This window comes from Plutella xylostella, chromosome 8 (genome assembly GCF_932276165.1).
Source record: "Plutella xylostella chromosome 8, ilPluXylo3.1, whole genome shotgun sequence".
Lineage (NCBI taxonomy): Eukaryota > Metazoa > Arthropoda > Insecta > Lepidoptera > Plutellidae > Plutella > Plutella xylostella.
The window spans coordinates 5,903,178-6,047,356 of record NC_063988.1 but is presented as its reverse complement, the minus strand read 5'-3'; the positions used below and the strand labels follow the sequence as shown (position 1 = coordinate 6,047,356).

The 144,179-nt window shown below is 37.6% G+C and overlaps 7 protein-coding genes and 1 long non-coding RNA gene across 10 annotated transcripts in view; 2 read left to right on the top strand and 6 right to left on the bottom strand.

The window, feature by feature from the left end:
• The window catches only part of LOC105383040 (UDP-glycosyltransferase UGT5), a 3,255-nt gene extending 699 nt beyond the window's left edge, over window positions 1–2,556 (bottom strand). Inside the window, exons 1-5 of the mRNA XM_038115245.2 lie at window positions 2,408–2,556; window positions 1,655–1,892; window positions 774–1,366; window positions 340–562; window positions 1–105 (exon numbers count right to left, since the gene is read on the bottom strand). The exon at window positions 1–105 is cut by the window's left edge and continues 699 nt beyond it. Of these exons, the coding sequence (XP_037971173.2) occupies window positions 1–105; window positions 340–562; window positions 774–1,366; window positions 1,655–1,892 (1,159 nt within the window). The 5' untranslated portion in view covers window positions 2,408–2,556. The remainder of the gene's footprint in view (window positions 106–339; window positions 563–773; window positions 1,367–1,654; window positions 1,893–2,407) is intronic.
• A 43,145-nt stretch (window positions 2,557–45,701) lies between these two features.
• Window positions 45,702–47,424, bottom strand: LOC105393313 (glutaryl-CoA dehydrogenase, mitochondrial). The gene has a single exon (XM_011565050.3). It carries the CDS (start codon window positions 47,149–47,151, stop codon window positions 45,871–45,873), a length of 1,281 nt encoding a protein of 426 aa, XP_011563352.3. The 5' UTR covers window positions 47,152–47,424; the 3' UTR covers window positions 45,702–45,870.
• A 7,054-nt stretch (window positions 47,425–54,478) lies between these two features.
• On the bottom strand, window positions 54,479–60,333 carry LOC105393312 (UDP-glycosyltransferase UGT5). 2 transcript variants are annotated; one of them, XM_048622446.1, is made up of 6 exons: window positions 60,165–60,332; window positions 59,689–59,781; window positions 59,117–59,255; window positions 57,514–58,112; window positions 55,848–56,070; window positions 54,479–55,078 (listed from the first exon to the last, which is right to left on the bottom strand). In XM_048622446.1, the coding sequence occupies exons 1-6, from the start codon at window positions 60,165–60,167 to the stop codon at window positions 54,570–54,572; spliced, it is 1,566 nt and encodes a 521-aa protein (XP_048478403.1). In that variant the 5' UTR covers window positions 60,168–60,332; the 3' UTR covers window positions 54,479–54,569. The 2 variants fall into 2 exon arrangements, with proteins under 2 accessions (XP_048478403.1, XP_037971345.2); XM_038115417.2 differs by lacking the exon at window positions 59,117–59,255 and having other exon boundaries at window positions 59,550–59,781; window positions 60,165–60,333.
• A 1,416-nt stretch (window positions 60,334–61,749) lies between these two features.
• On the bottom strand, window positions 61,750–65,139 carry LOC105385585 (SUMO-conjugating enzyme UBC9-A). Of its 2 annotated transcripts, none has more exons than XM_011555989.3 (5): window positions 64,995–65,139; window positions 64,849–64,919; window positions 64,688–64,771; window positions 63,503–63,765; window positions 61,750–63,071 (listed from the first exon to the last, which is right to left on the bottom strand). In XM_011555989.3, exons 2-5 carry the CDS (start codon window positions 64,912–64,914, stop codon window positions 63,005–63,007), a joined length of 480 nt encoding a protein of 159 aa, XP_011554291.1. In that variant the 5' UTR covers window positions 64,915–64,919; window positions 64,995–65,139; the 3' UTR covers window positions 61,750–63,004. The 2 variants fall into 2 exon arrangements, with proteins under 2 accessions (XP_011554291.1, XP_011554292.1); XM_011555990.3 differs by having other exon boundaries at window positions 64,849–64,940; window positions 64,995–65,060.
• A 1,057-nt stretch (window positions 65,140–66,196) lies between these two features.
• On the bottom strand, window positions 66,197–131,252 carry LOC105393315 (serine/arginine repetitive matrix protein 2). Its single transcript, XM_048622554.1, has 11 exons — window positions 131,068–131,252; window positions 130,944–130,980; window positions 130,113–130,282; window positions 128,595–128,679; window positions 128,006–128,202; window positions 79,574–79,726; window positions 77,877–77,978; window positions 76,609–76,759; window positions 76,323–76,409; window positions 71,064–72,237; window positions 66,197–67,812 (listed from the first exon to the last, which is right to left on the bottom strand). The coding sequence occupies exons 1-11, from the start codon at window positions 131,206–131,208 to the stop codon at window positions 66,639–66,641; spliced, it is 3,471 nt and encodes a 1,156-aa protein (XP_048478511.1). The 5' UTR covers window positions 131,209–131,252; the 3' UTR covers window positions 66,197–66,638.
• Window positions 80,354–81,279, top strand: LOC105393311 (N-terminal Xaa-Pro-Lys N-methyltransferase 1). The gene has a single exon (XM_011565047.3). It carries the CDS (start codon window positions 80,424–80,426, stop codon window positions 81,087–81,089), a length of 666 nt encoding a protein of 221 aa, XP_011563349.3. The 5' UTR covers window positions 80,354–80,423; the 3' UTR covers window positions 81,090–81,279.
• LOC125488846 lies at window positions 93,128–97,753 on the top strand. The gene is made up of 2 exons (XM_048622445.1): window positions 93,128–93,443; window positions 94,830–97,753. The coding sequence occupies exon 2, from the start codon at window positions 94,837–94,839 to the stop codon at window positions 95,920–95,922; it is 1,086 nt and encodes a 361-aa protein (XP_048478402.1). The 5' UTR covers window positions 93,128–93,443; window positions 94,830–94,836; the 3' UTR covers window positions 95,923–97,753.
• Window positions 131,253–131,421: 169 nt separating the features above from the next.
• LOC125488847 lies at window positions 131,422–142,250 on the bottom strand. The gene is made up of 2 exons (XR_007266535.1): window positions 140,863–142,250; window positions 131,422–131,531 (listed from the first exon to the last, which is right to left on the bottom strand). It is a non-coding gene; the product is annotated as an uncharacterized LOC125488847 (long non-coding RNA).
• Window positions 142,251–144,179: the final 1,929 nt, after the last annotated feature.

Genomic DNA, 144,179 nt, shown 5'->3' with positions numbered 1-144,179 from the left:
GGTCTGCAAACACCGGGATGCCTAAGATCGGGACTCCTGCGTTTATCGTTTCTAGAAGACTGATGAGGCCTCCGTGTCCGATGAAAAGTTTCACGTTAGGATGAGCTGCAATAAAAATAACAAAATTACATACCCGAAAATCATAGCTTTAGAGTGAGTAAATTTTAGTTTTTGTGCTTTTAAATAAATGCTTGAATTTTTGTGAATTTTACTTAAACATTATCAATTAGAGCTCTTCTGAGTACCTACAGTGCTGTTATTCTGCCTCTATTAAATTATCAATATTAAATTTTATGGTAAAATAAATAAGTTTTATTATTTTATTTCGACTGGCCTTACCAACAACTTCAATCTGAGGGAACCATTTCCGCAAAATCACGTTCTTAGGAATATTTGTTAACGTGTCATCTTCCCATTTCATGAGAACCGTCTCCTTCAATTCTCCAAAAACTTTAATAAATGCCTCTAATTTGTCTTTGCTTAGATCTGTCGATTGTACGTTTGAGCCCAAGCTCATAAAAACAACTCCATTAGTTGCCTTGTCGAGTATCTCTTGTAAGTCCTGAAATAAAAAAGATCACAAAATTAAAATTATTTTCGAAAACTGCATGACGTCATAACGCGGTGGTGGAAACATGGCGATCAAATATCCAAATTAACCCTGGGTTTTTAAAGAAAATTAAATGTTTGTATTTGGTCTTTAACCACATTTATGAAAGGGTTGTATTTATTGAATAGAAAGGAAAGTGCCTTTAGCCTGAAAATTTGCTTACCTTGGGTAACGCTTTAGGTTTTTTCACGTGATTCAAGCCTCCAACTTCAACAAAATTGGGCAAGTAAGCCGTTGGATTGTCGATGCTGAAGTGGGAATTCATCAGTACGAGCGAAGCGTTGCCGGCGAGCTCCTCCAAACTCGGTACTGGCTGAGGTAGATCCTTGAAGTATTTCCTAGCATACTCCTCTTGTTTTGGCATGTATACAAATTTATGCATAAACAAGTCATACAGACTACAGTAAACATTCCAGAATCTCCCTACGACACCTGTCGGATCGAATACCGCCCATTCGTGATTAGCAACGTTCAATTGAAGTGGATTCTTTCCGTAGAAGTTGGTTTTCATTGAATTTCCAAACGTTGACACTAGCACCAACGGAGCTTGGTACTTATGAGCTAGCAAATAGAAAGGCTCCTGGTAAAAAAGTTCATTAATGACGACATCGAATTTGTGGTCTTCTTGCATGAATTTGAGAAATTCATCTGATTCAAACACCAGTTCGTTGAGCATATAGCCGATTTGATAAAGCAAGCCCATGTATTTACTAAAAGAGTATTCAGTAAAAGTAAATATATTTGGCCTTTCTTGACCTGAAACAAAAATAATAAAGTTACTGCTTGCTGAACATCATACTTCTTAGGTACATTTACTTATTAAGAAGAAATAATGCATTTGATTGACTATTACGAGTTTTGTTAACCACACGATTAATTCAAATTTATTTGAATGTAGTTTGCATTCTTTTTTCACAAAAATTATGCCCTTTTGAATAAACTGTCCTGAGCTTTAAAGGTTCCTTTCATGTGGCATGGCCGTCAGATATCTTGTACAAGCCAAGTTTTTCAGACATTTTTATTATTTATAAAAAAGATGCTTACTTAAAAACTCCCATGGACTTTTCTTTTGTACCATTATTTGATGATAATTTGGCGGAGGGTTATTTTCTCTGAAGGGTGTGATGACATGAACCTCGTGGCCTCTGTTGGCCAACTCCAGACCGAGATCTTTTAACGCGATGTAATGCGACGGTCCCCCAAAAGGTAGTACATATAGGATCTTCGCTGGTTCTGCGATTGAGCAGAACGCACCCAGCACTAACACTATTGAGAGGATCATCTGTAAAAAATACACGTCAAATTTATATTAATGTATCAGCGTTCCATGGAGAACGCCTGTCTGCACCATATAAGCAATGTTAAATCAACGCTGGTAGGCATTCTACCAGTCAGATAGATAAGTGCGGCTGAGGGTATAATGTTGATGGTCTCCTTGGGATAACCCTATCTAACAATGAAGGATTATTTTGGTTCATGATGATAATATGTTACTGAAAGAAAATTAATTTTAAACCTGTATTCAAATCTACAGTAAAGTTTTAAATGGGCATGTACAGTCAGCTGCTTTAGTAGCTATACACTTTTGTAACTTGTCAAACTCACTAACTGTCTATTCATTCATTCAAAAGTGTATAGCTACTAAAGCAGCTGACTGTATGTTTGAACTATCAACATCTTCAACATCTCCATGACTATGAAGCTATAATAAGATAATTTATGGAATCTAACTAGAACATAAAAGCGATTAAAAACTTAACTTCCAAATAAACCTAAAAAAACGGTTATTACACTTACCTTACTTAAATTATCATTCAGCAATCACTATTAAATACATATACACTACCGTAACACATCACATCACATCAATACTGATAAATGTATCACACAATTCACGCATTATTATCGACATGAACTAAAATTTGTCGGATGACGTCATTAACCTTGAAGTCGGAAGGCCGATAGCATAATAAGGAGCTGCGTTGTTTGTTTGCGTGTGTAATTTTTATGTCACATCACATAAAATCTGTCTAAGTAAAAAAAAAAACACTACATATTGAATACTTATTGAAAAAGTATTTTAGGTTTTAAATCCAAAGAAAGATACTTTAACGTAGCGACGCGATCACATCACTATATTTACTATTAACTAGAGTGATAGCCCTATATATGTATAGGTTATTCACAATAGTTTGTCACCCGATCTGCATTATTAAGAAGCTGGAAGGGTAGAAGTGATAGGTTTCTTCTAAGCCTTCTTAACCTACCCTAAACCAGCTCTTGTGTTTATCACCGTGATCAAATAGTTTCAATTTTCCTAGTATTTTCCCGAGAGTTGCGCTATACTTTTTCTCGAAACTCTTCATAGTAAGTATTGAAAATTTGTATTGCTGATGGAGAATGAAATACATTTTCTAAGATAAAATATATACTTATATAAATATTTATCACTTTTAGGTAGGTAAACTATACTCAATACTCAATACTCAATCTTTTATTGCATCCTATAAGCAACAATATGTAAAAATAATTATGACTGCGTATACCGTATAACTATTTCATATAATATTTTTACCAAGTGCCCAAGCAGCAGTGACTGGATTAGTGGTACCTTAACTGTATTTAATGTTTCCTTGGCGTGACGGGGATGTTTAAAAAGGTATTTTATTTTGTAAGAAATATCTGGGGTAAACCTAAATAAATACTATATCGTTTGAAATTTGTAACTTTATGTTGTATACTTACTGACATAAAATAGAACATTAGAAATAAACTTTTTTATAATTGGGTATAATATTATAAAACACGCACAATTAATTCTTAATTTTAAATAAAATAAATTTAAAAAATCTTCCTCTTATCGACATAAAATAGGAAGGTAGGTATATATTATTTAAGTAAGTATGTGACCCGATAGATATAGTTTATGATTGTCACCATAATGATACGTTTCACACCCCTAATCTATTCTTAATAACTATGAATAGGTATGAAATTTTTATAAAGTACCAGGCAATAATAGATTCAGAGAAGAAAGCAAAAACACATCTAACTGCGTCAGCTGAGGAAGGGTGATCCGGCCATCGCCGACACCTACTGTGAAACGAACAAAGACATGAAAAATGGTTGCAAATGATAAGACATGAAAGGGATGGAGGTAGTTATGAGTTGATGTTTCCACGTGAGTGGTGAGACGACAGAAAATGCATTCTCAGTGATAGCAATTGTAGTAATATTGCATTGTGTGGGGTTGTTGTTACATTGAGTATACTTATTACTTTTTTAAGTTTTAGGGATGGAGTTTAGTGAACCTGAAAAAAACTATACTAGAATCTATTTTATTTGTAGTAAAAAAGTATTTGTTTACATTGTACCTAATACAAAAGTTTCACAATCAATCTTACACTAAGTTACTCCTAGAGCATTGAACCTGAATATAAGCAAAAATCGCGTGCAACTAATCCGCTTTTAGCCATAGCGTGTCGCTATATTAGTAATCATTACTAATTTCCAATAATGCGCCTTACAATATTAACCTGAGGCCGTCGCCGTCGCACGAAAACAAAATTATTAATGACACAACTTTTAGCTTCGTAAGGTTCGGCTAAAACAACAAAACTAGTTTTTATGAAATTATTATTATTATTATCAAGTTTTATCTTCAAATTTCTTATATCACTCTGACTAATCATAATAATATATATTCTCTGTATAACATGAATACCTAGATTCTTGCTTTATCGATCCTTGACGCTCTGTGAGAAAAATTCTCAACCTTTAACACACAAGAACATAATCATAGAATAATCTCATCCAGGCATATTTTAAGTCAAATAAGGCTATTTTTATAATCTCAAAACCCCCGTTGTTTATTTGGTTATTGCAAAGTTATTTCATACCGATGAAATCCACGAGAGTTTTCCCGGTGAATGTTGCTAATTAAAAATATTTTCGGTGAAAACTGGATCTGTTACTTTATTTATCGTAGCTATTAATATACAGTACCTACATACTTAATTATTATAATTACAACGAATCGTTAAAAGTAAGTAGGTATTTAAAGAAAGTAAAGAGTAAATTTGTGTATGCGTAGTTGTAAAATAACATTATGCACTTATTCGTAAGAAATAAGAATAAAAGATTTGATTTATTATCTCATTAAACATCTAGTTAAAATTGCTTTTCTGCAATGACTTTAATGAAGAATAGGGTATGCTTTAAAAACTTAAAGAACGTTTCTGCAACTGAGTGTAGTTATCTAACCTTAAAATCCATTAAATTGCTAGAACTAACTGTTGCAGTAGTATTGGAGCGGCGGTGGTCCATAAATAAAATGCTCGCTTCAATTTTGGACCTCACAAGGGTATTCCAAATAAAGGACTCTGGTGTACGATACGGATTGATGGCATGCAATATACAAAGATAGCTATCAGGAAGGTAACGCCAGTTCCCAGAATATTCGGAACGGATTTTACAGGTAGTTGTAGCACTTCTGTCATAAATATACATACATACATAGACTATCCCCCTTATTCATAGATAAGGTATTTATAGGAAGTTATAGGTATATATTGAACTGTTTTCCGTCTCTGTCAAAGAACAATTTATTATTTGACTGAGAGGTGACCAAACAGTTCATTAGCTAAAACGTCCTATAACTTTTCTATGAATACAGGGGTATACAACCTCAATTATATCACAAATCTCAGCATCAGTATTTGTTTCTGTGCTTAGTAGGAGCACTGCTTCAACACTCAGAAGTCCCGGGTTTGATGGTCCTGTGGAACTTTTACTTTGTGTTGCTATACATTTTTTTTTCTTATTATTATTCATTAATTAAAAGTTCTTCTCGGTAGTCCCATATGTTTTTGTGCTAGCCTAGCACGCGCTTAACTTTTGTCACGTCTTGCGCTCCGTGCTAGCCCTTCTGATGTTTGGTAATGACATTTCCATGCAGCTTATCCAAGCCGCGGTCGAGCTCTCAGGCGAAGGTAATTCCTATTTAAAAATATTATCTGCCACCGCAGCCCCGAACAGACAGTCATAAAAACTTGGCCAGGGGGTTAGCATGGGGAGAAAAGGGGAAGTGAATTTGTGTACAACAATCATGGATGCAAATAATTAACATGTAAATCGAACATTATAAATTGCGGTCTTGCATAGATTGCATGTCTTTAAACAAAACAAGGTAAGGTATTTTAACTATAAAATTATTGCAAGACCTACTAAGCCTCCATCTTCCTTTTTTAAAAATACTGACAGCCGCCCTCCCAAAATTGTATTCCTCTTGTCTACTGCTGTGATACAGGCATTCATTGTTCATTGAATAATGACATTAACTTTTTCTGTAGGATTTCTTGTTTTGGGTTCTCTTCGCCCACAAAGTTATTTCAAGTGTAAGGGTACAACGTGACTGCGATATGCCCGTATTTAATTTCAAAACGGAAGAGACCGGGAGATTTTAATGAGAGATCAGGTTTTTCAATTATCCCCCGTTCTTTTACGAACTTTAACGTCAAGTTTTATCTGGAGAGCTCTTTTTATTAATGTTGTAGATTTTTTTATGGAGAGATTATGCCGCGCGGCGGCCGCACTGTCCCAATCGTATGCTTCAATTTGCAATAATTACTGTCATGAATTGTCGAATATTAATGGGCACGATTCTACTGTTAACATATTAAACACATCACATCTACATTTTGTTCATTCGCTATTTTAATAAAAGGCCACGATTTTATTACTTTACCAGGAATTTTCACTGTTCGCTCCACCTTTTAGATGTTACATAGTTTAGCAGAGCTGCGAAACGATAAATTGAGCCTTGCAGTAAGAAAATGCACGCTTCTTTGAACTAAGTAGGTGCTTCATATTGAAACAGGAAAAAGCACTTAATTAATTTTAATTCCATTAACTTCTTAGTGTCACTTAAGTGCCATTTATAAAAATGAGTCGAGATGCCCCTACTCTAATTTGTTCTAATTTGAAGCAGTCAAGACGAGGGCGACAAAGCGTAAAATGTATGTATCTTACCTTTTAATAAATAAAAAGCACACTCAAACCAAATACGAGTAAAACCTCACATCAAAGAAAGCTTAGCATCTTACGGATTATTCGATTTTCAGGATTTCATCGGGGACTTGAGATAGGTAAGGTGCTTTTAAGTACGGTATTTTCCTTGTAATATTATTTATTTCAGGCTACATTTACTTTTCAACGTTACGGCTACATCACGGGATCGGTAAGAATCTGACTTATACTCATAATAGCTTTCTGACGCTGTAAACATATGCTACTTGCACAAATAGAGGTGTACTATTGTTTTTTTTATTACTATTATATTTAGGTATTTATTAATTGTAGTTTTATAATGTGTCCCACGTGTGGATCGGGGTCTCTTTATCAATATATCATGATATATGTAGGTTATGTTGGTAATAATTAACATAATTAATTTAGCGATAATAGCTTACCGAGAACATACACAAGAGGCAATATTTATTTATTTACCTTGAATATAATTATAAATACAAGTTTGAATCGACATTACTCTGTTATATCATGCACCTTTCTACTAGACTTTCCGTAATGAACCTATTCATTCAGCATTTTCAAAGAGTTTCTATACGTCGTTAGATGTATTTCAATGATTATATTAATTTAAAATCTATTAAGTACCTAGGTATTTTATGTATGTGTGTATCAAAAAAGCTTCCGTACAGAGAATAGTAGGTATTTCTTCGCTAACAGCAAATTGCTTGTTTCTAGAATTGAACAAGCACATTGTTTGCTGACCGTAGCCCGTGTTTATGGGCTGGCAACACCGACACTGGCCCACTAAAAGAGATTTATTTTCACTTTATTTAGTCTTATTTTCGTATGTGCCAACTCGAGTGCAAAACAAATTTGCTTCGTTCGCTCGTATACCGTATCTACCAAGTGTTAATTAAATGCAGCATTTGAATGAAATGATGTAGTAATAAATGGAATCCGGGTGTTATTAGCGATTTTTTACTTTGTTGCGTCAGTTTCAGCAGTGAAACTTGCTTTTATGGCATTTTTTTTGCTACACAATTTTTTTAAATAGGGCATAAGCAAGCGTACACAGACAAATAATAAACTCTTACGTTATATTTCTGAAACAAAAATATCCCATTAAAAAAAACCGTACTTGGTAAGTAAGCCTTGGAAAGGTTAAGTAAATAATATTTGAAAAATGTAACGGCAATATATACTGCAGATTTAAAAAAAAAACATAGAGACGTATTGAGTACCTCCTATATTTTTTGAAGTCGGTTAAAAAGGGGTTTTATCCCAGGATTCTACCGGGCAACCCTTTATAGTCGATGCCAAGTTAACAAATACATTTATAATATGCGTCATTTCACCTTTAAATAATTAAAGGTTTACAATAAATTAATTCAATTATCATGGGAAAAACATTTTTAGTACTTACATGTTTGGTTTTATCGGTTTCGTGTTTTCGGTAACCGCTTTAATTAAATTAAACCATCAGAACCCACAACATAAATGTTTCAATGAATTATTGAAGCTCAAACATTAAAGTATAATGAAAGCTGTATAACCCCGAAATTAACTTGTAAGTACTCATATTTATACAGATATAAATACTTGTATTTTTTATTTTTGTCATATTCCATAAATCTGCAGTAGTGTTTCTTTAGAATTTCACTCATTATATATACCTTTATCTTAAAAAAATAATAAGGTACTAACATAAAAATCAAGATAAGAACCCGTAGCGTGCTACGTCTCGTCGTAGCCAGTCGTAGCAGCTACGCGGTGGCGTAGCACTTTCATATTGTAGCCTGTAACAGCCACACAATAATTAAAACACTCATTATTAAGTAGGTATATTTCTTTAACATAAAAGAGATCAATAAATTCTAGCGATACAGATAGACCATGAACTGTATGTATACGTATATTTATATTAAATCTATAAAGGTTTGTACCATCATTCGTGAAAAAAAACTTACGCTGCATGATATTAAAGACATGACTAACAAAGTATGTAAACAATATAGAACAAATATTTTGATTATTTTACATAGTTTTTGGCTTACATAACGTAACACCCTGTTGTAACATGTATCGATATCTGAATAGGCCGTAGGCTGTCATACAACGCTGAAGGTTTGCAAAAACTCAATCAAAAGTTAGCTAATAGCTGCGTGGAACTAAATTCATCGCCTGGTTTTGTTTCGCCACGTTTTGCTCTACTTTGATTGTTTTTGTGATCGACCCATAGAAGTTGTTCTAAACGGGTTTTGTCTGAATTACCTTTCTTCATTGATTCATTGCCATAACAGTGTCGACGTTAGTTCATTGTGACTTTTTCTATTTTTACCCGACTGCCGAAGGAGGATGGTAATGTTTTAACATCAAAAATTTCCGATGATTATGTCGAGTAATGGAGATATTTCGTCACTTAGCGGTCGAGATTGAGGTAAGTTATTGTTGTTAAAACTGGAGATTAAGGCCCTGTTTCACAATGTCTGGTTAGTAGCTAACTGTGAGATACTACATGCTGTCAGTCTCTGATATTATTTTTTTGACAGTGACATCATGTATTTTACCTTACAGGTAGCCATTAACCAGACATTGTGAAACAGTGCCTAAGTATATTTAAATTATGTCACCAGAATTGCCCCCCCCCCCCCCCCCCGAACAACTTCTACCATGTATTTGGGTCACACACGCGCGTGGACGCACAGATTCCACCCTAATGACTATCCGATAACGGAGGGTAGCTACAAAAAATATAGTTTTTAATTAAATTCCTGTTGAAATTTCCCAGCCAATCAGAGGGTAGACTGAGGGAGCGTGTATGTTTTAATAAATAAAAAATGTGATGTCACTGTAGATTTTTATATGGACTCCACAGTTTTTTTTCCGATAATAACCTGTGTGTGCCACCTCCTGCATTTTCATGGTCCCGGTGTGTTTCATTCAGAGAGGCACTCATAGTCCCTCTATCCCCAGTCTAACATCTAGTCCCAGTTAACAAGTTCATATATTATAGTTTTCTAACTTTCCACTGGAACTCTTCATAACATCGAGTAGATAAAACTGAGCGTTTGCATTTTGATTCATAGCGTGTCGACACATCAATCGTATCCTCATAAAACTATTTCAATAAAAATCGGGTCTCGGGAAAAAATATCAAGGAAAATGTTGCTGCGTCACTCGGCTAGGATAGAAGAATAAAAAAATACCTGGAAAATCAAATTTTGCATAGTTAGTATTTTGGTGATTATTCTATTTTATAATGTTAGAGAAGGCAAACGTGCTTTTTTGCTAGTCGCTCGCCTAAATTAGTTGACTTCGGAGATATAACATATTTGTAATTTTTTATGTGAATATCTTTTAGTGGCAAAACGAAGCTTTTTTAGACTGCCTTTTGCCAGGTCTTATCGTATTTTAATAAGTGAAGTACTTACTTGGTGAAAAACGTCACAACATATTTTATCCCAAAGCCACGGAGAGATTATTTTCAAAAATGTATACCTATTTAAAAAAATTATAATATCACCAATAATTATTGCCATTTCTCCACATCAACACTAGACCCTTAAAATGGCCTCATTTCTCAATCTACCAACAAAGCGGTTTCACGGCCCAAATGCCTCGTTTGGTTTCATGTCCGTATTTTATCAAGATTCAAGATTACTGATCCCAAAACCATTATAAAACTTTTATTCGTGCTTCTAGAACAATAATATATAATGTCAGTTATTTGGGTTTATTAAGAATATAAAACGAGTATGTGTGAATAAAATGTTTTAGAATTCTTTGCAATTTCCATTCACTAGGACATAGGACATAGAAAATATATTGATTATATCGTATTTATTTAAATGATGTGTAAACAGTTATACTTAATTTATTTTATAGTATTCGATACTTTTCTCTTAAAGTTCAGCTATTGACTCCTTCTTAAACAATAACTCGTTTTGGATACAATGTGATAGAAACTTACGTTTAGATTTACTTGCGCCATGAAGGAAACTTGTCAAGTTTAAGATTGTACCAGGAGTTCAGAGCTTCCTGAAGCGCTGAAACATGTGGACATTGTAGCACCAGGCCAAAGATAGGTCTCTACTAGTGAGGTAGGTGGGTTAGATTAACGTGTATACCTTTTGAGTATGTGTTGTTTCTGTGTGTGTTTGAAATATTCTTTCTTTCATTCTCCTTTCATTTATATTTAAATGCATAGCATTTATATGCAATAAAGTGTAGTGGCTCAATATAAGGTGGTGGTGTATATCTAGCTGAAGTTCTCATTTATATTTCGGACTACTTTAGAGTATATCTCTATTTTAACGTCCAGCAGAACTTGGACGTTGCTCCCCGACGACATCACAGCGTGTCCTGCGGTTGTAACCAACTAAAATAAACATTTTGAGTAAATGTGTTGTCCCCGTTTGGAACTCGGCTCGCGGCGGCTAAAGTTTCGCTCCGAAGAATTCACCCAGAAAGGCTCAAGTTTCAGCTTAAACTTCACAAATGACACCGAGGAGACCGCGATAATTCACAAGCTAATGTCTAAGTTGGAACTTGTGCGGAATTTTTACTGAGAAAAAAAGTCTTATTCCCTTTCAGGGTTGAGCCCGTGGAAGAGCGAATTTTTTGCGACGCAAAGGAAGTTCTGACAGACACACTCTGTTTTTTCCTACGAGATTTCCCGATATGAAAATGGGACAATGAAACTTTTGTGCTCGTGACGGGCGTAGGAGTAAGTAATTAATCTTGAAGAGGTTTACACGACCGTGTTACTGAACTCAACATCTGAGATTAAATTTTAGGAGTAGGTACTCAAGAACGTATTAATTTAAGTTCAATTTACGTTTACAAAACCTTTTTTATCTATCAATTACTTTATCATCATCCTTCGCGCATTGTCTCGTACTCTTTTAGATAAACGTCAACAAACAAGATTTGTGTCCATAATACGGATACATGTGTCGAGGTTTCGTGTTTCAAGAGAAGTGGTATCCACTCTGAGAGGCTGTGTTGGACTTGAGGGCCTTACTAGCTTGTAGGTGAAGTTGACAAATGTCTCTGCCACCGCTACCACAATTTTGAGCCCTATTTCCAGGTAATAGGAGTGCTGGCCTACATTAGTTGCAATGTGGGTACACTGTCTAGGTGTTTGTGATATGTATGAGGTTGAGGTAGCAATTAAACACAGTGTACTCTTAACGAAGGCTGGTTTATTACTGCGGCGCGCGGCTCGCACGACCACATACATCCCAATTCTTCCCTCTTAATTTTTACATCTGCAATTAAATCGAAATATACTTAATAGAATAATAGATAACAACTAAGTACTTATAACTAAACAATTAGGTTAGGTACCTATAATAGGTAAGTACATTTACTTAAAAATACTTTTTATATACAATTTTCTTAGGCCTAGGCCTTAATCTATCATTATAATGATCAGTTTGAGCAACAGGCTCGGGCTGAAGGTCAGGTGACTGCTCTGACCGCGGATCTGTGGCACTATCCTCAGACTGCGGCGCTAACACTAAGTCAGCTGATGCCTCTTGCCATTCATCACTATTATCGTTATCGGCCGTGTTGACATCGGTTAGTAAGGCAGGGTCAGAAACACTCATACCATGCTTATCAGTTTGTGCAATTGTCGGTTCAAACACCTGAGAACTTGGTCCCGGACCCGCTTCCTCGGCCTGAGATGTTTCGGAAACTACTTCACATCCGGTATTGTTGCCTAACTCAATGTTAGCAGTACTAGGACTAACGATAGTTTCCGAGCCTGTATATTTCATCACTTGGTCTACATGTCGTTTGCATGAAATATTATAATCGTAACAAAAAATTTCAAACATTCTGTTCCCTAAAATTTTTACAATCTTCCCCAATGACCAAAAGGGTTTTCTACCTACGAACCATTTAAACCATACAGTATCACCAACTGTAAATTGCCTACTTTTATTTAAAGAGCACGGCTTGTTTGGTACATCACTAACATCATTATCTACCTTATGCCTAGGCAATATAGCGTCTAATCTCGACCGTAAGTCTCGGCCCAACATAAGCTTCGCAGGCGACACGCCGGTAGAACAATGGCTAGTATTGCGATACTCGAATAAAAACCCTAATAGCTTATCATTTAGAGCTCCTGAATTATCGTTTTCCTTCAGTATACATTTTATCATTTTTTTACAAGTTTTAACAGAATTCTCTGCTTGGCCGTTACTACACGGATGGTATATGGGAGAATTAATATATTTAATGCTGTTATACCTACAAAAGTCAATGAACTCAGTAGAATTTATTTTTACATCATTATCGGAAACGATTGTTTCCGCAATTCCAAATATACTGAAGAGATATTTTAACTTTTTAATCAGTGCCGTGGTGGAACAACTGTTCATTTCTATGCACTCCAACCACTTGCTGTAGGCATCTATCACTATTAGATAGGTTTTCTGTCCTATCGACATGTAATCTATGTGTATGCGTTGCCACGGGCCGGCGGGGCGCGGCCAGGGCGCGGGGGGCGCGCGCGGCGGCGCACTGCGAGTGGAAGCACACACATAACAGGACCCGATCAGCTGATCGATGTCACGATCGATTCCTGGCCACCACATCTTACTACGTGCTGCTGTCTTTGTCTTAACAATACCGAAATGAGCTGTATGTAATTCTTTCAACATGCGTTCCCTATACCTCGATGGTATAACAATTCGATGGCCGCGTAACAAACAACCGTCTTGCACTTCTAATTCCGTTTTACAGTTAAAAAACGGCATAATGTTTTTACATTTGATTTTCCTCGGCCAACCTACAGTCATGTACTTAATGACTATTTGTAATATTTCGTCTTCGTTTGTAGCTTTTTGAATATCTGCAAACGAGACCGGAGCAACGCTGTTATCTAAGAAATTAACAAAAGATACAGTTTCTTCTATTTGTTCGTCTTGCCTTATCGGTAATGGCGCGCGAGAAAAATAATCGGCCACTAGATTGTTATGACTAGTTATATATTGGACTTTATAGTTGTATGCCGACAAAATTATCGCGTACCTTTGCAGCCGTGATGCGGCCATAATCGAGACACCATTTTTAGTACCAAATATTGATAGCAGAGGTCTATGGTCCGTTTTAAGTATAAATGGTACCTGCCGGCCGTACAGATACTGGTGGAACTTTTTTACACCAAATATAATAGCCGTCGCTTCTTTTTGTATCTGGCTATAATGTTTCTCACTATGTGCCAGTGACCTAGAAGCGAAGGCGAGCGGGCGCTCGACCCCGTCGGCGTCCCTCTGCGCCAGCACGGCGCCGAGCCCGGCCGGGCCCGCGTCCACGGACAGCACGAGCTGCGCCTCCGGGTCGAAGTGCGCCAGCACGCGCTCGTCCGCCAGCGCCCGCTTCACGCTGTCGAAGGCGCGCTGCTGCGGCGCGCCCCACTCCCACCGTGCTTCATTGCACAATAGCTCGTGGAGAGGTTTCATTAGCGAAGATGCATTAGGGATGAAACTCCGATAGTAGTTTACTACCCCTAAAAATCGTTTCAGCTCTAATACATTGGACGGTGTAGGGGCCTTGATTATCGCCTCCACCTTCTTAGCACAAGTACGCAACCCGTTTTTATCAATAACGTACCCTAAGTAAGTCACACTGTCTTGAAAAAATTCACATTTATCTTTTTGTAAGCGAAGGCCCGCGTCATTTAGTCTTCGAAGTACTTCTTCTAATCGCTGCAGGTGCGTGTGCTCATCGCGCCCCGTGATGCACACGTCGTCCAGCCAGACGCTGACCCCCTCTATACCCATAAGTAATGTCTCCATTGACCTTTGAAAAATTGCCGGTGCGTTGGCTAAGCCGTAGACTAATCGCGTATATTTATACAACCCCGTCTGCGTAGTGATAGTGGTTAGTTCCTGGGACTGCTCAGAAAGTTCAAATTGATTATAGGCATTTTTTAAATCAATCCTAGAATAATGCTCACCCCCTCCTAATTTAGCAAACACTTCCTCAATACGTGGTAGAGGGTACTTATCTACATTGAGTACTTTATTGAGTGTTATAGAATAATCACCGGCTATTTTAACCTTGCCATCTTCCTTTAACACCGGTACTATTGGAGTAGCAAATTTTGAAAATTTTATAGGCACTAAGACTCCTATGTCTACTAATCGATTGAGTTCCTCATCAACTTTGGCTTTCAAGGCAAACGGTACCGACCGTGGTTTAAAAAACTTTGGCTCAGTATTTTCTTTAAGATTCAATTCAACCTTAAATTTATTAAATCGTCCCAAACCATCTTTCCACAGATCCGGATATTTGGCCATTAACGGTTTTACCTTATCATTATTGTTCTGACCGGTGCGCAAGTTGTTCAGTGAAGATTTAAAATAAATTTCAAACATTGACATAAAGTCACGCCCAAGTAACGGTGGTCCGCCATTTTGCACAACAATAATTTGAATTTCTTTTGTAACCGTTAAATATTGTATACTGGTATTGAAATAACCTATGGGCGTGATTTTATGACCCGTGTAAAAGCATAATTTAAGCTCACACTTCCTTAATGCAATATTTTTGAAATACTGATTGTACATTTTCTCTGAGATTACACTTTTACCTGAACCTGTGTCAAGTTCCATTTTTAATTCTACACCATTCAATTGAACGTCTAACATAATCGGATCATTTTGAACATACCTTAAATTAAACAGGGCACATTCCTTGCAATCGTCCCCCTGAGGAACCTTTGCGTCTCTTTCTGCATCGGAATCGGAACACTCACACATTTTATAAAATGCACTTTTATTGGCCCCGCACACCTTTTTTAAATGACCTTTTAAACCGCACTTTTGGCACGTATAATTTTTATACCGGCACCTTCCAGCTTCGTGGTTTTTTAGTCCACATATCGTGCAGCGCGGCTCGCCATCGCCCTTCGCGACGGCGGTAGCCGCGCCACCAGCTCGCGCCGCGCCGCCCGCTCGCGCCGCGCCGCCTCGCTGCCCGCTGCTGCCCGCTGCCGTGCTGCTGCTGCGGAACACCGGCTCCTCCTTCACCATCGCGGCGCGCGCCTGTCGCGCGCTGGCCGCCTGCTGAGCCACCTCCAACGCTTTCGAGAGCGTCAGCGTTTTCGCGTCCATCTCGAACAAGCGATCTCGCTCAGCTCCCACGTTCATGCCCAGCACGAACTTGTCTCGCAACAGAGTGTCGAGCTCGGTGCCGAACTCACAGTTGATCGCGAGGCCCCTCAGCCGCGCCGCCCATGATTCAGCCGCCTCGTACTCTCCCCTCGTTGCGTCATAAAACTTCGCCCGGTCGGCGAAGGTAGACCTACTCGGCGTGAAGTGGTCGCTGAGCGTCTTCACCAGCTCGTCGTATGTGACCGCCTCCAGGTCGCGCGGGTACACCAGGTTCCGCGCCAGACGGTACGACTCATCATTAAGATGAGTTAGCAACACTGCACATTTACTGTCCTCCTTCACATCATTTAATTTAATAAACTGTTGCAATCTGCTTGAAAAAGTCTTCCAATCTTGCACTTTGTAGTCAAAATTGCCGATATTTCCAATAAAATTTGACATTTTATTTACGCGGGTAGATACGATTCGTCGCCAGATGATATGTATGAGGTTGAGGTAGCAATTAAACACAGTGTACTCTTAACGAAGGCTGGTTTATTACTGCGGCGCGCGGCTCGCACGACCACATACATCCCAGTTTGCCTCTTGTCAAGAGCACGTAATCGCCTTAATGTAGCACCTTTTTAATAACTATATACCTACTTGGATTATGTTTGTTTTGTGCTCTAGTAACTAGTTCATACATAATTAATGATGTCGATTCTGAAGGCAGAAATTCTAAATTTAGAGCTGTCAAAACCTTAATTTCTTTGTTTAAAATTCGACTCTATGATTTTTTCCGTAAAATTTCCTAGCATAAAATGACATTTCATTTTATGCTAGGAAATTTTTCAGTTTGACTGCGTTAAAATTAGAATTTCTGCCTTCAGAATCGACATCAATATCTGACTAAAAGTTAAATAATTTTGACTTAGTTACTAGAATTTTTACTCAACATTCATGTTTATTTCACACAACTTCAGCCAAAAAAAGATAATGAAGGATATTTTACCCCGAAATCAATTGTATAGTATAGGTAAATCAAAAACAAATAAAATTTCTTCGCAATCCTAAAACGTTGGAGCAAAATAGCTCAAGGGTTGCTAATAAAACAAAGAAGGGTAGTGGTATTATAAGGAAAGCCCATGTATTATTCAGATCTAGCACTTTCAACTGTTTTATAGCAACAGACGGCCATGACACCCGCACTACCTTGAGGCAGAGAGATGTGTGAGCTACCAACTTGAATTTATAACACATACTAGGTATATGTTCAGAAATTTAATAACGTCCAAAACAAGAACAGACGTTTTAATAAAATGCCAGATGGATTTGAAAAACACTTTTAATCAAATATGTAGGCACAATATTTTAATTTCAAGTTAAATCTAAAGGCAAGACGTTCTAAATCCTCAAAAATAATAAAGGAAAAGCGTCGCCAAAAATGTTGCGACTGATTTGTAAAAAGATTTGCAAGCAATATTTATCCACCAGACCTTCGCAAATTTGTTATGTAAATGGAAAAGCCTTACACTTCCTTAATTATTTCTCAGGCCTTCCCGCGCTCAAAGATGCTGTAATATTTTATAACTCAATGTAAAATGTTGCCTTTTCTACTGTGAAAATTTCAAAGATGTCCTCAATGTCGGAACCTCCTGCCTTCAGCCCAGTTTATTGCACTTGTAATAAAGAGTTTATTATGCAATCTAAAATTATAAAAGGTTTTAACAACGCCCAGGACAAATTACTGCGGGGTCGGCCGCAGCTGGCACAAATAGAGCCCGTTCTACGCAGCCTCTATAGTTAATATCAAAGCTGACTCCTGTAACTGAAAGTATTATTATAAACCTGATTTATACTTGATTTTTCTGAAAATTCAGTTTTCGTTGTAATTACAATATAATATTATACAGGGTGTTGCAAAATTGGTATACTAAGCCGAAACCTACATGTGCAGCATGGTATATCTAAGCGCCGAAACTGAAATCAGAATTTGGAATTCGCGTTTTTTTTTCCATAGTAAAAAGTCACGTGACCAACAAAGTTTCTATGGAAAATGTTTTTTTTTTCGCGAATTTTCAAATTCTGTTTTCAGTTTCAGGCTTAGATATACCATGCTGCACATGTAGGTTTCGGCTTAGTATACCCTTTTTGCAACACCCTGTATAGACGACCGAGTGGTAGGTAACCCTGTCTGCTGTGCCGAAGGTCCCAGGTTTAAAGGCATAATATTGTATATAGGCAGGTCTTGATATGTATATTTCTATGTGTCTGTGTAGATATATCACTGTCCAATTCCCAAATTGTTAATTACTTAATTCTCATATAAGTGAATTTGTTATTCTTTTTGAGAAATAAATGTCTTAAACCGTAATTGTGACTCTAGCTAGCTTTAGCTTGGGGCTAGCGTGTGTGATATGTCTCCACGGTCCCCACATATTATATTTTTTTAATATTTCCGCTTCGCTTATGCTGTTTTAACATAATTGTGACAGATATACCTAAATGTACTAAAATATCGTCTACCTTTGTAAAAAACAAGATTCTCTTAAAACACATTACCTACCTTTATCTGCAAGAAGGATACAATAACAAAAAACCGGAGATAAGTCTTACTTTCCAAATTAGTTTCTTGTACGAGTATGTTATCTCTACTTCAAAGTTTTTTCAAATCCATCGCATTCGCAATCTCCCCTTCTTCGGTACGATAAAACAAATCGCGACATTTTTGATACTACAAATACGAATCGTCTATTTGTTTAGGATCTTATGTATTCAGGTTGAATGGCACAAATTCGTCAAATAGACTTGTAATTCTTCTGCCTAAGTTCAAAGTGGCGGTCGAATATTTTTTTGGGAAAGTTTGTGCAAACATCAATCCTTTGCTAGTGTTGCTTAAAGTAGTTGGTAGCCATATCGATAACAATGGTAGGCATCGTGATTATTATTTGTTTATGTTTCGGTTGAGACTCGCACATTTATAAATAAACTATGATATTGAATTGTGTAGAACTGATTTTTGTGTCGCTCTTAGTATGTCTACGCCAATGACAAAGGAATAAAGAGAGGACCTGGCATAAAAATCGGTACTTAAAAATATATCGTCGTCTCTTTTTAACTTATTGGTGTTATCCTACGTAAAAAAGGACAACAGTAGTTTTGTCTTTGCCTAACATTACAACATTGCGACCGGTCGCCATTTTGATTGACATCCAAACACAAGGTACTTCAGCTGTCAAACAATTTGTTTGTTTACATTTTTCAAGAAAAAAAGCCGCCATTTTAATTGAAACCAAAGTTTAGGTAGGCGCATTTTTTTCGTGGATATGCCATGTCCTCTCTTTATTCCTTTGTCAATGGTCTACGCCGAATGTACTAAATGACAAAGTGTCAAAGACATTATCGATAGGTGCCCGTTTTCCCGGGAGCATCACTACCAAACATGAATCCTTTGGCTCATTGGTATGCGGGCTGTGAGGAGCGAATGCAAAACACTTACCCTCTGCAAGGTTCAAAGCGTAGAACTTTTTCTGTCGCCGACGATATTCGAGTCTCGTAGTTCTGCAGCTTTGCGTGTTTGAGGTTTGAAGTATTTTTGGTGGAGCCTATTTTCATTATAAAGTTCTATTTGGCTGAGCCGCTTACGCTCCCATTACTGCGGCCTCGATTGATTGCAGAGTCTGGAGTTGTTTTATAACAGTTTTTTTGCGTTAATTATTAAATTATTACTTCTACTATTTTAATTCGTCATCTTTCGTGTAATCTTAGTAAAATCTCTACATCTATTTTTCAATAGCTGGATTCAGTAGTGGGATCAATTTTATGTATGTACCTTAGTTAGGTAAAATACATTAGATATAACACTTTTCTATAGTTTGTGGTCCATGCATAGACAGGTAACTGCAAAACAGACGACATACCTATAAAATAAAAATAAAACTATTTCCTCTCTAACATTAAGTACCTACGGACTCACAGTACTTGCAACCCAAAAGTGGCTATTATATGAAACAGCATTTCGTAATTACGACGATAAAGCATTCAGCTTTAAGTTAAAACTTCGAAAGTAGTATAATTAAGTTAGCCCGAAGCACCAAGAACCTGAGGTGGAATAGTTCGGAAACAAAACGAGGCTAACTTGCAGAGTTGAGCATTGTTTTTACTACATTTTTGTACTTGGCTGTATTATTGCAATGAGCTTAGATTGGTGAAGTTACGTTGTGTGGTATGGCAATGGCAACTACGCAATCAGCCTAACTAAAAATGCAAAAAAAAATAATTGCTGGATTCAGCTTCTTTATTTTATTTATTTTATTTTATTTAAGAAAACTTACAGCTAACACATTTATTATATATAGTAAAAAGTAAAAAACAAAAAGCCAATTAAAAGTTTTCACTAATAGTATATTTACAATATATTTATATATTTCAAACAGTTCTTTACCTACATAAGACTGTGTTTGCAATTTTACAATATTTAGGAAAAAAACAATAAAAAAAAAAAATTAATTGAATCAACTTTTACTAGAACTGATAGCAAAAACATCAACCAAGTCTGCGTTGTTATATTTTTTTTGAAATTTGTATGGAATATCTGTGGAGTATATCATTGTGGTGAATGAAGCCACACACAGAAGCATATTATGAAAAATTAATTGATAATGAGTTAACGTTATTTTAAAATTCCTTTATTAATAAATAACGTAGTAAATAAATCATAATGTAGTAAAAAATATTAAAATATGAATTAACAATAATAATGCGTGTTCATTTTCTCTCAACTCACTTCCCTCTATCTATCTGGAATGCACCAAAGAAGCCCCCCTCTGCCCCCTGTGACGTATTTATTACCATGGACAGTCAGTGACTGACAACTAATCTGACTAGCTAGCCTTTTCACAAAGATGCAGCTCTAGTAAGTATATACTATATATACCTAGTGTTTGTTACCTACACGCTAAGAATAAGATCCCTCTATGTATACGTAAGGCGTTTGCACAAAATATCTAAAACAACGCATCTTTGCTGCAGTATTAACCAGAATTAAGGTTAATTTGGTTCAGCGCGACACGGCACGTTTACCCCATAAAGGTGCAACGGCACAGTAACTCCGCAGCGCCATAGAACGTAACGTTCGAAAATATCCGACTTCATCTTAGGGTGCAGCCACACGTGTGTGAATTATTGGTTTTCTTTCTATTTCGGTACACTCTTTTATATACCTACAAATACACAAAACACCGTTAATACTGAAAACTGACTGAAATCACTGAAAGCATGACTGAAAGCATTGATATATCTATGTAATTTTTTTAGAAGATAGCATTTATAAACTAAGTGCCTAGGTCATACTCGTATATTTCGTCTTTTCCTGGTCCATAATAAATTAATAACACAGGTGTATGTGATGCTGTAGAATTTCAACGTACAGTAGTGGTGAAATAGGAAACGATGAAAGAATGTTAAGCTCCTCTGTCATGTTCAGAGATTGTTACGAGAAAATTTAGAGCGTAGTAAATTGTGCCCGTTTTAAACCTGCCCCGCCAGAGTTATTATATCAGGAACAGGGAAGGAGATTATGAATTTATTTCCTTGAGGTTCTGTGAAATCGTATAAAGCTAGGTTCAGTTATTGATACCTACATTTTTTTTTTTATTTGTTTTCAATCTTTATTTATTTAATTGTGACTTTGTTCAACAACAGAACATGTCAGTCCCATCATACCTTAAACTAATACAGTCACAAAAGTCTTAAGTTAAATCGAATCTACTTAACTAACATCTCTTGCCTTAATACTATGTTTTATAGATGATGTGTTTTTTCGGGTATACTAGTTCGTGTTTCATTCATTATTGACCGAATAAAAAAACTATAAACTTCATAAAACAATCTTAAGGCTGATTTTTCAATAGTCCGATAAGTGTTATCTGTGGAATAAAGTTTTTGATGTCACATCTGAATGTTTGTATTAGGCAGTGATAGCAACAATTTTTTTCTTCAGATAACACTTATTTAACCATTGAAAAATCAGCCCTTAGCCGAAAATGCTCAAAGTCTAAATATTTCCCAGGCACTAAGTATAACTGTACACTAAATATATCTCTCATACATTTCCTGTGAGTAGCCATTTAGTAGTACTGATGATTTTTTTTTGTTGCTGTTTTACGAGTTGCAATGCCGACAGTTGATTTCAAAAATATATGAATCAAATTTAAATCTCATATTAGCTATTACTACCTATTTACAGTACTCGGTGTTGCCAAAGTGGTATAGTAAGCATGACAAGAACATCTCCTCACTCCCTAATTACTTGTTTACGAGTATTAGTGGTACTTTGGTACATCGAATATGTGATGTGTAAAAACGACCAAAAAAACGAGAAAAGTCGGGCAAGAATATACCTAATGTAATATGTCCCTTGGTTCGGAAGAGCCACTGACCGTAAAATTGTAAAAAACTACAATAAATCTTCCTTCTTTTACATTTCCTGGTGCGAAGGGTCTTTGTTTGTTCACAAGACTGAATTACATACACAGTTACAAGTAACCAATATTATGTATTGTATTTTATAACCAGAGGGCTCGAGAACCAAACAGTAATTTTCTTTTTAGACCTCAAACATAGGAGAGGTTTTAGAGAGTCCATGATAAAACCATTTCAAAACTTTTTACGTATCGCTAGTTCTCAATTAATATTCTCTAATATAATATAATCTGGCTCTATTATAAAATATATTTAATCTAGCTCTATTACAAAGCGCCTCCTCCCGATTGCATTGCAACTTAAATAATACAGACGGAGTTGTAATTTTTTTAACGGGGATGTAACGGACTTACGCTTGAATATTAATTGAGAACTAACTACGGATATCTGAAATGGCTTTCAACTCATTAAAAGAGGCACATAGAATACTTCTTGTGTCTGTTTTCAAATAAAATATAATAATTTAAGTATATAAAAGTCAAAAAGACGTAATCACAGTCAGTTACATTACGACACCGTAATAAAATTCCAAAATTAAAATTCGTTAAATGGCGGGCATGTTAATCCTTTGCGCAAATGTTCCCTTATTGAAAGCATTTTTATTAAAACAGGCTTTTTGTTTAATATCCTTTGTTTACGTTGATTAATGGCTTGACCCAGGAACTGAAACTTTTTGGTTGAATGTGCTGAGTAATATGGTTTTACCATATGGGGCTGATAAATTACCAACGTAGGTATGTGCTTAAACTATGTTTGGTATCTGCCAATGTAGGTACTTGTACAACCTGCTGAATCGATCCGCGTGCCATCTTATCAAGAGTTACTTTACTCGACTATCTTAACCGAATGCAATATGACTACAAACCTCATTACAAAACAATTAAACAGCGTCTTTCATACCAGCTACTTCAGCTGTTTCTGACTAAACAAAGAACTTTCAGGGAGGCAACACAAAGGACCCTTATTATAGTCACCCCAAACCCCAACACATCCTTATCTTGAGTAAAAATAAAAACAAGAAAGAAAAGCAGGCTTACCGCTTACCTCAGAAAACCTAAGAAAAATCAATATCAATCCGCAATTTTCTGAGAGACAACAACGCAACCTACCTACAGACCCCTACGAACCCACACAAACTGATATAGATTATCAACCCTTAGCCCTTGGCTCCACAAAGCCTTTATCGAACCCAAGGAAATACTTCAAAACAAAGAACAGGAAGGATAAGAAGATTAAAGTACCGACACTGAGTTAACGAAGAAGGAATAAAAAAGTATATATACCTCTATGTATACGGAAACTTTGTGGACTAGACATGAATGCCTGTCAAGGGATTTTCGTGAGTGGAAATAATAATGTCCCATTTATTGTCTAATTGGAATATACTATTTATAGCAGATGAAATGATTGGGAATAGCGAATCCATGAAGACTATTAACTATACTTTAACGTATATCAAAGCAAAAAGTTCATAACAGATTCGCAAGCAATTTAGCCGCTCAATTTAATAATCTCCGCCCTTTTCTGTACTCAGCAAAGTTAAAGTTTGGAAAACATTTTCAATATGAAGATAAAGACATTCGAGCCCGTCAAATATAATTCAATTCTTGGCAAAGGGACTGTATCGATGGGGGACTGCACCCTCTGCTCGTTATTTCGAATACGTGCTTCGTGTAAAGTCTCTTTCAAGGCAAAATATGTATTAAATTGCCTTTCGAGCTTCGGCCATCAAACAGTAATGTATTCAACCCCCCCGAGACAAAAACTCGCAACAATTACGCGAGAAGAACCATCCGATATTTTTATGGAATCGAAGTTGTAACTCTCGAGTGCTGTCTAATGAGTTTCTGACGACTCGATTCAAATTTCGCGATCCGAATATTTACTCCAATATAATATTGTTGCTGTCAGTCTGTTTTAAAAGTATGATTGAAATTGGAACAATGGTCTAATTTATATTAAATTTTACTTTTCGCAATATCAATTGAAATACAGTTTGTTTTTATTGTTACCAGTTGTTGAGAACTCAGCTCGAAACCTATTAACAGTCTGTCAACATATCCAACTGGGTTCAGTCTGACATAAACTAGAAACCGCTAGACTTTGGTTAACGGCGTTACGATCTCTGCCAGTCCAATTTAAATATACATCCAAGACACCACCCACAGTGGGACTGTGACACAGAGCATCGTGATACAATGCTAGTCTATTTTCAACTCAAATGCAATCACTCCGATAGCATTTATCGTCTACATCTACGGGAGCAATTCAGTTTCTAAGAATGGCCTTTTTACTTCGTTATTCAGAAGCTCGCCATTCTTAGATGAAAATCACTTGTGCAGCTCTTTAGAAAATGCACTAAGCTTAGTGTCAGCTAATAAACAGGCTGGGTCTAACCCTAGCCCTTTCACACGGTCGTAAATCTGCTGGCACTGGAGCAGAGGTGGCGCGTCGCCATGATGTATTCTAGACATTAATGGAATTACTCCGCGCCGCGAGAGGGCGGTTCCTCCCAAGCATTTGTTTCGGGCAATTTACACGCTTTTTACCACTTACACGTAAGTTTCCCGGTTTGTAACGCGCTCTGAGTTGCTTTCGGAGAAGGAAAAGGCGGCGTCGTGCGTGATTTAGGGATGATTAACATGCTCGTAAACAAGCGGGGTTGGTGTCAAAACAAGGTAAATGTGTAATGGTAGGTATGTGAAAGAAAGATTAAGCACATCCTTACTTTTGTCATGTTTTAACCGAAAAGATATAAAGGATTCAGACGTCAGTATCCAACTTAATTAATACTTATCATTTTATACAGAGGTATTCTAAATAAAATCCAAAAAGACCGTTTATGCACCTGCTCAACCGTCCACCATTCATCCCAACAATACTCATAAAACGCGGTCCACATTTGCGCCAGTCGTAACGTGGAGTAACTTTGCTTAAAAATTCAATATGGCTAAACGTACTCGGGCCCGGGGATATATCACGTGGAAGCAATTTGAGCACCTCTCCGTGCACTAAACGTTATTTATGGTAAGCCCACAGCGCACTTACTCGATTGCCCATATTGGCTCTCAAAAGATTTTTGGGGAAACGGGTTCGCGAGATAGATACGTCATAGTGCGAAAGTAGGAATAGGGTGAAGGATGGAGGCCATAGATCAGCATCACGCGCATCCCCGCCGTCGACTCCACATAAAGTAAACATGCTCTTTTTACGATTTATAGAAATCTTTACGTAAGAATCGAGCACCTAACTGCCTACACATTATTAGCAATATATTCAAGTATAAGTATTTCTATAGGATGATAATAATTTCCTGTGACGAGATAATTCCAATATTGAAGGAGAAATTATTAATCGGGGCTTTCGGGTACTGTTTATTTGAGCTTCCTGAAGACTGATTTTGTCACTGCTAAGACTCGTATTTGAGGCCTTAAAATTCAAAACGTCCACTTCACAAAGGAGGCTCGGAGTTGAAAGAACCCTTTACTTTGATTTCTCCCTTTGTTCCAGTAATGAAACGCCATTTTGTGGACGTTTGTCAAAAAGCCGACATAATGACAAACTCCCTTTGTCTTATTTCTATTTTTATTCTTAATTTTTTCGGTGAAATTTAATTGTGCGCATTAGTTAAATTTGGGCTACCTTTATTTACCAACTGTTAAATATTAATGTCGCCCTTTTTGTGACCATTTATTTCAAGGGTGAAAAAACAACAAGCAAAAAAATAATGTGACTGTGACATAATGTAACCTGCGTATAAACCGTAATAAGTGCAACATAACTGAATAAGTAGGTAAGTAGAGGTACCTACCTACCTGAGCTTTTTTCTCCATGATTGTATACTTAAAATAAAATCTTTAAATTCCCAGTAAACTTGATGCACTTAAGTCCAGAGAGCATGAGTAAAATGTAAGTTCTGAAAAGATTGTAGGAAAATATGGATTTTCATTCGCCTAAGTAATATTTCTAATGCATTGCAACTCCGCGATTTCAGTCCGGAGCATCTTTTCTTAAGAGCTTTATGAACAAAGTTTTTAGGTCACAAGGGAAAAAGGTCACGGAAATCGACCATTTGGTACTTATAGAATCATTGATATCAAAATTGTGCCGGTGTACGAGAGTTTCAACATTGTGTATGTTACCTTCGGACGAAAGTAGGGATTTTATTGTGTAGGTATATGCCTATGTGTAATTGTGAAGGAGGCTCTTAGTTAGAATACGATTGATGTCAGAATGAGAGTTTATTCAGTACGCATTCAAGTTACTTATAATTATATCGTTATAACCTACATATGGTCACTGTGTGCTACATACTAATACTTTGTTTTGGGTAAAAGGTAATTTTATCCCGATTTTACTTAATAATTGGCAATATTGTATGAAAATTGTGTGCAGCTCTATGCAGATCATCACCTCATTTCTTGTTAAAGAGGATCTCTAGAACTTAGTCCAACCATTTATACGATTGGTACCATGTTACTTCGATTATATTGAAAGAAGAAGGATAAAAGATTTAAGCATGCTATGACCTAAACCTAAGCATTCCCTATAAATAATAATATACTTAATTATTAAGTAAAGTGTACATTAAAACAATAAGTTCCAATTTCTTCATAGTCGGTTATCTAACCGACAGGGATCGATTTATTAATTATACGTCATCTCCATATAAAATTCATGACAGATGTGTCAAAAGTCAACTACTGTTCCCTGATTATGCTCTAACCGACTATGGAGAAATTGGAACTAAATTTTAAAACCACGATAAACGCGACATATTTTATACGACAAAATAAATTTAGAATGATACAAAGCGGAGCCACATTTTTTCATGCTTCTTTCTTATTTATCAAGTCTGCATCAATATTTCCAGTATTCTGGCGGCGTCCATTACACTCGTATCAATCGCACTCAAATCGTAATGGGACGACATGAACGTATGGAGTCGTATGTGGTTTAGGGTGAGATCACATCGGGGCTGATATATACCTAATTTGTGTAACTTAAGACAATACTACTAATAGAAATCCAGAAATTACATAAACTTTAAAAATATGTATATAATTTTATATAACTTAATTAGTCCATCTGCTTTGAAATGATTGAGTCACTTGCTAATCATTGGTTTCAAATTAATAGACTGTATACATAGCACACGGATGGTTTCTCGAATTTCCCAGTAAACAAAATTAAATATGTAGCTGAAACTTAAAATATTAAGCAGACAACTCACACACTGCCACGAAACATGCAACATGTTAGAGCGCCCGCAAACTTACTCATTAATGACATCTGTATGTAAATCGTGGGACCGAAATGTAGGCTAACCTTAAACCCACGCACACACTCGTCCCGCTGTCTCGGGGACGCACACTGGCGCGCCCTGTCACCCGTCTCATCAGGTCGAGTCGATAAATTGCACGCATCGAGAATAACAAGCAGCCTCCTCCACCAGTCTGACGGCAGCCCTTACATTAAGGGCCTATTCCTGTATCGTGCGGTTCGAAACCATGTTTGGATTCGATTTACTTCGAATCTGCAACATTCTTAGCACGTACGTAAGAGATCATAATATAGCAATTTAATAAAGTTCCTCCAAAGAAACATAGATTGTGAGTAACAATAAAACCTAAACAGTACCTAATTAAATAAACCAGTAAGTAGACAAGAATGAAGACAATGATTTAGGTAATTCTCATTTATGCTAAAATGCTTATCCGATTGTGTGTCACTGAGGCAACAGTGCAACTAGTCCAGTCAAGGAATGAGGTGTAGAGTGCGTGAGCAGGTAACTAAGCGATTCCTTCAGAAACTTGTTCAGGGGGCTTAGGTTGTTAACATACCAAAAGTCCTGACTCCTAGGTGATGAGCGGGGGGAGGAGGGGGGGATAAAGGTACGAATTTTTGGTTTTTTGCTTATATCTCAAAAACGGTGCATCGGAGACAAATATTATGAACCAATAAAATGGAGCTCTTAAAATTATCTAAAACTTTTATATCATATGTTTTTTTCTAATTCCTAACCGTTTTCGAGCTATTACCCTCGGAAAAAGTTGAAATTTACAAGAAAAATGTATTCATGTCAAAAAAATTATAAACATTGCATCATATTGTCTTAACCTATTCATAAACGAAAAAAATGAAGAGGAAAGAAGTTGTAGATTTTTTTATTACCTTTTAGAATATATTACATATGCTGGTCAATGTCCAACCTGCCTAAAGTTAGAGCTATTTTAAACTTGCATTTTGGTAAAGTCACTGACATAGCTCACCGAATTAGTAAGCTTAAGTGTGAGTAAAATAGCTGTAACTTTAGGTGGGTTGAACGTTAACCAGCATATGTGTATATATTCTAAAAGGGAATAAAAAAATCTACAACTTCTTTTCTATAAATTTTTTTCATTTATGAATAGGTTTAGACAATATGATGCAATGTTTATGAATGTTTTGACATGAATACATTTCTCTTGTAAATTTCAACTTTTTCCGAGGGTAATAGCTCGAAAACGGTTAGGAATCAGAAAAAAACATGTACTATAAAAGTTTTAGATAATTTTAAGAACTTAATTTCATTAGTTGAAAATATTTCTCTCCGATGCACCGTTTTCGAGATATAAGCTAAAAACCAGAAATTCGTACCTTTGTCCCCCCCCTCCTCCCCCCCGCTCATCACCTAGGAGTCAGGACTTTTGGTATGTTAACAACCTAAGCCCCCTGAACAAGTTTCTGAAGGAATCGCTTAGTTACCTGCTCACGCACTCTACACCTCACTTTCACTCATTCATTGACTGGACTAAACAGTCTAAAACAGGAAATGATTAACTCAGCACACGGCTAATAGGGGAGGCAAACAGCCAAAAACAAACAGACCGTTGACGATACGAGAATAACCCACATAAATTTATAATCAACCGTGCCTCGCCCCAAATGAAATTAAATTATGCCTGCCACTGCTAACTTTGGCAAAACATTTATATTATTTGGCTCCTCAAGAACTGCTGAGCTCCATTTCGCTACTTCAAAGCCCTCCTGTCATTCCATTATAAAAGGCACCCTTTCCCTTAAAACCGTATATTTATGTGACGCACCTAATTAAATAAGAAACGCCTGTTACACGCACCTTTATAGCTAATTTATTATTTAATGGTGTTGAAGATGTGCTTAGTCATTTACTGCCGTTTGAAGTGGTTTATTGGGAAGTAAGTGCAGTTTTAGACGTCGTAAAATTAGTACAGACCTACTGTTTACAAGTTCTTGTATATTGAGTAGCAATTTAACTATACCGTACTGTTGTTGAATTGCTACTGACTGCTCCTAAGTTTTTAGTAATCATTTGCAGATATTTACTTACTGGCTGTAAATGGTCATATTTGCTACCTTTTATTTCCTCACCGTCTTTTTTTATGAATGACTGTTATATACAATTATAAATAGTTTAAATTTTACTTTGTCTTATTACCAAAACTATGAAATCATTCACCCTACCTGATACCTACGATCACTTATGAAATTCTACCCAGAATACAGTACAATATCTCATTCATTCGTCAGTTTCTCGTACGTAAGCCACTCCAGTAAATCATGGAAATGCCGGCTCTTTCTCCGAAGTAACCGTAAAACCCTGGCAACTCCTTAATGAGTGGGTGATTTATTATTGTAGTAAAACTAGCTAATATTTAGTGCAAGTGGTTCTCGAGGCGGGGTTTATCTATCTGAAGTTTGCTCGAAAACTTCGAGTGAGTGTCGTCTGAATGCACTCCGATTGGTTTCTTGGAATGTTATTTTCAATTCGTTTTCATGAAGAGGTATCTGTTTTTCATGAAGATTATTAAAAAATAAGAGATTTATAGAATAATTAGTTCCTGTATTTTTAACATATGAGTTAGTAACCCTTTGTTCTGCGGGGCCCAGGGTTCTATTCCCGGTAGCTGCAGATACCGGATCTTAGTTCTTATGTATTCTAAAGATAGGAAATGGGAAGATCTCGATCCATATCGACCCATTACGCAAAAATGCGTTGGACAATGCACCTCTGCCTACCCCGCAAGGGAGTATGCAATCGTATAAAGATAAAAGCGAAAATGATAGAAGAATTAATAATATAAGAGATTAAAAACACCTAGGTGAAACTACAGTGCACCTAAACGGCCTGACCTCACCATTATTTGCTCTCTTCCGCAGTTTTATTCACTGAAGGTGATTTAATTTTTTTAATTGACAAGCACAAGTAAATGTTCCCGCGGAGCAATTATCCAAAGGTTTTTTGTTCAACCTCTCAACTCTTTCATGTTCCGACGACGAAGAAGACATAGTTTTAATTGGAGTCGTTCCGTTGCACGCAAAGAGGTTTTTAATTAAAATTTTAACTTTTAATATTTTTTTAAAAGAGCACTGCTGGTTTTTTTGTCATTGCCAACGCTCCTCTTAATTCTGACGGCAGATTTTTTATAGACAAACACTGTGGTTATTTAATCAAAACATAGTAAAGTAAAAAGTTAACAAAAGTAAAATATTTTTGTACAGTAGATAGGTACTATCTTGTTTAGCTACGTTCAAATGGGTATGTAACTCATGACTATCATCATCATCAGGAAACTCTGCTGAACGCACGTCTCTCTCTCGCGCCACAACACTCTGTCCTCGGCCTTCCTCATCCAACCAGTACCGGCCACCATTCTAAAGCCGTCATTATAGCGGGCTTGAGAAGAATGCATGAGGCTCTCCTCTTCCGTCAATCCTCACCAAAGATGCACCATCCTTCCACGACAGCATACATAAAAAATATGTGAAAAAATATAATGAAAATCAGGTCCCTCGTTGAGATTAGCACGGCAGGTGTGAGCGCGGCTTCCTCGCGTGAATTAATTAACAGAACACGCCCGATCCCGCCCCTGTGTGCTACAGTTACACCGCAGAATGTTTTACACACTTCTTTATTTACACACTTTCGGAGTACAGTCAGCTATAAGTATCTATAAACGGCTGAAGGATATTTGGGCGATGAAAACTTCATGAAAGGTAGATCGATTAAATACTTAGTTCAAGACTGGACAGCTAGAGCTTTCTATTGATAAGTAGTCTTAAATCCAACTACCTGACTCTCTGAGTTAGCCCATTTCGACTAAATATACCTTTTTTAACACCCTGTACAGGTACTTACTATGGTGCAGCTTAACAAAAGCATAAATCTTCGTCGCACCCGCCATGCTAGATTATCGTAGAGGTGCCAAACCACCCGCTCCTCACATCCGTTCTAGAATTAATTAACAGAAAATGTTTACAAATTAACACGGCGTTCATGTTGTGTACAGTTATTGTGTTTCTTCGACTGGTATTATCATAGTTGTAGGTCAGGCTTACGGAAAATATAAAGATAACTTTTTATGATGGTAAAACAAGCATCGTGTGGCATTTCGTTAGAACGACGCATTGTCGCTCAGGCTACGCAGCGCACTCACAATACTCGTGTGGCTGTCGCGTCGTCAGTAAAAAATATGTTCGGAACAATGCCTCATTCTGACAGTCTTCCGATTATTACATAAATAAATATCATTTTTCATATTGACACGTAATCTTCCATAACAGTCAACTTATTTTAACATAACCGGTATCATAATTTATTTATTTACACTATACCACCTTATTTAGAAGCTCAAAAAACCGTGACTGATAATATAATAAACTCAACTCTCATAGCAATGCATCGTTAATGTAAATCGCTCTCCAGAGACTTTGGAGCGGGGAGGTCGCATCGTATATGAAATTTCACGGCTTCATGAAACCGTTACGTGCTGAAGAGAATTTCCGGTTTGTAACGAGCATAGTGTACCGTAGCACACTACTTCAAACGACACATGCAGTTCCATTCCAGCTCTTATGAAGTTTAAACTAAGAACCATAGTGTTGGGGTGGATGAAATGGCCACTGTTGTACCTTTAGATATAGTAAAGGAATCACTTGGGGCTAGAAGCTTTCTCTGGGCTAGATGCCTTTTCCTGGCACTGTAACATTGAGTCTTTTTGAAGTCATATTAATTTGTTGAAATTCGTTGATTTCCTGTTATGTATGGTGTAAGCATTTATTATAGTTCTTATTAAGTATTAGATTTTTCCATTCACGGGTTCGTTTACTCATCGTCAGACAGACCTTTAGGGCCTTACCACAAAAACTTAGACAGTAAAGTACCTTATTTAACAGATGTTTAGCGCTGTCAAAAGATTCATAAATCTTCCAATTTCGTTTTAAACAATGTTTAAAAAAAATCTATTCACAATATTATACTCACTTTAACTTTAGTTAAAAATTCGGGTGGATTCCAATGTTTAAAAAAGATTGAAGTGTCCGTCTCGACATGTCCTCTAAGTTTCAAGTGGATATCTTGAGAACTGCCGGCTCCCGACAGGAGTTGACGTGGACTTACATCCAGCAGGTGAGTGGAGGAAATAAAACTTTAAATTACTTTTTTTTCAGTCATGGACGGATGAGATTGTTCTCTAAAAATAAATGGGTCTGCCTCACGAGGCCTATTGCATCTCTAGAGAGCATAATAAGCCAAAAAAACATTCATAAAATCTGTTAAATATTTATTATGAAATGCCTACATAATTTTGAACTAAAAATGCATATTTCGCAAGAATTTACTGAACAAAAATTATTCAAATAGAACAAAAAGTGATGCATGTATTATTCCCGGGCGCCTCCCGCCTGCGATTATGAGACAGCTCTTGACTAAATATTAAAAAGTTTCTGTGAAGCTACAGGCTGGGTGTTAGTCGGGCCAAAGCCAGGTCAATGAACCCGACGTACTAAATAACAACTGCAAATTGAATTTAAAATCGTATTGTTTTCAAATAACTTTAATCTATCGGGCACTGCGGGTGTCTTACGGCGTTCAAGCATTTTGACTGCTTTGTAGAATATGCGGCTTCAACAGCTGCCACCATAATAGCTATTAATAAATAATAAATTTAATATAATATCAAAGACATGTTTCATAAAAGTTCCAATTCCGGCGATCCTAGTAATATTAATGGTGTAGAGTTTTTTCCAGAAACAACCTTTGGAAACCTTTTCCGAGAATGATTATGAGTTGGAGACTTAATAAAAATTCGTGAATTGCGTCTGCTACACTGATATTTCTTCCAAATCTTTAAAATAATCTTTAAACTTAGATAAAACAGTTCACATAATGCTACAATGCAAATACTTTCAAACATAGTACCTAAGTACATATTTAGCTGTAAACAGAACTGCACACTGCACAGTTATCCTTAACTCATAACTTTTGAATTGTAGAGTCGAATCCATAAAACCAGAATATCGCTTTCAGAACGTATCCCGCCGAGCTACCGTTTTGATGTTTATAAAGACAAAGAAGGGCCACGTTTGTTTTACGGCTCTTATCTATTTGGGCCATAACTTCGCCGGTCATAGGGGTTTGCGAATAGCCGCTATCTAAATATTTGGCGTGTACGCGCGACGCGTGGTAAACACGACCTATCTATTGCAAAATAGAAAGTTGTTAAACCTCCTTTTTGATATCCTTTGACGTTCGTACGTCAGCAAGGGTTTCTTTTGCAGACTCTACATGTAGCTTTTCTAAATTTACATAAATACTTACCACAATATCGTGGGATTCGTGGGTGTGAAAGTGTATTTTGTTCTTATGGGTCCCTATTTTTTGTCAACACCATGGCAAATTTTGATGAATGAACTTTGTGACAGACCATAAACACTGTCTGTTTTTTTATCTATACTTAATAATTTAGGATATGTAAGACCTAAGTATTTTCTTTACTTATCATTATAATTATCAATTGTGATTGTTTCACGGTTTTTATATATTATTTTATCCGTATAAATTTAAATATATATGTTGTATGCTGCAAGCTATTTTCATTCTGAAATAACTATCAAGTTTATAAATTACAAATGCACGAGTAAATTTTCCACCACTTTTTCAGGCTTCCTTATATAGAATTACAAATAAAATGGCTCTATTAAAAATGACTCGCTACCCAGACTCTACATAGCAAATATTACACTCGAATTCAAATTCCGTAATTCAAACAAAATCTGGCGTGGATCTTGAAATAACACGGCATGTGCGTGGATTGTAACCGGCGGGATGCAAATGGAATAACCGTGTAGAGCCCGATTAGGCCGCGCCCGGCCCGGATAAGCTGAGATGTGTACGGACAGCCCAGCGCCATCTTGGGCTAATTTCAGGCATTCCCCGAAATAACCGACATCGAAATCCCGCCCAATCGGGACCGGCTATCCGTACCTCTGCGACACAGGTTAGGTACGTATCCGTTTTTTATTTATCCTTTCCGGATACGGGTATAAAATGCCATATCAGACCGCTGTATGTCTGATGGACAGGCTACAGGGATCGCCCCATAAAAACCCAGGAAAAATGTCCGACATTTAAGGGATTTGTTGATATTTTTTTCATGGCTCCCAAAAACGTGTTCTTTTATCTTCGGCTTTATTTAATAGGAACTCCTTTTAAAAGATGAGGAAAAATGGTTTCTAAGTTCGAATTCACCGAAGCGCGACCTTTTTACTTTAGGGACCATTAAAAATGTATGTGTAAAACACAATTAGCGCCCAATTGTTCTGTTCAAAACATTTTTGCCTTTACGGCACTTCCATACTTTTTTAAAGACAAAAATCTAATTTAGCTTTAAGTGTTCATAAAATGTTGAAGAGACGACCTTTCAGCGCAGGTTCACCGTGTCTTGAGGATATTAAAAATTTCATAGCTTCAGCTCGTTCGTTCTAGATTTAGTGCCCAAAGAAGCTGTATTACTTTATTTGACTTATGACCTTTTAAACTGAGACATTGGTGCTAGCAGATTGTAGGTGTTAAGGTGTCACATAATTATGTTGTAACGGCTGCGAAAAAGCTAAGATTTGCGATATGACACTATGTTTCACTGTTTGTGGTCTCCACTCAAGAAGTCATCTTCCACAACGGTCATCGCTTATTTTTCAAAATAATTATATATAATTATATTACCTATACCGGCTCACTGCCACTTGATACAGCTTGCATTGCAAGCTTCCTTTAACGAACGTCGACGTTATGATTTACAGATACAGCATACAGCATTAGTATAAATTATGCTCAAATATGCTCTAGGAATCTTCACAAATACTTATAGAAAAAAAATACAGTAAAATTTGATAACATTGCCTTAACTGCTACATTCTAGCAAAATTTAATCGCGTGACATGAAACGACGCTGTTCAACTTAAGTGTTACAATAAAATTAAATCCTTCTTTGTCACCAAAAGAAAAGCACAGAAGAGCCTCAAATTGAACATTACTCTTATCCATTAAGAAATTAAATTGTTCAAGTAAGGATTAAAATGGAAAATGACTGCGACCCTCCGTAGGATTAGGTAAATATTAAAGGCGTCTCTACATAGATTTCAGCATATCTTGAACCTTCTACTCCCAGCGATACAATTTCTGAAACCGGAAGTTTTAATTATCAATTTATAAGATTTATAAAATTCATAAGATATGTACATTGTACAATTAAGAAAAATACTTAGTTACTTGGTTATTTACTACGAGGCGAGGCATTCAGACAGTAGACACTCGGAAACACCTCAGAACAAATTGAAAAGAAACAAAACAAGTCCGAAATTTTCCAAGACACTCGTACAGTGACTGTCAGAAATAGAGACAAACGCAATGAATAAGTAAAAAGAGCGCCATGGGCGGTACAGTCGGCAACAAAAGCGTGAGAATAACAAGCGTTTCGCGTCCCTTGAGACAAAAGCGACTCTTCGGCTAACGATGTACCGCACTTGACGTGCGACGATGCTGCCACTACCTACAATTACTTCCTGCGAAAATTAAAAATAAAGAATGGAAGAGGGCTACTTTCGCGCGCCGGGTGTTGTTTTGTGCCTGAACATGCTCCAACTGAATTGTCACGGTATTCATGAGCCTGAGCATATTAATACTTACTGCTTATCTATGTGTTTGTGATACGGAATGATATTCGTGCAGTGCAAGAGTGTTGCACTACACGAATATGATTTTCGTATAGCTGGCTAGTTGGTTCTTGTACCAATTTCTTAAGAAAATGGCTACTTTTGACTCAACTGACTTGAGTGTTTTTGGATAACAATACCATTTTATAAAGGTACCTGTATTTTTATCGCATCCATTCTATGAAGTCCATTTACTCAGGGGAAAATAAAAGCAAATCATAAGCAAGTGTAGCGTGATCTCGGGCCGTCTTGTCACTCACAGACACAGTCAAATATAAATTCACATTATTGCCGCGTGTACATTGTTTATTGTGTGAACGTAACAGATTTTTACATTGTACAATTGTACATCCTGTAAGATACAGTCGAGGGCAAATTGGTTTTGGTCAAGAATTTCTTATTTGAGGTAGGTACACGAAAGGACCCCCTCGAGTGGCGTATGATCTGTTCCATATACGTCCGACGCACCCTGGCCAGTCAGTGACTGACACCAATTTTACTGACCCATCATTTCACAAACCCTGGCCTAGCATTTGTGACTAGCAAGATAATCATCATCACGACCCATTACGTCCCCACTGCTGGGGCACGGGTCTCCTTCCAATGAAGGAAGGGTTTAGGCCTAGTCCACCACGCTGGCCAAGTGCGGGTTGGTGGACCCCAACACAAGCAAGCTTGTGCTGAGAGAGTTGTCGGGTAAGTGGGCAACCCGACTGTCAGATGTTTTCAAGCCGCCCGAAGGCCTCTGACTAGGCTTAACGACTGCTACCGAAGCAGCAACCGGGACCCACGGCTTAACGTGCCGTCCGAAGCACGGAAGCGTCCAGAAAAGCACCACTTGAAAATTGGTCACCCATCCAATGGCTGACCGTGTCAGTTGTTGCTTAACCTCAGCGATCAGTTACGATCACTGAGGCCCGCTCGACTACGAACGCTTCGCTACGAGCAAGATAATATAAATATATAAAATATAAAAATACCTAAATACGGCGGTATACTTACATATAACTTATTACCAACTATGTGCATTGCATATTACCTATCGAAAGTTAAGGGATCAAACCGAACAAATAAACCGAACCTTTCGCGTCCCACTTTGTAGGGCCACAACCCCGTGACTAATAGCGAAAACATGTCCGTTTACAGATAAGTTTCCCAACTATACCTCGTTCAGTTTAAAACAGCGTTTATTGGTATCATGAATAGGAATGGAAGCGACCCGTAGTCCCCGGGGAAATGACTTAAATTAGAATACAGTTTCTGAACAGAATGTCCCAAAACAGAAACTTGGGGCCCTCCGTGGCTCCCTGGCCGACTTCCAATGCATCGTTTTTGCGCCAAACTTCGACCGACTACCGTCATACACGAATACGACGGGAAACAAACAATGCGAGCTGATTCAGTCATCTTCGTCTTTATTCCAGGTAGATTGGAACGAAGTTGGCGTGCAAGACTGCACGGCCGGCAGTGTCCGATGAAACTTTGCTACGACAACTTTTTACTAATGGCTCAACGCTTTCACCGTCTCATTATCTCAATGAATGTATTATGTAACCGCATAAATATTATTAATCATCATCATCATTATACACCTAATAACTTTCATCATTTGCCTATAGCAGTCCACTGCTGGACGTAGGCCACTCCCAAAGCGAAGTATTTTTCCGTATCCCTGTAAATAATGAGCACATAAATCACATTTCAAATTTAAACACAGCATGGTGCAAACAGCAAATTGCATTAATTACCAACAGAGGCGTGTATCGGGACACAGATTATGATGCATTCGACCACACACGGCACGCTGGAGCATTAGTCTGTGTTGTTTGAATTTATCACTCTATTACAGGTTAAACATTTACGCGGCATATTTATTTACACACATGATTAAACTGCATTAATTACTGATCACCTACAACAGGCAAGTGTTAGTTGAATACTGTCTATATTTATGCAATGAAAGAGTGCCTAACGAGTAAGTTGCGGTTATTTCTGCCTTTTCGCCTTTCAACTAGCGTAGCCAGTCCCGCGTAGCCAGTCCCGCGTAGCCAGTACCGCGTAGCCAGTCCCGCGTAGCCAGTCCCGCGTAGACAGTACCTTTGTCCACTGCAAAGAAATTATACTAGTATATATTGTACTAGTTGGAAGGTAGTAACCAGTACCGCGTTAATATCACCGCTTGATGAGTATGCGGTGTAGATAATAATATAGTAGCTAATAGCTCGTAGCTCGTATCGTAATTACCTATATAGTCATAAAAGCGGCTATAAGAAACAAACATAATTTTAACTTACTCCAAATCCTTTATATTTGGTCCAATATGCTATCACCTAGTGACCTGGGTAAGCTTGATTTTATTTAGCACTTTCTTGCAAGAGTCGTAATTAATTAGACATACCCTACACGGCATACACATTAAATGACGCACTAACTATGTACAAACAGCGCGAGAGCAGCTCTCATTACTGCTACAATTTGTCACCGACTGTGAAAGCGTTTCCGGGCGGTTTTTAACTCGACTTCTTTTGTTTGGAGCCTCTACACACGGAATATTATTTTTGACAGATGGACGCTTCGTCTGCTGAAAATGTTACTATCGTTTACTAGAGCTGAAGAGTTTTTTACTTAGACTGCCCAGGGTGCACTGGAAATATATAATTATTACTTTTATGTTTCAGTTATGGTAGGTTCGGGGAGGTATCTTCGTGAAAAATTTGGTATTGCTCAGTTATTATTTTTTAAACTTTCGCTTAACCATCTATGTGTTTCTAAAGAGCTATTTAAACTAAAATAAGTAAGTACCTAACCACCTAATATAGGGTAACGTAACGTACCTTGGGACGCTTGTACCTCGGGACATTCATTGTATTTTAAAAACCGGCTAAATAAACACATTAAAATTCTACCCTAGGCATAGTATTTTACTCGCTTGGCAAAACTAGTGAGTCTCGTGATCATACCAGCATTAAGTGTGTGGTGAAGACAGTATGAAGTTTTTTGGAGTCAAAAGTAGCTTTTGTACAGTTTTTTGTGTTGCTTTATCTCATTGAGGCATGCTCAAAATAAAGACATGGATGTCACGTATAACTTTTCAGTTATTTAATTTTATGACATGGCAATTATCTGAAAGATTCCTATTAATTAAAAATAAAGATATTAAATTTTTGGTTAAATATTGCTTTTTTGTACCTTGGGACATGATTAAATTTGTACCTTGGGACACTGTTTCCTATGGCTTTGTACTATGGAAAATGCAAACATCTAAATAACGCCTTATATCTCTGTTCTTATAGTGCCAGAGTGAAACTAGACAGAAGAGAGATGCAGTAAATAAATAAGAACAGAGATATAAGGCGTTATTTAGAAGTTTGCATTTTCCATAGTACAAAGCTATAGGAAACAGTGTCCCAAGGTACAAACGTGTAACGTACCTTGGGTCAAAATAAGCATTTTTACTTTTATCTTAATTTAATAAAATCTGGCCACACTAAAGCTTAAGCACAAATACTAGTGATAATAGATTATATATCCTACCGAATAAAGAAAATTTCACATTAATATCTTAGTTGTACGCTGCGATAGCTTCATTCAAAGTTGGGGTAGTCGAAAATGTCCCTAGGTACGTTACGTTACCCTACTTGTTTCTAACTGCAAAACAATTAATATACAAATAACTGTACTAAGTACACTATCGAGTACTCGATAATGTACTTATTGAAGTGTAAATCGGGCATAAGGGTAGTCTAGAAATATGTCGAATGAAGAAACGACTTGTTCGAACAATTCCACTCTCCACCTTCTGTTGCCGTTCCTCCGACTACTATGCAGCTTGTTATTTGCTCCCGCTATGCCACAGCAGATATGCTGGAATTGCTTATTCAGAAGGTTATGAAGAAATTGCTTGTTAACGAATACTTGTGGTTGGTTCTGGAGTACTAAAGAGTAATTAAAGTATAGCTTAAAAACAATTTAAGGGTAGTCAAAATATTAAATTAGGTAAGTATAAGTGTTATTTATGAGAATTGAAGAAATATAAATATGGGTTTTTTGCTACACTAGTATAGATGGATTCTCCTTTCTTCCCCTGCACCCTGCCTCCTACATATTAATTTTAATTTAAATAAACAAACAAAGAGCTTCTTTGTATCATTCAAAAGATTTCTTTTTAACCTATATTTTCATAAACTCGTTTCTTGAACTTATTAACCTAGAGCTTTAACATTACCGATAATGGGTGATAATAACGATAAATCGTGATTGTAATCTTTGTTTAAACTCCGTTATATTAAAAGACAATTGCCCATTTCCACGAAACAGGGCTTCTGGCTCGGCTCGGTAAACAACGCTTTATGTAAACAATGACTTTTTACATTTATTTACTTACCTAGGACGCCTTTTAGGGAAGAGCCTTATTATCGGTAAGCAGAGGAATTCCTCCCTGAATTTAGTACGCATCTAGCAATGTACAGTTTATATGAAGCCTAGAAATCATACCTAACTAATTAGTTTTAGTCTTTACCATAATAACGCCAAAGGCCAACGAAGCTGTGAAATTTCCGTCTTTAACTAGACGTAATAAAGTGCCCGAACACTTGAAAACTTGTAAAAACAAATCGCTTCTACCCTCATAGGAATCCTTCGACAGCCTTCGTAAATCTGAACTTAAAAGAGCACTTATTTCATCGGCCACTTCTTGTATTAATTGCTTCCCTGCCTCATTGCGATTCAGTTCTGTGCGAAAGAGATGCAAATTACGCTAAACTTCGCAACTGCCCCACTTTTCTAACCGGAATGCGAAAAGTTTCGTGAAAAACACAACGCCGCCCGAATAGAAATGTCTCTCTGTATACAATTACGTCGATCCACCGTTTGCGTCTATGTTTTGTGTGAAATCTATTGCGCTTGAAGCTGAATGTTTCAGAGAATGACTGCATTACGGGAAACTTGAGAAATGTTAGGCAATTTCCTTTACTGAGAGGTTATGGTTAATGGTATGACCACTTCGGTCATCTCGAAATTTAGTTTATTGCTATAACGCTTGACTTAACTACTTATTTATAAGAAAATATATTCCGAGTGTGCTTGAAAGCACGTAGCACGTACAATAGGGCTTAAAACAAATGAGTCTGAGTCGTCTTTCTCTTACTATGCCTGTTTTATACAATATACCTTTTTCTGGCATTATGTATTAAATCGAAGCCATTATTATGTATTTCGAATGCAAAATGTAGCTGGACATTATTATTTTGGGTACTTCAATAGTTGCAACGGTCGCGCGCTCTCGTTTCTCTCATTACGTACAAAATTGCACGGTCATTCCACACTATCGAAATAATTAGCCAAATTATCCGATCGGAATTAAATTTTACATCGGCATCAGTTTTATGACAATGATATCGGGCACAAATTATTGTTCATTTCCACTGTAGCGTGTTGCTCATTTAGTTTTACTTAACATTTGAATGTCACTTGGAAATAAGCACAAAGTAAGTTAACAGTAAGTAACTACGTAATTCAAGATTTTGAGGTAGTCACAAGCTATTTGATAAATCCTGTAATCCTGACCTCCAGTTTTTCTTTCAATTATACTTAACGCTTAATACGGTGCAGTAAAAAACATTGGTTAACTCCGAATATTCTCTAAAAGCTGAACACATCTCTTTTCATTTAGTATTTTCAGTAATTTAGAGTTTTCGTCTAAGCAACTTGCGGTCTCGCATGAAACCGTGCTCAGCTGCTGGAAACCTGACACATCTAGTTTGCCGAGAGGAAACTTGTAGCTTCATTTTGTCCCGTTTTGAGACGTAATATGATAATGTTACTTTTATATTCTAAAGCTAACAAGCAGGACACGCTACTTTTATTACGTTCTTACAACTAGGTCACTATTTTTGTGGCTAAAAATACGAGTTTTGCAACTGGAAAATGTTGAGGACGAGACACATACGCTTTGTTTTTAATTTCTGGGCCAAAACGAAGTAATTTTAGTTGTGTTGGTCAGTATATTTGCAGAATTTAAGCATATGTTGAGCAGTAGGGAGCACAAATAAGTTATGGCTGTATTTGGTGGTTATAAAAAAACTTATATAATTTCAAATCTCTGTGATTTCATTATGTACTTCAGCCACTTAATTTGTTTATTTTGATCAAATAAGCTTAATCTATAGGTACATAACAATAACATTATTATAAAAAGGTCTAGTACATCTCCGTTTACTTTATATGTAAGCTTTAGAGGAGACTTAAATATTATTATTAGTGCTGAAATTCTAGGACGTCAAAAGCTTCCACATCGGATAAAAAGTCTATTTCCAGTAATTTCCACGAACTAACTACTGCGACGTTCGCTGAACCCAATGAAAAAAACCGGCCAAGTGCGAGTTTTATACCCCGTAGTTATAAAAATAGAGGGGGGGGGACATACTTTTTACGACTTTGAGAGCTGATATCTCAAAAACCGTTCACTTTAAGAAAAATGTTTTTTAGAAAACTTTATATCATTTTAAAAGACCTTTCCATTGATACCCCACACGGGTATGTACATCGAAAAAAAAAATTTCATCCCTCAGTTACATGTATGGGGGGCCCCACCCCCAATTCTTTTTTTTACTATTTAGTGTCATATTTTTGTAGCGGTTCATACAACACATATTCCCATCAAATTTCATCACTGTAGTACTTATAGTTTCCGAGTAAATCGGCTGTGACAGACGGACAGACGGACAGACGGACATGACGAAACTATAAGGGTTTGGCTACGGAACCCTAAAAATGCAAATACTTAGTTAAAATATATATTTGTACGAGTGGGCACATTAATTCAAATTAATATACGTAAAAAAATGAACGAACGAACACCCAAATGATAGCACATTTTAATCCAGCCAATTATATATTATTTACTCAAGCCCACACTTTAAATATTAAAGTTGTATTTTTATCAGTGAATGCTCAATCAGCAGGCACTGTTATTGTATTAAACTTGTCTCCGTATATTTATGTCAGAATTTATTGGGAAATAATTGAGTTTCACAGCTGCGTGGGAATAATGAGAATCAGGTGCATTTAATTTTACGAAGTTATTATGTTCATTTATTTCAGTGTATGTAAACAATAAAAATTGTAAGCTTTTAATGACAGACACCCGATAAATAAAAGGTATTTATACGACGCCGTAAAATATCTAAGTTCAGGTCACCCTCCAAAATTTAAAAAACCTTCGATTTTTTTTTTTTTTTTACGGTATTTAAGTAATATTTTAGTTTGAACAGATATTTTTTTGGTCTCGGGTCTCATGTGATATTTCTGTTGTATAGTTGTGCTCGTTACTATAACCTAGGTAAACATAGGTACTTCCATTGAGTTGATCATTGAAAAAAAAACAACCTATAGCTAAAAACCACGGTATTTTAATACGAACGTATCCTACGTAACGTACGTTCGTATATTGTTAATCTAAGTGTATAAACGTAAATAAATACATACAAGCCATACGATGTTATCGTAGGTATTATGAATCAGCAAAGAAGTAACATTATGCTAGCAGCACAATCTCTGGTGCCTGCATTGCCATAAAATTATCATATCTGCTTTCCTCTATTTATTATTTCAATATTTACATATTTCCCTTGAAAGTGCCAGTCTTATGGCTTTGCCAAACCACATCGTCTTTTCAATGTTTTATCGCAAATACTGTAACAAAATATGTTTACAACGAGCTTAGTTCAGACGCACTGTGAGGGATATTGGTACTTTTGTAAGTTAAATACCAACAAATAAACTTCTCAAAAGCAGGTTATAGTGAAAGTACCCGATTTTCTAAACAAACTTTTGTATAAAATATATTCACTTCATTTTTCTGGACCACTGATCAAATAATAAAGTCTTACAAAACTTAGGCTTAGTAAAAAAATAGGGAATACTAATATAGCCATTGAACACGGATAGGAATGTTCAATTGAATAAATTAGACCACCACCTCAAACTTTCAGTTTTACCGTTGGCAGTAAAGTGTGAAATCAATAAATGATCGAACATTACTTACTTAATTTGCCAACAGTTTTATACAGGGTGCACAAAATCTATTACGTTCACACAATAAACAATAAGCGAGACAGCAATTGTCATAAAAGTTATATTTTACTGTGTGCTCAGTGACAAGACGGCCCGTTATCACGAGACTCCGCTTATGTTCCCTGTAACTTTCTCTTTCTTCTTTCTGGTTTACAAGGAAATTATGGATACGGTGCAATGAATAGAAAATATTTAAGTATATTTCTTCGAAAGTGTGCGGGTTGTAAGTCTGTACATAGTTATGTACAGATTTACAACCTTATTTATTATCATCAGTTGATAATAATTCGATAAATGATAAAGTCACTGATAAATGATAGGTATATTCAAGTTTATTCAAGTTCCACAATGATACTTATGTTAAAACTATGATAATGAAGAATGCACCCGTTGCCACCCGGCAATAAATTCCGCGATGCACAAGTGATATAAGCCGCGATAATAAGTGTCGGACTCACAAGAATTACGTAAATTGTTGAGGTAAGTAACAGAGAGTAAGAACAGAAAGCTTATTTAGACACAATGTTCTAGATCACTTCGGTTCTATGACTTTTGAAAAGTTCGTAAAACGACCCGAGTTACCCTTTTAGCTTATGTATACTTATTCTTGTTATGTAACTATACAAGTACTAGAAAAGAAGGATGGTGTATTTATTATCTACATGTAATCGTTCACACAACGTTACATTATCATGCCCTTATGATTTTTACATTCTGATATCGCTAATACATAAATAACAACACTTATCATATCTCGTTACTATGCTCAAAATATTTAATCACTTACGTAGCTTTGACAGGTGGTAATGTAACTGATAAAAAGTTAATTCTACTGTTTTTAATGAGGAATATCCACAATATCGTGCTGGAACATTATAGCCACCCTCTTGCATACAAGCCCTATTCTCTTATCGTCTTATTAAAATAAATATTCTGGGGAACCGTGATATTCTGACAGGGGGGTATCCCCCGCCGTAGAATTTTTCACAATGACGCCAACGCGACAGCATAATTTTCCACAAAAATCCGATAGCATCTTGGGAAAACACTTAAGTTTTTTTCCAAAACATGAGGCTAGTAGGTGCGACGTAACACAGGCTAAACTTATGCAAAACCATTTACGCAGGCGCCTTTATATAAAACAATATCATAAAACTCTGGGATTCATAAAGAGTTTACTTTCCCCCTTATTTAAGAGCAGCCGAACAAAATAAGCAAATGCTTTCGCGAGCGATGTGGAGGTAAATTGAATTCCATAATTGAAAATAAACTCAAGCACGTTACGTATACTACTACTACTATATACCTACAATAGCGGATATTGTATATTTATCTATTTCCGGCAGGAAAAGGAATGTAGGTCATAAATAAAAAGAAAAATATAATAAATAAAATGTTTAATCAATGTAAACAATTACTTAACCAAAGAATACACTTGTTTTACGCTTACATGGACTTGTAATGCAACGCGCAAATATTTTATTTACAACCTTCATATATTTTACGTACAGTCATTAATTACGTTTTATGGCACCGTAATAACCTAATGCCCTACTGAAACGCTGGTATCCCGGTAATAGCTTTCCCCAAAATGAGTGCATGAATATCGTGAGTGCCTTCGTAAGTGTTAACAGCCTCCAGGTTCATTACATGCCTTATCACGTGGTACTCGTCCGCCACTCCGTTGCCGCCGAGCATATCTCGGGCCACACGCGCAATCTCCAGAGCCTTCCCGCAACTATTTCTCTTTATAAGCGAAATCATGTCCGGGGCCGCCAAGCCCTGGTCCTTCAATCTACCCACTTGCAAACAACCCTGCAAGCCCAGGCTTATCTCGGTGAGCATGTCGGCCAATTTCTTCTGTATTAGTTGGTTCGCGGCGAGCGGCCTGCCGAATTGTTTTCTATCCAACGTGTACTGGCGGGCGATTCGCAAACAAGTCTCCGCGGCGCCCAGCGCGCCCCAAGCGATCCCGTACCGCGCGTTATTGAGACATCCGAATGGCCCCTTCATGCCCACTACGTTCGGCAATAAATTCTCCTCCGGTATGACCACTTCGTCGAGCAATATCATGCCCGTTGCCGACGCTCGCAAAGAAAACTTCCCATTGATTTTCGGCGTGTCTAGACCCTTCTTGACTTGAGCCCGTTCGACAATAAAACCTCGGACCTTACCCTCGTCGTCCTTCGCCCATATTACCAGAATGTCCGCAATCGGGGAGTTCGTAATCCACGTTTTGGACCCGGATAATTTGTATGTTTTAGTGCCGGCGTCATATTTCGCACGCGTCACTAATGAGCCGGCGTCGCTGCCGTAATTTGGTTCGGTGAGTCCGAAGCAGCCGATGAGTTCGCCCTTGGCCATTCGGGGTAGGTATTTTTGTTTCTGTTCCTCGGAGCCGTAGTTGTAGATGGCGCCCATGGCGAGGCTGCTCTGCACGCTGACGGCGGATCTGTAGGCGGAGTCCACGGCGTCCAGCTCGCGCGTGATGAGCCCGTAGGTGACGTAGTTGACGCCGGCGCAGCCGTAGCCCTGCAGCGTGCAGCCCAGCACGCCCAGCTCGCCCACCTCCTTGTAGATCTCCCGGTGGAACGTCTCGCTGCGGTTCGCCTCCACTATCCTCGGCAGTAGCTTCTCGTTGCAGTAAGCCCGGAACGTGTCGCGCACCGCTTTCTCATGGTCGTGTAGTTGGCTCTCTAAATTTAGAGGATCTTCCCAGTTCAGCGCGAGAATTGAGTTTTTAGCACTCGTCGTTGAAAACGCACGTGCACTTTGTGCATTTTTCACTAAAAACGACACTAAATTTGGAATTCTAGCTACTGGCCCTGCCATTGTGAGTGGAATAACAACTTATTGTGATAAAATGAAGCAATAATCACTCGTTATCAGTTGTTTACTTCTCCAGTTATGGCGCTATCTTGCACGATTCACTTTCCTTTGTATATTCTTAAATGTTTATAACACTTTTTGTCTCATGAGGTATTCGTGTTCACTTGTCCATAAATGTATTGACTTTTCATTTAAAAAGTAGCTTTATTAGTGTTTTTGTTAAATTCGAACTATTTTAACCTCGCCACTGACCTACAGTGAGCGTAGTAACAAGACAAGGCCGGCGCCCGCGCAGCTGTCAGAGCATCCGTGACTAACTTCATTCACATTCCTACCAAATAACATTCATTACATCATCATCATAATGTAATGATACACACATGCGTAAAGGTACCATGCGTGTACTTATGTTAGTGTGTGTTTATCAATTTTATGACAATAGTTTCGTTTATAATTTTAATTAAGTACCTATATACTTATCTTATATTGTGCTACCAATATCATTGCTAGATTCATTCCTATGTTTAAGAGAGTACTCTCTTAAAGGTATTAATAGGGCTAACTACTAGTAATGTTACTGATATGAGTAAATAAATAAATAGGTACCAGCTTGTAAGTAGGTACCTACCTATTTAAATAAGTTTTGGTCACTTGGTATATATTACCGATTTAAATGGCAAATACCTAATAGCTCTAAACGAAAATCCCAGTGTCAAAGGAGGTAGTGGATATTGCTGGCTAATTAAACTACCTAGGTCTGTACTCAACACCTAAAACTTCAACTCTAAGCAAAAATTTGGATTCTGCTGAACTTTTTCTCGTCCAAGTTTAAACCGCTTAGGTTTCGCATACACAAGTTCAGTTATAAGTTTATAACTTATAACACTTAGGGTGACTTGCACGAAACATTAAAACGTAATTAAATCTATTTCTGGCTTGCTTTGACAGTATATAATACTTACATGTATTGTCACTGTGATTTGGAAAAATATATTGCTTTTTACGCAGCTTCCAGTCGCCAACACCATCCATGGCAGGATGAAAGTAATTCTATGTAGGATCATATACACAGATCGTAACTTACATAACTACGTCCGGAAAATGCGGAAAATAAATAAATATATATTCGGGAATTCACATTTCACTAAAATTTAAAAAAAAAAAAATCTTGTTCACTAAGTTATCAATTTCTACCTTTACGATTGTTCGGCATCCGCATCCCACAGGCCCGTTATTGTGTGTAGTCAGTGTAAGGGCTTAGCGCTTGAAAATGGTTTTGAACGAGAATAAGCCGGTCGTTTCATGCAATTCCTCTTTCGATTGCATCTTTCGGTAGGTCTGAATATTAGAATTTTCAGTAACGATTGTATTTGTTACAAGATGGTTGTAGATTTATATGGGAGGCGTTGATGGAAAAATCCTGATCATAGTAATAATTATGTTTAATTTCTTCTATGGATTAAAAAATCACAGTTTTCAACCCCACATCTTAAAATGATATCAAGGGGAAATTTAACAGAAACGTACGAATATATTAAGATTCTAAACATGATTCTTAAAATAAAATTTATTTATATTTAATTTTAAGAATCAGAATTTTTAATTTACGTAAAATAAACACTTACTAACCATTAAAATGTAATAACAACCATCCATTTAAATTAATCTGGCGGAGCACTTATTACGATTTCCTACTCCTTTACGTTACTAATTAGGAAGCCAGACACAAAGAGCGGCGCAACACGCTTTAATAAGTATATAAAGACAAAAACTCCAGCACTAATACCCTCTCCCACGTTTTTGTCGGTTAAAGTGGAGCTCAGAATAAAATGTATGCTAATCTGGCATTTGCATATGACTGGGAAAAATCACTGGGCCATTAAAGAGTGCGACCCTTGCTGTGCGAAAGCCTGGAGTGGGTAACTAGGTACCTACTACCTACAGGACAGTGAAACAGGGTTCGGAAGAGGTGCCATTAAAGGTCTTAGACCTTCCGTGCTCGCTCGTCGTTTGTCATGTAAATAGAGAGTGAATAATTTATAGTAGATTCATCCCCTGTATACCTCACTTCGCGGGGTCGATTTCGGGAATCGCGTGTTAAACCCCGACCGATCTCGGCGACGTCGAGTGACAATGGGGCCCGGCTATTATTTATTTAATGTCACATTTTAGGGAAGAGCCTCCCGTTTGCATAAATTATTCAATCGATGGGCGATGGGTTCACTGTTAATTTGATTAAATGAACGCCTCTTTCGCTTCGCGATGGCTCGTAGTGACAAAAGGGCCTAGCAAGATTCGATTACTTCACTTCTCGCTTTAAAATTAGAAATTCATAACGTATTACCATGCAGTCGACTATTCTGCGTTTGTAGGTACGCATTTTGCGTATGTAGAATTTATGAACTCACTGCACTGGATATTACGGTTTGTTCTAAAAACAAGTCTGTCCGCGAAGCAATTAAAAATTCATCCCGAGCTCGACCAAGAGAAAACGCTGCAAAGCTTTTAAAAGTAAGCTTTTTTTACAGCTTGTCACAGAGATATATATTTATTTAAATACTGACAGATCGACATTTTGAAAATTAAATTGTTTTTGGAATCCCGAGTCAACTGAGGATTTAACCAAACCAAATAAGCGAGGCCCAGCCATAGAAGAGCGGGTACCGTCGCTAACACAAATGGAATAGTCATGCTCTTCGAGGCCCTAGAATTTCGAGATAATCTAGCAGTCTGTCTGCCAAATTAGGGCTTTTATCGACCCCTGGCTCCGTATAATCTGCCTTAATTAGGCAGATTCACTTCTGAAACTGAATGTATCTCGGGATTGAAAGTTGAATGAAGGTGTGGGCTAAATTAAGTGCATTTGGGGCTAAGATTAATCCAGCCATTTCGGCAAATAATCCCGCAGTTACCGTCAAAATCAGATATCACAACACAATGCGTAAACGTGGATTTACGATGGTAATGTGCACTTTATGTGCAGGTTGATATGGTTTAAAATTGTTAGGTTGAGTCGTCAATACACTCTGATTCTGGTAGAGTGAGTGGAAACTGACTGCTTTATTAGAGCAACTGTGTAGTGTTAATGAAGATAGATGTGCTGAATGCTGTGATTTCGGTTTAAACGCACATTTCGACATGTTAATCACGTATTGGAGTGCACAGATTTGGTATTAAGATTTTAATGTGATATTTTCGTATCTAGGTGTTCGGAGTAATGAAATATTTTACAGTACCGAAAACCTTTTTATGCTTTTAACCCGACTGCCCAAGGAGGAGGATAATGTTTTTATTTCTCCGTATCTGCCTGTATGTAGTAGTAGTACGTACTTACTTATGTTTGCTCACATATGTACCTATTCATAAATATTCGGAATGAATTTTATTGCTGATTGCACCTTCTTTTCTTACCGGTAGCGTGTAAGGATCACATTCGGAACATCATACTATGGTTCGTTTTTCCGTTAAAGAATTAACTACCCGTGGAATTTACAAGAAACAAAATTAATGAGAAATCCTTTTAAATGAAAATATTAAAAAATGATTTTCATAAATTCGTTCCTAAACAACGAGACCATAACCAGCAGACACAAAAGTAAAGCACAAAATAACCACCATTTAAAAAAAATGTTCGATCGGTCTTTAGAAACAAAATTTTATGCATCTATAAATCAATGGCGACCCTAAAACATGCTGTAAATAAAAGCCCGGTAAATAATAACGTACCGAAGGAACTGCAAACATTTCAATTCCGTGTCATAACGCTATGATAAATAGAGAGGTTTTTGTTTTGTTGCAGCAGTCGGTATGAAAGCAAAAAGCTGCTTCGTTGCAGAGTGTATAGTGGAGGTGCAGTCGTATTTTTTACTTTTCCTAGTTTATTATTAAGAAAGTACTATGTCTACGAGAGTGATGGGCTATGAGAGTGATGGAACAGAGAGTGCTCCTGTGTACTGCGCACACACTTGGGCACTATAATCTACTCCTGCTTAGATGGCTGATCTCAATTGAGATTGTTGTCGAAATTCGGCTAGGAGGACATTATTATTATATTACTATGTCTACGTAACGAAAATCATAATATTTTGGTATATATTTAATATTTTTTTCTGTTCAATATACGGAGAGACGTACCTATAAACCAAAACCTGAGTATATCATGACACTATCTGAGGAATATCAGTTATAAGAGACCTATTATTTTAAGTATAAATACTAGTATACCGTACTGTCCATACTAAAGTTTGCTCTGAATTTGTTTAAAAGTGTTTGCATGAAAACTTTATAAACATAGATATTAAAACATTGGTCATTACTTGATTAGTTTTATTCAAAAACAAGCTGTGGAATTGTTGTTAAACCGCACTGAATTATTATTTGTTAATCATATTAATTCTAGGTAGGTATTGCTTTGTTATTATTATGAATTATGCCTCCCACAGAAATCTAAATAAAATTATATTCTACTTCAACCATTCTGTTATTTGGACTCATATACAGGGGGCTGCAAAATAAGTAACCTAGTATGCTAAGCCGAATGCGGCTGACTCAGTTGGTAATTCTCGACTGTGCCACCGCTCTCCTACAATACACAACTACTACAACTGACCACGGCGCGAAGTTTATTTATGTTTCAGGACAAAAACGCGGAACGTACAGCATAGCACGGCGCGGTGACATGAAAAAACATCTGGTAAGCGTTCCTAGCGGCCGCCATATTGTTTTTGTAAATGCATGCATGTGAGCATGGGGCGTAAAGCCGGCGTCTAGCTGCGCCATGCCACCTCCTTTCAGACGTGACTGCTGTGTTGTGTAGCTGGGTTTGAACAATATATTACTGGTATACCTCGGCTATTGTACAGTTGAATCCGTCACAAATACAATGGTTAAAATGACGACTGATGACTAGGAATGACGACAGGTGAACAGTAACTGTACTTATAGGCACGTAATAAAGTATAGTATGTTGAATAGATTTGACAAACATCATAGTACCTATAACGCAAACAATCGTATTTCTGGAAAGAGAACCTACTTATGCAGTTAATATGTAGATGCGGATAAACTTTCCAAAGCTTTTACTAAGAATACCTATTTACCTTAAAACGCAATACGCGCTACACGCAGTCCAAAAAATACATCAAGAAACGGACCTACAAGATTTTCCTGTATATTTGGTTATCTTTCTTATCCACAAGCGCTGTTACTTAATTAGTTCGTACTAATTACAAATACTTACCACATAGATGTATAAAGAAACAAAAATGGAAGACATAATACAGTAGACGTAGTTATTAATAGAAGAAATATTTTCCTGTTTGATCGTCAGGAGACACATAAATATGCAGTTTAGATGGAACGATTCAGGGTGTCGGGTGACTATTAGAACAAATTACTATCGGCTAGCACAATCCAATGCAATTTGCACTGTACGACATTAGAGATAAGATTGAAGGTGCATTAATCATGACTAATATTTTTGACCTTCCTGTAATAAGCGATTGTATATGTGAATTAACAATGTAACATGATCTGAAACAGGTTTGAGACATATTTGTTATTTAAGAATTTTCCTCGTTGCTGGGGAAATTGAGGTTTAATAAATTATACAAACCTATTAAGCGTTTTTCCAAGTGTTATCCTTTATCATTATGAATTTACCCTGTATCATTAATTTAATAACTTGAATCACTACTATTACTTATATGTATAAATTAAGTTAGTATTATGAAATTTACTAATTATGTTTCATGTGAAATACATGGACATTAACTCTATGTAAATATTTTTTCAATGGAATTACTTACGTATAATTTATTAAACATTTACTCATAGAACGTACATAGTAGAATATATACAATCGAATATAATTACAGCAAAATGTGACACATTCTAACGACAATAGCGGTAAGGAGCACATTTTATATAGGAACCTACCACAAAAAACTGATCGACGTGAGAATAGAGTTAATTTTATACTTTGTCAAAGATTTGTGTCCTTTTACCAACTGCACGACTTCAGATTGTAAAATCGTAAACGCAGGCATACAATGACATGTTACCTACACACCAATCTTTCCACTCCCACAAGCTCAATACTAGACAGTGTTGGCGCAATATTGCAACATTTGCAACTGTAGCAGTTTATCACTGCGTCCTTTTAATTACACCATCTGCCGTCACAAAGCGGGCGATAGCTTTGTAAAGCGCGACAGATTTTAATTTCCCCCTGAATATCGCAATATCGATTGAAAGTTTAAATGGCGAACTCTTAATGAGGCGCTCGGCAAACGCTCACTTCGACCAAGTTTCGTTCGGCAGATACGTCGATAGAAGCAGCCGACTGCGCATTGACCCCACGAGACGGTATAGAGACAAAAAGTTGATTAGAATAATTGGAGGAATTAGGAAGCCGTTAAATTCTTGGGTACAATTTGTGACTTAGATTAGTATTTGCGCGTTAACACCCAAGACCCCGAGTACAAATGTCTGTATTTTAAACAAATATCTGCCCAAGCCAGGAATCGAACCCGAAACCTTAGGTGCAGCAGTCTGAGTCGCTAACCACTACACTATTCAGTCGTCATAAATATATAAATAGCATAGATACGTAAAATCTGTACCTCTTGTAGTTGAAAACGTGTTAATGCAATAAATTATTTTATAGTCCAATGAATTACTGCTGATCACGGAAATTTGTTTTCTGACACATTTCATTTTCATTGAACTTTTCGTTTCCACATTGACACATCACGATCGTTATTGAAAATGCTGTCAAAAATTCCGGGAACGCTCACAAACAATTGCACGCTCAAAAACAATAAATGATAATCAGTTCAAACACTCACCCTCCCATAAACTGGAATTTATTCAAACGGCACTCTTCCCGGAAACTAGTCGGGAGTCTTCAGCAGTAATCCGTTAATTAAAATTAACAATCCTTGACAAAACTCGAGTGGAAAACCGACTTTTGCGGCACATTACCTATGCGGTGGAGAAGCGGCGCACAAGTCGACTTCCATTTTGAATTCATAAGTCTGCAGCAACCGCCAGGGAAAGTCCGTTGAACAAAAGCGACGCCATGTTGCTTGTTCAAACAGCAATGTTGCGTTCAAATATTTGCCTAATTATACCTGGTGGCCTGTCGTCCTAGACACTGTTTCACTCCCGGAATTAAAGGCACGCTTATGAAAACGGCTCTTTGCTTTCAAAATGAGCTTTCACATCCTCGCGTAGGCCCGTCCGCTATTTACATTATAGCAAGCAATGTATCCAACAAACGAAACGCTTTTTCGGACATGTGTTTTCCCAAACAATAACCTAGACAAGATTGTTTGTTACCTCCTTTTTATTAAAAACATTTTTTTTTCTCAACAAACCATTCAATATTCAATTAAAGCTATTTGAAATTATTTTTAAAATTAATGATGTTTCTTCTTCCGCGAATCAATCTTGCTGAGTGTGAAAACTTTCTGCAGTCCCACAGCGACTTTGACTATAGCTAGAACAGCCGCGGCGGCAATGGCGAGAACAAAGGCGTACACATCCAGCATATTGTACTCGATCCAGCTCAGCCGAGCCGCCGGGTTCTTTATAAACTCCGCTCCTTTATGCCGTATTACATATTCAATCCAAAACATGGCCGTATCCAGAGCACTTACGGGTCTGTCTAGGAACCTGCGTGATATTTCCTCGGCTTTATCTTTGTAGGAGCGGTCTTTCAGCATGTCGTGGAGGAGAGCGGCGATGTTTTGCTCGTTGATGTCGTGGTAGTCGAGGATGTTGCCGAAGCCCTGCTGCTTGGCTGTGAGCAGGTTGTTGTACTGGTCCCCGTAGATGGGTACTCCTAGCACGGGCACGCCGTGGTAGATGGCCTCCTGCATGCCGATTAGGCCGCCGTGCGCTATGAACACTTTGACGTTGGGATGTGCTGAAAGAAAAGGTAAAATTTTAATATACGAAAAAAATTTAAAGGGCGTTTTTTAGAATAAACACACACGCACTCACGCCTTGTACTAATGTACTCCCTTGCGGGGTAGGCAGAGGTGCATTGCTGCACCCACTTTTCGCCAGAGTGTTATGTTATATTTTTAGAATAAGTAATGTCTGTTTGGTAATTAAGTTTGAATTCTAATTAATGGAGGAACTTTTATCTCAGCCATTTAAATAATTATGTAATGTAAAACTTAACTGCATTGCCACTTGCCACATTAACTAGTGCGTTTGATACGATATAATTTCACAGGTTGGACTGTTTTATCAGTAACCTAACAGTTTTTGTTATGGGAACATTATTACTTTCTACTCCTGTGAAGTAATATCTTATGTGTGTGTGTGTGTGCATGTGTGCTGTGCGAAATAATTAACTATTATTACAGAACTATTTGCATATGAAAGTTAAGTGACGACCGAATGGCGTAGTGGTTAGCGACCCTGACTACTGAGCAGAAGATCCCAGGTTCGATTCCCGGCTGGGGCAGATATTTCTTTAAACACAGATATTTGTTCTCGGGTCTTGGATGTGCCCGTAAAATGGCAAAAGGCCCGCCCCCTATACATTGGGACTAACATAACACTGGCGAAAAGTGGGTGCAGCAATGCACCTCTGCCTACCCCGCAAGGGAGTACATTAGTACAAGGCGTGAGTGTTTGTTCTTTTTTTTTTGAAAGTAAGTGTAAAAAATTACAAAAACACTTACAAAGAATATCCTTCTGCGGCATCCATTTCTTGATAATCACGTTATCGGGTTTGTTAGGCAAATCATCCTCCTCCCATTTCCACAATACTGTTTGTTTCAATTGGCCGAACACTTTGAGGAATGCATCCTTCTTCTCCTTGGATAACTCGGAGCTTCTGACGTTAGAACCGAAGTTCATGTAGACGACGCCATGCTTCGCACTGTCCATGGCTTTTTGCAGGTCCTGAAAAATGAGTTTAATGAACTTAATTATTTCATAAAGGTAGTCATCATCACGACCCATTACGTCCCCACTGCTGGGGCACGGGTCTCCTTCCAATGAAGGAAGGGTTTTAGGCCTAGTCCACCACGCTGGCCAAGTGCGGGTTGGTGGACAAAGGTAGTACTTAGTATTAAATGTAGACTGAATGCCTTCGAAATGTGGCCATACATATTCTTAGAGTTAAATACAAAAACACCCTGTTCAGATAAAATATCTAATTTAAGAAAAGAGTTTCACTGGACATCACTATAAATACCATGATATCGTGAATTTCAATATATAGAAAGCTTTTAAATTTTCAGTCTAAAACTAATTGTAGCACTAGCCTTTAAATTGAACTTTACGAAACACGAAGTAAGGACAGTACAAAGTATAAATAAACGTTTCTAAAGTAGAAACGTTTAACGAGAATCCCACTGTACGTAAAGTAAACATAATATTCGTAGTCCGTACTCGGCACACGGGGTTACTCTATAGTGAAGAAAAACGAAGTTTCGGAGCGCTGCCGCGCGAACCACGACTGTATCTCGTCATTAAACGGGCCAATTGCACGACAGCTCTCGTTCGTTTGTTTTTCGTCAATATAGAGTAACCCCTCAGTTCACTGAAAGGCTTATCACGTAATTTGTATCAAAAGGGTAATATCACCTGATAGTTTCCGGTCTCCGTGTATAATTGGTTTAATACTGGGTTAATTCACTCTTTGTTATCCGTACCAAATTACTCATTATGTAATGTCATTGTCTGTGTGTTTATAAACTTAAATATGTATGTAGATGTAGCTACGTAGAGTTTACTAAGGAATTGGGTTTCTAGTGTGTTACGACTTTTATTATCTATTATAGCTTTTGTATTAATTACTCGTAAAACATAGTTTGACTAGGGTACCTACCTAGTCAAACTATGTTTTACGAGTAATAAGTACTTACATGCTTAAGTAGTAGTACGATGTAAGTATTATTTAGCGACTTTGTTGGTTTGTCGTCGACACGATAAGAAGAAGTAGTAGTACCTAGTAGTAGTGGTATTGGTAGTTACTTTATGTGATTAGGATGAGGAATACAGCAGTATGGTTAGGTCAGCATTTAAAAACGCTCAGCTTAAGAAATAAGGCTTCAAAGTATGTTGGCTATTGCAAACACTTTCTTACTGTCTGTATCGGTGGAGGAATAGAAATGTACAATTTAATTAAGAGCTATGTATCTCATGGAAGGATGATAATTACTGAGCCTGTCCCATCTGCACGGCATATTTATCGACTTAGATAAATAAACATAACTAGGTATACCTACATGGCGTTACTCGTTATACCTAACGACGATTTGATTGATAAAACGTGCATTAACCGAGTTTATCTACGTCGTTAAATATGACGTGCAGCCCGGTATGAACCTGAATATTTACCTTCGGCAACGGTTTAGTGCTTTCCTTGAAGTGCAGTCCTCCCACCTCGATAATGTTCGGCAATAGAGCCATCGGTCCATCGAACGTAAAATGGCTATTGACCAATACCAGCGACGCATTCCTTTGCATCTCGATCAGGCTCGGCATTGGCTCTTTCAAATTCGGAATGTACTTCTTGGCCAGCTCAGCTTGCTTGTTCAAATACCAGTAGCGCCACCAAACGTAATCGTAGCAAGTGAAGTATAACGACCGCAGACGGCCCCAGAATGAACTCGGCTCTTCTACTTTGATGAACTCTGGTAATACCGAAGCCAGTTGTAACGGGTTTCTGACCAGCATGTTATGCTTCATACAATTCCCGTAGGTGGTCACTAGAATGAGGGGTGCATTGTATTTGTGTGCGAGCATGTACGTGGCTTCTTGGAAGAATAACTCGCTTATGACCAAGTCGTATTGGTTGTCTTTCTGAAGGAACTTTTGCACTTCTGGTGACTTGAGTGAGATCTCGGTCTGGGCCAGGTTTCCTTTCCATAGCAGCTGATGGTGGAACTCTTCGGGTGAGTTGTCCACTGTGGTGAACACGTTCGGTCGGCCGGTGCCTGGAATTGTGAAACTTCAGATGATCTGATGACGAAAGATGCAGTTTCTGCGATGGCAACCAAGATACAAAGAAGATTTCGGAATATGTAGGTACATAGGTAAATATTTTAAAACCTATACTTAGTGCCTAATTAGTTAAATTAGCCTATATTTATAAGTATTAAAAATCTCCTCACATTTAAAATTTCAGGTAAGCCAACTGTGTATTTTGTGAATTTGTATTTTAAAATTAATACATATATTTTTTTAAAATAGGTATGATTTTCTATTATTAAAGAAATGATTTTCCTGTAGCTTATGTAGATGTGATTTAATAAAACTTGTTACAGGTAGGTCTGGTTAGTATATACAACACAATTAACAAACATCATTAATAACATGGGATTACTGTGTCTGCTCGGCATAAATCCAAGGATAAGTATATATTATTTGCACCTACCTACCTAACATCCCTATTTATTATTTCATAATATCCAACTATAAAATCGCTTGTCGAGGCTAATATTATAGGTAGGCCTAACTTAGGCCTAACTTAGACTATCTATGTACTTAGGCCGCCTAAGTACATAGAAAGTACTATATATACATATTTTATAAGTTTTTATGCGTTCTTATCATAGTAAAAAAAATATCTGATATAACAAAATAATTATAAATGCTGATAGGTATAAATCTCATTGATCTATGATTTTATCATAGTTAGGAACAATATTAATAAATGTTTGTGAATTTTATCTACAAGGTATTAAATTTATTTAAGACCATGACGACAATCAATAATTTGACAATCTGGATCTCTGGAGCCTTGTGTCTACCCTAAAAAGCCCTATCCTCCTCTTTCATTAGGACTAAAGGTGCTTCCAAATAACACTAACAAACTAAATAGCACTTCCTGAGTAATTAATACTTTAGAAATAGGATGAAAAGTTGATAAAGGGGGTTCTATCACACACACAGATACAATAATCACTCCTCTTCTTCACCAGGGGTATACCCCACTTACCAGTGGCCTCCCAAATAGTGGTATTATCAGCGACGACCTGGTGGAAGTTGGGCGGAGTGTCGAACTCCTCGTAGCCAGTGATCATGGTGACGTTGTGCCCTCGGCGCGCCAGCTCCAGGCCTATAGGCCGCAGCATTATGTTGTGGGATTTCGACATGACCGGTGCGACTGCATGTTTCATTGAAACTAACCAAATCCGGCATAACCTAACCAACGATAAGACCCCCAACATTCAACACTAAAAGTCGCATAACTTTAGAACGGCTAAGCCGATTTTGATAAAATATGGCTAAGAACAGACGGGATAATATTACCTTTGAAAAAAAATAACAAATCGAAAATCAGCCGATCCGTTTCGGAGTTAGGCTACCACATAATACACACACAGAGATACTAATAACACTCCTCCTTTTCATCGATGGTTTTCACTTACCAGTGGCCTCCCAAATAGTGGTATTATCAGCGACGACCTGGTGGAAGTTGGGCGGAGTGTCGAACTCCTCGTAGCCAGTGATCATGGTGACGTTGTGCCCTCGGCGCGCCAGCTCCAAGCCTATAGGCCGCAGCATTATGTTGTGGGATTTGGACGTGAACGGGATGGCGTACAGGATGTTGGCTGCTTCATTGTGGGAGGATAAAGCTAGGACGAGGAGGAGTAGCGCGATCTGAAAGGTTGTTTGGCTTTAGAATAGTTTCGGCTTATTAGGTTGGTAATGGTAAGGTGAGATAATCAGTAGGTTTAAATATTTAATAACCTAATAACTTGACCATTTTTCCCGTATCTTATCTAGGTTGTAATCGGCTTGTTTCTTTCAGTCAACAGCAGGTACCTACAGACTGAGGAAAAAAAGTTGACCCCTCTCAAAGTTACAATTTTCGTTAATATTTTAGAACAATATTGTAGATAATTATATAGTATGTTGTAGTATACCTAAGTATTATTTAAATCAACATAGTTACAAAAAAAACAACGGCGACTGTGGCTTCTTAAGACTTAGTTATCCGAAAAAAAAACAGGAAAATCATGAAAAACAACAAAGTTACTTACCATTTTCCGTGCAAACTCCACAGTAAAATGATCAGATACACTCTTAATACATCAAATTTAATCACTAAACTAATCAATACCTAATCACTAAAATATTATCTAACTTAGATAACTAAACGCGAGACATACGACTACGACCAACAGTCGCTAAACTCTAACAAATAATAACTCATCATGAGTTTGCTATTAGTTATTATACCTACGTGCCTATCTACCTATGTAGCTATGAGGAAAATTATATCATCTCCCAGCCAAGTCATTTTGTTGAATGAATAGGTCAAATGGCAAAAAATACGATGTTGGTAGGTAGGTAACTACTTACATACTTACATAGGTATGTTACTATATAGTAGTTATATGTACCTATCTAGTAACCCATTAGCTTCCATCCCATTAACAATAGAGGAGGCAACGATATTTTAAGATTTTTTATAGGCATACCTACACATGGTATAATAATATATTAGACTAAGGGCTTACATATTAGGTGTAGGTACTTTACCTTCATATCGCCGGTGGAAAGGCACAGCGAAATGAATAATCGACTATTTTATTCAAAAGTGAGTTCTCAAGTGTTTCGTAAGGGCCAGTTTTTGATCTGTTGTTAACTAAACCATTGGTTAAAAATCGCAAGAAAAAGCAACAATCACAACAAAATTCATAATAATATTATGTAGCTGTCGCATTTGCCACGTCATTTGACTAAAGGTTAAAGTTGACAACGAATAAAAAACCGGCCCTTGTGATAAATAAGCCGAAAGGGGCCGAGTCATCATGAACGACTTTTTTCTACGACTTCTGGTTCTGGAAATTCTCGTAAAAACAACTGCTGCCCATAATACCTAGTTTCTATGGAGAACCAAAGTTAGCTTCCAAGTCACTTTCGACTTATTATCCTCTCTAAGTATAATATTATGGATTTCAATGAAGTCTAGTTCAACAGATAACCCTAGAAATTTGGGCCAAGTTGTTATGTTAATAAAGGGTTATGTATAGGTACCGCTTTATCATACTTACTCAAATTTGTGGTTTGGAAACCTCATAAAGGTTTGTGGCATCGCATTCCTGCCCTTTGTTCAGTTTCGACCTAACAACAATAGATACAATGCTTATTCCTAACAATTAAGTACTTACCCCCATTCAATGGCGGTTTCATATAACTACTATCTATGAAGTTTATCTTGATGTTAACATTATACATAATAGGCACTTACAAATGGGTAGTTTAGCAATTGTAAATTTAATGTCTCCATGAAAATAGACAAAGGGATGGGATCAGTGTAGGGTACAAAGAGGAGATGAGAGACAACTAAAATTGATAGTATGTATTACTTATCAAACTAGTATAAATAAACACTATGAGAATGGCAGCGTTACATAAGTGGAAGTGAGATGGAGTATGTATGGAGATGGAGAACAAGGAGTAGGGCGAGATAGTTTAGGTCTGTTCGCCATTTTATTTTAAATCAAATGACAAAACACCAAGTCTGCTCGATGCATATAATACTCGATATATAAGGTCTTAAACTTATTTAAACTAAGAATAACAAGTTACAGGTAAGGTTTCATAAAATAAAACATAAGATACAATTTTAAATTTATTGTTCGATTAAAGTACTGACATAAGATACAAAAATATTTAAAAATAACAGTGCAGATTCTCGCTATAATTTTATTGGATGTTTGGAATTTATACAACTAACCCTCTTTGATATATTTAACACAAATACTGTATGCAAAATGCTGAATGTTTTAAAAATAAATTACAAATGAACACCTTAGACACTTAGTTCTAGATTACCAGCAGCTATAAATAGGTCTTAACATTTAAACAATGCTTGGAATCTCTTACTAATTTATTAATAACAGCTTGTTGTAATATCAACTGGTGAATCATCGGACGTAAAAGATATGTCAGTATTTGTAACAAAATATTTTTACTTTCTCTTACACAAAACAAACCATGTTATATGCTACAGAATTAGCTTTGGATCAGTCACAAAGGAGTGTGAAAAATACTCATTTCGCAGCAGTAGGACATTATAGAGTAGCATTTAGTAGCTTGTTTTAATTCAAAGATAACTACATACAATTTTCAATCATACAGCCTTGCTAAAATATCATGTTTATTCTGCTTTGAAAGCGCATCACATTATTTCAAATGCTAACAGCTACCTGTTGGTTGTCTCAACGATTACGCAGTGAATATTTCAACAACCCAATTACAAAAATGTGGCACCACAACAAGGATAAGATTCAAAATCACTGGATGAAACAGCTCAAGCTATGTATGTTAAGGCTAACTAGTAAAGATAAAATTACGAGACAGCAAAATGGCAAACTACATCATTATGGCAGAGTAGTATAACTTTCGTAGACACAATATTTTGTAAAAGAAGTTGGGACAAAGTCATGGAAACAATGCAAACTATGCATAGAGGTCAGTCTTATACAAACGGAAAAAAGCCATTTTGCTTCGGAAAGTTTTGGCCCTTCTAAGATGGTTTAAGGTGTGTAAGTAACTGGGAAGTAGCCAAATGGATCTGCAGACCATGATGTTATGGAACTATACAAAGATATACCACTGATAAATACTCAGAATGGCAGTAACATCTGCATTACGCCACCTTCGACAGTCGCGTAAATTCTCTTATCCAGTATGCTCACAGCATAACTATCAGCCAGAACACAGTGGGAGCAATTTCTTGATGTGGCACAAAATCTTATCATTGCTAGGACGCGTTTAAAGTTAGTTATAAATCTAGTCATATTCTTGATATCACACGAGATGTTTTCCTTCTACCTGCAGTTAGGAACGACCCGTAGCGGTGGTGGACGCTTCACTCGGTGGCTGCCATGGCGCGCGCCTGCGCTCTCACTCTTTTGTCGTATTCTAGCCGGTTTTGGCTGTAAATTATGAAAAAGGAATCATTAGTTACGAAAATCACAATTATTTCGGTACAATACTCTGGGAGGTAAAGATTATAGCAATAACCCTCTAGTCTTACAGATCATTGTTTTACAGGCTGGCTGCTTTGGCCTGCCATCATGCCATGCTATGGCTACTGGCATATTTAATGCTTTTTTTACCTGTTGCACGGGTATACCTTGGCTCGCACATGTTTGTTGGATATAATATGCAATGCAGTATAAGGTAACAATTTTGAGAAAATAGAAATCAGTTGAAAATCCAACATTAATAATAAATACCTACTTATTGAATGCCATTCTTGGCAAGCAAAGGTTGGCCTGGTTTGGACTCGGCCAGCAAGTAGATATAGTAAAATAGTTATTCAAAAAAGTGAATTCTGGCATTAGCATTTAAAAAAAACACTAACCAGTAAATTGTATAAGCTTCAGCCTGGGCAGGGTCTTTGACATTGGGCTCGTTGAGTAGATCCTGGATTCCGAGTAGGATTTGTTTGATTGTGATCGCCGGACGCCAGTCCTTCTCCTCATCAAGCAGTGACAAACAGACTGTTCCTGACGGGTACACGTTGGGGTGGAACAGTGGCGGCTCAAACTTGCATTTCGGAGGACTTGAGGGGTAGTCATCTTTGAAGATCATACGCAGCTTGTAAAGACCGCCTTCCCATGGAGTCTGAAACATGGAGAGGAAAGGATGTTTAGTTTTACTTAAATTAGTCTACTTTTAAGAATATTAGTGGAAAACACTAGGGATTGGTTAGCTTGTGAGTTTTGTGACCAATGTGAAAGAAATAAGCAAGTCAGACTATCACCATTTGCAACCTCACAGGGTGTGCTAGATTTATATGGAATAATTGATAATATGTTCATGCGATGCTAGGATGCTAATATTCTACCACAGTAATGATGATCATCAATTTTTATGGGTGTTTATGATGGACAAACACAAAAATACATAAGTAAATACAAAGTTCTGTACATTATTAGGCCAAGTTCTACAAGATAGAATACCCTGGAACTAGCCTGTATTGGTCTTGTTGTTGAACTATGGGGTAGGGAATTCATATATTTTACTACCACGCATAGTGGGTTTTTTTATATTCTTGTACTAAGCACCCTTTAGTTCCAATAACATCTACTATGGTTCGGTTCAAACAATTTGGTTTTCATGAAGCTAGCAGAGAAAGTACTTTTGTACCTTGTCAAACTAACAAACCAAACCTTAGTTAGACAAAACATAAGAGTGTAATCTCAAGACGGGATCAGATGGTTCATTTGAATGAACATTGACTCGAGTGAATGGTTCATTTATGTTTGCACTTTTCATTTGGAGTTCACACACATTTCGAGTGAATGATGCCGAATGAGACAAAAATGAACCATCTGATCCCGCCTTCAGCAAACTTCAGGAACTATCAAGTTGACTGAACTAAAGCCGACTATTAGAGGTGTGGAGAAATATAGATTAGATATTAGATCAGTAACAGAACTAAGGACTATTGGTGGAACTGACACAAATGGGCTATGTTTCATGTTGGGGGCTAGTCATTGTCGGTTGGGGGTAATTTGAACGTCCGTTTAAACTAGTTACTAACCCCTTTCTTTCCTGGAATCGCGCACTCCCATGTCATCAGGTTCAAAGAGCCATCGGGATTTTTCATAGGTCTAGCAACGAAACCCTGAAAGAATGAAAGTTAGGATTAGAAAATAGGTTTCATAACGCACGTAAACACTTGAAGTTATACGAAATACGCACAAATGGGTGATCCTTCCGCCAAGCTTTCCTTTCTTCGGCCAAACGTGCACTCGCAATACCGGACATGTTTTCTGTAATATAAACGTGACACTCTTAGTATTTCATTATAAACGTTCACAATCACTGACTATACGTTAAATACTTACTTCCTAGGGTTAATTACAATGATAAATTATAATAAAAAAATAAGTAACACGGCGCGAACAAGGCGTCCCACGATGCGTCAAGACTAAAAGTATGTTTTCAATGACGTATGAAAAAATACACTCACTATTCCTAATTTTTCATTGGTTCGTTGAATCATAGACTTCAAAAATCAGTTTAAACGGACCAATCACGACATTTAAATTTATGGTGCAGTAAAAACAGACCCACTGTTTTTTGATTCGTAGTCTATGGTTATAGTGATCTACAAAATACTTCGAATCGTAACTTATCGGTTTCTGATACCCATACCTCAGAACAAGTACTTCAATATTTAGTTGTCTTAAACCATAGACAATGACTCGTATTTTATACAGTCCGACAACGCTAACTTTGCAACAGAAACAGGTTTCAACGGTTTCTAGTTTCAACACAATTAGTAGATGCTTACCTAACTACATCTATAGTATAATTAGTGGGAGTGCGAGTTTTCAAACCGTTCGATAAGCGGCGAGTAAAGGAACGTGAATTTGTATGGCACGGGAGAGACGCCACCTAGCGGTAAGTAGCTGTACTAGCTCCGTGTCATACAACTTTGCGTTAGGTTTCACTGCTCGATCGGTAATGAAAAACCTACACTAAGCCCTCAGCATCATCGGCCCAGTCCTCTGCCTTCCAAACCATGCAGCCACTACCGACAAGATTGCCGTTTACCCGGTCTGTGGTCCAGCAAGCCGGAGCGAGCTTACGTTTGCCTATTTGTCGCTAAATTATACAATATGCCCAGAACTTGGACTCTATTAGAGAACTCGTTCACCCTACCAGTATTTGGATCTTATAATTATATAACAGGATGTTGCAAAAGCGGTATTAGTATTACTAAGCCGAAAGGGGTTGACTCAGGAGGTGATTCAACTCAACAAATTTTGTTCTAGCTTACGACTTTTTACAACTTTTGCTACTCCTGTTTCACTTCAGCAGATTTATATTTTAGTTCACTTGCCGTAAGAGCGGAACCTGTATTTTGATGCGATCTTTCATATTATGAAATGAGCATATAGGTAGTATAGGTATAACTACAATACAATACACCCACCAGCTAGCTAGCTACCTAGTGCATTAGTCTATGACCTAGGTAAGCAGGTAGGTATCTATATCAAACAATTTATACTTATTTACGTAGGTAAATGAAACAATACAATAGTGCGTATTATTAAATACTTTTATTTTTTATATGAATGTATATTTTAATATTACAAAAGATTAGGTATTACCTACAATAAATTCTTAGTAATGATACAACATTTAAAATATTGTCTTTATTTATTTGATCCATGCGAACTTATTCTATCACATGGGTTCTATAACTAAGGAGATACAATTTCTCAAAATATTACAGTCAGTGGACGGAATTAATTGTCGTAATTCAATAATTAGTAAAGCTATGACTTTTTACATTTTAATATTAATTTACAAATTAACACAAGTGTTAATAAATGAAATTAATTATACCTAGTTAGATAATTTTATAACTATCTAAAGCATTATAGAGTGTTTCAGTCTGCATAACTATGACTCTGTTCAATTTTATAATTCGATAATAGAAAATATGGCAATGTGCGAAAATTTAATTAAATTATATTTCATTAATAATCTCTAATTTTCTCCATCACTCGGTAGTTACTGCTTCTCTTTTCTGTGTACCCATTCCGTGGTTCATACCCAAGCGGGGAAGCGCGAATGCCAGTGTCCACGTACTTCAAACTGGGCACGCCGTCTTTGTAGCCGCGACTCTTGGTCACAGAGTTGACTTCTCTGGACTCGATGATCTCCTTGCCCCGGCCGTCCCTCGTGGGCACGATCTTCTTGCTGACGGTCTCCACGGTGTCGGTCACGCTCGGCCGCTCCGGGTCCCCCGACCTGGTGGTATACCTGTAGGTCTCCGAGTAGTTGTCACTGCTGTTGCTCCCTCGCCGAATGGCCGGCGACTTCAGACGCGATTCTAGGCGGGACACAAATGGACTAGTATCACGGTTTAGCGACTCGGTTTTGTAAAGAGTCTTCCTCTCTTCGGAGGGCCTGTCTTTGAATCCTGGCGACGGAGTGCCGTACCTAGAGGAGAGCCTACTGCCGTCGGATTCGTCATCGGCGTGAAGCGTGTGGTACAGTTCCGGTGCTCTTTCACGAAGACCTTTCATGAAGATCTTCTTCTTGTCCGTGTCATCGTGTTTGCTGTACCCGTTGGAGTGTCCGTTGGTCACTGGAGTGGTCTTTCCGTACCGAGCTCCGAACAGACCGTCGCGTCTGCGCTCCGTCTCACGGGAGACTGCGTCAGCCAGATCCCGTTGACTTCGGTTGATTATGGAGACGATGCCCGGACTCTTTAATTGTTCTGGGGTCTCGTCCAGACGGCTGAGGTGGGGGTTGGATTTATACATGGTGGAGTAGTTGCGGCTCATTCCTGACACGTAACGCGGGTGCACCTCGGCTTCAGGTGCGCCCATAGCAAAGCTCTTGCTCCTGTTGAGGACCTTGTAGGTCCGGGCCGGCTTGGTAGGTCCGGGCGGGTGTCCGTTGATCTTTCCTTCTGGTGTGCTGGTGCCGTGGTGAGACACGTTGATGGCACTGTTTGAGCGCTTGCTGGGCGTGAGGCGGTGCCAGTACTTGTTGGAGCTGGGCTTCTCTGCCTTCTCCTTGCGGTCGTGCAGCTTCCTCGGCAGGGTCTGGGCGCTCCTGCTGTATTCCTCTTCGATCTCTCCGTTCGGGTTCAGGCGGCTGGTCGAGTGGCTGAACCGACCGAGAGTGTTGGAGAACTGGCCGCTGGAATGCGAAAGAAACTGATTTATAATACTTGTTATATGTTTTTTTGGTTGGTTTTTTGCAATGGTAATAGAGATCTATAGATGAGAAGTTTGTGAGGATATGAGATATGCCCACGTAGGCTCATTGTTAAGGCTCCTTACGTGACAAAAACTGGTACCTATTCTCGTATTATAGTAATTGGATATAATGAGGGATCTCCTCCTACACATTCTGCTTGTGCTTTGTTTACCGGTTCAGACGGTTGTATACCTATTTATGTACCTACCCACTTATAATTGGAGTAGTTTAAGTAGTAGTGTCCGTTTAGTTTACCTACGCCTAATGCGTCGTGGTCGTGACTATGTGATTTTAATTGACTTACAAATTGCTATGCTAAGATTTCCACGTGTTAGAAATTTGCATTCGTCTTTGCATGCATCATTATCATTACCGTAAGATTTAACATGGGAAAACCCTTACACCCTTTATGTGTACCTTTAAATATATCATTTAAAATTTGGTATCAAAGTTTAGTCTACTATAATAATAATAATATGTGGGGACATCTCACACACGGCCATCCGACCCCAAGCTAGGCAGAACCTGTGTTATGGGTATCGGACAGCTGATATATCTACACAAATACATAGATAGATACATACTAAATATAAATATCAACACCCAAGACCCGAGAACAAATATCTGTGTTTAAACAAATATCTGCCCCAGCCGGGAATCGAACCCGGGACCTTCGGCTCAGTAGTCAGCGTCACTAGCCACTACGCCATTCGGTCGTCCTACTTACATAAGTAATTATAAATTATTGGGATAGCTTAGATGGTTTACACAGAAGTACCTGAGTAGCTACATATTTATCTATCGGTATCTGCACGGAGCGTAAAGAATAAACAATATGAAAACTTCAATTTTCATTACCTAAGCTACGGTTGGTCTTAACTCTTACTAATCCAGCTCGTAAACCGGAATAATAATTTGAAACACCTGTTTTACAAATATTTCCGCACCATGAATGAATCATTTTGTCACCGACATTGCCAATCTGTTTGATTCGACGAATGAGATAACTGACTCACTGTTAGGCCCGGGTCTCCTATTTACTCCGTAGGTCGCGTCAAGTGTCACCGCCGTAGGCCGCGTCACGATACTCATAACATCTACGCGCCAACGTCGGCGTGTGAGGGAGACCGCATCAGTACATTTCTATAGTGAGCATTGTGACGCGGCCTACGGCGTGACGCTGGACGCGAACTACGGCGTAAATAGGAGACCAAGGCCTTAGTTTCACACATGAGAACGTCAACTTTTGAGTAGGTACTTAAGTAAAGAATACAGCGCTGTGATTGTCTGAACTGTCGCTGACTAGTACTTAAGTTCATGCTTAGGTGTATTTAAAGTTTGTCAAGTGAGAACCTGGGTCTGACTCACGGCGTGTGCTCAATAAGGTTCGCTTTTTAAAAACCTCATTTAACCGTAATTGGCGCTTGCATGGTCAGCCATACATTTTTTATAAGGCTTGACATGCCGGAACGCATTACTGAGGGGCTTGATTGATCGTTGACAAGGAAAATATCATTCACGTATGTAACCTTAGTACTTTAAAGGCTGTAGGTTGGTATGTGATTTAAATAAATATGAGAGGTCTATTTCTGATAACTTGGGTTTTATCATATATTTACAGATAATTAAAGTAAAGACGGGTAGATATACATATACATATAGGTATATAATCGGTAAAGTACTTATAGTATTTTGATTACACACAAGAGTCATTAATCGGGAGACCCATATAGACATGATGAACAAAAGTAAAAGTTAGTTTTCATTGATCACGCATTATCTATTCTTCTTTATGGGCTAACTTCTGTTTACGGCAGTTTACTAATTAATTAGACATCTTATTTTGGTTCGTTGTGCCAAACGTTGTAAGTTGGCCGATGACCGTGCCTATTATCTCATTACGCAAGAAACACAGCGGGGTCCTTTTATAAATCTGGGCAAATCTCCATATTTGGCAAACATGGGCTCAGCCTTCAACTATGAAATTTACTGCTTTTTCGATCCAACTGCGTTTTACTTTTACCGTTAACTGACTCGTACCTTTGGTTCTAGGATAGCATACCAAAGTTAGAGGAAGGTAGCATTTTCAGTGATATAAGATTTATACATGGGAGCTTTGGCTGAAAATTGTCTATGAGAAATCTGAATTTCAGCAGCATTGGAATTTTCCTTATTTTTCATAAGTACTTAAGTTTTGTATCTTCTCTTGACTAAATTATTTATACATGAATCATTAATACCTACCTAGTTTTACTATGAGAACAAAACGAAGTTAATTGCTTACAATGTACAGTATTATACCTAAGTAATTAATATCCAATCAACTAATCAATAAATAAAGTGAACCGCAGAATCTTTGTTGCGGCAAAACAAAGGTTAGAAGCAAGGATATCAAGTTTCCTTCATCTGTATCAGATTGTGATTATGTACCTAAGTAGCTGAGTATATAGTATATACTTAGCTTGGTATTTACCTTATCTAACCAAGTCTACGTTCATTGATGCAGTCTAAAATAATGCACTTTTTAAACCTAGTTCCATTCCACTAAACCTTTAATCAAATATTGGAGTAATTCTGACAAGTGAATTAAATAAGAAATTTTAGTAGGTACTTAAGTAATAAAGTTAAATCTACTCAAACAGACGCTTGTAACTTAGCTTGTTAAGGAAACTTTAGTTAGATTTTGGTTAGGTTTAAAGTTAAGAGCTCGTTAGAGACTGTAAACTTAATATAATAAGACAATACCTAAGTTGGTATCTACTTCTTCTTTTTTGTACTTCATAAAATACTTATTTATCTATGTACTTAAGTACTGAGGTATTATTGAGATGATGTTTCTGGCTGGCTTTTATATCGGTATTGTACCTAAATAGCCCTGGGCCGTCTCCGTAACAATATGATAATTTGCAAACAAGCAGCATTATTTTTTATGAGAACCATAATTATCTAATGTGGGCGAAGTTTCATATTAGTTCAAGTTTCTATTTAAGGGATCTGATTGATTATCCATAAAATACTGACAAAAAATACCTACTTTTTCATATTTTAGATAAGAAGATATGTATATCTGGGCAAGTATTTAATTGTATATCTACCTATTAATGAAACATTAATTAATGGTTTAATTCCAACGCTAGTTAGAAATGTCATGGGAAGGAAACTGTCATTGTGTGTTACAGAATGTGACTTACCGGTCTCTGTGGTCGCGGGCGTCGGAGGCGGCGGCGCGCCTCGCACTGGCCTCGTACTTGTGCTCGCGGCCGTAGATGCTGGGCCCCAGCGGGTCCTCGCCCAGGTAGTAGCGGGTGGCGGGGGCGGGGGCGGGCGGCGCCGGCTCGCCGTAGCCGCGGTACGTGCGCGCCGCCTCGCCCGGCGACGGCGAGCGGGAGCTCCGCCAGCGCGCGCGCCGCTCCGCCGAGGCCGAGCGGATCTTGCCCACCAGCTTCCTGATCGAGTTCCCTATCGCCGAGCCCATCGACTTGCGCGCCGGCGACGCGCGCCGCCCGCTCTCCGCCGCGAAACGCGTTTTCTGGTGCTGCTTGCGGTCGTCGCGGCGGCGCGGCGGCGGCGTGCGGTCGCGGTCCGAGCTCCCGCGGCGCTCCCGCGGCGGCGAGTAGTCCGGCGGCGGCTCGGCGGCGCCCTCGTCGCGGCTGTCCCGCGAGCGCCCCGAGTTCTCGTTCCGGGACGAGCTCCGGTAGCCGCTGTCGTAGCGGTGCTCCTCGGACAGGCGCTGCTTGAGGTGCCGCTTGCGCTCGGGCGCGACGGGCGGCCGGTAGTCGTCCTCCACGGAAGGCTCGCGGAAGGAGCGGTCGGTCTCGAGCGGGCGGAAGGGCGAGCCGCGCGGCGGGCTGTGCATGGTGGACGACGACACGTAGGCGGAGTCGTCGCGCGAGGGCGGCGCGCGGCGGCCGGCCGGGCCCAGCCGGGACGAGGGCGTGAGCCGGTCCGGGCTGCCGTAGGGCGAGCGCGCGGCGGGCGGCGAGGGCGAGGCGCTGCGCGGCTCCGGCATCCTGGGCTTGCTGGCGCGGCGCTGCGACCAGTCCGCGACGCCCTTGAAGTAGGCGCCGGAGCGGGCGGCGGGCTCGCCGGGCGGCGTGGAGGACTTGGTCTTGCGCAGCGCGCGGTCCGCGTACACGGGCGGCGGCGGCGCGGGGGACGAGGTCTTGCCGTAGTAGCCCTCGTCGTCCACGGGCTTGGTCTTCACGTAGAAGGGCTCGGGGCGGCGCGCGAGCTCGTCGGCGATGGAGTCGTGCGAGGAGCGGGACTCGCTGCCGAAGTGGCTCTCCAGCCACTTGGAGGTCTCCTTCTTGCGGGTCTCCTCCTCGATGTCGAAGTCGAGCGGTCGCTTGTAGTCCTTGTCCGCGTCTGCAACACGCAGGTGTGAGCGGCGGGCGCGCGGCGCGGACTGGCCGGCTCGAGGCATCCTCGCCGCGCGCCGCACATGGCGTAATCGCTCAGTCAATAAGTTGGCCAAACTACCGAAGGTCAATGTGATTCCGACAATAAGTTTCTTTACTTAACTGCTGTCGGTAGTGAGACAATTTATTCACTGAATTATTTACGTTACATAATACTAGAACTAGGTACATAGGTCAATAGACTACACGGATCGTTAGCGTTAGTTTTTTCTGAAATTTGCAGTTTACTAGTGTACATCATCATACATCACACGTCACATAAAAAATCGGCAAGAATCCGTATCCTCCCTGATTTCTATTTTCTAAGTACCTAGGTCATTTCCGTTAATCCACTACGTTTACCTTCAATCGAACAGCACAAATTATGAAACTCCCTAAGTACCGGTTTCCATAACTTTCCCTAAGTCTGATCAAATATAGATTTTGGGTAATATTATAAGGTCCCACGGTAAGTGTCTTTCATCAGTGATGTGACAGGTTGGACAAGTGTTACGACACTTCGACTAAAGTTTGTCGATCGCGACAAGGTCTCTCGGCAAAGCAATTAAACGTTGTTTAAGTTTAACGTATGGCCTAGTTGATTGCATTTTAAACGAAGGCGAAACCTGAATCAACGTATAGTGACATTTGCCTTTTTGTAGTTGATTAACATCTGTCTTGATCTGCCTCAATTTATGGGCCGTAAAGTTATTAAAAGTTGATTAATGTAAGATGAAATCCACGATTTAACGATCGATGAAATACGATAATATGCATATAGCGAAGCTTTGACGTACCTATAGGGCTATAAACTATTAATTATGAGGCTGCATGGGTGCAGCATCAGTAGTTTAGTACCACTTATTGGGATGCTTGGATTCTTTGGATTCGTTATTTTGATTCGGCTTGTAAAACCTGGAACTACCCATCTTAGTATACTTTAAGGAAATAAAAAGAGTACCTACCTAAGTAGCAAGGTAGGTACACAATATAAAACGTAATGAAATCGCCATGGCGCTGCGTAGTGGTCGACCTCTGGAGGCGCGTGGGACCGCTGGCTGCCCATATCTGGCAGATGGACATAAGCGTTAAATTGCCCACTTCATATACCTAGGTACCTTGGGCAGGGCCTTGGCGCTTCAAGAGTATATTTGACTACAAGCTCTCCAGTAATGCTCAATGGGACGTGAAGTGATGTAAGTATTGTAGAGAGTGGAGTAATAGTCAGTCCTTTTGAAAAAAAATTAAGCCTTTAATGGAGGTAAGTAGGATATGACGACTTGTAGTAGAGCCCTTACTTTATTCTTAACAAATAAAATTGATTGATACATTATGAAAATTTCAGTGGTTCCAAAAAATATTTAATTAATTCACGCTGAAACTACTAAGCTCGTTTGAGTACAGCAACATTTCAAAGGTACCAAACATAGACATTTCCAGGTTTTCCAAGTTAAGTTTCACTTGTGGTCAAGTGTCGTATAAAAACAATAGCCTGTTAGTTGTACAGTGCCTGTATGAGAGAGAAACTCGGTGACGCATCGAACCTGCATGCGATTGTAGGTCAGCTGTTTATGGAATATTTAATGTGGTGTCTTCTTGTTCTTGATGACCGTAAATAAGTAAATTAATCTCTACATTATTAGATATAAAAGACTAATGTAAGTTGCTTTCAGGGTATTCCGAAATTTTTACACAGTGTAGGCCTGAACCCGCCATAGATTTAATTACTCTGCTAAGATAATTAAATATGGGTACCTACCTACTGGTTGTTAACTCCGTTTGTTCATCTTTAATTGATTATTTAAAAAAAAAATTAACTTATCGACTATTTTCAATTTAGTACCTATACTTAACAATAATGTGCAGATAAGATTGTGATATCGTATGAACAATGCTGATTGAAACTTAATGTTATGGGACGAATACTGATTTGAGTATAAGAGCGTACTCTACCCTATTGTTACTGATGTAGGTACTCAGAACTTAATAAAATATTTAAGAGATAAGCCAACTTATTAACTTACATTAATGTCTCGTCACAGTAATAGCATGTGGGTAGCAAAATTTCCGTAGACAGGTATGCTCTTAACACTTTGATAATGAAGCAATAAACCTTTAGTAAACAAAATAAATGATTTCATGACTGCCGAATAGCGAAACAATAGGGTAGTCAAATTTGTAATCAACCAGCTGACCCACCGCGAGCTTATTTATTAAATGTGAATGTTATTATTTTTCTCTGTTGTTGTCAACAGAGAAAAGACAAAGTCAATGCGAGTAATGACTGCGGACCGTACTCCATTTAAAATCAACGGCCAACCAATTGAAGATGTTGACACTTTCACCTACCTGGGAAGCAAAATGACACCAAATGGTGGAACTGACGAGGATATCGGCAACCGCATTAACAAAGCCCGTGGAGCTTTTGCCATGTTAAGCCCAGTGTGGAGGTCTTCCGCATTCCGTCTCCAAACCAAGATCCGCCTGTTCAACGCGTGCGTAAAGACCGTTCTCCTCTACGGTTGCGAAACTTGGAAGAAAACGGTTCAAACCACGAACAAGCTACAGGTTTTCGTAAACAGATGCTTACGCAATATCCTAGGGATCCGTTGGTTTGACTTTGTCTCCAACGAGGAACTTTGGCGCAGAACACATCAAAAACCTGTAGCAGAAACCGTAAAAGAACGCAAATGGAGATGGATAGGACACGTTCTCAGGCGTACTGAAGACGTCCCAAAGGAAGCGCTAACATGGCACCCCGAGGGCGGTAAACGAAGACTCGGCAGACCGCGAGAGACATGGCAGCGCTCTGTGAACAAGGAAATGGGCCAGGCGGGGATGTCTTGGGCGGATGTCTCTGAGCTGGCCCAAGATCGTAAAGAATGGCGGCGCTTCACTTCGGCCCTTTGCTCCCCAGCGGAGATTGGGAATAAGTAAGTAAGTAAGTAAGTAAGTTATTATTTTATTTTGTAATTTTTGCATGGTTAAATTTTATTGACATAATAATTAGCTAATAATGTATTTTTCGTATTTTAAATAATTTTTAATTCAATTCATATTGATATATTAAAAAAATGTACACCCTTTAGGGTAGAATATAGTTTTAAGCAACATGTACCTATTATAACACCATACCTACACCTATATTCAACAAATAAATAATTTTGATTTTAAACTCCATACCAAATTTCGTTAAAGTCGGTGCAGCCGTTTTGACGTGAAGAGGTAACAAACATACACACACTCAGAAACTTTCGCCTTTATAATTTTAAAGTGGCAGAGTGGGATACTCAAACTAATATTGTCAAATTCAAAGCATTTGCGATCTCAATACCGATAGCTCCTTCCGCTAACGCCAATAACAAGGCCTATTTCATATCCCCATAAAGGGTAGTGTTTATGCGAAAATAAATTATTTCGCGACAACCAGCTACCTTAAAAGTACAATGTGAATAAATTACAAGTTCCGTGGGCTGACACGGAACGACAGGCTGACAAGGCCGACAAAACTCTGAAGCGGTCACAATGTTGCCAACATTAACATAATGGCGGCGACAATATTGTCGAGGACCTTATGATCGTTTAAAATATGGGATATTTTTGTTAGATTAGGCTGACCGAGGTTATAGTATTGTTTCAGGAATTGTCGGTTCTGCTGAGATAGTAAATATTAATAGAAATTGAACTAGGTACATGAATGATGATAATAATTAAACATATTAAATATAAAATCTCAAAGCAAGCAGTGTACGCCCCTAGGTTATTATTAAATACTTAAGGTACTTGTTTAGAAAAGTTTCATGTAGAGATTGTAGAGAAATCGTAGTGGACTAACGGAACAACCAATTATTTTAATAAAACATGAAAAAAACAATGCATTTCATTATCCACCCCCTAGAAATATTTCATATAATTAGTCATCAAGTATATAGGTAAAAACATAATTATTAATATAATATTATTAAAATAATTATAAAAAAGTAGAGCCTCTCTAAGATAAAATATTTGCGCCATCTATTATTGAGTAGCGGAACTATACAGTAATAAACTTACCAGCATGACGTAGGCGGCGCTGCCGTCGCATTCGCACGGACAAACTATCCCAATCCTCGTCCATTATTGGCTGCCCTTCTCTTTCAGCTACGACAAAAATATTTTACATATAATTATCTAGGAGCAATAAATGCAAAATCTGTTACTCACTACTAAACAGTCAAGAAAATAAAAATCATCTAAACCATTCTAAACTTTAGTTACCAAAACCACCACTAGATAGCGCTAGCAGTAACTTAGAGCCAAACTTTTTGCAACAAACACCCAATTTATCCCACAATCCCACCTTCTTCGGTCCGTGTCCTGGAGTGCAGGTGCGTGGCGACGCGGCGGCCGCCCGCCATGTGGTCGGTGGTCCGTTCCAGCTCCACGTGCTTGCGGCGCTCGCGCCCGCTGCGCTCCTCCACCGCGCTCTTGTCACTCGCTAGGGATCCCGCCTAGGATTGAGATGAAAAACTAAATTATCGTATAAAATGTGTAAACATATTGAACTGGACTAAGACTGGACAAAAAAACTCATATGAGTATGAATAAGTAACTAAGAGTTTTTATTTTTATTACACTGTTCATGAAATTTTGTAAAATTACAGCTAACCTACAGCAATTTGTAAAATTGAGTTTAATTATAGTTACAGTATCTATATCGATCCCGCTATGTATCTATATGTATATTAGTGTATATGTGTTTTCAGAAAGTTCTATTGTTATGTATAGTGTATAGTACATCATAAGCGTCTGTATATATATAAATTTGTAAATTTGAATAGTCTACACACATTTAATAAAATTCCCATAAAAATATACCTCCTCAAAGAAAACAGAATTTGTGGCCCAGAAATTTTAGTTCTTTACTACATACTGCATAACCATGAGACGTATGAAACAATTTTTCTTTTAGTAGTACCTACAATACGTTCAACTAAAAGTAGCATAACATTCGGCGACTTTCCCCACGTAGTGGCAATAATTGGGCAAGGGAATAGGCACCAGCGTTATTAGCTGAGATCTGTCGCGGTCTGAGCCGCAATCATCTCGACGTGATAGGTTGCGACCGCACGATGGCTTGAGGAACCCTTGAACTGGATTTGGAATCATGCTGAGTATAGGTGGTACTAGTGCAAGTGGGTTCTTGTCTAAGCAAGAACATATTTTCAGAATTTTCCAAGAATACCTGACAACCATCGTGGGTATATAGAGGTGTTTTCATACAAGTTACGCCAGAAGGGCTAACGGGGCTCATTTAAGACGTGACAAAAGTTTTTCATCGCGCTCACTCACATCGCGCAGACTTAAGAGCGAGCGCGACGGAGAGCGTTTGTCACGTCTTAATCGCGCCCCGTACTAGCCCTTCAGATTTGACCCTAGCGATGCTGCTTAAGCTCAAATTTTTCCAGAGTCGGTTAGATCGTAACCAGGGAATGGTTGATCAATTATACGTCATCTACATATTAAATTCTTGACAGATACCTATGTCAAAAACCCACTATGGCGAAATTGGCACTCCGGATTGTTCTTGTTCAATGGTGGTAACCCTACTGTAGGTGCTTATATTACCTCGTCGTCCGGCAGCTCCTGGTCGCCCAACAGCTCCTGTTCCTTGGTGTGTCTGCGCTCCGTCACCAGCGTGCCGTCCGCCCGCAGCGCGCGGAGCTCCTCCTGAATAATACATTTTGTATTAGCTGGGGTAAAAGAGTTCGTGGTGACAAGCGTAGAGTGGGACGACATCTAGCTGTCCATATCGATGATTAAAGACAGGAGGGTCACTCTGTACTGACGAAAAATTAACAAACGAGAGCTGTCGTGCAATCGGCACGTTTAATACAACGAGATCGAGTCGTGGCTCGCCACAGGTTGTGGCGCCCCATAGGAGAAGCCATAATACAGGATTTTATTTCACCCAAAATACCATCGTACTAATTCTTAGGAAAATGTATCTGCTTCGACACCTCCTTTTAATTATTTAATTAATCATGTCACTTTTAAATACTTATGACAGAATAATGTTTATTTCTGCATTTCCAGCACAAGCAGACATTAAAAGTAAGCAGCTAGTGGTATCTTAAAGTAACGTTAGAAAATATACAGAAGCAGAGAAGCCGTTAACAGCTACAAAAGGAAGCAGTTAAAAGAGGAGTGACAATATAAATTTGACTGATGTTTACGACCGTTGAGACTTACAAAATTCCACATCATTACCTACTGACTAGCGCAAAGACTTCCTAGAACATGATTCAAGTAAAGATTTCACCATAAATCTTCACGTTTAATGCCAAGTACATAGTAACGATTGTTCAAGTTTATTCATTGTCTCATTTCACACCATGCATTGTCTTTTATTTAATTCTCTCAGCTCATTTGAGAGTGGTGATGAATCTAGGGCTTTTTGTTGCCTACGTGGAAGTGTGGAAGCGACCGAAGAAAATTAAGATCACATTTCATTTTCACACAGTTTAAATTATCGCTTGCTCGTGAGGCAGAGCCATTAAGTGAGTAAATATGATTATCATACATACACAATTGTAATAACATTAGCATATCTTTCTATGAGACTAGTTTTATATTTCATGATCAATTTGAGAACATTGTTACATAATTATATGCAAGATTGTATTTATTAGACCTTTCGATCGTATTTAGCTGACGACACATACAATTTATTAAATTAAGTATTCTTACTTAGGTGCGTTTAAATTGTCTAGCAAAATGCATGAATACATAAATAACTTAGATGGATTTGGTCAGGTTTAACAGCTTCTCTGCTTTTTCCCATGTACACTTTGTTGAACGCAATACGAGATTTTTAGTACTGCTGCGTTCATTATTGTTCGATACCGAACGAACACTTTTAATATTTGTAGGTGGGTAGATTGAAATCAGTCTACTCCTCTTGTATCAACATGTCAGTCGTTGTCGGTCTTAATCATTGTGATTCGGAGCGGTCGTAATTATTGGACTTTGGCAAATTTTAATATCCGTTAAATATTACAAGCTGCCATTGTAGCTCTAATTCTAATGAGGCATTATATTTCTTTACTTTATGACAGACAAAGTGAATTTTGTGAGTGAACATCAAGATTCCTTCGGATTTCCCCCCGCTGAGTCCTAACTGGAACTTGCCTAAGTAAGTATGTATTTATCTATTCTTATTATATTTATCTAACAAGTATGGATAAACAACAACCATACACGGGGCCACAAGCATCCTAAGCACACTACTTCCTAAGCCACCCGTAGCGGGTCATGTTGCGTACCGTATCATCAGTGTCAACAGTGGTCTTGTAAGCGACGGTGTCCCTCACTACAGTGGGTCCGCGCGGCAACAGCGCCAGGCGGCTCTCCGTCTCCGCCCTCAGCGCATCCCGGATGTCGTCCGAGGCTGTCTCGTTCACGGCTGTGATCAGGGCCTGGAACAATTAGGGAAAATTTTGGTTAGGATGGTCTTGTTGTTTTTTGTACAGCTAGAAATACTGGATAAATGAGGCACAGGACCGTGGGACTTGGCATAAGATGGAGGGGGCCTATATAATACCCTGCAGTGGGCAGACATGAAAGATAAGAAATAAGGAAGCCCGTTGGAATAGTTTGTTAATGGGGTAGGAACTAGGCATGATTGTATAGTGCATCCAGTGTGCATCATGTTGATTCTGAAGGTATCAGGGTCAGGTATACGGCTGTTGATTTTAAGCATTTAGCTTTTAGATTATGTAAAGTCTACTTTACATTACGTGGCTTTTATTACAACAAAATCGTTTCCGAGGTGTATCTATTATATACCCTGCAATGTACGCTAATTACTCTGGCAGGAAGCTGCTGCTGTAACTATAGGCAGAGCAAAGTGTCGCCTGCTCTTCCTTTCTCTGAATAATAACAGGCTGCTCTTGCTGTAAACATTATTTTCCTCTCGTGCGGTTTTCCTAACAATTAACTGTTATCTAACCTGTTTATGCAGAACTCATGAAGAATGTTACTTTTAAAAATATACACACATAGTGTTCTTTTCTCTATGTATACACATACAAAGCAAAGACAAGATAAGATGTCAATGACACTGTCAGTTTATTAAATTGTACAAAAATATTTACTTTTATAAAAATAGTAACCATGTCTAAAATCGAATCAAACTTTTACAAAGCGGCCGCAAAATACTGGGCTACAATTCCCGCAACCATCGACGGCGTCCTGGGCGGGTTCGGCCATATCTCAAATGCCGATATTAAAGGATCTAAAGCTTTCATAGAAGACCTGTTTGCCCAGGGGAAGGGTACAGCTAAAGCCCGTGCCCTAGATTGTGGTGCGGGCATCGGCAGGGTCTCCACGCAACTCCTGATGCCGATCTTTGAAAAAGTCGATCTTGTAGAACAGGACACGAAGTTTGCACTCTCAGCTAAAGCGGAGTTCGGTGACGATAATCCAAAATTAGGAAAAATATACGTCGAAGGCGTCCAGAACTTCAAACCGGAGCACCAGTATGACCTTGTTTGGTGCCAATGGATAACTGGACACCTGAAGGATTACGATCTAATTGACTTCTTGAAGATTCTCAAAGGAGCTCTTACAGCCAATGGTGTTATTGTGATCAAGGATAATGTGACAAGTGAGAAGACTATTGAATATGATGAGGAAGACTCATCTGTGACGCGGCCGTTGCTTCTCTTTGAGACTATCTTTAAGGAAGCTAAACTGAAAGTAATATCCCAGCGCATTCAGGACGAGTTTCCTCAAGAGATTCATCCAGTATTCATGTTTGCTTTGGCTCCGTCTGAATAGTAAAAAGTAATACAATCGACACAACATATTTCAGCATCTATAGAAGGTAAATTGTGCTGGATATTAATGAAGTGAGGCCAGTCGTGAGGGCGTCCCACTACAAAGCAAGCGATCAAACTAACTCAAAGTTGCAAGCATTTGCAAGTGCATTCACCGATTCCCTTTCGAGAATTACAAAATTATTACATCACTATCGCATTATTGAATTCGTTGCGCATGTGTTCCACAAACAGGTTTAAAATTCACATAAATACCGATTTGGTTGTAACGTTATAATACTTATATTATGTTTTTTTATTATTGTTTTTAATGCTATTTTTATTTATGAATTGAAAAATAAAGAGTGCTCATGAAATCGGCGCATCTTTGACTTCCGCACAGCTGTGAATGCGTGGCGAATGGGGATTCAATAAAAGCGTAGCTCTATAATGCTTGTAATTAGCCGTAGCTCGTAAGTTGGAGATGTTCCATCAGAGAACAGTTACGATAGATATCGCACGAACAACCCTGTTATTACTCTTGCGCGCAGTTTCACCCAATTTCAACGTTTACAGTTAAATAGTTGAGAGAGTACATAGATGTTCTTAGTTTTTGGGCACTGATCGAATTATTCGGCTTGATTAGTTTAGTTTGGCTAATCAATTACTGACTGAACCGTACTTTTGTAAATAAAGTATTGTTTTGATGGACTTAACTACTCTGAGATAAAATTATAAGGTGTATAGTAGATCGTACGTAAAATTCAGCTAATTCATTACTAATTCAATTCATTTGTACGATAATTGTTGTGAGTACCATATATTGGGTCCACTTTATTATATTTTGGAGCTCTAGTCACGACTCATACCTTTAACCTCTGACCATGACGAGAGTTACATTTATAATTATAATAAATGTAGGCAGGTAAGTCTCTCAGGTATCAGGTAAGATCTCAACAAAAACATATTACTGTATTTGTTAGTCTTTCTTTTCTGTTACTAGGGTTAAATCGTTGCGCTGGTTGCTACACCTATATCTTTTGTTGTCTGTACATACTATTTTTTCAAGCTAGCACCAACATCACAGTCGTCCATGGTATGACAACAGTAATCACTAACTGCTAACTATGTTTACAGTTACGACGCGAGTGCGGTGGTAAGTAATTTACTACATTTATCGCGCAGGCGCAGAAGGGTTACTCTATACTGACGAAAAACTAACGAAGGAAAGCTGTTTTGCTATCGGCACATTTAATTCAATGAGATAAGAGTCGTGGCTCGCGCAGTAGCGCTCCAAAACTTTGTTTTCCATCATATAGAGTGACCCCCCTGACTCCGCTTAATTCCTTCATGGTTATAATGCTCTAACCTGCCACGAGGCCTCCATTAGAAAGCTTCAAAGTCTAGACATGTATGTACAACCCATGTGTCTTTGAAAAGGCAGAGGGGAAAGGTTAATCAGATTGTCTTGATACTCTACAAATTGGGTCGGAAACTAACAAATTGGTTAAAAAACAGATAAAACGTAATGTTTATAAAAATGGGCATTAACGCAGCACGCAAAAAATTTAATATCATTCAAACCTATAGTAACTACATACATTACTTATCCATGGTGAAAATAAAAGCCTTTACGGGTATTTGGCCCAAGGCACCAATGAAGATATTTTATATCATACCTCTTCTAACTTAAATTATAATTCTAGCAAAAAACGGTTAAAATTGCATATAATTGTCATGGCAACATATCAGAGTCACGTATAAAGAACGTGACTTTAAAGTTAAGAGGCCGATGACTTGAGATTTTGCACTAAAAGTCTCGTCGTCCCTGTGACAACATCTGTGCGGGCCTAACTTGGCAGTGTGTGCGCTACTGTTCTATTTTGATGATGATAACTGCCTTATGAATGGTTCGGTATTTCCATAGCTAACTCAAAAAGTATGTTATAACTAACTCCCATAAATTATGTTAAAATAGTCATTGTGATTGCTATAAGCCAGTGTGTCTCCATGTAATAATATATCTAATAATAGTAGTAATAATCTAATAATATAGTAATAATAATAAATGAAAATATGCTGTGGCAAGATCATCATATCAAATAGGTATACCTAGGTGAATTTAATAAATGAGCACCTATTTTTATCTGTAGGACTTGGACTATAAAAAAGAGGTGAACAATAAAAAACTTGTTCTGATTTTATTATGTGACACTGTCCTATCTGCACAACTACTTCAGAAGAAGGTTAAGCATGTTAAATGGCAATGCGATACATATAAGTACAACCGTCGCCTAAAAAAACATTGCAAAAAAATTTAAAGCACATGAGATAGTTTAAGTGCTATTTAGCATAATATTATAATACGTAGTAATTGCTAAGGAACTCAACTAATGTGTTTGTTTACTCGTTAAAGGCCGAGCCATTGAACCAACGATGACCGAACATGAGCCTCTAGCTGAGCTTTTGCATTTAGATAGCAAATTTTACAGGACTCCGTAAATACACTTTGACTATAGCAGTCATCATCATCAGCCTATAGCAGTCCACTGCTGGACATCTCCCAAAGCACGCCACTGGATATGCGATCTTTAGCTTTCCGCATCCAATCATAACCAGCCACCTTTCGCAAGTCGTCACCCCATCTAGCCGGAGGGCGTCCCACACTACGTTTGCCTAGTCGCGGCCTCCACTCCAGAACACGTTTACCCCATCGGTCATCGGTTCTTCGACAGATGTGACCAGCCCACTGCCACTTAAGCTTACTAACTCGGTGAGCTATGTCGGTGACTTTAGTTCTCTGTCAGATTACTTCGTTAGACTATAGCAGTAGCACAGTTCATTGTTTGTAATTAGTCCAGTCAATAAATGACTCAAACTGAGGTGTAGAGTGCGTGAGCAGGTAACTAAGCGATTCATTCAGAAACTTGTACTGCTACTCTTGATACGCAAGACGGTTATTCATATTGCGTTAATATTGTGCTCGAGTCAGAACCAATTTCAATTTAGATTTGGTACTCTTGACGTCTATTTGGTTACAATTCGGTTTCACTTAAAATTTGGTTATGATTGTTTGAAACTGTTTTATCGACTTTGTGAAAGAATGAATGAAAAGGAAAAAATAACAAAAACTGTCGTGAATAGTGTCAAGTTGACACTATCGAAGCGTCTGTAGTCGAGCGGGCTTCAGTGATCGTAACTGATCACTGAGGTTAAGCAACAACTGGCACGGTCAGCCATTGGATGGGTGACCAATTTCAAGTGGTTCTTTTCTGGACGCTTCCGTGCTTCGGACGGCACGTTAAGCCGTGGGGCCCGGTTGCTGCTTCGGCAGCAGTCCTTAATCCTAGTCAGGGGCCTGTACTGTATTTTATTTATGTAGCCTTGATGTATGTAACAAGTGTATCATTTGTTGGTCTTCAAATAAATAAATAAACTCTTTCAGCACAAGCTTGCTTGTGTTGGGGTCCACCAACCCGCACTAGGCCAGCGTGGTGGACTAGGCCTAAACCCTTCCTTCATGAAGGGCTCTATGTCTCCACATAGTTCATCAAAAAGTTCTTTTGTGAGGCGGTAATTATCGACGAACTCCGCCTGTCCCATTTCCACTGCTTCGTCCAAATATCTCACCATTCGCCGCTGATTTTTGCGCCTCCGGATATCTTTTCGCTGCGCATTGCGCTAAATCGCTATTCGTAGTGCTAAATAAGCCATAACACAGCATCTTTAGTCTCAAATACCAGTACCACACAAAACCACACAAAATCGCCACTCACAAGTACAAATACAAGTAATAAAGTTGCTTTTTTCTTCTTGCCTTAGCGATTGCGTATATCCAGTTTGTTCAATATTGACAACTGTCAAAATGGCGGTCAAGAGTACCAACTTGCGTTCGTAACCGAATTTAGACTAGTTCACCCGAAAACCACCAAATACGGTAGGCAAGGTGGCGCTACCATCGTGTTCCAGAGTGCCAAATGACTCGAAGGCAATATTACCGCAATATGAATAACCGTCTTGCGTGTCAAGAGTAGCAGTATTGATCAGGGGGCTTAGGTTGTTAATATACCAAAAGTCCTGACTCCTAGGTGATGAGCGGGGGGAAGGAGAGGGGGATAAAGGTACGAATTTTTGTTTTTTTATATTCCTAACCGTTTTCGAGCTATGCCCTCGGAAAAAATTGAAATTTACAAGAAAAATGTATTCATGTCAAAACATTCATAAACATTGCTTCATATTGTCTAAACCTATTCATAAATAAAAAAAATTAATAGGAAAGAAGTTGTAGATTTTTAAATTTCCTTTAGAATATATATAGATATGCTGGTTAATGTCTAACCCACCTAAAGTTACAGCTATTTTACTTACACTTAAGCTTACTAACTCGGTGAGTTATGTCAGTGAATTTACCAAAATGCAAGTTTAAAATAGCTGTAACTTTAGGCGGGTTGGACATTGACCAGCATATGCATATATATTCTAAAAGGGAATTAAAAAATCTACAACTTTTCTCTTCATTTTATTCTTTTATGATTAGGTTTAGACAAAATGATGCAATGTTTATGAATGTTTTGACATGAATGAATTTTTCTTGTAAATTTCAACTTTTTCCGAGGGTAATAGCTCGAAAACGGTTAGGAATTAGAAAAAAACATATGATATAAAAGTTTTAGATAATTTTAAGAGCTCCATTTCATTAGTAAAAATATTTCTCTACGATGCACCGTTTTCGAGATATAAGCTAAAAACCAAAAATTCGTACCTTTATCTCCCCCTCCTTCCCCCCGCTCATCAAATAGGAGTCAGGACTTTTGGTATGTTAACAACCTAAGCCCCCTGATCAAGTTTCTGAAGGAATCGCTTAGTTACCTGCTCACGCACTCTACACCTCATTCCTTGACTGGACTAAATAGGTTGGTATAGTTTAATTTTACTACTTACAAGTTTAGTGTGACATAGATGCCATTATTGGTAGTAGATCCGTATAGTTTATTTTAACTACAAGTGTGACATGAGTAAGATTATATTTATGTTTTGTTTGATATTTTATATTATGTTACGGTACCTATATGTATACCTAAGGATATAACCATATTACAGCTTTATCTATCTTACTGCTACAATACAATGATAGATATTAATGATATTGTAATAATTATTATAAGGTGGGAATGGGAACATCATAAGAATTATTATGAATACCCTCACCAAAAGTATCTTTCTTATTTCACTGAAAATATACGAGTTCAACGACATAAAACTGTGTCCTTTACGCCTAAAGGCCACGGGGAAATTATACGTAATTTACTTTCACCTATCTGTATCAAAGCAATTGCTTTTTTCGGTAGTACTTACCTCAAAGTAAGAGGTAACCTATCCAGGGCGCCGTATGTAGCAATAAATCAGATACTTTATTACATTATTGGAGAATAGTACTTAAAGCCTACGGCATACGGTGTATTACGCAAGTATTTCGTTTGTGTCTTGCATAAACCGGTCGCAGCACTGGCTGCTTCTGCGACTGAAATATTTTGTCAAATTCCGAGCAGTTTGCAACTAAATATCTACATAAGAATGCCTCCTGCATTGTCATGCGGCAAAACCAACATCTTATTCTGCACCGTGATTATATGGCTTAAATCGTGCTTAAGATCGTATAATCTCATGTTATTAGTGTATTTTTCGCAGTAAATTCAGGGTTATATTTAGATTGGTAAGTCGAAAACGGGTTCTCCTGGAATTTGTAACTGGCTATAATGTTACACGGTTGCCTCAACCATGTGATATTACAAAAAGCTGAATGTTTCCGTCGTCGACTTTGTAAAAGAAATACATACCTACGCCTAGCGAATCCATGTGTTTGCTTGGACATTATTGTATGAAAGTCACGCTCGTGCCAAGAAAGTGTGCTGTTCATACAGAACGGCAATTTTACTGCTAGTTCACACAGCGGCGTACGTGTGATCCCTGGAATCCATACATCATGCGCCGCCCCGCGCCCGCCCCGCCGCCGCGCCGCGCGCTTTCGACTACGATATCAAGGTCACAAAACCTCCTATAGCTGGACAGGTTTCTTGTAACCTGTAACGCCGATTACGATCTTTAATATACCAGCTATAATTGCGGTTTGACGGACAATCTCACAACTTTATGAACACCGAGCTCGTGTTACTCAGTTATGAGACAGATAGATTTTCAAGGGCGATGATGCTGTCAGAGAGAAATATGTGATGAGCTGGACGCTTTACATGTCTGTTGAAACCAAAGCACTTAATAATAGTCCGGAACCGTTAAACGCAATGCAAAACCGTAACTCTTGCAAAGTGATTGTGAACAGCTAGATGTGTGCAACCCGATATGTTAAATACACGCGCCTAACGGAGCCTTGTCGCCTAAAGTTCAAATCTGTTAGCGGAGTGGACGCGTATGACAGCACAGCCTCTCTCCTGTCACAGGAAACCGGCCAACTTGTTGCGATCATGATTTATTTGCAATTCATACATTTATCCGCCTCGACCCTAGATCTGCGACTTTGATTTTATTGAATAAAATATTACGCGGCGGCGGCGTCTCATTACAAAATAAGAGCAACTATTGCGGTGGCAATAAAGTGCGCAGTGGGGGACGACACGAGTCTCCACTTAGTCCCCGTGTGACAAGCCGGGCTGAGCCTGAATTAAGATCCACCGTCGCTGACTATCTACTATCTGCCGCGCTACTTTGTACCCCGCCTCAAATAAAACCAATGTTTAATTAAGTGTGATTTATCTGTGAAATTTGTGGCGACAAGTGAGGCGTCCCCGTGATATGGCGGTGCGGTGACTCACGCGACGATCACCCGCTTCACACCTGGAGAAGACCGCAATTAAGTGAAAAACGTCCAGCAATAAATAACTGACTAAACAGCGGAATAGCGTGGATGTTTTCCTTTAGATAGAGCGGGTTACTTTTTGCCTTCGCGCTGTACTTTATCGCCAGTCAAATCGCCACCGTCTGGGCAAAACAGAAGGCATACTTCATGCATTCCCGAGCCTGACCTATGTGCTGTGTTATATCTTCATCATGTAGCAAAAAGTAGTCCTTTTTGCGTTTGTATAGTTTGCTATACAAACGCAAAAAGGACTACTTTTTAAAAGTAGCGCATTGACGAATACTGCTCATTTATCAGCGATGCTGTTGCGTCTCGGGGCTACGGCAGTGTCCGGCCCACGCTCCGCCATTTCATTCATAATCCCCGACGGCTCTAACAATCGCCATTAGTATCCGGTAAATTGAAGCAGCCAGTCCAGCCACAGGGTACGAAGCTTGAAATTGCTTACGACCACACTTTGCCGAGGCTTGCGTCCATCCCGCGCGGCACAGGTGTGCGCTGAATTTTCTAATAGTTGCCGCGGATTGTACCCGAATGAACTGGAGGGTTGCTTTAGCTTAAGACTAAGTAACGAAGGGCTGTTGCGATGACCACGACTTCATGTGATTGTCTAAAAACTCTTAAACATAACAGGTCTATTTGGTAGTTTTTGTAGAGCTAGAGGAACCTTCCTGTGGCTTTCGAGTTTCGATAGCCAGATGCATCGAGTCTGTCGACTGGTATTACCTGTCCCACGTACGTTTGCAATTATCGGACAATACTTTATCAGAATATCGGGGGACTTTCTCGCCGCGATGTGAACGTCCAAGCTGTATCAGATAGACAAATAAATCTACGCTGTATCTTACTCCACAGGAATTTATTGCAAATAAAAAAATATGACTTTTATCAATTTTATATCTTTGAAAGTTATGGAGTGTGATAAGAATAATAGGTATTTCCATAGCGATTTTAACTATTTATAAGTGTTCAATGTTTCGAAAGATAAATATAGATTCTAATCGCATTTCATTAATGCATTTGAACTACTAGTAAGTAAGTAGGTACGAGGCTTTAGCTTGTGTGGCAAAACTAACAAAAGATACTGATGAGATTGAGCAATATTTTAATTAATGACCATTATCATTGTGGAGATAAAAATAGTTTAAACCGATATCAATATTTCATAACTGTCTGGCATCATAAACAAATAAATTTAATTGAACTGAACCACATACATATAATAATATTTTATATTTAAATTTTAGGATGTGTCAAGACGTATTTATACATATTTACAAAAGTCGTAGAACAAAAGTTATTCAGGATGAGCCCCTGAGTCACCCCCCTTTCGCCATACTAAACTTCAAAGTCAAAGTCAAAGTCAAAATTTTTTATTCATCGTACAAATATAAAATTTTCTGATGAACGTCAATTTTTACAAATTACTCTCCGTTCGGATAAGGGGGGGCTCTTTCTGTCTAAGGAGAAGAACGGAGGCAAGAAACTCCTGAGCCATCTTTTCAAAAAAAGACTTAAAACTAGTTGGTATACAATACATATAAGCTTAATAATAATTATTATAATAATATGAGCAGAGCTAACTACTTATCACAGCCATGCATTAACGTCCTCTAAGTAATCATCAATTTTATAATAAGCTTTTTTACTGAGTTTCTCTTTAATGTAACACTTAAACTTATTCTCTGGCATTTGAGCAACTTCTGTTGGAAGCTTATTATAAAATCTAATACAGTACCCTAAAAACGATTTATTAACTTTCGCCAGACGCATCGCTGGAAAAGCCAGCTTATGCTTGTTCCTAGTATTAATGTCATGATTACTGCCAATTGTATCAAAAGTGGAAATATTCTTTCGTACATACATTAAATTGGCAAAAATGAACTGACATGGAACTGTAAGGATGTTAATTTCTTTAAATAGTTCTCTCAATGAATCCCTGGAACCAAGTTTGTATATAGAGCGGATGGCTCTTTTCTGTAATACAAATATAGTTTCAATATCAGCGGCTCTACCCCAAAGCAAAATGCCATACGACAATAAGCTGTGGAAATAACTAAAGTAAACTAATCTGGCGGTTTCAACGTCGGTCAGTTGTCTAATTTTCCGTACAGCAAAAGCTGCGGAGCTCAACCTTCCAGCCAATTTGGCAATGTGAGGTCCCCACTGCAACTTTGAATCTATAGTCATACCAAGAAAGACAGTATCCTTTTTTACAACATCCAGTTTACATGTTCTAAAAATCACTTGTTATAATTCTTCATATTAATTATTATCATTTAATAACCCACGTTAACATTATATACCACTCACACACAGGGTTTTGAAATTAATTTATGCGAAAACAACCTGCCAAGCTAAACCTTAAGCTTATTATTCACAATGGATCCAGCAACTTTACAAGTTAGTGTGTCTAAACATGCAGTTATAAAGTTTTATAGCTAGTTTCTCCCGATATCGAGGTGTGGTTTAAGCTAGATTTAAGCTTAGAAAATTGTGTAAGTAAGCTATGTAAAGTACCCTAACTTCATATTGTATATTCTCCGGCAAATTATATCCATTTAATATCATACAATTTATTCTTCGTAAATTGGTCAACTTGTGTAGTCAATAAATGAATTTTTGTCGTAGCGTAGATTTATAACCGCCTTAAAATTTATTCTAAAGCCAAATAAATATAATGCATATAACGATAGCAAAGTTATTGATAAATATCGGGAGACCATTAATCATGAACCACGGTTAGTAAATAATTAATTGACAGTGTCAGTGGCATGATATCAAATACCTATTATTATGTTGGCGTTAAATAATATACTCTCACTTTTATAACTTTTTTATTAATTTTTTTTTGTTATTATTTTTATTTGGATACCAGTTGGAGCACCAACATTCACTCGTGCACAGCGCACACGACACACACAACATTAAACAAAAAATAAAGCCAAAGAGGTTTCATGCTATGCAAAATCAATCACATTCCTATCTACAATGCGTCATTAATAAACAATAACCTCCTTGGTATTTAAAAAGAGAACGCAATAGTAAACAATCCACAGGTGGGGCCGTTCTCCGAACAAGTCTGGGGATATCTGAATTGTGCATCGGCCTTGAGACAGCCACGCTCGCCGCTGCGGGTCCGTTCCGGGGGTTTCAGCTATGAATTTTGTTTATTTATTATGCCTTTAACATTCATTGTGCTAAGTTCTTGGGAAAATGCCAAATTACACCATGGTACCTACTACTTACTGTATTCGTTTGCGGGGTAGATAGACCCTTTTTAACTCAATTGTTGCCTTTTTGACTTTCAAATTTGACTTATTGCCTAAACGAGATTTCTTCTTCTCAACCCTGAAGGTTACAAACAACTGACAACTATCTTTCCTACCTCCAGATCTCCGATGGCATAAAATCCTAAACTAAACGCGAAGGACAATAATGTATCGGAGCAGCGGCGGCCGCGCTCGCCTGACCTTTCCGCCGGTTGGGCGCGAGTCTTTATTTATAGTCTGTGGCTCTAAGATAAATCTTCGGGCATCTGTGCCGTGTGCATCCGTGTTCTGCGGATCGCCTGCGAATTTATTTTGTCGCGGGTCGCAGCTAATTTGTTCGCAATGGCGGATTCTGTTGTTCTGTCTGGTAAATGATAAATCGTTCGTTTCGTGATGAAAAAAAACAAAGGATTGTCGTAAGGTGATGAATACGTGTAACGGGTGATTTTTTTAAGTGGTACTTCTTTTACTTTGAAAAAAATATATATAATAAAATACCATGTCAGCTGAATAGTAAGGCTCACATTTTTACATCACCAATCCAATGTTGGTATCTTGTACATTTAAAATATGTATGGGAACGTTTAAGAATTTGAAGACACAAAATACATATATCTACTTCTATACTATACTACAAACTTTTTTAGTTAACAGTCGGCTGTGTTAACAGCATTATATTCAAATGAACATCAACAAAACACTGGCGACAGTTCACCTCACTATTACAAACATAGTTCTAACCGATACAACATCGAAACACACAAGTCTGTCCCTGCCTTGTTCCGACTTCTCAAGATCCTCTATCACCTTTCAACTTTGTACTGGAGCCTCCTTATCATCACCTAGCATTATTTACTAGGCCCCCACTGACAGCCGCTCGATTTATGGCCGATTCCAAACAACTGGGAAGTCATTGCTGGGTTCGATATGGTGACCCTAACGGACAGCGCGATGAATTGTGGCTGTGCTGTTTTTGAGATACACCCTGTTTGTCGTCGCCTCTTTCATCAGAAACTGGCTATTATTGATATTTATTCTTGGAAATAGCAACGTGACTAATTATTAATTAAGCTAAACTTTGATTAAAAACTATTTCAAATCGGAAATCTGCCATACATTATCTATAGTTTTTAGTCATCTGGGCCCATGTATAGATATTAGATATACTTAAATACATAATCTAGAGAACCTACCCAGCTTCTATAAAGCCCGATAAGTCATTAGGAGTTTCTAAACTTTTTATTGCTACAACAAGTCTCACACCCGCCATTCCAGACTATCAAGTGCAATTTCATTGAACAACTAGAGAAACTATTCATTACCAGTGGCCCACTTCCGTTGAGAAAAGAAAATGCTTCGGGACGGTGCCTACTGGTTGGACGACGAGTCGGGACGATAGTCGGTGAAATTGACCGATTGATCGGACAAGGTGAGCAAGTCGAGGCAGCTTCGTGAAAGTTATTAGCTCGGAGTTGCTGGAGGGTTACTCTATACTGACTAAAAACGAACGAACGAGAGCTGTCGTGTGATCGGCACGTTTATAACAACGAGATAGAGTCGTGGCTTGCGCAGCAGCGCTCCGAAACTTAGTTTTTCGTCATATGGAGTGACCCCCTGGGCCGGGACACCCAAGATGGTGCTAGTTTTTCTGATTACGACGTCGTCGGTAGACTGGTAATATTATTTGGTAATGTTATGTTCTGTTGGTGATTACAAGATGCCGTGGAGGTTCCCGCTCCCGATCTTCGCAATAACGAAGTACCAAATGGGGAGGAGAATATTGAGATTTGGCGTTCATTAAAATGTCTCAACCGATGAGAAACAACGAGTTTGTTGAGCGTTTTTATTGCATGTTATACAACATCAGGATGCTAATTTCCGGCGAAACATCGCTGAAGGATTATTCCTTGTGTCGTGATTTCCTTACATCTCTGTAGTGTTTTTGTTAATTTACACTTAAATAAGGCTGTTTTAGTTTATAAGTACTGAATTTGTCAAGTTTCTGCGCCAGAACGACCAATGAGCGCCACCCAGTAGAAGTTCGTGAGGTCTATAAAAGCAACCGGCTATGCCGGGGAGGGCTCATTGTCGTGCTAGCGCTCGAACCGAAAACACCATAAGCGGAAGCTCTGTCCAAACTGGTAGCCAGTAAGCTATGTAACGAATAAAAGTGTTGTGTTCAAAATCAAGTATTGTGTTATTGTGATACTTCAGAAGTGAGATCAGAACCAAGGTTAGTAATTTTCATGATAATTAAAATTATTTGTTTCTATATAAAAATAAGAAAGCATAATTAAGTGAAAAAAAAGAAACGGTTTTTATTTTGAATTTAATTTATAAATAGTATAAGCTATTTATAAATTTACTAAATAAATTTATAAATAGCTTATACGTATTGGCTCAGGGCTACTCTCTGGGAATACCGTTAAGTTAACATAACCCTTAGTTATTTGATCGGGGCTACCCTCCGATAATAGCTATGGATCACATGTTTGTAATTAAATTGATTTAAGTAGAGGAATATTGCTTGAAATATAAGAGTGAAGTAAATGAAGATTCAATGTCGTTTAATTACGCTTTCGAAACAATAATATGATACCTATCTGTTGTGAACTTACTTTTGATACAAGAGGCATGCAGAGTCGTTCATACTACTATTCAATCATGTACCAAAGTGCACCCCTTTATAGATAGATAGATAGAATACACTTTATATTTGATCAGGGCGACTCTCTGATAATATGAGCGGGTGATACAGTAAAACTGCTAAAAATATATGATATCGTATGGATAATGAAGTTTATGCTTGTCCCTTGTTAATGATGATTAGATACTGCATGGAACCATGTAGGTGCGTTCCTGTAGGTTGATGATGATTAAATACTGCATGGAACCATGTAGGTGCGTTCCTGTAGGTTGATGATGATTAAATACTGCATGGAACCATGTAGGTGCGTTCCTGTAGGTTGATGATGATTAAATACTGCATGGAACCATGTAGGTGCGTTCCTGTAGGTTGATGATGATTAGATACTGCATGGAACCATGTAGGTGCGTTCCTGTAGGTTGATGATGATTAGATACTGCATGGAACCATGTAGGTGCGTTCCTGTAGGTTGATGATGATTAGATACTGCATGGAACCATGTAGGTGCGTTCCTGTAGGTTGATGATGATTAGATACTACATGGAACCATGTAGGTGCGTTCCTGTAGGTTGATGATGATTAGATACCGTATAGAATTATGTAGACTGTACAGTTAAATTAAGCAAAGTCTGTGTGGAATCATGTAGGTGTATTTCCATAAGTAGTTGATGATTAAACGCTGATCGAGTCACATAGGTTTACAACCCACAGTTGACTTGCGATCACTTTTAGTTTAAAATATTGTTTTAAAATAAAGTAATACAGCCCATATTACGAGTTTGAACTTATTATGGTTTTTTTTTATATACATGGATACTCCATTTACTAAATTTAACTTAATTTTTCTTGATGTAGGGAAGAATATTTGAAGTTAATAAGTTTACAGCAAAGTATTTTTAAAGAAAAAGAATGGTTCATCAAAAAAATCTGAGTTTAAATATACACAATACGAATAATATTGGTAATTTACAGAACCACAATGTCTCCTGAGCCTGATAACCTTCGGGTATCTCGAGAGGAGTCCAGACAAACTCCAGAGAGAAAGTCAAGGCGTCGAAACCGTTCCAACGATACCGAAACCAGCACCGACTCTTCCATTGAAAGAGAGCGTCGCCGAAAGAAGCGGCAGCGCCGGCGTCGTAGGCGTACCAGATCTTCGTCTCCAGAGTCGAACCAGAGACCGTCAACATCTCGCCAGTCAAATGCTGCCCTGTCGCCTGAAGATATGGTGAAGATTTTATCGGTCTTACAAGGAATGCCAAGTAAGAGTACATTGTCATTTAATCAAAATCTTAACGTTATACCTGAGTTTGACCCAAATAACAAGTCCCAAACTACTGAGAGATGGCTTAACAAAGTCAATGAATGTTCTGTAATATACGGATGGGACGAAAGGCAAACAATGCATTTCGCTCTACAAAAACTATGTGGTTTAGCAAAAAAATGGTATGAATCATTGCCAACTGTTAATTATACCTGGGTTGAGTGGCAGGATAAATTAATCAAAGCATTTCCCAACGAAGAAAACTATGGCAAACTTTTGGAGGAAATGCTATTGCGTGTCTCTCGTCCCGAAGAAAGTCTGAGGGAGTATTTTTATGAGAAGTTATCTTTAGTAACTAGGTGCGAAATTAGGGGCAGGAAAGCTGTAGAATGCATTATTTATGGTATAACAGCTACTTCAATTCGAAACGGTGCACAAGCTTTGAAATGTAATGAACCAGAGGACTTGCTTAACTACCTCGTTTCACAGCATCCACAGCCACGGACGTTAGCAAGCACTAATTATCGTAGGCGTGATCATCAAAGGCTAAATAACTCATTTAATGCATCCAACAGCCCCACAACTAAAACCACCACTGCTAGTCCGACAACAAACAATCAGTCACATTGTTTCAATTGCCAAGAGAAAGGTCATTTTTTCGATTCATGCCCCAAACCTTTGATCAAGTGTAGGAAATGCTTTAGAATTGGCCACGATTCTGAAAATTGTAATCGTAAACCGTTAGCTTCCATAGGCAACAGTCGAGAGATTGCTTCTAGCAAAAACATGAAGATCAGCTGACTAGATAGTGAGAAAAACAAAAAGTTCTTCAAACAAACTATTGTTAATGGCTCGACGCTTGAGGCATATGTAGATTTTGGCAGCGATTGTAGCCTTATCAGGGCATCTAATGCAAAATCTCTTGGGTTAAGTAAACTTAATGAGTGTGTACCGGTTATCACAGGTTTTGGCAACTGTCAAACAAGACCTCTTTACAAAGTCAATGCTAATATAAAGTTGGATGAAATAGAAGCACAGATCGATATGTTTGTAGTTGAGGATGAGTACTTACAGACTCCATTGCTCATAGGCCAAAACTTCACAGAGTTACCTTCCATCACTGCCCTGAAAAATAGCGATGCCTTGTACTTTTACAGTTGTCCTAATAGTAGTGAAATCACTGACAGCGACAAAACGTTTAAGCTAATTGTTTTGCAAGACACATGTTTAACAGAAAACGGTTTAATTGAAGTTTATACCAAGGAACCGTATTCTGGAGATATTTACATTGAAGGAGGTACTCGAACAAACCCAGACCAAGAATATCATTTACATGGTGGATGCTATAAATTAGAGAATAGTAAAGGAGTTATATTCATTACCGTGCTAAATAAACCCCCCCTTGAGTTTAAGGCAGAATATTCAATAGCTAGAGCAAGGCCAGCCACTGAATTAAAATGTCTTCGCGTTAATACACGCTCGGGCTATGTATATCCACCATTAGATAAAAATGAGATCAGAACGGGTGAATACTTAGATAATAAAACTAAAGACAGGCTTGATAAGCTATTGGAACGTTATAGAGACTGTTTCGCTACAAATTTACAAGAATTAGGTTGCACAAGTGAGGCTGAGATTAAAATTCAATTGCAAGATAGTAACCCTGTTGTATATAGGCCGTATCGTCTATCTTTTTCTGAAAGAGAGAAGGTTAGGGAAATGGTAGGTGATCTTTTGCAAAATGACATTATTCAGGAATCTCAATCTGATTATGCAAGTCCCATATTGCTAGTGAAAAAGAAAAATGGAGAGCAACGTTTGTGTATAGATTACCGGGCTCTCAATAATAAGACCACAAAAGATAAATATCCATTGCCCATAATAGACGACCAAATCTCTATCCTGAGTGGTAATAAATATTTCACTACCCTTGACCTGGCCTCTGGCTACTATCAAATACCCGTTGCGGAAAGTAGCAAACATTTGACGGCATTCGTAACGCCAGATGGCCATTATGAGTTCAAAAGAATGCCGTTCGGTTTGGCAAACGCCCCAGCGGTTTTCCAAAGAATGATAAATAAGATACTTGGTGCGCGGCGGTTTACATATGCTTTAGCGTACATGGATGATTTGCTAATTCCATCAGCAACGATAAACGAGGGATTTGAACGCCTTGAAGAGGTATTACAATTATTACAACAGGCGGGGCTCACCTTAAAGTTGCAGAAGTGTAGCTTCTTTGACGAAACAATAGAATATTTAGGATATGAAATATCAGCATCAGGGATAAGACCTAGTGAAAGGAAGATATTAGCTGTTAAAGATTTCCCAGCTCCTCGTAATGTGCATGAGGTAAGACAATTTTTAGGACTTGCCAGTTATTTTAGGAAGTTTGTGAAGGGTTTCGGAGAAATAGCAAGACCGCTGACTAATTTACTAAAAAAAAACTCGGTATGGCAATGGACAGTGACTGAAATTGATGCTTTCAATAGCCTTAAATCGAAATTAGTTGATAGGCCTGTTTTAGCACTCTATGACCCAAAATTAGAAACAGAATTACATACTGACGCCAGTTCATTAGGGTTAGGCGGTATTCTGATGCAATGGCAAGGTAACCCCCGAACGCTTAAGCCCGTGGCTTATTTCAGTAGACAGACTACTCCAGAGGAACGCCACATGCATTCCTACGAGTTGGAAACTCTGGCAGTGGTTTGTTCGCTGAAGAAGTTTCGAGTTTATCTCTTAGGCATTAATTTCACAGTGTTTACCGATTGTAATGCGTTGAGGACAACACTAACCCGTAGAGACCTAATACCAAGGATCGCAAGGTGGTGGCTGCAAATAAGCGAGTTTAACTTTAAAATTGAGTATCGCGCAGGTCTAAAGATGGCGCACGTCGATGCCCTTAGCCGAAACCCATTGTTGAACCACCATATTGAATCGCGTGGATTATTAAATGAATCCCCATCCGTGTTAAATATTTCTTCCGACAACTGGATGCTTACATTACAACTAGCCGATCCAGAACTTGTTCGTGTGACTAAAGTATTGAAACCCGATATAGATGAGGAATCTGCCGAAATTAAAAAGAACTATGTCCTCAAAAATAATGTCTTGTTTCGAAAAGTAGACGATCAATTACGTTTAGTTGTACCAAAAAATGCTAGATGGCAAATTTGTAGAATGAACCATGACGATGTAGGTCATTTTGGGATTGCAAAAACGTTAGAAAGGGTCAAAAATAAATACTGGTTCCCCAAAATGCGCAAATTTATTAAGAAATACGTTTCGGCATGTATCAGCTGCGCATACAATAAAGATAGTTCAAGTAGAGTACCGTCTGGACACTTACATCCCATCGACAAAGTAGGAATTCCTTTTCACACTCTTCACTTAGATCACGTAGGACCGTTTGTCAGGAGTAAACGAGGCAATAGTTACATCCTTACCATTGTTGATGGGTTTACAAAGTATTTATTTGCAAGACCTGTAAGAGACACAAAAACAAAAAGCGTCATTAGAGTATTAGAAGATTTATTTAATGACTTTGCAGTTCCTGTAAGAATTATTTCAGACCGAGGTACAGCTTTTACCTCCTCCCAATTCCAAGGTTTTTGTTCAGACAAAGGAATTAAGCATATCTTGAATGCTGTGGCTTGCCCCAGGGCAAACGGACAAGCTGAAAGGTTTAATCAGACGATTTTGACCTCGTTATCAACCCAAAACTTTGATGGGAATGAAAAAGATTGGGACAAAGCACTCGGGAAAGTTCAATGGGGCGTTAATAACACCGTTAATGCTTCAACTAAAAAGTGTCCGTCTGAGTTATTATTTGGGATGAAATTTTCTGGTCCAACCGAAAATTGTATAGGAGTACCCGATAGCACAAATGTACAAAACGTTGACAATATTAAAGAAGTTAGAATAGATGCTTTAGATAATATAAGACTGAATCAACAAAAACAAAAAGATAAACACGATTTAAATAGGATAGCTGCACCGGTCTACCAGGTGGGCGACTTGGTGAAAATAGTTAAGAATAGTTTTCGAAACGATGGTAAAAGCACGAAGCTACTACCTAAATTCATCGGACCTTATAAAGTTATAAAATCATTAGGTAATGATCGGTATAAAATCGGTACTGTGCCAGGCTTCCAACAAACACGTCTATATGAAAGTGTTGTCGCGGCTGATAGAATGCGTCCATGGATCCATTTCAAAGCTTTAGATGTAGACAACAATTCCTCTGATTCTGAAAATAGCGATACTCAAGAAGATTCTGAAAAGTAGCCAGGAGACAAAATGTCGTGATTATCTTTCAATCTCTCATTAGTTTGTTTCAAATTTATATGCAGGCATCAAATATTTGTTGTTTTTGTAAATAAGTTATTAGGTATTTTTCTGTTACAAACTTAAATTGTATATAAAAAAAACCTTAAGTTTGTATAATGTATATTACTAATTGGGTAAAAGTTAAATGGTTTATCACACGTGTATAAATTAAGATATGTACAAATAAATAGTGATTGTAATAAAAACTAATCCTAACGAAAAGAAGAAATAATTCAGGTAATTGACTACATTATAAATTGACTAAATGTCAGGTACCTATATTTATGAATTTGTTTTAATTTGCTTATGTATTTGATTGTGTAAAATATAGAGGTTACAAATTATACTTACCATCGATTAATTAATTCGATAACTTAATCATTTCATTAAATTAATGTGTGCACCGGAGGTTTGCACACTTTCAGATGGCCGAATGTCGTGATTTCCTTACATCTCTGTAGTGTTTTTGTTAATTTACACTTAAATAAGGCTGTTTTAGTTTATAAGTACTGAATTTGTCAAGTTTCTGCGCCAGAACGACCAATGAGCGCCACCCAGTAGAAGTTCGTGAGGTCTATAAAAGCAACCGGCTATGCCGGGGAGGGCTCATTGTCGTGCTAGCGCTCGAACCGAAAACACCATAAGCGGAAGCTCTGTCCAAACTGGTAGCCAGTAAGCTATGTAACGAATAAAAGTGTTGTGTTCAAAATCAAGTATTGTGTTATTGTGATACTTGCTTGCGTGATTTATCAATTATTACTATTACTTGAACTTCTGGATGAATACAAATGTATATCAATACAAAAGCAACGATATTGAAATTATTTTTTTAAATTCAGGACACATCGCGTCCTGCCGTCTCGTATTATTGCTGTTTGTTCCAAGAAAACATTCCACGGCACACTGTAACTACATAATAACAAATAGAACACAACTTAAACAATTGTTAAGGTAGAGGCGGTCTTATCACTGCGTGAAATCAAAAGTGATTTCCTCCAGACAACGCTTGGGTGTAAGCAATATAATATCAAAATATACTCACGAGCAATGACAGGTGGAACTTTTTCATTGCTAGTGAGTGTAATTTGTTATTACAAGTCTCAAAAAGCGAAGCTGTTAGCTCCCCGATCGAATCCTCAGAACAACAACAGCTCCAGGCTCGGCGTTTTCAAATGCCATCACGTTCATTGGGCAACCAGCGGCCGGCGCCACAGTAATTGGTATAAACCACTTTAAGTGTTTAAACCAGGCTTAACCCACCTCGTATTCACGAATCAACTACAACTGAGAAAGGGACGAACATGTCTAGACATCGCCAATCGTCATTGATTATCAGCAGCTATTTCATAATTGGTGGTCGTCTTCGGTATTTTTAGCTCCCGGGCCGTGACTGCCAAGTGCTTGGTTTTTTTTTAGGAATAAAAATAGGATTGCTGCAGGCAGCTCGATATAGTTACTGTAATTATGGTGTACTCTCATTGCCGCGGCTGCACAATTCGATTAAATTTGCAGAGCTACTAATCAACCATTATATAGATAGCCGTCTGTAGTAGGTTGATGCCAACAATTTATTTGGAAAAATAAATGTCAATAAAAAAAAAATATGACGACCGTTTAAAAAAAAATAGTAGTATGCACTATATTTTCCTATAAGTAACATCAACGAATTTTACTTTCGCATCAGCATCTTCTAACCAAACTAATTGAAAATAAGAGCTCAGCGGTGTTATTAATTTGTTGATCGTTTGCACTGTCACTACATCTTGTTCCTATATTATCCTAACTAATATTATAAATGCGAAAGTAACTGTGTCTGTCTGTCTGTCTGTCTGTCTGTCTGTCTGTTACTCTTTCACGTCAAAACTACTGAACAGATTTGTATGAAATTTGGTATACATACGGTCTAGACCCTGAGAAAGAACATAGGCTACTTTTTATCCCGGAATTCCCATGGGAAAACTTTTTAAGGCGAAGCGAAGCGCGCGGGAACCTTTAGTTACTTATAAGCAGAAGACCAATCACATTGTAAACAACACAGCTACTGAAATAATGACAAATAATCGTTGTATAATTGAATAAAGAGAACAGTTGTATAAACGGACTCTTCGGCTAATTATACAGGAGGCTCAGTTCACACGGATATTGTGCACATTCAGTAGCGTAGTGTTGAGAACGGATATACTTACACCAATAAGCATTTAGCTAACTGTACTCGGTTAAGGCTAAGTCGAACAAATGACGGTAAAATGACAATGCAAACAGAGGGCGTTCTCAGGAATAGAATGTAATTTTAATTTTGTAACGAAATTAATAGTGTATAAAGATATACAAAAGTCAGAAATAAGTATTTCGTTGGATATATAATTATTGTCCTTAATTAATTATTGATGCACTTACTTAATGGACTGAGATAATACTTAATTAATTTTACATACCTACCTATATTTTTATTAAAATAGCAGTGTAATTGTAATAGTAGTTGTATTTTATAGTAATGAAATCTATCTTTATTATGTAATATTTTTTAAAGAAATGGAGTACACATAAATAAATAAATAAAATTTTACACAGTTATAAATAAATAGGTATTCTCATTTACAAATTTACGAAACTGTTCATAATTTCATTCTCCAATCCGTAAACCCGAATGCTTAGCCTTAAGCAAAAACACCCATATAAGCAAGCAATTGTATGATAACACCAGCCGCTCCCAATAGCTGTAGTTTGCATTGCTACCACATTTGTATTCAGTCACCTTTATATACCCTTAACCAGCCACCATTACAGGTCTTGCACCACCGTAATAAAGTTCAAGGAAAGAGTATACACATAATGATAACTTAACATATTCTAGGCACAATGGGAGCATTGTCGTAGTCTATAAAACTAGTCTTGTCGATGATTCTAAAATGTTTATAACGTTATTCAAAGGTAGCCTTTACTTTATGAAGGCAGGAACACAGGTTCTCAGGTTTTGTATGGGATGCCACTCGGGGTTGGTAATGAAATACGTTTTTGTTGTAAATATGAGCCGGTCGCTGATTTACGACGATCTGTTACACGGGCTGTTCGTCTTCTAGAATATCATAGGAAAAATAATGAGAATATTTCATTACGATTCGCTATTTATAACGGTAAAAAGGTGGACACATTCAGTTTACAGGCTTAAGTGCCAATTTCGCCATAGTGGGTTAGAGCATAACCAGGGATTATTGCTTGACTTTTGACACATCGTCAAGAATTTAATATGAAGATGACGTGTAATTGACCATTCCCTGGTTACGATCTAACCCACGATGGAGAACATTACCTTATCATATCAGCCTTATCTATAAGTATGAACTGAGATGTATCCTTTCCTTTCTAACGACTCTGTGATAATACCAGTACAACAAACCCCTAAACTCCGACCAAAAACGACCAAATGACAAAAGAATCACAAAAAACTAACCAACGGTTAAGCAAAATCAATCAAGCATCAGTCAGAAATCTCCATGTCGGCATTCACATACGTCAGCGCGACAATGAGCGCCTCTGCGGTCGTTCACCCCCATTGTCTAGTGACGTCGCATAATTACTGCTAGATCTGATCTGATCCCATTCAAGAGCTGATGGGTCGTCATCTCTTTGTCTAGAATTCCTTGCTTTCTTTCCACTCGCGCGATTAGTTAAATTGGATCAGTAATTGAATTATGGATATTGATTAGCGCGCTCGTTATTCTGGCGAATATGTGTGGTATGAAATGCCACACGTGGGAATCATTTTCGTATGTTTTTATTGTAAGTAGATACTGAAGCATTATTAGAGGCTTATTTACGGCGTTCACAAATGGACCGCAAACGAGGAGAGAAAACTATGTAGTAATACTTTCGATTTTATTATCTCATCTAACTCAAATGACAACCGCAAGAAAAAACATAACGTTCATAAGAAGCAGTCAACGGAACTAGATCGTGTAGTGAGTACACGTGAGTACCGCACATCACAATATGTCATACGTCTCGGCGGAACGCTACGGTATACTGAATAACTTATTCTGAAAGATATACTGATAGTTGGAGATGAGACATTGCGTACTTTGGTGTGATTAAAATGGATTTTTTAATCTTCTTTACTTTTAAGATATTTAAAGATCAAATATTAAATATGCTTACTTGATTATAAATCCTTGTGCCTTTTACATATTATTCATTTGTAAAGGCAAAATCGCAACAAAACAGAATAATCAACAAGAATTGGTAATCAATACTCCCATAAAAGTTGCAAAGACGATCATTTATTTAGGTAACTCACATGCCTTCAGTCTACAAATAGTAGACCATTGTCAACTATGCACAAGTTGGAATACGATACAGTTCACTGTACCTAAATGACTCAATGTTTTAAAACGGTATCGTCACTGCCGTGTTCCGTAATGATATGCTAAAACTTTCGATTTCTATAATATTCATGCGATAAAAGTAATCAGGAAACATCTTATGATTGGTAAGTCGATGTATTCCTTTCAATGGGTGATAGAAGAAGGCATTTCCAGTCGATAGAACCTTATCCAGAACATAACCATTTCTGAGATAGGTATTTGAGATTTAAAAGCATTCATATTTTGTTTCAAAAACTAATTAACAGTATAAGGCATATACATAGGTTTGAAACCTAAATTTTCTATGATTATCTTTATAACTCGTATACTTTCAAAACTCTAGATCATAAAATAGCTCCCTCGACACAGCAGCCCGTCTTCTACCTCGACTTTGCCATGCAACCACTACTATATCCCTGTGGCTTGGACAGTCAGGTTGCAAGAGAGTTACTCTATACTGACGAAGATCAAATGAACGGTCGTGCAATCGGCACGTTTAATACAACGAGATAGAGCCGTGGCTCGCGCAGCAGCGCCCCGAAACTTACCCCAGAATTCATAGGATTTTAAACACTTTAAAATAAGTGAAAATTTGACGTTTCCAACTTTTTGACTGAAGTTAGGAGTCGAAGCTCGTGTGTATCAAAGCCAATTTTTACCTTGTTGTATATTAACAATACGGTCTATGAATGTTAGGTTTGTTTTACGCCATATAGAGTGGCCCCCCAGGAGCTGGCTGGGTGCAGTCAGTCGGGCCCTCGGGCGGCCGGCGCTTCCTCATTGCTCTGCCACTTCATGTTAGCAACTTGCAACGCGCAAGCGATGATGCTTTTGTCCGAAATAGGGTATGTTTTCTTACTCCTATAATTCTTATGGGAGATGTTTTTGATATTATTTGTTTCTTGAAAAATGTATGTGCTATTTATTATAAACTTTGCTATCCATGTGATGTATGGGGGTAGATTTTTTCACGAGTTTCGTAATTTGATCAGAATTATGACCGAAATTTCCACCTTTTTGCTATACGCTGTATGAATATTATGTAGTTAATGTTATAACACCAAAATATATTCAAAAATTAATAGGTACTTAGGTACATTGAGATTTTACAATCTGCCCAAATACGTAAAAAAATAATTTAAGAAGGAAGCTAAGGCATAAGTAGTGGTAAGTACTTTTACTTGGAAAGAAGTATATGGTATATGTAAGGAATAGAGTTTGTATTTACGCGGCCAGGTTACCCTGGTTATAATGGTTCTATGAAATTGGAAACTAATAAAGTTTAATACTAAAACGCACTGTGAATGAACTAGTATAGGAAATTGCAATAGGATGTTATAGGGTGATGCAAAAGGGGTAGTGTAGTAGTATTTCACGAATTTTCAAATGTCTTAGAACATGAGTTTTAAGTCACCTTTCGACTTTTCATACCCTTTTCTTACTATCTGTATAGTGATGGATGATTGTGATGACTGATGAAGTGATGAGACAAAAAAATATAAGTAAGTACGAACATTTTTATATTTCATAGAAATTTGGAGACATGCGAAATGAATAGGAACCGTTTGTTGCTCGGCATTTTAAACTAACGTGTAAGTAGTTTGTACGGATTGAACACTTGTTATCACCATTCTCAACCATAACACATACCACTTAAGACTAATAAAGATGGACATTTTAAACAAGTTGCGTTTATTCGTAAGGCGATGTCGGGTCAATAACAGTAACGGTTGACTACGCTACTATCAAAATGCTTATCATGTTAGATTACTTGGCTCTAAATTGAGATTGAATACTTCTGAAACATTCAATTGAATGCGTATTACCTGCTTCTACCGTTATAAGCCTTAGGTTAGGTATGTATCAGTCGTCGTATAATAGCTGACGTTACAGTAAATGCTGAATTATTAACGGTGTAATGATTATGATATACTTTTATTATTCATTAACAATAATAATAGTATATAATAATCATTTTATTTCGAAAAGTTAAAAACATTCTCTAAAAGATTGACAGTTGGTTAGTTTGACAAAGCACAAAAGTGTTATCACAACTAGTGTTTGGACCGAACTGTACCTCTATTTTACACGTATAAATTACGCAGATATATATTTTTATGTTACCTAATGTAGGTATACATAACCGGTATTGGAGATCACCATTGATTTTAGTCGAATATGGCTATATGGTCTTTTATTACTTTTACAAGTAAAGGGCCATAAGATGTAATAATACTTTAGTAACGCAACTTTTATTGAATTTTTTAAGGTTCGGATGAATTAGTTCTTACTTTTCGATTTCCAAGTCATGTGGATTTTATAATGTAATTAAATTTGTAAGTGAGTAATACACTAGCGTATTTTATAGGCATATTTTTTTTACAATATCCACGTAGGAAAAAACAATAAGTATTGTTTAAAAAAAAAGCTTCCATTGAGCATACATTTGACAAGCTATGAAAACATATTTAGATCCTACATAGTACAAGTAAGCGAAACTACGTACAAAGTACTTCCTTAGTAATTAATTTGTTTTTATCGCGAGTCTTTAATTAAATATATATTTATAAAGATCACCTTATTCAGCTAATAACACCTATTTTCTAACATCTTGTATATGAGAAATTAATATCAAAATGGTTAATCAAACAGTCAAAATATAATTACGCGATGTCAGATGAGCTGACATTCGTTGTTTAATAGATTCACGATACTAATTAGCCCGGATGACCTTTAAATTACCGTAGTAATTCAAACTGAGGCGGTGCAGTATCCAATACTGTATAATTATTAATTCGAATGAGAATTAAGTACATAAATTCTCACAGATTCTATGTACGATGGTCTGTATACTTTAAAATAATATGTAGGCATACTTCTTTGAATAAACCTGCCCATGGTTTAGTATTTAGGATTCACACAACAGAACATCTTTTACATAACCATAAATGATAAATGGTTTTATCAAACAATTCATAGTTAATGTACCTACAGACTCGTTCCATTAAAGCTATAACTCAAATATGCAAATGTGTTAGGTTCCAATAAGTTACGTAAGCACTTTCGCTAAACCAACTCCATTTCCAATTAGCAAACTCTGTTTTACTGCTGAAGCGATTTAGTTTACTCATTCCACAGAAAGATTAGTCACACATACGCAATACAGTTAGCAATTTTTGTGTAAGTATAGAAACCTTCAATATTTACTTCACTGGCTTATGATACGTGATTTTTTTTCTGTGGTAGTTCGAATCGAAGTGTTATTATTATTACAGTGAAGATGACGGTCCACTAAACCCATTGAAGCTTAAATTATGCGTTCGATTGATTCAGTGACAAGTCATAAGGCACATAATGATAGTTCTTGGATTTCCTTGTGCCTCGGTCAAGTCATGCACTCATGCCAGCCTGGTACCTACATTGTGCAGGCATGGACGGTTCCCATCCTTGATTGACAAACAATCCATGAACTTGATCGAGGACAATGCCGGTCTCTCAACTCTTCGACATTCTGCGTTCCTGGTACATGACCTTCTCTAGTTGGCAATAAAACCTGCTATGATTTATTGTTATTAGGTTCCCATAGGCATATTGTGGGGTTCAGGAATTTTATATCAATAAAGAATAGAAATAATTGAGCTTTATAATAAGTTTGAGGCGCGTTTAAGTGGCAAAACCACTTGTGGTTAATGGACGGTGGAATCTTTGCGGGCCAATCTATGATCGCGGCGTCCGGATCACAATCGGTGTGCGTTTTTTTTTGCTCGTGTTCTTTTTATTGTGTTAGTGGCTGCTGTTCGTGTCGGTAAATGTTTGTATCACTTGCGGCCGTCAGCTTGTTCCCTTTGCGCCCTCTTTGTTAAACTTATGTTTTGTATCAGGTCATATAAGGGTCTTTGGTATAGTTTTAACGCTGTATAGGCCTAGGATCTAAGAATTGATATTATGACCGATGGGCATCAATTAATAGATTATTAAAAATTACGAATACAATATGCACAATGTCTCGATTACGGTAACCGTTATCAATGGGTTCCGGAGAAGGCAACACATGTTCTTATGAATCGTTTTGCTGTAAACACTTTATACAATATTTTAATGATTAATGATAATGACGAAGTACTTAAGTACATAGAAAAAAAATAACTACCAATAAAAAAATATGCTTTTCGTTGAAAAATTATAATACATAACATACATATTGGTATACCAAATATTCTACATCTTATTTTTTTAAAGTAGCACGTAGAACAAGTGCGCAAGCGCAAGGGTCCGCCGCTCCGGGGGCTAATCAGGCTTGAACCGAGACGCGGCCGTCTATTGTTTTTCATCCTCCACCGATGATGACCAGATACCGCGCCACACTCCGGAGTCCGGACAGGCTGCGCAGTTAGCAACGTAGGTCATTTCAGATACATATACAGGGTGATAAAAAAATTGTTCTGATAGTGGGTGATTCAGCTGAGCTGAAATTAAGAGGATATGTACAAAGGTTCCACTCGAGAGAGCCACGTGCAGAAACTTCGCCACCTATCTGAATAGAATAGAGCAATAGGTGATTCAGAGGGCATTATTCTATACACCTTTCGTTTAATGTTTGTGTACTTATATTATATTTGTATACTTTTTAGGTCACGTGACTTTTTTACTATGGAACAAAATACACCTTAGATTCAAATTTACATGAAATTATGCACGCAAGAAACAACGCCTATTCTCGTTTCTGAAGTTTCTTTCGTTGTTTTTCCCCTAATTTAGACACATGGTCGTGATAGATTGCCCCAGATTGCGAGGAATATGGCCCGAGGTTGTATAAATTGGTCCAGACTTCGGCATTGTCTTTGAAGATATCCAATTTAAGCCCAAAAAGTGTGCAACGCCTATTTTTATTCCCGAAAATTATCTAGATTCTAGATGCAGTCAATTAAAGTGATATATTGCAGAGTTTTAATTATATAAAAAAAACTTGTTTTATGATCATTATCATCGCTTCTTAGCTACATAATGAATATAGAAATTTTCCCATAGGTTATTATTAAATTTACTACTTCAGTAGGTGCCATAAAAGTTAAATTCCTTGTTCATTTGATTTCCTCACTATCTCACTTTTATTTGATTGCAGACTTTTATTGCAGTATTTATAAAGATAATAGGCGCGTGGGCGGGCCCTTTCATGTAGGAGAAAGTAACGAATCGGCAGATGAGAATAATAATAGTAACGATTATGTAACACTAGCTGTGCCCGCGAGCTTCGCTTCGCCTTAAAAAGTTTTCCCGTGGGAATTCCGGGATAAAAAGTAGCCTATGTTCTTTCCCAGGGTCTATACCATATGTATACCAAATTTCATTCAAATCCGTTCAGTAGTTTTGGCGTGAAAGAGTAACAGACAGACAGACACAGTTACTTTATTATATAGTTAGGATGTATTAATAGTCGTAAATTACACTCACGAGCAATGAAATAGTTCCAGTGACAATAGCACCAAATTTCTCCTAAACGGAAAAGAGTAGCTTTATGACGCTGTCTACAATATTGAAGTACATTTGCATCAGAATATTAAAAACGTAAATATTTAGATCAAATTAAGTCAACATTTGGTAAGTGGAAATTTTTCATAGCTCGTAAGTATATATTTTTAACTAGCTCTATAGAAAATTCGGTCACTCCCACTATGACATCACTCGGCTTTCACACACGCCCACTCTAACGAAACAATGATTTGTTTGATTGGTTTTGTTCAAGCAATACCACGTAATGGCTCATGTAATCACAAACAAAACGCGTTATCAAACGACTGCAACCAAATAGGCGTTAATGCCATTAACCTTTTTATTTAACTGTGCCAAGGATTTTGCTTTGTCTTATCATCATGAATCAATACTAAGAATGTGATCTCTGATTAGTCTCTGATGAAACATCATTAATGGTAATTTAATTAGAAAATTGCGTTGTTGGATATTATCGCACAGAAGTATTTTTAAAGGCAACCTACTAATGATTGTCATTTTCACTGGACCAATTGTGTTCCAATATACCTATAACGTTTATCTGACTTTTTGTAACTATACCTACTTTCAAAATCGCCCTAAGTCACATACAATGTGGACAGAGACACAGACCCACAGTCAGTTGATAACTCACATATTCCAGTTGCAATCAGCGTTATGAATAGCATGAATGCATCACCTCGGCCAAGCAATGGCTGGCTAGTTGGCGGCGGCTCCGGGCGGACGATCCATCAGCCAGATTGTATCGAGTACTGGGGGGTCACTTTATGTGACGAAAAACAAAGATTCAGAGCGCTACTGCAGCCATGACTATATCTCGTTGTTATAAACGTGTAGATTTCACGACAGCTCTCGTTCGTTTGTATTTCGTCAGTATAGAGTAACCTTCATGAGTCGATGTCGCCTCAAAGACAATGCGGGCTATGCACGTGCATAAATGAGACTATTGGGAATCATCAGGGCAAATTCAGTTTCAATCAAAGCTTCCGGTGCATTTCTACTAGGTAATTAGTTGACTTTGGCTAATTAATTATTAGTATAAAGTCAAATATTTAGATACAAGACAAACGCAAGTATCCGGCATTTTATCACGTCTAATGACTAAATTTACCGCTATAAAAACGATTTAAATTTGGCCAGCAACATTCTTATAAGTACAGTTAGTTATATCAAAAAGCCTTCGGCATATTTTAATGGACTCAAATCAATCCGAATTCTAACTATCATATCAACAGATCATCACGAAAGTATAATCAAAATGCCATTGGTATGATGGAATCTATTGGCACGGTGAGAAAAAGAAAATAAAGCGTTAAATATGATGTAGCGTGATCCAAGTTTTATACCTGTACTTATGTTAAATAAAATTGCAAAAGAAACCTATAGCTTCGAATACAACTTAGGTTAAGTTCCACAAACTTGCCTATTTCAATCCTACTTGGAGATTGTTCTGGTATATTAGACACGTACTGGCTAGCGAATTCTTTCGTTCGTAAGAAAAAAAGGAACAATTCAAATCGATTTCTGTTGTTTTTTTGCCATTGGTTATCGAAACGATATTACGTTACACCTGTCTGGATTTGAAGCTCGTAATAGATATTGAGAACAAAACTTTTCTACATCCATTAAATTACTATTAGGTACCATCAAATTATTAATTACTAAACGAAACAAAAACATGTTGTTAGACTCGGAAAATGACAGAAATTAGGCGCTTGTAACTCCATTCTGCTAAAATGATTCTTTCCGGATTTAAAAATAAAAAGCTCTAATTATAACACGAAGCTATGATAGCAGTATAACGGTGCGTTTATGACATCGTATAAACATACAAGATAAAAGTATCAAAGATAAGCAACTTGCAGCCTTAAAAGTAATCATGTTGAACATCTCGCCATGTATTTACATAATATGATAACTGGAGTGTTTCCGGTCACTGACCGCGGCCGCCCAAGGCCAGTAGGAAAGCAATTATACTGTTCATTAACATTTTAACACTTTTTTTTCTTTCGAATCGTAACACGATTCGAAGTGGCCAGTATTAATGGCTTTCTTTGATGCAGAAAAAAAAATTAAGGCGTGCGTTCTTTTGTCAAAATCAAAATTGTTACTAATTTTGTTTTTACAGTAATTTAGACTTAAAGGAAAAAAAATGAGTTATTGTGTATTCTGTTAATATTTTTTCGCTTCCTTTTACTTATCAAAAGGTATCGTTTTTCATTGTATAAAATTTGCCTTTAACGAGAAAATAAATATTCAACGCGCATTTCTAATTTGTTGTTCACAGAGACTTACTAAGTTTTAAAATATGAAATATGTCATAGCAAGATTTATAGTCAACTATAATAATATCGAAGTAATTTAGTAACTAGTAAAACAAGTTAACTCGTATGAAAATATATTCAAGATATTCATAGAGCTGTTATAGTTTATTGAGATAATTATCGTCATACCTCTCAATTAAATCCATAATTGTATGTAAAATGAAGTAAGAAAGTTATGATTCCGATAGATATAAAAGCAGTAAGCTTTATAAGTGTGTGCTTTTTAGAATAATTACTTAATAGAAGAGGGGAAAAATATTGTCGTACAAATTTCCTCACGATTTCCTATAGGCATACTGATTACTGGTGCTTTGGAATATAGCTTATGAAATAGGGTGTGATTTCACAGGTACTACCCAATACAAGAGTAAATATTTTCTTTTTGGCTTTCTTGAATTCAGGGGCTAATTTAGACCTTTGATATCCATAATATTACGTTCGATAATATACTGTAATCAGTACACGTTTGTACCTTGTCACGATTACCAAACACCTATGATTTTATGCTAAAATTGCCGTAGTTACTAATGAAGCTAACCCATAAACGACTACTCGAAAAGTACCCGTAGAAAAGATTTCCTAATTTGTTTTGTTACAATATCTGCATGAATGGTTCTCAAAGTACACAGTCTCGGTAATCGGGAGCCCTAAACCAAAGAGTAGTCAATGTAGTCATGGTTAATCGGAGTCGAAGCGCTTCACTGCTTCCCTCAATGGGGTCTCGGGCACAGCAAAGTGTCAATTACGCAGTAGAATAACTTAGTAACTTTAGAGAAACGAAACTTCCCGTCGGCAGATAAGTTTACCTTACAGATAGAACTTATGGAGACAACTCTTAAATCGTGAAAAATATTAACTTTATTGTAACAAAATGTCTCGTAAGAAAGTCTTGGTTGCTTTTCTATGATCCTCGAAGTTTACATTATTAATTATATTAAATACATTCATGCCCAGTGGCACATAGGAACTTTAACCTAATTTCGGCATTAAATTTATGTCTATCTCTTTCTGTCGGTATACTGTCAAAGCAAAGCAGCAATATTTTGTATATTATTTAAGGCCATCATCGTCTTTTAAGTACTCTACAGCCCACCTTACTGTGCCTGAGATCTAACCGTGAGGTATTGATTTGTCGCGCAGGTGACAAGGCGGTCGTGAGTCGTGGATTGCGTCACAGCCGGCGACAGGTCATTACCGCTCGACAAGTTGATAGCGCGGGGTTTCGGAAACGTGCGCGCTGAATCGGGGTTTTTATTTGTTTATTTAAAAGTATAAAAGGGGGAGTGGGAAAATTGGTGTTAGCATAACCATTATTATCACTACCAATATAATGCATAGTTATAAAAATTTACAATACCTCATTTTAAAGCAAGGCAACAATTTTCGTACGATTTCAATGTTTATTAAAACTAGGAAAAAACATAACACACTTTTTTGGATTGGTCAAGTGTTTAAGTTGTCTGTATCTGATAGCTGTCTTTTTTATAAAAATAAATGAATAGAATAAAAAACAATTAGTGGTCCTAAAATATTCATGTTTTTTTGTCTATCTCGATTAAAAATCAACAGTTTGGGCGACAAACTCGGTGGACAAATCTTATATCTTGACCATGCCTATCAATGGCTCCCAGTTAGTTGTAGGAGGGTGTAAACACGCAGGGTGATAAAAACTTTATAATTGGTGTGACAAGGGTGATATTTGCCTGTGGACCGTTTCACCCTGGGCCGGTTCGACGAGGTTGTAAGAATGCGCGCGCACTTGCGACTTGCTTTCGAAAACAGAACGTAAACCGACCAGCACGCTCATTGGTTCAAATTATTTAAAATAGTTTTATTAATCAAGTTAATTTTGATATTTATGTGAACGCAAACCGTCCGCGGTGCTAGCTATATAGGTTACTAGCTGCTCCCGCAAGCTTCGTTTCGCCTTAAAAAAAAAATCCGTGGAAGTTCCGGGATAAAAAGTAGCCTATGTTCTTTGTAAGGGTCTAGACCATATGTATACCAAATTTCATTCAAATCCGTTCAGTCTTTTTGGCGTGAAAAAGTAACAGCTTCGCATTTATAATATTAGTTAGGATATCGGCTCTAATGATCCTAACAATCTCTGGCTTAAATAATTTGATATTCATAATTGTAGTTACAGGTCATTTTAGTATTCTTAAGACCTATTGTCATCTCTTATTTTAATAAACACTTCTAATAATTATTATTTATAGTTATCAATTAACATTACAAAAGCGTAATAATTCAATAGTAAAACTTTAATAGGTTTACCGTGCACATTTACTAACACCAATAAAACACTTCCTTTCTTATACTACTACTATTACTTAACTACTGCCATAGTCATGAATTAATATAATAATATACATACATATGTTGTATAACCTTTATAAACATAGGCATTTCTCTCCATTGAGGATAACAGTAGTAAATTGTCATAAATGAGGTACTAACTCAAAAGGACTATTAGCCTTCCAGTTTTTACTCGTTCTTTCTAAGCAAAGGATAATTTTCTGTAGGGTGACAATAGACTTACCTACCTACATTATTATATTAAGCTTAGTTAAGCTAAGCTATTTCTATAGAAGGATACAACTATATGATGTATTGTAATTATATACAACCGATAACCACCAATCAAAGGTTGGCTGGTAAAAATTGTTTTTTAGCAATAAGTCCGCCTTTCGCAAATTATTAGCCATGTTTTTAAAATGCTTCTGTGTAAAAAATATTTTTTTTGTGTGCAATAAAATGTATATAAATAAATAAATATAATGTACCAAAGCCAGGAACGATACGAGGCGGCATCTTTGACTAGTTAGACTAAGTTTGAGGCGAATACTTTGATTTTGTATAATTTTATCTATTAGTTCAGTTTTCACAATTTTATGTATAGCCTTAATATTTCCTAGAAAAACTTACTTGTATTGGTTAGCGATTCTATATTAAAGTCGCGCTGCAAAATGTAGACAAATTTATGATCAAACAAATTAAACATTCACGACCATAAACGTTTTAACTGAAACAAAATTAACAGAAATACTTAAGTGCTGTTAATTAAATTTTACCCAGCAGGCATTAACAGCTTAAAAGTTAAGCCATCCTAACTAATATTATAAATGCGAAAGTAACTGTGTCTGTATGTCTGTCTGTCTGTTACTCTTTCACGCCAAAACTACTGAACGGATTTGAATGAAATTTGGTATACATACGGTGTAGACCCTGGGAAAGAACATAGGCTACTTTTTATCCCGGAATTCGCACGGGAAAACTTTTTAAGGCGAAGCGAAGCGCGCGGGGACAGCTAGTATAATATAATTATACGAATTACGAAAGCACAGCGTGCAACATTTCTGACCGTATAACGAGTAGTGTATCCAGTAACACTTTCATTTGCGGGAAGTCCTCTCATTATGTGAAACTATTGCCTACCTAATGGGGGAAGACGAGATGCAGCCTCCGTCCTGAGACGTCGCATAATTTACACCAATTACTGTGGTTTTAATACTTTTTGCCGTAAAAGCACCGTTAAATTGTGCGTGCTTTTCACTATTAGACGCATCATGCTTCGTTATTTCATAAATAAGCGGACATTATTGCAGCTCAGTAAAATGGACAACTTCCTAAATTGCTTAAGCCTCGCAAATTGTATGAACAGGATTATTGTTTCGTGCCGTCTGAATGTTTCCGTCGATTTTATTGTATAATTTATGTAACCGGCTACGAATAATTTGTTTTGCGTTTAACGTAATTGGTAGAGATCGCTAGTGAGGTGGTACTTGCGAAATTATGTTTTACAGATTTTTTTTCAGCTACACATTTGAAATTCAAATTAGGCTTTTGTATATGCTATTTTAGTAAATTCACTTACACACTTTTAGAAAACTTTGTAACAATGAACAAATACATAACGTTATTAAGTACATCGTTTGTAAATTCGTGAACAACAACTTTTTGTAGAAACTCACCTGAAATTTATCTTCGCAATGTTAATCAGACACAAGTCACAGAAATCAAACTCAATCAGTTACCGGTCACACCAAGATTCGCACAGGTCCACTAGTTGATCTGACAATCACCATAAACAAAACTGTTTTTATTTTTTTAAGAGGAATAGTTGGTAGAACGGCTACGAAGAGGCGGGCAGTACAAAAGAATTCAACGCGTTGGAAGCGCGCGGCGTCGACGCTCGGCGGGCGAGCACTGAGCCCGCGCCGGGCGCTATCTCCGCTCCATACAAGACCTGATACGGCATTCCCGTCGCTCCTGTTTCTTGACAACCCCTGCTGCATCCACAGTTTAAAAAGATAACGTTCGAAATTCAAAAATAAACGTCGATTTGTTCGCTCGCTTTCGGTTTCTTTTTTCAAAACTGTGCTGCGCCAATCGATACAATCGTGGTGAAGAGTAAATGGATGTTAATAAACGACGCTGGCTATGCGCTGTGAGTTTAAATTTTTTATCGAGAGCTTTAAGCTTGGCGGTGTGTTAAATAAAGTGGTTTCTAAATATAAACCGCGTATCTGGATGTAGCATTGGCAGGTGCGAGGCTACGCATCTCGCTAGTTTGCCAACCAACGTTTCGCTTCAATTCGCTTTTTTTGTATTTATTTTAAAAGCAGAGACAGTTTATAATTAAAGCCGGTACGTTTATCGCGGTCTATAAAGGAATTTTGCTGAGAAAACTCAACCACTGCTGATATCTGTATCTCAAGACGCGCTTTTTGCGAACGATTTTATATCAATTAATGTAAACATGTAAGAGTAAGAGTGTAGTACAGTGTAAACTTTGGCGTAACATGGAGGAAGCCTATACTAGGTGGGTAGACATTGGCTGTAGTAGAAGAATGTAAGCATTGATTTTTTTTGCGAATATACAAATTTAAATTAAATTTTGGTAATTTTATATTTGGAGCAACGCAATTAGGAGTGCTCGCGTAAATAATAATTATATGTTCCGAGTAGTTATTAGAGTGATTAAAATTCTCTATATACAAAGACTTCCCACGGCCTCATATTGTTATCAAAACGGAAGATGCTGATATACCGACGCGTAATAAAACAATAAGAAAGTGTACTCTTGAAGAGGCAACATAGGGGTATTCAATCAAGATGTTATGGCCCATTAAATAAGGACTAGTATTGCCTAAGTCTCAATCATGGTCTGTAGGCTGTTGATGTGTTACTAGATTAATGTGTTGACAACGGGTTTACTAGACATCTCGTCTTATGCACCTCGACTTTTTAACGAATTTTACAAACATGAAAATGTAAAATGAATCCTGAAACTAGACTATATAAATATACATTTAACTAAACAAGCCACACCATTATAGTAGGCGACCGAATGGCGTAGTGGTTAGTGACCCTGACTACTGAGCCGAAGGTCCCGGGTTCGATTCCCGGCTGGGGCAGATATTTGTTTAAACACAGATATTTGTTCTCGGGTCTTGGGTGTTGATATTTATATTTAGTATCTATCTATCTATGTATTTGTGTATATATATCAGCTGTCCGACACCCATAACACAGGTTCTGCCTAGCTTGGGGTCGGATGGCCGTGTGTGAGATGTCCCCACATATTTATATTTATTTATTTATTTATTATGTGTAGGTAAGTACCTATGTTGGATTTAAGCTAAGTGCTTTGTCGATTATCTAATACCTCTAGTTTTAAACTGGTCAAATATTGATAATTATGTACGAGTATGTCGGTTTAGTATAGTATAGACTCTTCGAAAGATTTTTGCCTTTTTCTTCCCAGATCATATTTACTCATTAACTCAATACAGGGTGTTGAAAAGTTTAGTATACTAAGCCAAAAGACATTGTCTTTATATCATGATTTTTATTATGAAAAAACTGTTTTTATTTTGTTGACAAAAGTCGTAGAACATGTAAGTTTTTTCAGAACGACCCTCAGTCGCCTCCTTTCGTCTAAGATACCGCTTTTGCAACACCCTCTAAATTAGTCTAAACATTGCGTGTGTTCCTCAAACGCCGTAAAGCCGGACAATTTACGGGCAATAAATCTGGGGCCCCATTGAGCGGATTAATAAATAGTTGTGCATACCGCAGTCCCGCTACATTCTGTGCCGAGGCGATCATTAATTCGGCTGAACGAATATCTACGGCGCAGTGATCCGATAGCAGGATCGTGTGGGGCTCGAGCTTTGATCTAATGACTCTATCGCACTCATCAGTCAAGTCTTAGATTAATAATATACAGACATGATGGTGTTTCAGATACAAAAAATACAAAAATGAAAAAAAGTGTACGTTTTCTTCTGTTATACATATACATTATCTGTCAAAAGTTACCATAAGTTTTCGATAGAGGCGCCACTTGAGAGAAAACGTTATTTTATAGTTTTTGACTCTATATAACGAAAAACGAAGCCACGACTCTATCTCTCTGTGTAAGAAACGTGTCGATTGTACTAAAGCTCTCGTTCGTTGATTTTTCGTTAGTATAGAGTAACTCTCCTGTACTAGACGTACAGTACATTACCAATTTACGACTACTGGTACCCCGCAGACACAACACGTAATTGTGGCTCATAAAGCGTGTAACAATAAGTGATATCGGTGGAAAGCGAGCCGTCACAGTTTCCACGACGCAAGCGGGTCGACAGATGTCACCTCTCATTGTTCAAACTCATTGTGCTGGAGGAAATCGCAGACTGTGTGAGAGGGCTTAACTTTGATCCCGAAGTACGAAGATATCTTGATGATTCATTATGGGATGCTTTCCGGCTTTTTGTAAGTGTGTAGATACTTCTTCTTCTCAGCGTGTCGATGACAAACACTTGAGCTAGCTGGTGGGTTGCCAGTCAGAATAGCATTAGTCATTGACTGTCCAGGGTGCGCCGGACGCATATAAAGTACAGCTGATACGTAAATCGGAATAGCCCTTTATACATCATACATCCTAGTATTTACAGTTTCTACTAGAATTGTGCATGGGTAAATGTATCCCCGTTGGTATTGTAACGTACTCAATACTCAATTATTTATTGTATCCACAAATTTTACACACATGTCAAATACATTAAATCAAAAACTCTTTGGGCCCTGTCGAGGTATATCATATACATCCTAGAGTGACCCCCCAGAGACGGATTAAGCCGCCGTAAATCTAATATTTACTGTAACACGCAGTCATTATCGTAAGCCAGCCCGAACTTGTCTCAAGCGGCATAGTGTGCGCGCACGCAATATTAGATAACAACATCTAACGAGATGCAACTTGATTTATCAACTATACCGAGAATCACTTCACCGTTTTGTACATATTCAGATGATATTATATTATATGAATTTTGAAAACGTATCTATGATTTTTTATATGTTACGTGCTCTGTTTTTGCATGTGTGTACTGAAATGCCTAGAGTGCCTGACATTACGGCAGTACTAATTAACGTGTCTATGCCAAAATATACAAAAATATGTAGGTACCTACGAATTTACAAATATTATTTTCAATATGTAGCGAGACCAACTGTTTGACCTTAATGTTTTATTTAATTATTTTCTTTTAATATTTTCCACATAAGTATAACACAAATGAGTAGTAACGTTGCGAGAGGGGATCTATTAGGTTCTAAACAGTATTAAAACGTAGCTGGATGGTCATTGGCCGCCGTGCGCCGCACAAAGGAGCCTGCACAAAGCCTCTCAGAGAATGCATCGCCGACACACGCTTATCGTATAGGCGTGGCCCTAGTTTCAGATGGTCAGGCACGCATTGCGTACTCAGAAATAAGTACTTTTAAAATGTATATGTAAATTATCCATATCTACTTACAAAATAAAATACATAAAACATACCAAAATACAAGTAGTGGTGGGAACTACGGAAAAATATGGCCAGTAAGTGCATTGAATTGAATGAAGCATGTATTAAAATATTTTTTTATGCTCAACCAAATTAACTCTCTACTTTGCTTTACCCCAATTTACAACTCACTAATTTCCAGTCACGGCTTAACAGCACCGAAAAATCCCAAAATCCGTCCCTGTGTCTTTATGTTAGAGCCTATATTATTAAATAGACGATATCTCGCAATCTGTCGGCTCTGAATGGATAATAACGTACGGCATAGCTCGTCTATTACCGAAGCACCGCCGCCCCTCGGCATCCAGCCCGCTGAGGCATTCAGATCTAATTGCTCACTATGCTCTCGCACTAGGAAGTTAGCCTTTACTTGTACATAGAAAGGGTCAATTTGTTAGTCACTAAAATCTGCCTTTTTATTGGCAAAATTGTTAATATTCATAGTAAACCAAAAGTCACCCAGGAACAACGAAAATGCTTCACAATGACTTTCTGAATAACCCTCTTTCGGCTCACTATAACATTTTTGTAACCTCCTGTATAAGGGGAGACCGCCAAGGATGGGATGACACAAATCACAACGGAAATATTTTGTATCAGTAAAAACAAGATTGTGACAGTGTTAGCCCATCAGGGTGACCCTTCTTAAGTGAAGATAAAAACCATAATAGTGTTACATGAGATAGGATCATGTCACCGCTATAAAACACCTTGGAATGGGGTCCAAACGGAGCTATTTTGACTATTTAATAGAAAAAAAAAACGAGTATTTTGATTACAAGACACTGACATATCATGATAGACTCTAGATAATTTCCTTCATTTGTGTGAATAAGCTAAGCTATTTTTGATAATATAGTTCCATAAAACGTTCTATAGTTTAGGAACATAATTATGTTCAGCCTGATTTTAACCTCTTTGTGGTAATAATACTATCATCTAAGTATGAAACACAACTTTCCAAACATCATAGTGTCACTATACCTACACCAGTGCAGTGACATTCTAATCTAAACATTCATCTAATAGATAGCAATCAAATTATCTTTCACTATAGCAATAATAATTAGAAACGAGTGTACAGTTAATACGAAAATTACTTATCAGCCATCAAATATGACGGACAATAGCGGTAGAGACATCGTCGACTTATGAAAGTTAACATTTTACGTGAAAGTGACATTGAATTTAAATGGTTCTTATCAATCGATAAGTTACATAAAATTTAATTTACCTACGTACACTTATATTAATAGCTAAACAGAGTTAATGTTCACTTTTTTATAATGAGGTACGTTAGCCACATTATCCCTTAGGCTACGCTACGTAGGTACGTTTTATCCCAAAATTCCGTTGATGTTACTCTTTTAAACTGAAGCTATTACAATATTTTTAACAATATTTGTTCCATCGGTTTGCAATAGAATTTTTATAATTTCTAATTTCGTGCATTGCGATGTAAACACAAATAAGTATAATATTAGTTTTTGTGTACAAATAAAGAATATCTATCTATCTAATAAGATTAATTGGAGAGCTTTTTAAAAGGATTTGGCTACAAAAGCTAGCAATAACCTTTGATCGCTACCAACTCTCGTTCGGTTTAATTACAACAATGCATAAAAAAACAAGCGAACATCGGTCTGCGCACGCACATCCCGCTCTTTAATGATTCATTGTATAATACCATTCCCCACATTTTTGATATATCAATAAAACGCTCGTAAAATCAAGCTTTTGTTATAAAAGGTCAAGGCTGTCTGTAATAACAACATTAAATTTACAAGCCTTAAAAATATTGTACTAGCTATCGCTATAATATGATATCTTAAAATCTCGTGGAAATAGAGCTATAATTATAAACTATTGTAAGGTGAAATACTAAGTCCAAATCGTGCTTACTCCTAATTGAAATTTATAACTGCGACAATAACTTAAAATTTATGTTATCACTCTATATTGGTCAGTTTTAAGCAAGTTAATCCACAACTATATTATGGGATATAGATTAAAACAGAAAGTCACAGAAACAAAACATACGACCTGCGTGGGTGCAAAAGTTATGTAACCTTTTTCTTCGACCCACGGGGCAATGGCACTATAACTGCGCATCTCTGCCTATGACTCGGAATAACTCTCGCTCATTGCGAAGTTCTACACAAAAGTAAATGTCCTTATAAATATTAATCAGTGGATTGACTCGGCGGGTCTTCATACAGTGTGACACTGACAGTATGACACTGACAGTGCGGGTCGCAGGCGGCTACATCACCTCGTTGCCAGTATATCTAAGATTGGATCTGGAGGTGATCACATGAATTCTTGAGCACCGCGCGGCCCGTGTAGATGTTATCTAAACATCTTAAATTATTGTCTACTACGGCTACCAAGCCTCTCATCTAGACTTATAATACACCAGCAAATGAACTGACCGCACTGGATAAGGTAGCTGATTAAAACGCTGAATTATTAACTAAATAAATTTTCTGTATCTGTACAGAGACAACCAATAATCTCGCGGTTGTAAATATGAATACGTTCGTAAGTGCGGCCTGACGGTGATTATTTCGTTCCTCGGGATGTCTTTAGCGATAGAAGCCGGCCAGCAATGGAGATGATGAGATATTGGACTATCGGTTATTCCGCTAACAGCTAACAAGTATTGTTAGTTCAGTATGAAGAAATGGTCAAGTATTTTCATTTTATTCGGGATGTATCACGCCGCATCCAAGTCTATCTTTCTAATCCCGCTAAAGGTACTTATTATCTGTATATTGGCGTAGCGTTGAAAGCTTGCCGACTTGCCCACTCCAGCTAATGCAGGGGAGGTCAAATTACCGTCCACGTGCAACACGCTTAGATTGCCACAAAAAAAGGAAATAGCGCGATTGAGAATGCATTTTCGATTGCGTTTAACACTGCCCCTGCAGATGTATTGGGGCCATTATCTGCAAACAACGCGTTTAAAGTCGAAGGTTTATGTTACGTTTTGAAGGCCCGTGAAAGGGTTTACAAATTATGGAGCTAATACATCGGCACCGGAGTAAACGCGGAGCGTGGTGAATTGCAAATTGCTATTTATTTTATTATTATTATTATTTATTAATCAAACATATTTTACAATAAGACTTAAATACTAACAGTGTGACAAAAACCACTTTAGGTTTGACCGCACACTGGCACTCGCTCGACATTTCTCATTAATAAAACTATCTTAGGGTACTTACAGATAAGGCTTACATTCTAAATACAAATACACAGTGACATTATTGGTGTAGACACACTAGGTGGTTATTTTTATTGATTAGTTATTTATGAAATGGATTGTGAGAAGAAAAGAAAAGTGTAAGTTTATTTTTAATGTTGTTTTTTGTGATTTCACTTTTTATATTTAAGGGTAGGTGGTTTATTAATGTAGGTATTTGGTATTGTAGCATTTGTTTTCCATATAAGTTATTGTAATGGGGGACTTCTAGTTTGTTATTTAATGCACTTCGGGTCTGTTTTTGGCGATGGATTTTTTTCTGATAGGTAGTGTTAAAGAAATTTTCAATTAATAGGCTATATTGGACATGATAGTGTACAGGTATGACTTTACAGTGATAAAATAGCTAATTTTGGTCTTTCAATTTAGTCCTGTATGGGTATTTTAGTACCCACAAATTGTTTTAAAGTACTAAAATAAACAAAAGAAAGAACATTTAGCTTAAAGTATTTATTACCCTTGTTATTTAATAAAGCACCTACCATAATAAATATGTATGCTAAAGACCTTTGTCCACCTACACGCGGCAGGCCGCCAGACAAATGGACGCTCCACACAATAAACATTCACTTTCGTCAAGCATCACTTTCCATGTTGCAAGCCACCTTCGATTTATTTTTACTATCTTATGTGTTCTACCCAGTACGGTAAAAACAACCTTTATTCAAGGGGAATAAGTGTTCTGTCAGTGAATGCATAATATTGTGGGTCAAAACGTTTTGCAAACCATTATTCGGTCGTGACTCGTTTTGAACTATAAGTATGTTGACAAGAATCGATGCCGTTTCAAACATTTATTGGGAACAAGTACCTAAATGTTGGGTCTAATAATATTATCCTTTATATTGTCACCTATGTACCGTTTTTATCGATCTTATTTCATACATGTATTTTTAGTTTTTCCGATAAATCAATTTAATTTTAACCTCAAAATATTTAAATAAAGAATAAAAATCCGTGTAGCAAAACTGTAGCTCCACGTATCACCATTATTACACACCTCCAATCACTGGCGAGCTGTAAAATACTTAGCGCGGTATAATAGCGTCATTATTATGATATAATCTTGGACAAACATATCCTTAACTTTATTGGGTGGGTATTATCTTGCTCCGTATACGGAGTGGGTGTAGCTCGGCATCGCGCAGGTGAAAAGCTCCGCAACCGCTTAGAGGTCACTTGCTGCGTTTCTACATTGCGCCGGTTTCAACTGATCATTGGTTTAGGATTATAGGATTATATTATATAATATTGGATTCAATGTTGTTGACCATACTTTATTTAAACAAAAAATACTTCTGTGAATTATTTTCAATATAACAATACTTCATTATATACGCACGAAATAGATTCCGATTTTGCTAACGATTATTTGCTCCATCCTATCATGTGAGTTGTTATGCATGTATTCCCAAAAATAATTGATATTATACAGAGTGTTGCAAACGTGGTATACTAAGCCGAACGCATTTGATTGTTACTCAGGGGATCATACTGAACAACTTTTATTCTACAACTTTTGGAAATTTGCGAAAAAAACTCTTTACGGTCATGTGGCTTTTTACTATGGTAATGCAATATCTTTTTTCACGAAGTAAGTGTATTCAATAATTTACCCCACCGATCATTGAAATGATCAGTTCAGTTTTTCGTAGCAAAAAAGAGGCGTGGGCGCTGCGCCCGCGGCGACCCATCCCGTGAACAAATTATAATTTCAGAATCCCCATCGATTTATGCGCTCATCTACATAAAGCACTGCTTCATTTGGCCCTTCGTTATCGGAAAAAGTGGAGGGAATCTACTCTCGGCTCTATTCTGTTACATTATTGTGATGATCGGTTGCGACTTTTTGTTTGACTTGTGGTGATTAGTTAGGAGTAGCTAATTAATGAGTCAGCCGTATTATTGTCTTAATCTGTTAGTTGATTCAAATTGTTTGGTTAGCCAAACCGTATGATTTAATTAGATAAGATAACAATATCTCAGCAATATCTCGATAATTATGATTGTGAAACTGATAAGCTTTAAACAACTTAAGAAAAAATGATTTAAAAGTCTTAAGAGTTACAGAATAAGTACACCTTTTTTCGCTTAAACAGCAAGGATTTCAACGTTACTTTAGTGCAAATTGACTACTCGTAAACAACTGAACCAGACCGAACTGATTAACTTCTAAAATGTTAGTCCATTTGTGTTCAGTGCATTCACCCAACCTTCATTGCTTTAATTGTATTATACCTATGTAGGTATATTTTCGTAAGGTGTGATGTTTCCAGTGGTAGCCTAATTAAAACCTAAAAACTGTTGAACTTTTAAAATCTTTAGGTATACTTAATTTGGAAATTAATTTCATGTATGAGATGAAAAACCTTATTATTCACATTCTTATGAATAAATAAACTTTGAAACCTGCTGTGGCACACTAAGAACTATTTACTAGACTTAGGTATATGAAATGTTCTAAAATGCCACCGACCTCAACAAGTCTCACAGGCGACCTCGGCTATCACGACGAGGAAATCACGTAACCGAGCCACAATCACGCACTGAACGACTTCAATTAATTTCGTCTTAACATATCATCAAATGGCTGTTAACCGTCTGACTGGCCATTCTACAGCACCGTTATGATTGCACGATGAAGCCGTGAAATCAAGAAGGTAAAGTATGTTTTGGGAAGTATTTAGATACATATTTGATTTATGTAATATATTGTATAATTGTGTAATAGCGTTTAACGACACGCCAAGCACAAAAAACTGTTTAACTCACGAATATCGGCGCTAGAAGTATAGGTGTGCGATTCTAAAAAACAGGTAAGTGTATAGACCGGGTGACATGGCGCGGCAATTACAAAATACAAGATACTAGCGAACACAAATTTTATCTTGATCTAAGAATAGTCTCGTAGCTTCCCAGGCCTCCATTAGCGTCCATCAGAGGACACCGATACGGCCTGAATGAAGTCTGGGCGCAGCACTCTGTCAATATGTCTTGCACATCTTATGACTTCGATAATTTTGCATACCCCTCTCTAAATGCAATCGTAAATAGCGATGGCAATCAAAATGCTTTAGTTTGCGGTGCAAGTAGAAGCTTGCATAGCTCTATGAATGTGCAATATAAGATAATAAATTTAATGTATAATACTCATCCCGGAAACAGGGTTTATAGCCTTGTCAGGACAATGCACTTATATTTGAAAGAATTATATTTTGTAGGAAATCTAATGAGCTATTTCGACTTTATTTTCCATCCATTCTACAGATAAGTATAATATATGATATGCTTACTTATAAGTAAGTTTTACCAGTATTCACCCTCCTCCATATAGAAGCTTCACTCCTAAATGTAAGTATGTAACTCTAGATTCCGCGCTTCCATATAGACCACACCCCCAAAGGTGTGAAACTTTCTAAGGCTGGGTGTTCTTGAAATAAAAGTGTCATGTTTATTATAGCAGCAACCTCGGGAACCTTGATTAGCAGCTCGCGGGGAATTTATGCAACTCTTACCGCATTCGTCTTTTTGCATTTCGATCTCATAGAGCAATGTTTCTTGGGGCTCAAAAGAGAGTAGATGCTATATTATTACAGTAGATATATGTATTTTTTTGGGTTGCGGAACTTTTATCTTTAGTATTTTTGTTGTTGCTTGTATATTATTTGTTTAGTGTAATGAGTAACATAAAGTAAGTTTTGTACAATTTAAGAATTTGGCCATGGCCGATGACATAATTTCGCCTAAATACCAACGTGCCAAGTTCTGCGACGATTATAGCTGGACAACTTCGTGCGCGACCCTCCTTGCGGGGTGAAAGAAGTGGCGGGGGCGATGTAGCACGACATTTTAGAACACGAGTACACACGGAGAAAAGTGTGCCCGGATAAATCTCGCGATAACGTGTCACTTTTTGTGACGTAATGTAAGAGTAAATTATGTTGAGCAATAAAAAGGTTCTTAAAACTAGTTTCATTATTTAGGGTAGATTCGACCAAGCTCGAGTAACTTTTTACTCACGGGTAAACAACCAGTTACTCGGGAGTAAGCAGATTTTGAATTCTATCAAACCTCGGCCAAACCAAGATTCGGCACACGGTTCTACAGGAAACCCCCAAAGATTATATAGTTGTCGGGGAGTGGGCACGAGCTAGCGGTGCGCGGTGGTTGGTCCATAACTCGATCAACCAGGTCGTTGGTATCTCCATTCATCATCACACCCCAGAAATAAAGGCACAGATAGGTAGTACACACTCTTTATTCGGAATTACAGATCAATCTTACAAAATACACGAGGATGCACTTGATACAGTTGGATTAACTTTGATAGCGAAACGTGGTGATCCCTGCGGAAGGTGCACAACCGACTCGTTCAATAATTCAAATCAGAATGACAGTCCGTCCCTGCTCAACCGACTACCCCCTTACCTTTTTATTTTTTAATATGCACCAACATTTCAATTTCAAGTGACAATTTGACTTTTTGATTAATCGAATGAATTGAGTAAACCTAATTATAAAGAAAGGTAAACTCAAAATCTTCTTGAACCCCGACATAGTTTTATAGTGCGATTTAATCTATTTGCAAAAATATACGATTTGTGGTTTTTGACGTTATTTTATTGACGAATCATAGATAATAATAATATGATTAAAAATTCAAAAGGTGAATATTCCAAGGATTGTGGCGGTTCTGGCCTGAACACTCATCCTAAGACTTATGGTCTCAGGATCAGTGGTCTCATGTGCGTCGAACTCAGATTATGACAGATTTTACAACACATGTGGCCGCCTCGACTGCTCGGCCGAGACTGCCGTAATAATGACGTGCAGTGCACGCGTTGTCCTTCCCCGCTACCTCACCCGCTACCCGCTGTCGTCTTGGGTACCTCGTCCCCTCCGCCTCTGTCACCCCGCAAGGAGGGTCGCGCACGAAGTTGTCGAGCTATAGGCATGCTATGACATAACCGTTTGATTATTTGCGTGCGTCGCTATTCAAATTCAATGTCAAAGAAGTTGAGAATTAATTTCAATCATCAAGTTGTCAATATATTGTTATATTTTATTTTAGTTATTTCATATCAACTACGATTGAAAAAAAAATTGCACCCGGTAAGTACCTATTGTTTCATCCGCGATGTACTTACCTAAATAAATGCTAAAATCCTACAAAAAAACGAAACAATAAACACATCTCCTACAAATGAAAATAATCTAATGAATAAAATATGTATATAAATTACTACTCACATCATGCGTAGTGTCACCCCTATGGAACCGCTCTTCCGTCTCGTTCACTCGTTCGGTCACGTTCCTCGTCAGCACCTTGAGGTCGCGGCTCTCTCGCACCTTCCCGTCAGGGTTGGCGACGACCCGTGAGGAGACCAGCACCTTGCCGCCGGCTGGTGCCACTTCGCCGCCGACCACGGCGCGGGGGCCGTCCAGCTCTGGTGGTGGAATAGAAATAGTTTATTTTCTTTCTAGAACATTCAATTACAAACTAGTGGTAGTGACCAGAGCCTCAATTGTAAGTTAAAAAGAAATTGGTACAACGAGGCTCCAATAATTTAAAAGAAGTACCTATTAGATTTCAGATTCACCATTTATTAGAACTAAGATTTTATAAATATTTGGTTTTCGTCAAGATATTTCTATTAACATTTAACTGAGGCTCGGTCACCGAAGAGAGGAAAGGGTGTAACTCCGACATTTTGCTTAGGTGAGCAAAAGTAGGTAGGTATATCTGGTATAACTTCTATTTAGAAGTACCCGGAAGGGCCAGGGTATTAGCGATTGTGCTTGTTAATTTGTAGCTCAAAAGACACAAGGGGTGACCTACCATCGATCTTCACGCCGATGGACGCGTGGCCGACCCCTCCGAGAGCTGCATCTTCGTCGATCTTCTCGTCATCAGGTACCCGGTGCTGGGAATAAAATAATATTATTATCATTAAATTCTTTATTGCTATTTTTAGATTAACATGTCCATATGTGAAATGTTAATAGCATTCACTTTCAGTTAACTTTTGGGGTTGTGGAGTAGTAGTTTGGGGTAGTAAGTAAATAGGGATTCACTCGTTTTGTGTATTGAAGTCTAAAAAATTAAAAAACCGACTTCAAAAAACCACTAAAATGTAAGAAATAATTTAAGGTTTACACAAATTCTACTCGTATGAGACAGTACAAATATACCTAAGCAGGAACTGTTCTTTTTTGATGTTGGTGCGGTGACAAAGTAATCTGAAGAAATATGGCACCAACTTCAAAAAAGAACAGTTCCTGCTTAGGTATATTTGTACTGTCTCATACGAGTAGAATTTGTGTAAACCTTAAATTATTTCTTACATTTTAGTGGTTTTTTGAAGTCGGTTTTTTAATTTTTTTAATTATTATTTTATTTAATAGTTTTTAGTTTATTTGTAATAATTTTCAATCAAAAGTAAGGTGCAAATGATACCAAAAAGTCCTACTAATTAATACGAATCATTCAAGCCTAAACACGAAGTAGTTGCTATATACCGTTGAGGAGTTCCCCTGACTGCCTTCCGTTTCCATCATCAGATCAGCTCAAGGTCACCATCATATTTTTTTGTTATAAGAACTATATTTACGTTCTTAATTTCATTAGAATCGGTTAATATGTGCCCAAAATGGAAATTCATACCCTGTTTTTACCCCTTTACCCACCCTTGGGGGTGAGATAAAATTCTGAAAAAAAAATGGGACCACCTGGGAGCTCAACCCAATACAACAAAAAAAGAATTTTCAAAATCGGTTCATAAACGGCGGAGTAATCGGTGAACATACATAAAAAAAATATAAAAAAAAAAAAAAAAAAAAAAAGATCCCGACGAATTGAGAACCTCCTCCTTTTTTTGAAGTCGGTTAAAAAGGGGGTTGAAGTTTAATTTTACAATAGGTACTATGAAGTCTCCCAGTTTTAGGCTACTGATTTTTATGAAATATCTGCACTATAACAGGTCCTACAACAGAACTATCTTTTGTCTACGTTCAATAACGAGGCGGGTGTGGCCTCACCTCAGTCTGCTGATAGTTGGTGGTGTGCGTGTCCTCATTCACGGAGGTGGAGATCTTGGGCCCGGAGTCGCTGAGGATGCGGCCGTCCTCCTAGACTATAACCGGTTCTAAATCAGAACTATCTTTACCTCCAAATTCATAGTGCTTTTTGGCACTTTACAATAGGTTTAAAATTGACGTTTTGTTATACGAATTACAACTTTTTAACTGACGTAAAGAGCCGAAACTCGTGTTTCTAAGTCAATTTTAACCTTGTTGTAACTTCACAATACGGTCATGATTTTGAGGGTTAGTGTACATTTAATATTAGGGGTCTCACCTCAGTTTGCTGGAAGTTGGTAGTATGCGTGTCCTCATTGACGGAGGTGGAGATCTTGGGCCCGGAGTCGCTGAGGATGCGTCCGTCCTCCAGCAGCAGCTCGCGCTTGACCCGGGTCGCGATCTGACGCGTCGTCGTTACCTCGCTCTTCTTGCGGGTCACCCATTCTTCTGTTGGGTGAGATAAGGGTTTATTTTTTAGATAGATTACAATACAACTTCTGTAGGGAGGAATAAGGGTTGGGGTGTTATAATATAATACAATGCATACTTTATTTGCACATTTTTTAAAATATAACACTACAAAGAAGGGGCCTCATTGCTTACTTATATTAATCTTTACGAGATAACCTTTGAATCTAACTCTCTATGTTTTTGATCTGGATATGGTATCGTTGTTATTGTTGGGCTGAAATCAGACGGATTGCACCACAGGAACCACTTGCAGTCACATCAGCAACCGTAATGTCGTTAGACTACAGCCAAACGCGTGTAGTTGATATCATGACTGCATGATGTTGAACGTAAAACTACATGCAGTTGCTGCGATGCATTCCGTCTGTGGTCAGCCTTAGAGAGTTTGGGCTGGATTTCAAAATGTTAAAGGTAAGGAATGTAAATGATGAATAATCTTGAACTGTTCCATTTCAAGTATCTATTAGTCATAATGACGCACATTTGAAAGATAGATTGGAATACTAGTGAATTTTAAGAAATTTGGCGTATTGATTCAAAGCAAACCGTGTTTGTTTCACCATAAAAAAGAGTTCAACGCGCTAAGTTCTGTAAGTTCAGCTACGGAAAATATAGTGTACGAATTTAAATTTATTACCTTCTTTTGTCGTGGCTATGGTATCCCCAGGTTCTGCCTGTAACAAAAATACATGTTTAAATTAATAAAAATATTAACATTAACAAACAAAATATTGTTTTAAGTTTTCAGCGCCATCTCTTACCGAGTAGCAAAACCTTTTCACCGTTAAAGCCAGCGGTGGCGGTGATTCGCTTCGTTCTGGCGATCGCGATACGAATCGTAATAGTACACGAGGTCGCCGCTTGATGGTGCCATGGTCGCTAGTTGTGAACACTGTCACCATGAAAACTCATAAACTTTCATGAACTTTTCTTATCACTTGCGCGGGAATACTAACCCCCTTATTCATAGAAAAGTTACAAAACGTTTTAACTAATAAACTGTTTTGTCCCTCTCTGTCAAAGAACAAATTGTACTTTGTTGGAGAGGGACAAAACAGTTTATTAGTTAAAACGTTTTGTAACTTCTCTATGAATAAGGGGGTAAGTGTATAATAGAGTTTGTTCACATTAACACTGATATAACTTTTATTACTCACGATGTTTGTATATTCTTGTTTTGTGCGTTTATTTTATAAACTTTCTCAACATAAACTAGTATTTTGCACTGAAAAATTACGTGTTATTAGAGTTACTCCGGTAATTAAGTAATCACTAATTAGATTCGTGTGTTCTAACGCCGTGTTGTTGGGCAACTGAAGAAATCCCCCTCTGTGGCTTCAATTAAAGTAATGAGTGGAAGGATTAACATTTTCCTTTGGTGCAGGTTACGTGCTTTATGTATTCAGTGAGTTTCCACCGCTTCCGGTGGGACGCACGGCAGCATGTTCCAAATACAAATACGATTTTTGTTTTTAAGTGTTAAGAACGTGCAGTTTTTGGCCAGCCAGTAGCAATATTTATCCTTCTTCATTGTCTTACGTAGAGAATCTACGTTCGCTTCAGTGTATAGTAGACAGAAAAAAACTATTTCAAGTTTACAGTAAGTACCTAATATATCGGAATACAAGAAAATTTGTGTTTTATTATATTATATAAAATAAATATTATGAACACCAATTCCACTACGTAGTAGTATATATATATATATATATATATATATATATATATATACTTTTTATAGATGAATTCAATTGTCGTACAGCTGTGACCTTAATTTATCATTTAGCTAATTTACATCACCACTAACGATAGGATGATTCAGCTGAAACGTCTTTAGTGAATAATAATTATTTACTTATTCAGTTTACAATTTAACTTATTTATATATTTTTGTTCATGAAAAGCGTAAGTTATTTTATTTCTCTATTCTTTAATAGATTTATGAAGAAGCACTAAGTAGATTTCACTTGTTTTTCCTGAAATATAGAGTATAAAGTATATTGTACTTCTGTGGGTACGGTGGCCTGCGCCTAAAAGTATACAGGCGGAGTTTTTAAAATAGCGATCTTAAGCTCACATGCTGCTCAACCACATCCACATAAACACCACTGCTACACACATCAAGTTGTTAATTGTATATCCTAACTAATATTATAAATGCGAAAGTAACTGTGTCTGTCTGTCTGTCTTTCTGTCTGTCTGTCTGTCTGTTACTCTTTCACGCCAAAACTACTGAACGGATTTGAATGAAATTTGGTATACATACGGTCTAGACCCTAGGAAAGAACATAGGCTACTTTTTATCCCGGAATTCCCACGGGAAAACTTTTTAAGGCGAAGCGAAGCGCGCGGGAACAGCTAGTAAATTATAACGCAGAATGAAGGTGCTGCGCACAATCCTGCGAGGATTATTGTAGTATCCTTAAGCTTGTCTTTTTCTTATGTATATTACCTATAGATAAATAAATAATCACACACAACACGTCCTCGGATTTATAACAGATGTAGCTGGTCCCTTCATCATCAGGGATTGCTATTTTAAAAACTCCGCCTGTATATATAGTGTCAATGATCCCCTCAGCTATTACTCCGATCACTTACCGGAAACCCTATGCTATAAACAAAACCATCCCTTGAGTATTACAGAACTGTCGTCAGAGGCGATACGTCCACTGATGGGCTATGCGTGATCGATCGACCGGTTGCATAACAATTACATCCACACTGCGTGGTAATCTAAGATTAACCATATACGACAAGATGGAGTGTCTGTGTAAAACAAAGTCTCGACAAACACCCCACTTCTACCACAGAGCTTAATTTTGAATTCGTTCGGTTGTAAGATTCCTGACCATATTTATTGGTGCAATGGTTGTCATTAGGTTGAACATAAAACGGTTTGGCAGTAAACAAAATACGGACAGTTTTAGCATTGTTTTCTTTAGTATTAGTGATGTAAGTGACACACTATCTTGTATGTATATTGATAGTCGAAGGCGCTAATAGTTTATTCTAATTGTTGATTGTGCTCAGCTGCGGGCAAGAAAGTGGTCGGAGGTTTACAGAAACTCGGGATTCTGTGATGAGCATGTCAATTAGTTACCAAGTAGGTATGTTTTACTATCGGTGACATGTTTTCAAAAGGTTTTCAATAATTAGCAACGGATCAGTTAAAAAGTGAGAGTGGCTAAACATAAAATACAATACACTTTATTTGCACCAAGAAAAAAAAAGAAAAAAACAAAACTTAAAAAATAAAACAGTACAAAGAGGCGGCCTTATTGCTTATAGCAATCTCTACCAGACAACCTTTGGATGGAAGAGAGTGAGTCTATATGATTGTGAGGTAGTTGTTGTGCAAGTATTATACAATACATACATAAATTATTAACATCATAATCTACAAATTCGAAAATTCTTTGAACTAAAGATCAGTACCTATAAACCAAACGTACGTATTTATTTATTTAAACACTTTACTAAAAACACATTTACAAAAATGAACTTAAAAAGTAGTGTATACTAAGGCGCGCTTATTGCCAAGAAGCCATTTCTTCCAATCTACCTTCACGTATGTATTTACGGATGAAACTATAGTGAATGTATAATTACTACCTACTCGTAAAATATTTACAGAATTCCAATAACTACTCGGTTAAAACATGAAATATATCAGTCGTGAATTAACACCCTCAACACCCCTTTTAATAACAAAAAGATCCGTATCTATAATCGTTACATCGAAAGCTGTAATTAAAATGAATGGTTGTAATAATTTGCATTCGTGTCAGCTAAATGCCGGTATCCAAAAGTGCGCCTTTTCGGATAATATCCGGACATTTTCACGCACATTAACCACGCTTTGACCGTGAATTTACCACTTTTTTGTGCTTTCAATGAGACCCTTGTGTAAACAGTGTTATAGACTACATTTCAGTGATGAAATAGAAATGCAAATTGGGTTTTCGACATGGAGTGATGGACATCAGTGGCTGTTTTGTTAAACAATTCAATTTAGTAATTTAGTGCTAAAGGATCTGTTTGGTTATCTTAAAATTATAACAAGATAAACATAAATAAGTAACTGAATTTTCAAGTAGTACTATTGATTTAATAAATTTACTATTTATAAATACAACTCTGTGACATTAGCACTTAGGTACGTACAAGGTACGTACGTACGTACTAGGTTTAAAAACATTAAATGAAGTAGGAAGTTAAAAAACTGCATCACAAAACATTCATAACCTTGCACTAGAACGTACAAATTATGTGACAATGCATGCGAATGAATGACATAATGATGCAGTGAATCAAAGCGCAGAGTCCGAGTTAATGAGTGATCAACAATGCAGACGACCTTTACTGAAGGGTTACTTTAGCTTGACTAAAAACGAACGAATGAGAGCCGGGGACAATAGCACGAGAATTTTTAATACAACGAGATTGAGTCGAATTGGTTACAGCCGTAGAATAACAAGGAGCGCTAAGTAGCCCAGTTTTATTACACTCACGGGCAATGAAAAAGTTCCAGTGAGTCTGCAATTTGAAGTACGGTGGCCTGCGCCTAAAAGTATACAGGCGGAGTTTTTAAAATAACGATCTTAAGCTCACATGATGTTCAAGCACATCCACATAAACACCACTGCTACACACATCGTACACAACACGTCCCCGGATTTATAACAGATGAAGCTGGTCCCTTCATCATCAGGGATCGATTTTAAAAACTCCGCCTGTATACTTTTAGGCGCAGGCCACCGTACATTTAAAAGCTCACTAGAATATTACCAACCAAAAATGTGAACATATTGTTCAAATTACCTTTTAAATGTAAAAAAAAACTGAGGCTATTTAAGGTCGTAATTTCGTAAGTGGAACTGCTTGTTTGCACGTGAGTGTATAAGCTAGAGTGAGTCAGTTGCATCGTAGACGTAGTAATCTTAAAGGATTATATTGAATGCTTGATGCTTTACACCGTGCAGTGGACTATGAAATTAAATTGTCGCACTAGAATCTCTGCCTTCATAAAATGACCTAATAGAACAAGGTTAACTGGGCAGGAAGACTAGGGAGTACTTAACCATTTTTTTTAAATATACAGGGTGTTGCAAAAAGCTATACTAAGCTGAAACCAGCATGTGCAGCATGTTATATCTAAGCCCAAATCTGAAATTCGAATTTCAAAATTCACGTAAAAAAAACATTCTCTACAGTAAAAAGTCACGTGACCAACTAAGTTTCTATGGAAAATAAAATTAACGAATTTTGTAATTCTGATTTCAGTTTCGGGCTTAGATATAACATGCTGCACATGCTGGCTTCGGCTTAGTATACCCTTATATATATATATATATATATATATATATATATATATATAACAACACTTGTATATATATATATCTGCCCCAGCCGGCAATCGAACCCGGGACCTTCGGCTCAGTAGTCAGGGTCACTAACCACTACGCCATCCATTCGTCATCCTGTATATACTAAAATATATATATTTAAAATATATATACAGACACGTATAGTTACATTATTATTATTATTAAATGAAAACAGTTACTTAAATAAACTGTTCTACCGAACAGTAAGTAAAATCTTGCTTTAATTTAAAACACAGCGGAACTTAAATCCTCCATCATTATTAAAACAAATGATGAGCAATGGCAGAACATTAATACCGTACATGGCATATTTATCGGAGGGAATACAGGGTGATCAACAATATGCATAATGTGACCTCTGACACATACGTGTACTAGTACATTAAAGGTACCTACTTGGCAATGAATACGATGCAATGTGCCCGGCAAGGGCGTTTAATAGCCCTGGAAGTCATTTGTGGTATGGTTTACAGACATACTTTATCTTTTTAATTTTATAGTTTAAGAAGTTTATTTAATGTACTTAGGGTCACTTTTACCAAACGCTAAACGTATTTAAAATTGTATTTAAATCAAATTTTAAATACTTTTTGTACCGACTGACAGACGTTTGACAGGCGACTAAATACGTTTAGCGTTTGGTGAAATTCCACCTAAATCAATAAAATATTATGACGACACCTTTACAGTCCAAAAAGGTCGTCACTCTTTGCCGCACCTATTTGGGCACAACACTAGACCGACCACAGATAACCAATAGTGGTAGTGGAGCGTACAACCAGTGTTGTGATCTAACTGGCCCAGTGACCGCGCTGACCCCGGGGCAAGGCCGTCAGCTGACAGCTCGAGGAGGAAACAAATGACGCTCGGTGGAAAGAGGTCGCATGCATCGTAGCAAGGAGGCGGGTGCATGGTTTGACCATACTCTTTGGTCGTAATTGGAGTTTGTCTATGGTTATGATTACTAGTATTATCATAGAGTAACGAGATAATAGGTGCTTGGTTAAATAATATAGGTATACTTAATCTTTCGTAATTGTGAACCGGTAACAATATAACAAAGGGATCGGTTGAAATTATGCACATTTGAACGCATATAATGGAAATTTATATGGTCGGATTCACTCTCAGAATATTAATCGACAGATCTCAGTCCACATTGGTTTGCCATATTGTGCATTAGTTATGCATACCTCATACTATTTGTATCCTGTATAGCCCTATCTCCAGGCATAACGCGTCACTCACACGTCTTTCTATATCTTTGATCAACTGACCATAATAATTTTATTTGGGGAATTATAAAACGAGCGAACAAAAAAAAACTTGGCGACTGATGATGACATACTGTTTTAATAACTTGAGCGGTATGAATTTGAGTAAGCGAAAAATTAACTAAACTGACGACGAATATTGATTTATATTAAAATCCAGAACGAGCTTACAAAAAGTGGACTGTGATAAATCCATTTCAGATATAAAAAAATTATCCGAGCGACTTAATTACTAAGTGAGCGACTGGAAATACAGAGAGGGCAACTTCAATATTAAGATATATTCGATTTTTCTAAGTGAGGTTATACTTAGCGAACTACTAAAAAGTTCACTTTGAGCAAAGTTTTGTATGCTGCTTTATTAATGATTATTGGTTACTGATATTCTATTTGAGACCTTATGTTTTTTATTTTGATACGCTTTTTAATGAAAACTACAGATTTTTAAATGCACTGGCAAAAAGGATCGTGCGACTGTCCCGAATTTTTCAATAGATATGTATGCAAACACGTTTTGGGGCTAGCAATTCGGCTCAAACTAACAACACCACCACTGGAAGCAAAAATGATACCCATTGGACAAAACAGAAAACGAGGCCGCCCAATAAGTCCAAGCCCGCACTTATTTACCAGTGACGAGTAGTAGGGCTCCTCATACCTATCAATGTTTCTTAGTATTAATAAGAAGTTTTTTTTTAGTTGACTAAAGCGTCTTATTTTAATTTTTGTTCATTTTATTGAAATAAATGCATGCATATTACTTTACTTTTATGGAGTACATTGTTTTATTTAATTACCCTTATATTTCAATAATAAAATTTCTCAACTAATAGAATAGCGTTTCTTCAAATAGTTATTTCATATTATTTTTATTTTTTAAATGTGGTTTTTGTATTCGAAACACTTCATTTAAGATAAAATGCCGCTCAGTATAAAAAATACATTTGCCAAATATTGAAAAAAATGCAGGACGTAACGTTGACACTCAAACAAATATTAGGTCGCTCAAATATTATGAAGCTGCTCATTTTGTATTTTAAGTAACTCAAATTAATGTTTGTAAGTTGCTGTTCTGTTGATTTCTCGTCACTCGCAGTCAGTCGCTCACTTAGTAATTCTATAACCCAAATTAATTAATTTTGACACTTAGAACTGTAATTTACAGTCACTCGTTTTATTGCTACCCATTTTATTTTGTGACCGTCATAATAAATAAAGTTACCGATTGAATTTATACAGCGTGAATAATTAATTTGAGTCAGTATTAATTGTACATTGGTGTATATTTAAGTAGCGAGCTGATAATTAAATAACTTTAATAAGGCAAGTGATTTTTTAGGATGGTAGTTAGATAGGTACTAGTTAATAAATCTATTGTTTCGAAGTACGGCACAATAATAACACGCAATTTAACACTTATTCAAATCCCTATTTATAACAGAACAATGACTACAAAGCTAAATATACCGGATTCGATTCCTGACCGTGTAAAGAAGTTACAGTAGCTTGTCTTAGAAAAAGACTTGAAATTTTAATGAAGAAAGTTACTTGATTACCTTTGATTTAGTCGCTTTTACGTAGTTTACTCCAAATTCAATATACACCCCGGGTACTTACATCCATTTTAAGGAGAGACTTCTAAAATCTTAATCACCCTGTAGAAGCTAGTAACCAAATCCCGACAGGTCAGCTTGTCACAGCTCAAGTGCCGTGAGTCACAGGCAAGGCGATCCCGCGAACAAGGTTACTGCACTGACCGACAAAAACTCTGCTGCTGGGAGACTATTGTCGAACACACGCCTTCAGGCCGCGTCTACGATGCTAGCGGGTAGAACGGTCGGAGAGGCAACACTCATTAGTATTATTTACTGTATGTTGGAGAATTACGTAGAGTAAAATAAAAATAAAACAGGAGATGTGTACAATAATCTAAAAGTTGGCACAGTAGCACCATCCTAACTAATATTATAAATGCGAAAGTAACTGTGTCTGTCTGTCTGTTACTCTTTCACGCCAAAACTACTGAACGGATTTGAATGAAATTTGGTATGCATACGGTCTAGACCCTGGGATTTTTTTATCCCGGAATTCCCACGGGAAAACTTTTTAAAGCGAAGCGAAGCGCGCGGGAACAGCTAGTATAATATAAAAATTATTAAGATTAAAATATTTAGTCTGTGGCCAGTGTGGCCACTGGCCACCGCTCCGCCCGCTCAATGAGTTCCAGTTATAGACCATACGCGTCCTAAAGCGTGCAGTAGAGAATTCTAAAATGTCTCGTATGAACAGATTGGTTGGTTTTTTCGTTACTTTTTCGATCAGGTAAGTCGCGTAGAATTTGATTAGTGAGCAGTGAGATTCTGACAGGTAAAAAAGACGGACAAAATGTTGCCTAATCTTTTTTATTTTTAAGTAGGTAGGTAGGTACTTTATTTTGTCCTGGGTACTTTGAAACAGAATCAGTTTATTTAAAAATAGTTTTTGAAAGTGCGATTTACCACTGCCTGGCTACCCTTTCTATGATCACAGGATTCACAGGCGATAGAACAATAACTGAGTGTGTTTTGTTTTTTCTTCAGTGTCCAACCGTGTTTATGCAATTTAGAAATGCGGCAGTTTTGAGAACGGAATTTGTATTCGGAATAACATTTTAATGTCGGTCCCACGGGGCAAGGTGAGCCGCTATTCTACGCCATCGTATTGTCGATGATATTGCTATGGCAACTCCAAAAGACAAGAGTTATTTTTACAATTTTTTTTACATGTACGTTTATAAAAGGGGTTTTAATGTGTTTTTAGTGTTATTGTTTAAGGCTTGTACAGTACAGAGAGACATCCTAAATTTCTATTCGGCGTTTCGTCATCAGATATTCTATTCCTTATCCTACCCCTAGTTATTACATATTATTATTATAGGTAGTAATAATGTAACGTTGAATGTCTATCGGAGGGTCTAGAGTGAGTTTTTCTCATAACAAATTTGCGGTAACTTTTCACTGCTCGAACAGTATAAAAACGCGCACTCGGCAATATGGAGTGCACTCATGAAAAGCACCAACTACAGTTACTCACAGTCGTAGTAAAACCTGTGAATGGCATTGCGTAAGTGTCGATGGAACTGTGGTAAGTAGAGGTATGAGTTAATAAAGTACCTAGGTTTACATAGTAAAGTTAAAATTAAAAAGAAGATATCTACAGGATTTTACACAGTTCTGTGGTGCCACTCTTAAAAGGCAATGTATTGCGTCTGTCTTGCGTTCCCAACATTTAAAAAATAATAACATCTCTTCAGAGGCGTTTTTCGAAAAAGTAATATGATAAGAATACTAATACATTGCCTTCCAAGAGTAGGGGGTCTGTAGGTACATACCTACATAAACATTAGAGCGTTTTTAGACTAGAAAGTGAGAGTAATTTCATATTGATGATATGTAGTGTCAGCAGTTACTAAACCGTCGTTGTTGAATATAGTGAATTACATTTAACTGTAAGCAATTATTGTTAATTAAACTCACAGATTCGCAATAAAGCACGAATGTATAATACCTACTTATAAGATTAAAATAGTGTATTGAAAAATAACTGTTAAACTTTATATGTAAAGTAGATATATCGAAAAACGTTAAATTTTATTTATTGTTAATATCGAATATTGCAGGAACTTTAAAATCAGTTGAGAAAGCTTATAAAATATACATAAATCACTCTGCGTTCCGAATTCCATTCAGGATATTCTTTCGTAAAATATTTAAATCATAATTCAAACGATGGCCAACCACTTGCACTTCCACAATTTTACTTAAACTAACTTATACGTATATTTCCTCTTCACAGAACTTATTTCGCATTACTATATTTACTCTCACAAATTGCACGCACTAAACAAACTCACAACTTAAAACAATAACTCCACATTTAAAAAATTTTTTTTTAAATATTATGCATTTAAATCCGCAAGACCGACGGAAGCTGCGCAGTTCGCTAAACTACTAAGCCATTGTATGCAGCTGAATTGTCCGTCACTACCTAGGTACGTACTAGGTATATTATTGTAGTTTTCTATTCACACAGCTACGTCAATCCACAAGGTCTATCCTTCACTCGGTTTAGAGTACGCGAGTAAATGATATGCGACGATACTGCTTAACTGTTACATAACTGTAACAGAAGTGAACCTTCAGATAATAATTATTCAGATAAATATCATACATAACATATTTTGAACAACTACAATTATAAATTATTACAGGACATTATCCCCGCTCCTACAAATAAAGTTATAAAACTTACAATAAGACAAAGAATATAGATCAACTTACAGATTATTCAGAAATTATATATAAGGGCTGAACCAATTTTGAAACAACCAGAATACTCTGAAAAGTTAGGATTTCGTCTTACATTTAAATACACAAATCCGTTTTTGATATAATTGTATTAATCAATCGCTATCCCTTGAAAAAGGTACATAACTTTTCTAGTAAGTATTTTACAGGGTTAGCGGGAACTTCAGTGATATGTATAAAAATACAGGATTATAAAAATAAAATTAGCCCTTCATGATTGAAAACTGATAACTATTATAGTCTTTGCTTAGGTCTGTGTCTGTGATTTTTTATCTGTCTAGAGTCTACCTATACATAGATCTAGGTAGAGTGACCCCCAAGACTCATCTCATAATGCAGGATATCTCATGTCCGCCTCAAGGCTGACATCATTAGCACGTATTCGATATATTTAGGTATGTAATGCAAATGTATTTCGGATTTAAAATTCATGATTCCAGTAAACTATGGACAGATCTGTCTGATCACAGACATTATTATGTTGATAAACCAGTCCTACCGGGTACGTGATATGGTGATATAGTAATTCTTTTAAAGTTTATCCGTTTCCATGATGTCACCCCAGCTTCCTAGAGATACAATGCTAAAGTCCGTTCGGTACAAAATGTTGTAATGCACGCTTAGTAGTTATAAATGCAATAATTAAAAACCAAATGAAAATTTATCTGAAATGACTACGAAAGTCAAGAGAAATTAATGAGTATAGTTATTATTTTGATAATTCGAAAGTAGTATCGAATCCTGTGATCGCTGCACTGTTATCAAAATCAGTTGAAACGTTAATTTTTTTTATCATGTCATTGTTACTTAATTTCATTGGCTATTCGAGTCACCAACTGACAAGCAAAAGTCGAACTGTCATATTACTACGCCCAGTGTCAAACAAAGCAAAGATATAAATCTGATGAATAAATGTCTGCATGAATACTTATGGTAGGTACACATTTGTTCAGAGAATAAGCCGCAGGGGGGTTACTCTAGCTTGCCAAAAAAAGACGAACGAGATTTTTCATGCAATAGGTACATTTTAATACAGCCGCGGAGTCGAGGTTAGTGCAGCATCAAGCGCTCCGAAACTTCCTATTCGTAAGGTAGAGTGACCCTGCACAGCCACAGGCCCGCAGGTGTATTGAGAGACAATGTAAGATTGGTCAATAATGACATTATCCTGTGTATAAAATTATTGACTATAGCTTGACAACTTCGTGCGCGACCCTCCTTGCGGGGTGAGAGACGTGGCGGGGGCGAGGTAGCACGACATGCTACACACGTAGAAAAGTGTGCCCGGATTAATCTCGCGATAGCTTGTAACTATTTCTGACGTAATGTAAGAGTAAGTAAAATTTTATTCTATGAGTGTTCCCGTAAATGTCATATTTAGCTTAAAATTTATAGTTTGACAGAATTAAAATTAGGATGTCTTCCTTCAGAATATCTACCAATTTGATTTTATTTACGTAAAAGTGTTTTATTTTATAAATCAATTTCCATGTCACTTTCATGTTCACTCTCTGTTTGAACTTGTTCATCGTCGTCGTCATCATCATCTTCATCATCGTTTTCATTAACGACAATTATAAATCTAAAACAAAAACAAAAAAAACATTATACCTACTTTGAAGTATAATGTACTAGAGTACGCCGGTCATATTAGTTCAGTGTATACCTAACTATAATATTTTATGTTTAATTTACATTATATTATAAATAAACAATAACATACCTGTCCAAAACATCGTCAAATACTCTATCAGATTTATAATATTCGTCTTCATTTTTTATGACATGGTCGTCACAATTTCTCCACTTTTCAGTCGAATAATCAGAGAAAAGCAACTCTAAGTCTTTTATCTTTTTATCTAAGTTAGAGTCAATCGACGTTCTTGCGAGCTCGCCTTTCACGTACCCCCACACAAGTTCAATAGGATTTAAATCCGGGTGGAATGGGGGTAGGCGAAGCACGATATGACCATTTTCTTTCAAAATTTCATCAATTTTGTATTTTTTCTCTGTGTTTTGCTCATCAATTACTTTCATTAAATCACATTTACGCATAGAGCTATCATGCTGAACACCCCGGCGTTCTAGCCACTGCTGCATGTCACTTTTCAGGGAACTCATTGAAGGCTTCTTCTCGATTTGAGTGCTATGGTAAGCTGCGTTATCCATAACAATAACAGAATTTGGAGGAATTTTTGGTGTAAGTTTTTCATCATCATTATGTACAAAGCCATTGCGGCTGCCAGCGTGTACAATTATTATCCGAGGTCCTTTACCGATGTTTTTCATAGCCCCACGTTCCGTATTAGACTGCCAGCATTTTTGTGTCGCGTGGTTTTGATTCACGTAAGTTTCATCCAGAAAAAATATTGACTTACCGTCCTGGCGGTATTTTTTTATATGTCTGATGATACCTAAATATTCCAACGATTGTGGAGGCTCCGGCCTCAACACTCATCTTAAGACTAATGGTCTCAGGATCAGTGGTCTCATGTGCGTCGAACTCAGATTATGACAGATTTTACAACACATGTGGCCGCCTCGACTGCTCGGCCGAGACTGCCGTAATAATGACGTGCAGTGCACGCGTTGCCCTTCCCCGCTACCTAACCGCTACCCGCTGTCGTCTTGGGTACCTCGTCCCCTCCGCGTCTTTCACCCCGCAAGGAGGGTCGCGCACGAAGTTGTCGAGCTATATATACCTACGTCTGTACCTATCAATCAAAGTCGATGTTTGATGTTATTGGTACTCACGAAGTCTTGAAATGAAATATGTTACCAGTGTCTTAAATTATGCAAGAGCGGTTACTTGTTAATATACTCTAAATAAAAGAAGAAAACTTAGCAAAAAAACGTTAGACCG

Bases quoted from the DNA above. Each gene is read 5' to 3' on its own strand.
- LOC105393313 (XM_011565050.3), bottom strand. From the start codon at position 47,151: ATGGCAGGGCCAGTAGCTAGAATTCCAAATTTAGTGTCGTTTTTAGTG.
- LOC105393312 (XM_038115417.2), bottom strand. The intron at 58,113-59,549 runs GTAAGTGAAAAC...TCACAATTCCAG, and splicing joins CACTATTTGGGAGGCCACTG to GCACCGGCCGACCGAACGTG. The intron at 56,071-57,513 runs GTAAATATTCAG...CTCATTTTTCAG, and splicing joins GCACTAAACCGTTGCCGAAG to GACCTGCAAAAAGCCATGGA.
- LOC105385585 (XM_011555989.3), bottom strand. From the start codon at position 64,914: ATGTCCGGTATTGCGAGTGCACGTTTGGCCGAAGAAAGGAAAGCTTGG. The intron at 63,766-64,687 runs GTTAGTAACTAG...TCCATGTTTCAG, and splicing joins CGATTCCAGGAAAGAAAGGG to ACTCCATGGGAAGGCGGTCT. The intron at 63,072-63,502 runs GTTAGTGTTTTT...CATAATTTACAG, and splicing joins GAAGCTTATACAATTTACTG to CCAAAACCGGCTAGAATACG.
- LOC105393311 (XM_011565047.3), top strand. From the start codon at position 80,424: ATGTCTAAAATCGAATCAAACTTTTACAAAGCGGCCGCAAAATACTGG.
- LOC125488846 (XM_048622445.1), top strand. From the start codon at position 94,837: ATGTCTCCTGAGCCTGATAACCTTCGGGTATCTCGAGAGGAGTCCAGA.
- LOC105393315 (XM_048622554.1), bottom strand. From the start codon at position 131,208: ATGGTGACAGTGTTCACAACTAGCGACCATGGCACCATCAAGCGGCGA. The intron at 130,981-131,067 runs GTAAGAGATGGC...TTTTTGTTACAG, and splicing joins TGAAAAGGTTTTGCTACTCG to GCAGAACCTGGGGATACCAT. The intron at 79,727-128,005 runs GTGAGTAGTAAT...TAATTGTTCCAG, and splicing joins GGGGTGACACTACGCATGAT to GCCCTGATCACAGCCGTGAA.